General features: G+C 39.2%; 2 protein-coding genes and 1 pseudogene across 2 annotated transcripts in view; 2 read left to right on the top strand and 1 right to left on the bottom strand.

Annotated features, from left to right (window-relative positions):
- Window positions 1-15,507: 15,507 nt before the first annotated feature.
- On the bottom strand, window positions 15,508-98,577 carry LOC139710785 (uncharacterized; annotated as a pseudogene).
- Window positions 98,578-105,093: 6,516 nt separating this feature from the next.
- Window positions 105,094-108,400, top strand: LOC139710780 (Rieske domain-containing protein-like). Its single transcript, XM_071622690.1, has 3 exons — window positions 105,094-105,241; window positions 106,496-106,675; window positions 108,168-108,400. Exons 1-3 carry the CDS (start codon window positions 105,094-105,096, stop codon window positions 108,398-108,400), a joined length of 561 nt encoding a protein of 186 aa, XP_071478791.1.
- Window positions 108,401-114,107: 5,707 nt separating this feature from the next.
- The window catches only part of LOC139710784 (ER membrane protein complex subunit 10-like), a 7,778-nt gene continuing 5,797 nt past the window's right edge, over window positions 114,108-116,088 (top strand). Inside the window, exons 1-2 of the mRNA XM_071622695.1 lie at window positions 114,108-114,239; window positions 115,133-115,217. Coding sequence (XP_071478796.1) covers window positions 114,150-114,239; window positions 115,133-115,217 — 175 coding nt within the window. The 5' untranslated portion in view covers window positions 114,108-114,149. The remainder of the gene's footprint in view (window positions 114,240-115,132; window positions 115,218-116,088) is intronic.

The raw sequence follows: 116,088 nt of genomic DNA, 5'->3' as shown, positions 1-116,088 counted from the left end.
TCAAGTTGTCTATCATAAAGGGAATTGATAAACCTATATGAGTTTGAGTAAACAATGAGTGTGTGTATGCATTTCAGCCTAATAATGTATATTCCTTAGAAGGACATTCCGGCAAAATAAAATGACTAAATACACGCAGAAATAATAAAATATCTATAAGGTACTGTAAATAAATCAAAGATGCTTTTAATATCATCGGCTCTTTTTCTTTTCGTTACTTTTTTTCAGTCGTAGACGAATGCGCAAGCAACCCCTGCGTCCATGGCATCTGCCAGGATGGTGTCGACCGTTACTCGTGCGACTGTCGCGGGACTGGTTACAAGGGAACCAATTGTGAAAAACGTGAGAATCTGAATATCACTCTCACTTCCTATCCCTCCCCGCCCTCTCCCCAACCCACCCCCTCCACCTCGCTGTCCCGCTCTCGTCACCCTTCCACCTCCTCCCATCTTTTACAGATCACTTTTACAGATTAGCATCATCACAGAACAACGCAAAGCTCATAGCATTGTGCACCCATTGCACTGTTATTCAGTATAATGATAGTGAAAGGCGACATAGAGATGTTCCATTGACGGACTGATTTTGCTACAACACACATTTCCCATAGACACCTGCCCGAGTGTACTGGGGACTCGTCCTCATCTTTTCAAGATTCTTATTTTGTGCTCTTTAGTCTTATTTTGTGTAGTAATCTATATTGGGCCATCTGCAAGTTCTGCTTTGTTTATGGAGATTGTCCCCTTTGTTCCCAGTTTCATATATTATTGTATATATTCTTCAAACCAAATTCAAACTGTTCCTTTATCGCACGTACCGTTTACCGTCAGGTTGACACTGCTCTATGTTTCAATGCTTTCTTTATACAATTGTACCCCACTAATATAGATTGCGTGCAAGCAGCAATAGAAGTCGAACCAAGTGAATTTGGGGAAAATTTCAATTTTTCTTGATTTTCAACTGACATGTTTATGTGAAATGCATAGTATTGTAACCCATATGCTTTCTGAAAGAGGTATGTCGATCGAATGTTCTGTATAATTTCCTGTATATCATTGTCCTGCTGTGACGTCACAACCTGTTCTGGTCTTCCCATCCGGTCAGCGAAACTTTTAATATTGCTATATCTTTTAAAGGGATTGTCAGATTTTCCTCTAACGTCACGGATATGTTCTACTAATATTGCTGTATTCACTCAAGCTGCATGCATTATTGCTGGAAACTTTCCTTTAAAGTACATTGCGTACTATGTGCGGGATTGATTGCAGAAAGATACTTTCACAACAGTTAAACTTTGAATAGCTCTGAATCTCTCAAGTTGTCTATCATAAAGGGAATTGATAAACCTATATGAGTTTGAGTAAACAATGAGTGTGTGTATGCATTTCAGCCTAATAATGTATATTCCTTAGAAGGACATTCCGGCAAAATAAAATGACTAAATACACGCAGAAATAATAAAATATCTATAAGGTACTGTAAATAAATCAAAGATGCTTTTAATATCATCGGCTCTTTTTCTTTTCGTTACTTTTTTTCAGTCGTAGACGAATGCGCAAGCAACCCCTGCGTCCATGGCACCTGCCAGGATGGTGTCGACCGTTACTCGTGCGACTGTCGCGGGACTGGTTACAAGGGAACCAATTGTGAAAAACGTGAGAATCTGAATATCACTCTCACTTCCTATCCCTCCCCGCCCTCTCCCCAACCCACCCCCTCCACCTCGCTGTCCCGCTCTCGTCACCCTTCCACCTCCTCCCATCTTTTACAGATCACTTTTACAGATTAGCATCATCACAGAACAACGCAAAGCTCATAGCATTGTGCACCCATTGCACTGTTATTCAGTATAATGATAGTGAAAGGCGACATAGAGATGTTCCATTAAGGACGGACTGATTTTTGCTAACACACATTTCCCATAGACACCTGCCCGAGTGTGCCATCTTCCATGACAAGTTCTGCCAAGATGGTTCTCTGCATTCCCAATGTCATATCATTTTGTAAATCCTTTCAACCAAATCAAAGTGTTCTTTATCGTAAGGTTTATCTTCAATTTGACTTTGTTGCACATTTTTCTTCCCACGATCATGATGATATGACTTCTTCATACGGTCGTGTACCCCATGAAATATGCATTAATCATTTTGTTAATGCGTTGGAACAATTCATGTAATTCATGACATATTGTCAAATTTTGTAATATTGTCAGGATTGTATTGAAAAGGAATATAGAACTGAGCTGTACTTACCTGAATTGAGATGAGTCTCTCTCTCTCTCTCTCTCTCTCTCTCTATCTCTCTCTCTTGCTGTCTTTTTGTTTCTCTCTCCCGTCCCCCTCTATTTCTCTTACTTCTGTTTACTGTATAACATCTCTACCAATAAGATTTTAGCATACACGCGTATTTGAACCTGTTACGAGCGAAGGAATAATGACATTTACGCATTTTAATGCCAAGCAAAAGTATTCCAAGGAGCCGTATATTCATATATGCATCTGTTTGAGTGTGTATGTTTTGATAAAATAAGTATGACATTGTGAGCATAATATCACTTATTGACGCATATGTATTCTCCTAGCTCTTTAGATTCTCTTCACATAAAGGATGGTACAGTATTGGTGGAGATGGGAATCGGGCTTTCAATTTTTTTGCAAGAAACCAAGAAAACACTTATGAAATAGTACAGGGCATGCCATTTAAGAGGAATTCAAAGTTTATTTGATAAAAATCGGGTTTGGAATGACTGAAACATCCAAAAACAAAGTAAAACAATGGATTGTATTATAGAATTTGCTCTGTTTTTGGATATCTCAGCCATTTCAAAATCAATTTTCATCAAATAAACGTTGAATTCTTCATGGAATTACATGCTCTTTCATATTTCATTAGAGGTTTCTCATTATCTCACCCAAAAAATGTTAGAAACCTGAAATTAGGTCTCAACCAAAACTATACTATCCCTTTAACGTTACCAAACATACCAAATGTTGTAGTCTTTTCATCCAGCGATGACGGCAGAGAAACTTTTCAAGAGCCATCGATTTCCATGTGCCCTATGTTTATCGTTTTGACTCCTGGGCGATTAAACACTTACTGCAACATGATGCTATTGATTACCTCTAAAGAAAATTCCATGAATGTATTTCGAATCACGCTTGCGAGCAGAAAAAAAATGTCGCATCAAGCCTTGTTGTAATGGTGGGAGTGACCACTCTGATGGCCGAACCTGCCCGTGCCGTATCGGATTCTTCGACACCGACTGCCAAAGAAGTGAGTTTCTGACAAATTAATGATCTGAAGAATACATTATACTTAAACCGTTGTAGATCACAGTCCATCTCCTTTGGTCTTCTGTTCTTTCCTAATAATCGTTCCGTATAATGTCAACATTGCATAATAATGTGCAGATTTGCAGTCGAAACTAATACGCAGTTAGAAACGCTTGTCGAAATAGTGATTTCTGGTACCATTTATAGCCCTGTTTTAACAGACCTTATACCGCAGCAACGTTGCGACAACGTCCAGAAAACAAAATTCCTCACGTCGTACAATAAAACAGCAAGAGATAAAAAAACCCACAAAAAACAAAAGTTACTGCGACAACGTCCCAGCAAGCTTTTGCGGGGTTCGTTTTAACAGGCACGGTTAAAGAAGAAGAAAAAATAAAAGAAGAAAAAGGAAGAAGAGACATTACCTTGATGAAATACCTATCCGGACGTTGTCGCGGTAACCCTACCTTGAAGGGTTCTGTCAAAATGGGGCTTATTAGAGAGCAAAAGATTTTTCTACAAACGATTTTTTTTTTTACTTACCCTGCTCCCCCTTGTAAATAGTCTCTCTTATGAAATAATGCTCCCATCTCTTCCTCCCCATCCCTCCACCTCTTTTTCTTTCTTGTTTTCTCTATCTCTTTTCTTCTCTTCCCCTCTCGAATCTTGCAGGACTCCCTTCGCTGTTCGTCACGGAGCACACCAATCGTCAAATCATGGTGTTCGATCTAGATAGCTTTGAGTTCGAGGAGTTCCTAGCTCTGGATGACGTTCCTCTGGCAACTGCCTTCGATAGCGTGGAGATGAAGCTGTACTGGGCCTACCTGTCGGCGGACCGTCGAGTCTGGCGGTGCGATATCGTTACAAAGAAGAAAGAGGCAGTCTCAAATGGCACGGAGTCCTATGGGGGTAAGGACAACTCAAACTTTAAGATTTTCAGAAAGGTAACCTCGCTTTGTGTTATTTCTTTATAATAAACAAATATACATTTATGGAATTTTACAATTTTATTCGTCCAACCAGGTCGTAGTTCGAGACTGAGTAGCGTTAAAATGATATCAAAAGTTCATTTTGATGAACATTGATTTGCATAGTAACTTGAACGTGAAAAGAAATTAAATAGCTCTTGTCGTTACGTCACCTCTGTGTAACCTATATTTTACAAACTATGTTTGTTTGTTTGGTGGCTTGCTTGCTTGTTTGTTTTAAGGTTTCTCTATATGATAATCGACACATTAATCGTATGAAATTGATATTACACAATGTACATCACGATTTCATCACTTTAGTTCCCATTTCAAAGCATTATTACTACAAGGTTCCACAATTATATTCTTTTCAGTTTACTTTGTTTTGCTTACGCGACCTTATTCTCTGTTGCAAAGGAAAGTGAAATGTCTATGTCCTTTTCGAAAATGAAATAAAATTTCAATTAAGCTGAATTGAATATCTTCTATATCTATTTATATTCTTCGAATGCTGTTCTTAGAAACCTTGATGAGAAGGGCAGGAAAGCATGGAACTACATAGTGGCTTAAGTTATTTTTTTTTCAAAGATGTTATTTTTTTATTCTTTGTTGGGATTCTTTGTAATAACGTTGTCCTGTGTTTGCGATTGGGTGTGTCAAACACAAGGTTGGGATATTCATGATTGTTTTCCAGAAGTGCAAAAAAAAAAAGCGCCGGATTGCGCAAGTGGTGCACGAGAGAAAGGAAGAGAGAGAGAGAGAGAGAGAGAGAGAGAGAGAGCCGGGGGGGGGGGGGGGGGGGGGGCTCGAACCCTTATAGCTGTGCTCAGCGCTGAGACTTCGGATCGGCCCTTCTTACCGGCATCTCAAAGGTAACGTCGTAACGATGTAACCACATAGCATAGCCGACGAGACGAGAGAAGTCATGGCATATATCGCCTGAGCCACGTGCTTGCAATTGCGTGACACACATTGGATCCATGGATGTCAGACAGATCGGAGTTCCCGACTGAGCATGAGCAGAAAAAGGTCATTTGTACATGTACTAAGGAAAAGAAACAAGAATCTCTCCTTTGAACCCATGCTACGTGCCGCAGAGCTCTATCTCAGGTGTTTATGAATTGCTTCAGCAAAAGACAATTTGATTTTTGTCTTGGTATGCATCATTCCTCAATCAAAACAAATCGAGCGAGCATAAGTTCGCAGTCGCGTTCAATATTTTCGGCAGCGAATACTAGGTGTTACAAAAAACATTCCCTACTTTTGATCCTTAATAGTTCGAAATCTATGCATCAGGGGGGTGTTTTATCAAGTTAGTCAGCGCTGACAAGTTGTCAGTCTCTGACAATTATAATAAACAGGCAGTGATCAGAGCATCTCAGCCAATCAAACCCAAGGATTTTGCTGAAATTGTCAGCGACTGACAACTTGTCAGCGCTGACTAAATTGATGAAACACCCCCAGGTAACACTGTCATTGATATGAGTAATAGCTGAATAGTGTACAATTTAGTTAGAGGTGATTTGAATATTAGAGCATGAATAGGTTTCGTTATATCCATGATTGATTTTAAAGACAAGTTCCAGATTTTAGTCAAATTTGAACCCTCTGTACAAAATTGAACTTTACACAAGAACCAATGCTGTGTATGTGAGTGTGTGCTTACAATGATACTGAACAATAGACATGAATGCCACGAATACCACCTTTTCAGAGCTATGCTGACTAGGCTTCTGGACTCTTGCTCCAAGGAACATGAATGCTTTATTAATAATTCATGATGGGTTGCCCTGGGCACTGCTAGTCTGAATTTATGGTAAAGGGTAAAATGCATACACTTGGAAAAAACAAAAACCAATAGCACACGTTTTCATGTGCTTGTATACGCTACATTTCAGGATGAGTAAAGACTATTTAGCTGTAGAAGTGGAATTTCTCATGAATATGTAATAGAGCATTCCAATCATGGCCATTGTTCAGGACCATTGTCAGGGTGTTAACCACACACTCCCATACACACCCATTGACTTCTGTGCGAAATTACAATTTTGTACAGGGAGTCGAAAACAGAGCAAAATCTGAAACCGAACTTAGAAATAAATCTTGAATTTAATGAAACTGATTTATGCGCTCATTTTTTTAATTACCGCCAACAAAATTGTACACTATTCCGCGATTGCGCATATCAATGTCAGTGTTATCTGATATATAGTTTTTGATCAAAAGTGGGAAATGTTTTTTGAAACACCTATAGTATTTAATGTGTAGAGAACAGGACATGCGAACAAAAAAAAAAAAGGAAATTGTACTCCTTTGACTGTAAAAATGCTCCTAAACACGAGGTAATAATACGCAGCAGCCAAACACTTACTCCAAACGATTTCCCTTTCAGGTACTAAACCTGGCAAACAAAATTATTTCCTTTTTTTCGCCTTTACTTTTTTTTTTAGTTCCCAAAGCAATGACCGTCACCCGGGGCTCAAGGATGATGTATGTCCTCTACGACGGGGTCATCACGCAGGTACCGATTGGCATGCCGGGATGGGAGATCGATATTCACACCCTTAACAACGATACAAGTAGAGGCGCTGCTATTGCAGTTGATGAAAATGAAGGGTACGCTGACCAGATTCAATGTATCAATTAGTACATTCAGTCATCTGTCGATTCGTTCTGTCGTACATTCCTTCCACTACTCAGGCATTGTTGTATGATTTGGGAAAATATTTTCCAGTCCTCTTTTCATTCCTTTGATTACCACTATGGGACATTACTTCTACGTTCATGTTCAATGACGTGAATATTATTGGAAATGTACAAAAATATCAACAATTCAAGTTACGGAATTGCAAAACTTCACATAGTACCAAAATTGGTGGGATCATGATATCAATATTTCACTTTTCTTCTACTGATAAACGCGAAAGTCTTATTTTTTTTTTCTTCATACAACATCAAAGAAGAAACGTGGATGCGTCGCCTTAAGGTTTGCGTTTGAGCAAAATCTTGTGGCTCTGTAGTTACGAGATTGTCAACCTAAACATAACTTCTGAGGTTTTATATGCGCACAAACCAATAGGAGAGTCGTCGGTTATACTAGTATCATCTGATTTTAATTCACACGTGCTTTTGCGACCGATATCACTCTTCTGAAAAAACATAGAAAATGAACTTCCTTTTTCCAGTCTGACTTTGATAACTGTCAAACACGATTTTGTTTGTCTAATGCCTATCTGTGTAGACCCACTGAAACTTGTTGGAAGCTAACTTGAACTTAAACAAGACAGCTATTCATGCTTATCTCAGGGTTAATGCTCTATCATCGAGCCGCAGGGGGTGTCCACTCACGTCACCATCGGGTGGACAGAACTTGTTTGAAACTTGTAGATAACTATATGGCAACAATGCATGTAAAATCTGAATGCATTACAGAACAGGTCTATTGCTCAAGTGCATCTCTCTTAAGTAATTCTTTCCTTCTCTCTCTATCTTTTCTCAGGATCCTGTTCTGGACTGAGGTTAACTCGAGCAATATAAACTGTATTTTCCTGAACAGCGAGTGGCCCTGCGAGACGATCTTCACATACACCATGTCTCCTATTTTCGGTCTTAAAGTAGATCACATCAGTGAGTCTTAAAAAGAACTCGTCCGCTGCTATAAATGCATGACACTATTTCTATTCATAAAAAGGTTTTAGTCAGTAATTGTTATTTATGATTTGATGTGATTTAATTTTGATTAGATATCAATTGGGACTATGTAGTAACAGGGAATAGATATGTACATCCCGTATAAGGGCCACCCCCCCCCCCCCCCCGCGTAGACAATTACCCCCTGCCATAGAAATACTGGTTACAAATGCTAATGTTAGAGTAAAGATAGGGTAAAGGTTAAGCTTAGGCTTAGAGTTTCTGTTACGGCTAGGATTAGGTTCAGGATAAGGATTAGGGTTAGGGTATGGGGAAGGACCAGGGGTAATTGCCCAGGGGTAATTGCCCTAGACCCGGGGCGTGGGGGGGGGGGGGGGGACACAGGGGAGCTTGGGTCTAATGATGTATTTTAAAGTCCTTTATATCAATTTTAAACATAATAATTGAAGAATTATCAGTACCATGCAACGTACAAACAACACATCTGCTGCAGATCCCGTGTCAAAAGATTCACTTTTACCAACGTTCTTGCAGGAAACCTGCTCTTGATGGGCTCCTACGATCGGCAGGACGAACCCGCGTACATGGACTTGAGCAGTATCTTTGATAATAACAACGGAAGCGCGAGCAGTGAGAGTGATCCCCTCGTGATCCCCCTGACCTGTGGGGAAATGGGAACGGAAAACCAAGAAATCCTGGGCGTGGCCTCACTCAACGATACTTTCTGTTGGATGCAGAATGACGGCATCTTTGTGGTCACAAACTACACTTCTCAGTCATTCCAGGAGTGTAATTTTTACCCCATTCCGCCAATGGAAATGAATGTCACTCAGCAAGCATTGAGACTGCAGAGAATGGCGATCGGTAACATTCATTGACTCTTCATTCAGCTGTGCCAGCACCTACACTGATGGTAATAGTAAAGTTAGATGAGTGATTATAACCATCGAGTGTTATATGCTCTCTTACAAACCCGCAAAAAAGTGATTCGATACTTTCGATTTCAGAGCTCAGAGGGCGAATTCTAATCACAACCTATATTTTATTGTGTGTTGATGTTCTGATGATGTGTGGCGTTTTAGCTGGAAATATAATAAATACATATTGATCTTTTAACTTTTTCGGAGGCAAAGAGAGTTTTGGTAGTAAGATAACACTTGGTCTCGACTTTCTATCTCGAAAAAAAAATAGGAGAAAAGAAAGAAGGTAACAAATCAGAAATCGGAAGCTTGATGGAACGAATTTCCATATGTTAACATAATCTTAAAATACATAAAGCTGTAGTCTGGAAAATATTTTAGAATGAGAATGTTGTTACAATCATGAGAATATGACGTGAGCAAAGTTCCTTCATTATCACGTGGAAAAATAGCATACTATGCGTGTATTTCTATAAAAGCTATTGAAAGCTTTTAAAAGCTTTAAAAAGGTATCTATACACTGTATTACTAAGACGACATCCTTATAATCTCCATCGGAGACTAATAGATACTTACAACCAAAGTGCAAATATCTATTAAGAACTTTGCTCCTACGTTGTAAAACTTTGTCGCAATTGTGACTTAACGTTACACGTTTTCCTTTTAGCATAACCGTAAATATCGATGCGTATGGATTCGTTATAAGAAAAAAAACCACAGTCTTACTCAACATTTTGAATCATACTTGCTATGTCACGCACAGTACAGTAATGTGACACTATGTTTTATGTTTGATGTACGTTATGACTTTTATTATCGTTATCATTATCGTTACATCATAACTATTATCACTATCAAAATCTTGTGCGTATATCATTATTTACATCATTATCGTAGATGATATAATCTTCGTGTTAACATTGCCGCCATTATCTTAATTAGAATAATCGTGGTATCTGAATCGGCAAAATTCAAGTAACTGTATCTTAATAATGTATAATAATTATGATAATAACGTAATCTGAAAAAAAAAAACACCTAAGATTCTTGTGAAGAGGCTGCATGGAAGATATGGAAAAGGCTCTCATCGTTTACGATAGACGGGCATTTTGTTTCCAATCCCCTTAACAAGATCAAAACCCCATACACTATCGGGTGCATGTCTTGAGCTCGACACCCACGAGGCACACAGCCCACGAACCATACTGCCCATAAGTTATAAAGCCCACTCGCTACACGCTATCAAAGTGACCAAGGTCAATGAGTTCGACATCAACTATCAAATTAGGCCTAAGAGCTAGACACCTGGCCAAAAAAAAAAAAAAAAAATATATATATATATATATATATATAAGCACATGAGCTTCATATTGCATCACGGTATAGTGTCGAGCTTGTTGACCTTGCCTCGTTTCAAGCTCATGGGCCTAATTTGCCTAGCGTTGAGCTCACTTGTTTTTGTTTTTGTTTTTTCCTTTTTTATCACATACGGCCTACATGTAATGCATTTCATCAATGCTTGACATCCACGCGTTGAATATACGAATGTGGCCATCGGGTGTGAGCTACTTACGTGGAGTGTGGTCAGTGACAGAACAAACGATTTACGATGTTTTCGGACGCAGAGCAACAGCAAGATTTTTTATTTTTCCAACGTTATGCTCTGATTTAGTCTTTCACAAATCGTCTGAAATTGAATTAAAAGAGAGAAAAAAGATATCAACAACACCTACTATGCAATGGTGCGAAAGAGTTTCAAAAAAGTAAACAAAAAGGAGACTTGGAGATGTGAGCGCATAATAAGTTTCCACTAGCGTGCAGAAAAGTTTCAAATAGAAATATCAATAAGATATCAATAAAAAAAATAATCAAATCATCTGAGTGAAAAAAAAACTAGTTATGGCAAAGAATAGATGTTATTCTATTTTTGATTGATCATGTTGTTCTATTTTAGATTGATCATTCTGAGTAATATTTTTCATACAAAACTTAATATATACAAATATACTTGGCCTTGAGAGTATCTTGTTAAAACTATGAGCCCCGAAGTGAATAGTGCTAGTTTGGAGTCACCGAGGCCCATAGTTTTAACAAGAAACTCGAAACTAGGCAAAGTATATTTGTTTTATATTTTGGATCAAAAATTGGAATAAAAAGTGAAAATCATTATAAGCTTAGCCTAACCCCGGGACGCTCCGTGTACACAGTCACACTGCAACACTGCGTGTTGGGGCTGGTCGCAGTTTAGCCGCACTGCGGCGGCAGCGCAGCGCCTGCAATACGCAACAGTGCGAGAGACCGGAAATTGAAAAACGTAGCAGCCGTGGCACCGCCAGAGTTGCCCGTCGCATGTATCCAAGCGCTCGTATGGCCGCTGCAAACCTGAACACTAGAATTCGGGACCGGACGTGGACGGACACACGTACACTTGATTGTAAAGAAGGGTGATTGTGACATCATTTTGCAAATAGTATATACTATTTGCAAAATGTCGTCATAAAAGTGACGTCATTTTGCAAATAGTACTTCATGGAGTGTCAAACACACCAACACTCTAAAATAGTTCAAAATACCTATAATCACGTGAAGCTCTTTTAACCAATCAATGGAAGACAAATTTTTGATCCAAAATATAAACATATATATATGTATACATATATATATGTATATATATATATATATATATATATATATATATATATATATATATATATATATATATATATATACACTGTACATACACAAAGACCTACTAGTATACAGACTCGTTTGTATATAGGGCATGTTGTACATAATATACAGCATGAGAATTAAGCGACTTCAGCAATACAGTATAGAAGACATCAGGGAAAGTTTGAGGAAAATCGGACAATTTGTTGAAAAGTTAAGAATTTTAAAGTTTTGGTACCACCATCGGTGGATGAGAGGACTACAACTTCTGACGTCACATATGGAAAACGGAAAATGAAATATAAAGAAAATTTTATACTTTTTTAAAAATAAAGAATAGATACTACCCCCTCGACTTCTTCTAATATAATTACGAAAGAGGTATAACGTTAAGTGCTCGTTATTGTGCTTGATATAAAACAGAAGATTTGAATTCTCTTTACACTGTTTCCCTTACCTGGGCCCCGTTGCTAGAAACTTTGCGTTTAAACGCAACTTGCAACTGATTGTCACTAGCCAATCAAAATCATTGTTGCATGCATGTCTTCTTAATAGGGCAGACCCTGAGCCAATCAGAATGGTTATTTCAAAATTAGCAATTATTTGCAATTGATTGCAACTTTCTTGCAACGGGGCCCTGATGTCATAAAATGTTGTACAGTACTGTGCATTCCTGTTATAACACACATGTTAAAGATAGGCCATCCCTTTTGCACTCCTTCCCAAATAGCACGGAACATGATATATTCCACCTGAATGACAAGACTATTGTAAAACTATAACATTTGTGATATTTTGAATGTTGTTAGCCGTTAAGATTCTAATAATGCATCAAACGCTCACCATATCGTATTCTGTGCACTAGGCACAGCTGCATACATTAATCCTCCTGCTGTTGTAATATGATACTTATACTTCGAACAAAAGATATGCATGTTAAAGCTGTCAAAAAAGAAGAATTCACTAGCTTTGCTTACTTTGTTATCGATGGCAACAACGCACCACTTACTGTTCTACATTTGTAAATGTGCAACTCAGTGCATCACACAGGTCTGCAAAACCAGACTAGTAGTTCAGATTTGTAATTTTTTTCGTAGTACGAAAACATTATTGCAATCTTAACGGTCAATTTAACTAAACAAATAAAGACTCTTTGAGTTCAATATTTACAGGAAGTTTCCAAATAGTGTTTTCTTCAATATCTAAGTGTTCTCACCAATTTTTCAAAAAATTGCATGCAAAAGGGATTGGCTGTCTTTAATAACGATATTCCCTTTACAACAAAGAAAAACTCGGGCCCCAAAATTACCATTTATCTTTGTACTCCCATTTTAACTTTTCTAACAAAAATTTCATATAACAAAACAAAACTGCATGTTCCAAGGACTCCTTTACAACGGGGAGTTGCCTGTTGTTTTATCAAGTGATGAAAGATCTCAGGTTTCATTTCCCTTATTCCATTTAAAAGGGGATGACTAGTAACTGATGAGTGGGAATCAGTGGGAATGCGGGGGATGATTGTTCCAATCCTTGTGGGATTCATTACATGTATTATAATTATATCTATTGTGTGAAAATGATTTGCTTCAGAATGGTTTCATATTGAAGTAATGTTTCCAGGTTAGCATGCCTGTACAGTGTCGGGGCGATCGCCCCGACACTGTACAGGCATGCTAACCTGGAAACATTGATTCCCACTAATCAGATAATAGCCATCCCCATTAAAGTCTACCAGGATTTGCACGTGAAGTCACGAAGAATCTTTGTAGAAAAGAGATATAATTTGACATCTGGAACCACCTTTCCTGTACAGTTTGTACTCTTACGTGTACTAACATACAGCTTAACAGTCTGTTTACAGTTAACTTCGTCTAAGTCGACCTCGAACAAGTCAAAAATTTTGGCAAAGAAAATTTCGGCCCTACTGTATGGATATATTACATGTGTGGTTTCTATTGTGTCAGTCGAAATTCACGGTAGTCGAGAGATTTTCATCAGTCCCTCTGGATTCGACTTTTGAGTAGGTAAGGTTGACTACTAGTAAGTATATTTAAAGACACATTCACACAGAGGCACGGGAACTCAACACACAGATAGCGGCGTAGGGTCCTACACACTAACACACATACACACACACACGCACACATCTTTTTTGATGATATTCTTTCTTTTTTTTAATATATATCACCATCAGATTCAACGTGAAACAAATACATTAAAAAAAATATACAGCAGCAAGTGTTCTTCTCACTTGTGCTGCTTATGAATCTTCTTTTTTACATGAGGAGAAACATCCTCTTTTTTTTTTAACAGATTCACGCCAACAGATAATAAAAACACTTATTCAAAAACAGGTGTGCATAAGTCTTATAATGTACACATACACACATAGGGCCAACACACACACAATAGCAAATATCAACAGGAAAAAGAAAATCGTTTAGTTAAGTGCATTGAACAGACAGTTATGAGGACAGGAAAACATCAGACAAATGGTTGAGTTTTAAGCTGTGTTTCACACTGATCTTTCAGACCAACTTTAATTGGCACAAAAAATTATACAGAAATATCATTATAGAGTACGGGTGGAATTACACTCCATGATTTATCGTCCACACAAACAGATAGATAAGACTATAACAAAACAAAACAATTACTGGACAAACATAACTAGAATTCTTCACTTTTTTTCTTTAAATAATGAATGACATTCGAAATAATTTCCAAGCAACATATACTAACCCCCTTCTAGCACGTAATGAGATACAAAAGTTTGTGGTAAATTATTTGCATAATATGTGGCACAGACAAATATATTCCAGAGAAAAGGCAGAAAAAAAAAATTGCACTGTTAAATAGCAGCTAGGAATAGCTAAATATATTGTAAGGTTTGTCGTACACTAGCAACAACCTCAAAACCTTCAAAAAATGAATGCATTCACAAGAAAGCTATGCTGTCCATGATTAAATCAATCTTAAATATTTGTTATTTCCCTTACCAAAAATATTTTGTCTGACAAAATGTCTGGTAGGTCGATAAATTAAAAAAAAAAAAAAAAAAAAACTGTCTTGATGGAAGAGTGTAATATACAAAAAACAAAAACATTCATTCGTATTTTCTAGAAATATTTTATCCAAAACAATATGCAACTTAGATAATTTTTAGATATATTATATCAAAAACAATTTATGCCACATAGAGAAATTTACAATTACCATTGTAAGGACAAATGTCCTTGAAAAAAGGAATAACTAGAACAAATCATTAATAGGGCACTGAAAGAAAGCCCTCCTCCCCACTTTCGCATTCCAAAAGAAATACACAAAGCCAACTGGCATGACACTTAGGTTATGTTTTATAATAAATTGAGAAGGAAAAAATAAGCAGGTGAAGAGAGAAGGAAAGTGACATAGAGAGCGGGAGAGTCATGGTTGTAATTCTGTTACAAGGTGGCAAATAGTCATTATTTTTGTCTGTCCTTTTGCACACTTGTACATCTCCATACAAACGATTGCATGCTTTCTGTATGACTGAGGTCATGTTTTCATCAACATTGCACTCTTTGTTCAACTCTTTGCCCACTCAGCTGCACTTTCATAGGACATTGTGGCAGTTGGACCACAATGGTTTCCCATTCTTAATCCAAATCTGCATATAGGAAAAAAATAATCAATTCTGTGTTCATTGAATAAATGAAATGAAATGGTGGAGCTCACTGGAGCACAAAGAGACAAAAGTTATCAAAAATAAGAATACCCAAGTGGGGATGGGATATTATACCTGAACCCTTGTGGGAGAACAGGGGAGGAGGACAAATTAGATTTTCAAGACATGATGAGAAATCAAGATATATCGTGCCACTAAATTCACCTAATCACAACAAAATTAGAGAAGACGAAGAAAATGATGGAAAGAGAGAAATAAAGAGAGACTGTGGGGAGGTGGATGTGGTCGGGAGAGGACTACATTGTACCACCGGTAGAGGACCAAACAGAAGGGTTGTAGTTAAACCCTCTCGGGAGGTCTTATTGCTCGCAGGTGGGATTAGGGACGTTGCTCCTCATTGCTTCCCTCAGACCGCTCTCGCACATTTCGTCCTCAGTATTGATCCTCACCGAACCACCTGCACCAAGACGTGGGGGGGGGGGGGATGAGAGAAAGAATGGCTCATAATGAGAATACATAATCTATTGATGCCTCAAAATACAGTTATTCGCAGGCAAGAGTGCGTTAGTGGAGGTGCAGCACATTCAAGAGAGTAAGCTGCATCTCCGCTATTGTAGCAAACTTAAAACTGTGCATTATTTGTTTTATGAAACAGGCCTATGAACCTCTATGGGTGCGTACCAGTCCTCTAGCCTACATGTAGAACTTGCTCAAAAGCCAAGATGTTTGAAGAACTGTTCCAAACACTGCACACTGAACATGGTTTACAAATTTAGAATTTGTTTAGTGAATAAGTAATTGAGTGCATGCTTGTAATTAAGAGCACCCTGCTAAAGTATTTACATTGTGTCATAAATGAGCGTGTAGTTATGCTTTTTTGCTATGCGCTTTTTGCATGCCCATGCATGTTATAAGAAAATAAAGAGTGCACACATGACTCATTTCAGCACTTCTGATTTGCTACATTTTTGAATTCTTGAAATAATTCTACAATACTCCGACCTTTCATGAAATATCGAAGTAGACATGAACAGTGTACCACTCACCAAGGGCTCAATTCACATCTTGCATACATTTTCTCACTGACAATCTACAAGTACCACATTCCCATACGGGCAAGATGATACTTTTCACAAAAAGTTTATACCTGTTGTATAACAACAAACATTCACAGATGAGACTTTCGTGAATTGCGGCTGACCCACAATATGTTCATATCTACTGATGACGAGTAGGACCACAGAGCTACTTTTACAGAATCTTAGAAACTTGGGGCTGGGTGGGGTCAGCTTTGAGAGCTTCTATGGGGTCGTGGTGTTCATTTGCATATTTCATCACACTGGTAAAATTACCTGCCAAGTACACTGTACATGTATTTAGAAAATTTGACTATGCAGTTTCTTGGGAGAAAAATGAAAATGAATGAATTTTTGTTACAAACTGAATAGGGAGCTGCTCACCATATTCATCCAACAAAGCTCTCTGTTTGTCTTACTCTCTAAACTGTAATGATTCATAAGTTTTTAATGGAAATGGATTAATCCAAGTTTTTTTTATTGCTTTACACCAGTGAATACTTTACATGATTTGAAGTTCCAATCAAGCTTTGAATTGCTGTACTGTTTATTTTGTTTTAATGTGTCTTATTTTTTTCCTCAGTTTTTTTTTTTATTTACACGGACTTCTCTGGTGCTTTTTCTGTTTTCAAACACAAGCAACATAACATTATAACAAAATTTCCCTTTTAACATATCACATGTGAGGAGCAGTTCAAAACTTTCATCAGATTGTATGATTCTTACCAATGTTTACAACTTTCAGGATGCGAGAGAAGACATCATGCTTCGGGAAAGGATCGACCGCCACCGCCATCATCAGCTGGTCGTACTCGATGTCGGCAGCGGCTTCGTACTCGTCATCCTGGAGCCTGAAGATCTCCACGGACTTGACGCCGTGGTGGGGGATGGTGTAGAACTTGATGAATCCTGCTGATCCTACAGACAGACAGACAGACAGGATAGGCTTAAAACGGGATTATCTCATGTTGGAGAAGAGACAAACTTCTCGACTGCAACTGATTGACAAATTGCCCTACATCAACGTAAGTACGCCAATGATATTTCATCATGGCTACTAATAAAACACTGATCAATTCAGTGCTTATTTATGTCAATGTAGGGCAATTTGTCAATCATTTGCAATGAAAACACCTCGACGAAAGAATTTCAGGAAAACTTCTGGATGTTGAATCAATCCGATGTGGAACATGCATAGCCTTTTTTCAGGCCTCCTGGCTTATGTTCATTCAACCTATTCCCAGTTAGTCTGTTATGGTTGAGAATGATGATGCAAGAGGTGAATGCATAACTGAGTGATGTCGGCCATTTGAATGATACTCATATAAAATCAAACGCTTATTGCTTCAATGTTATCAAGTACACTGCATCAATAACAGTAAAATATAAACAGATAGTATAGAGTAGCTATCTTATTTCTAAGGGTTGTAAGGGGCACATGCAGGGGCCAGCAATATATCGCCACACTTTACATCAATTGTGTTAAGTGAGGTGTCGTTCCAGAGCATCAACCCAGCAAAAAATTGCACGCATGCCGTCTTCCGGTGGAATTGGTTGGAATATTTTTTTGATGATAATAGTTGTGATACATGCTTTTGAGTCAGGTACCGGTCAGACACATGTAGTAAAAATAGATTCTTTACCGAAGGGTAGCCTTTAACACACGGACATAGCTTTGGAGAGTTTTATTGCAAAACAGGTTACCTGTCATTTTTAAACATTTTACACAAGGTTTAATTGCAAAAGAAGGTATGTGCAATTTTCAAACATTTTAAAGTAAGTCTATCATCAAATAGAGGAAAATAAAAACTTTCCAGTGATAACTCACTTGTAACATAACAAGTAATATTCTTGTAGATATGGTAAAAAATAGCCCATATTTTCTTATCATTTTCTCTACTTTCAGCAAATTTCTCAAATCAACACGAATGGAGTTAACCTGCTTTGCTACCAAACCCTTTATTGATTTATTAAAGTGCATTAAGTTGTTACCCTCAAGGCGAAAGAAGTCCACTGAGTGATACTCCTGAACCACACACAAGTAGAGGAAGTTCCCCTCCGAGAAGATGTCCACATCTCCCGGTTGGACCACGGGTACTGTGTAGGACAGGTGAAAAGTTTCATCCTCTGCATTCCACGTAAACACCTGCAAATTGGCAAAATAAAGAAAGCACACACAGAAAAAGTCATCTTTAACTCACTGAGGATGAATTGATTTTGCTGCAACACACATTTCCCATAGACACCTGCCCGAGCATACTCGTCCTCAATGGGTTAAGCTAAAATCACTATTTGTCACGGTTTTGTGTGCACCTGGTACTGGTTTGATGATCAATCAACAGCATGGGTGATCAGAAGGTGGATGGTACTAGATTTCTACTGCTTGAAAGATACATGTAAGTATTATGCTCAATTTAACGAGGAAAAGGTAAGTTTGATAGGACTCATCATCAGAACTCCGCGTAAACGGGCTCTTAACGATCGCCCCTACACTGTACAGGCATGCTAACGTGGAAACATTGAACTGCACATTATTTGAATATGAGACCATTCTGAAGCAAATAATTTTCACACAACAATAGATATATAATGTACTCTTAAATGAATCCACAAGGATTGGAACAATCATACCCCAGCATTCCAACTGATTCCCACTGACCAGGTACTACCTATCCCCTTTAAACTTAAATGGGTGGGAGGGCACATGAATTACTCATCATATCTCGCGGGAACTTTTGCAGAATCACCAGTTTGTCACTGGTAAATTGGCAACTCTGGATTTCAGTGCATCATCAATGTATTTGATACTAGAGGCAGGTCAGAAAGATGAAATCCTTCCGACAAGTTGTTTTTATTGCAACTGATTGACAAATTGCCCTACATTGACATAAAATCGATGGAGGGCAACATGTCAATCAGATCATAAAGGAGTTGGCAAAATCTATTAAAAAATGTGTAAAGTCTGAACGAAATTTACAAGAAAACTTGATATTTTGAGACCGAAATGGGAACTTGATTTCTCCATAATGTGTTGCCAATTCTAAGATCAATAATAAAATTAGAGGCACAGAAGCCTTGAAGAATTCTTCAACTGAAATAGACTAATGCATATGACTGACAAAGGGTACATACAAATAAAGAACATGATTTATTCTACCTCTCAAAGAATTAGCAATGACTGTTTAACATTATATCAAAAAGATCTAAAAAAGGGTCCTTTTTTAGATTTGCTAGCTTCAGGCATTTTGAAATGATACAAGTTATCATTATACAAAGTTAGACAAATTGTCGGCTGCAGTGCTCACCCGAACTTGAACCTCAAAAGTAGCATCGACATCAGTGACACTGATGTGGTCAGCCAGAGCAAAGCCATGGGTGTTGTCATAGTGATAACCTGTGACCTCACGAGCATGCTCAGACTCAATCTCTTGGTGGAAGACGAATTCCTGAATGACAACCCATTAAAAAAAGGAGGAATCAAAATGGAATGTAAGAAAATATACGTCTTTGGTCCAAAAGGGAAGAAATGTAAAAAAAAAAAAAATACTGTCCTGTGATATGTCACGAATGATTTTACGTACGTATGGTATTAGAGGGTCATAACTTATTAAAGTGACTACAAGTATTATTGATCAAACTGTTGATAAAGTTGTACAGGTAGCAAGCCCAGTCAGGGGTAGCCTTTGGATAAGGCCTCCATTCCCTTGAATGTAGACTAAGCGTGCCCAAAGGGGATATAAGTCCAGACCACGTTGGTTAAAGGCAAAGTCAGGCGTAGTAATGTGCCTCAATCCAACAGGAAGTTCATTGTGACAGAAGAGGATTTAAAGGCAAAGTTCACCTTCATATGTGGGTGGATAGAGTGAATGCAGCAACATTGGTATAACACATCAGTGAAAGTTTGAGGAAAATTGGACAATTTGTTCAGAAGTTATGAATTTCTATATTTTCTGTGCAGTCACTACTGGATAAGAAGACTACTACAGTTTACGATGTCACATGTACACAACGAAGTAAGGAAAATATATAGAGTATTCCACAAATTTCATTTTTTGAATAAAGCGCTCATTCCCTCGACTTGTTACTGATATATGTCAAGGGTAATATCATTTCTCCTGCCTTCTAAAAGAGGCAAGTCAAGTTTTCTTTTATCATGCAATAAAAATGAAATTTTGTTGAATTTACCTCTTATTGTTTTTTACATCATTGTAAGCATGAGAAATCACAAGCTGTGGTAGACATCTCATCCAGCAATGGCAGTACTGACTTCAAATATTCATAACTTTTGAACGGATTGTTCGGTTTACTGTTGTGTTTGACCATCCTTTGCTGGACTGAGAGGCTGCATTGCTCAATCCTTTTATAAATGTATAAATGTTGGCTTATCATATTTGGTGCATATGTGTTGGTCAGTTGTATCACAAAACATCCTACCATATAATTATTTTGCAATAAAGCTTGAAATATGAGGTGATATCACTATTTTTTTTTCTCAATAAACAATAACTGCATATAGATGGTTTGGTCTAGAAACATTTTATTATAGCTATTGTTCACATTTTGTTTATTTGACAATACTTAACATTGATCACACTGATTCAACTTCTTGCACTGGTTGTTTCTATCACTAACTCACATTTAAGAACTATTGTATTTTGAAGCACTAAAGCTGGGCTTTCATTTCATCTGCAAATGATAAACAATGCTTTTAAGCTAAACTTATCCTATGATGAATCCAAAATTTCTCATTATGTTTATGTACCTCACTGTCCTCATCGTAGATATACACCTTGGAGATCTCCAAGAGGTAAAGGCTGAACACGAGGAAAGTCTTGTCCTCGATTTGGATGGACTCAACCGAAGAGGTCACTGCGGGAAGTAAGTGCAGAGAATGATTTGAAATTTTATCAATATGATTGAACAAAACTTTAGAATAGGCGAGACAAAAAAGTGGGAGAAAATTCTTGTCTAAGGGAATCTTTCTATTTGCGTCACATTTGTCCCTTTTGCCATGTTTAGATTCCTCAAATATTTCCTCAAAGTGAAGCTATTAAGCTTTGAAGCATTCTTACTGTAAGACATTATTCATACTGCAAAGATATGAATACACAGCACAGTGGATATAAAGGGTCTCTGTTGCAAATATTTCATGAAATCAGGCTGCAATTTCATAAATTTTGACAACAAAAACAGCCAAAGATGCAAATACTCTTCATCCGTATCCACAACACATGTCGACAAATGTTAGAATACCACTATGAATTTCATCTCCAGTTACTCTGTATCAAGAAAGTCTTAAAGGACAAGTTCACATTCATAGACATGTGGGCTGAGTGAATGCAGCAATATTAATATAACACATCAGTGAGAGTTTGAGCAAAATCGGACAATCCGTTAAAAAGTTATGAATTTGTGAAGTTTCTACTCAGTCACGGCTGGATGAAAAGACTACTATAGCTTGTGATGTCACATGTGTACAATGATAAAAAGAAAGAATAAAGAAAATTTAACATATTTCCATTTTTCTCGCATAACAAAAGTACACTCCACTTCTCTCTTTCAGAAGGCAGGGGGAATATTACCCTTAACATATGTCACTAGCAAGTTGAAGAAATGTGCACTTTATTCAAAAAGTACAGTTTGGTGAAATTCTCTTATTTTCCTTATATAGCTGTACGCATGTGACATCATACACTGTAGTAGTCTTCTTTCCAGCAGTGATTGTGCAGATACTTAAAATATTCGTAACTTTTGAACGGATTGTCTAATTTTCCTCAAACTTTCACTGCTGTGTTCTACTAATATTGCTGCAGATCCTTACATATATGAAGGTGGACTTGTCCTTTAATGATAAATTGATGTGTTGCCCTCCTTTCTCTCACCCCACTAGAGATTATTTTTGCAGACTCTACATTAATCTTTCAGGGGTGTAACTTGAAGTTTTAAATATCATATCTGAGATCCTATGATGCCATAAATGATGCATCAAGATTTGATTGTGGATACTACTGTCCAACCTGCCTCAGCAACCACCTGCCGTATAATACAACTGGGAAAAAAGAAATTCCTCTGACAGAAAATATATGCCAAAGATGTCAATATCAGCAGCTACTGGTCTACATTACATAACAACTGGGTTTTTCTTTCTTGCTCTTGCGTGGCCCCTACAGACAGGTTAACTGTATTTTCCAGGGGATGCTTTACAAGGGCTAAAATAAATACTGCAAAGAAGGGAAACATACCCGTCAGATTCTAACAACACATTCACGATAATTACACATAGTACATGAACATACATACAGACATACAGATGCACCCTAATACTGACACAAAGTACTGCAATACTGTACCTCCTGTGGAAATGTCTTGCATAACCTCAAAGTCCCCTGTACTATTATTGTAGACATAGACAGTGGCTATGCTGCCATCGTACGTGGTGAAGACCAGACAGTCCTTTTCGCCGACGGTGAAGGCATCGATGTCGGACGTCGCGTCCATGGCTTCGCCGGCCGACCCGACGAGAGTGAAGGAGCCATCGACAAACTTGTAGATGCCGTTACCGGATGAGGTGTCTGGTGAGAAAAATGAGGACAATTAATGAATTGAGTATTAACAGTCTGAAAACAGTATTTAATGATATCCTGCATTAATACATATTGCAAATGTAATACATGATATTTTGCATACTGCTTGTGGGGTGCTGTTCGTTATTCCGAAGGTTCGCTATTCCGAAGGGTCGTTAATCCGAAACACGCAAATTCCCTATACCTAGAGGTTTGTTAATCCGAAAATGAAAAAGGATTTGTTATCCGAAAATTTGTGGCGTTATTCCAAAGGTTCGTTATTTCTAAGATTGGTTAATCCGAAAATGAAATTCGGAACAATAAACCTTTGGGATAACAAATATTAGGAATAAAGAACCTTCGGAATAACGAACCTTCGGAATAACGAGCTGTAACCCTACTTGTGTACACAGTTATATGATATCCATTTGATGTCCAAGTTATGCTTTGAATAGCTTGTAATATGACAATCCACTCATAGATGTACAATTGTATATGACACATAAATTTGTAATCCATGGACAAACTATATATGTATGTACAATATGTATGTGTGTATATCTGTGTGTAAACGTATGTATACAAAGTGTATGTAGGTATGTATACATGTTTTTCAAATGACTCAAAATTAAGCAGTCAATATGCAAATGTGAGCAACAGCATTCTATCTGATCATTTTCACATGGTTACAATTACAGAGAGAAAGAAAAAAAACTTTATACATGTATGTCATTTGACCATAGTAATGCTGATCTTTTAAATGAAAATGAAGAAAAAAACCATATAAGCTTCTAGTAAAATATCAGACATGGGTTATTACCAAACTGTATAACTCCAGAGTCAGCGGCATTGGAAATACAATTTCAATCTCTGTCTGACCACAGTTTTCACATTATGCGAACACCGAGCTCAAAACTTCCCAAAAGTTGCAGGGTGCTATTCTCTGTATGGACCAAAATATGTCATCTGGCTTGACCGAGTCAAATTTTTGAGCTTGGCATTGATACCTGGGAGTTGGAGTAATCTAAGACAAAACCAAAATTGATACATAAGCAGTTTCTTGGACAATATATTTTTGGACAGGCACTGCTATCGTTGGAAATAGAATATGTTGTCATTGATACTCCAGCAAAGCGAGCCTAAGGGACCCTATCAGTATAATCTTTAAATCCTCTTTTCTCCTTTTTCTATGAAACTGCATCCCCTAATTCCATCTTATATCAATCAGTTTTTGAATGGGATAGAATGGTCCGATTTAAGAGAGAAAAAAAAAGTTCTATATCATTTTACAGCTTAACCCATTGAGGACAGACTGATTTTGCTACAACATGCATTTCCCATAGATACCTGCCCGAGTATAACGTACTTGGGACTCGTCCTCAACGGGTTAAAGGTTTTGAGCTGGGCGGTCATAAATGCTGAAGCCGAGAACTTTGTTCTACCAACCGTGACATGGAACGTGTCCAGAGTTTGCCACGATGAGGTAATCCTCTCCTCTGAGGACAAAGTGTTTCCAGGCAACAGCACCATTGGTGTTCAGTTGCTCTTCGAGATGACAACAACAAAAATATAAAAATGGACATTTTATTAATCATATATAACACTCACTTGTTTTCAAAAGAACTAATTGCAATGAGGGAGGAATGCTTTTGACTTGAAAAATGATGAGTGGATATACATGTACAGCAAAACCAGAGAGTTTTGTATACAGTGCACTCCTGTTATAAAAAACATGGTTATAACGAATTTCCAGTTACAACAAAGTAAAAATTGAGGCCGAGACATTATCCACCCTGTGTATTTTCATTGTTTATGTGTTTGGTTATAACAAAGTTTCGATACCACGAAAGAAAACGTTATTATGGGAGTCCATTGTACATGAACTATGTGAACTTTGCTGGCATAAATTTGCAACAAAAAAAAAATGCATGCAATAGTATTATTGTACTTCACACAATGCACCCCTTGCTAGTGGCAACTGTGGAAGTTTCTTGCTGCAAAAAAGGCTGTCCACTCCAACCAATTAATGAAATTTTTCATGCCACTATTACAATGTCTCTGGTTTTACAGTACCCATTATGTGGGTATGCTTTCTTTTTCTTCCCTTTTTTAAAATAAAACAAGTGGAAAAATCACCTATCCGTCTAACCATTTTTTTTCTTTCCATTTATTGTAATTTGTACAATAACACGGTCTTCTTTATCAAGGATGGTCTCTTCAGCAGTGTTGCCACTGCTTGACCAAAGAGCTTTGTTAAGATACATCTTCAGCTCTTCTTTTAATACTAAATGCATGATGGGATAACAAATAAATCTTTGTATACTTTTTGTTCTAAATGTGCGCAGACGACTTTCACAGCAATTTGAAATGGTAAAATTTCACAGGTCCGTTTGGCAAGAATTCAAATGATACCCAAAATATCTTTTTAAGCAATCAAAATGATTTTATACTACCTCCTTAAAGCATTTAGCATAATACTTACTGAAAAAAAAATAAAATGTGCCAAAAACAAGAATTATCCAAATATATATATACTGAAACAAGAAAGGGAAAACTGACCAGAAACAAATAATAAAGAGCGAAAACTTTTAGGAAAGAAAATGGGTTTTCATCAGGATTCGAACCCGAGACCTCCGGATTACTAGCTCTACCGACTGAGTTATTGAAAGCCCTAGATCGGTGTTCATCCTAAACCCTTAACTCTCTTTGCTCGTGTGGTCAGAAGCTATAGTGTGTGTATGTGTGCCACACACACACACACATTAACCTGACATAAACCCAAAGGATGTAAATCAACTTTGGAATAAATGCGAGGGATCGCCGAAGCGATGCAGCTTTTTGTAATATATTTTGAAACAAAAAAGGGAAAACTTTGCTCAAAGTTTTCACTATATATATATACCTTAAAGTAGACCATGTGTTTTCCTTTACACATTTCTGTAACACTCAAACACTTCAAAATCATGACTCTTTACATTCGCACGCCCCACTCAGTCAACGGTGTGCCAAGTTCACATATTCTGCTCAAATGTACAAACACGGACAAACCCATTGATAGAAATAGCCAAATGTCAAAGTACTATGAAAGCGTTTCGGACGATTTCCATTCCCGTAAAAAAAAAGAAGATACATTTGGAAAACAGAATATTTTCCCATGGCATCCTTATGTTGCTGTCTCAGAATAATGTGGCACATAAAGAGTTAAAATCCCCAGTGTACACAAAGGTTCAATGAATTTGTGATTTCAATAGACATTGATGCAAAGATTTGAAACTTACCAAGTTCCTCAAACTGCGAGGTTTCTGTGCTCCAGCGATAGATAATGCTGGTCGTACACACGTCCCTGTGTTCATCAGCGTAAATTGCGGCGGCAAGATAGGTTGTCCCGTCCATTGAAAAGGTCTCAAACTTTTGAATATGCTTTTGAATGACTTGTACCTCCTCTACGTAGTCAATGGCATCAAGAAAATCTGAAAAAAAGGAGAAAATTATTCTGATCTACATTGGAAGAACACAAGACACATTTCTAATTAACTATGGTGTCACTAGAGCAAAGATAGGTTTCTGATAATTTGTATTTGCTCCCAACTTGTTGACATTTAGGGAGCCAAACACAAAATAAAGACTTCACTCTGTGCAATACAATATCTATTGAAACAGTCAAGAAAACTAGCAACTATGATGTGATTTGATATTTTGTTTTAACTATTATTGTGAAATGTCAATGGTTGTGACCCATCCTTAACCAGTGAAAAGGAAATCTCTTTGTTCAAAATCAAGAGACACATTTTAACCCTATTCCCACGGGGGATGTTGCCCCCCCCCCCCTCAACGTTTCGCGGGATTATTCCGCAACGCGCTATGCTCTCGCCGCCACATTTTATGACTTTTTTCTTCGAAGTATCGTGCAACTTTTGAGACCAAATTTGTTGCTCCTGGGCATACCGGTTTGAAGCCACGCCCCTTTGAAAAAATTTGTTGATCCGAAAATTGCTCAAAAGCATGATTTTGTGCACAAATCCAATGTAAATTGTGTTTTTGCAATGAATTCATATAAAAATAAATATTTTTACTTTCAGTGGCTGATAATGATTTATTTCAGCCTGATTATGCTTTGCAAAGTTTCTGCGGTAAATTTTGACGACAAAGAACAACAAAAACAAAAAGAAAAAAAACAGAGGAATACATAAGAAATTCAATGAACAATAAAATACATAAGAAATTAGTATGAAGCCGAATTTTTGCTTCAATATTATTGTTGAGGATATTGAAAAGAATATGTTCACCAAAAATTAGAAGTCTTGGAGCTTTATTTTTTGATTTATAGGCAAAACATTATTTTTGCATAAATTAGCATAAATCAATTGATATAAAATACATAAATGAAAATGTGAAAAATCTAACTATACAATCTTGTAGATTACATTGGCCTCTACCTTAATGCAAATTTTCGCAAAGGTCACGCGATTCATGACCAAGATCTGAAGGGAGGAGGGGCCAAAAAAGCCCCCCCCCCCCCCCTCAAGAAACCAGCTGGGATTAGGGTTAAAGTGACGAGAGAGACACAAGGTTGCTATGAACATAGAATCCTTGATCATTAGTATGACATACATGTATAGGCAGTTGGATATATCGTCTCATTAGCATTCATTGAACTTGCTGTGTTCAAGGCATTTCTGAGATCGGTGATGTTAGGCAGTCACACGTAGACTATGATATTCTACAGTTCTGAGAAGCCTTGAGGCTGAGGTTGTTGTATGTGAAACTAGAAGGCGGAAACATGAATAAAATGTTTTCAAACAAATGTTACTTCAGAAAGACTGAAAATGTTTGAGTGGATGATGAAATGATTTACTTGTTTAGGTCTGATGGTGTATTCAAGATTAGCAATATTCCCTAAATAAAGGTGGTCATGGTAATTTGATAGCTTATTTGAGGAAATTAGATAACTGATTGATGCTGGACAAGAATTCCTGCTACATGTACATAATCACTTCAACAGAAAAGACAAATGCAGTTCCTCTTTCCCAACGGAAGAGGTTTGATATGCAGCAAAGAAACAGAACAGTTTTTGTTTAGAAACGGTTCATACGACACTGAATTTTAATCCATTAAAACGGAACTTTTGTGAAGTAAGATATTACTCACTTAGTCTAACATGCTTTTATTTTTTAAGCTTCACAATATTCTTTTACTGAACCATACAAACAACAGGCGATAGGGCGTTAACTCTCTATATCATTTTGCCGCTTTTCCAATATTTAATACGGTAGATGAGGCATTTCGCGCAATCAGAAACTAGCGTGAAAAATAAATACACATGAATGCTTTTGCTTCCCAATGTTCCAGTAGTTGATATCTTGATTCCGTGGCATTAAAAACACACAAACTCTTTTTACCCGGCCTAGTGCTAAATATTAGTCGTGTGAAAATATCTACTTTTACAGTGTAACCTACAATTGGTATATCTGATTGTGCACAGAACCTCTAACTGGCTTAATTGAATAGGTAACGTATTCTATTGGCTCACTGTTGACAACTTCGGCAATAGCCTCGGTTCTCTCGCACTGAGTCTCGGCGAAACAGGCCAGGTCATAGATCTGGTCCTCATAGCCAGTGTGCCTCGACGCTTCTTCCGCAGCCAGTTCAGAGAGGTCCACCCCGTCGAAGAGGTATGCCGTCGTCACGTCCGCCTCGAACGTCGCCATGTCGTTGAATGTGAGGCTGCCCGTAACAGTGTTGCCCCCGGATAGGGTGACGCGCTTTGAGTCAATCTCAGCCAAGTCAACCGTCTCCACGAGACCTGACAGTAAAGAGAAGAATTCAGAAATTAAACTTGTGAGTTGATTGGCAATGATTGGCAAATTAAATGATATATAACTTGCTGAATTAGGACCATACTACTAAAACCTATTTAACCCACTCCTTGTGGAAACCTGGTATACCAGGTTTCGGTGGAAGCAACTGATTTATGGGAACTAGGTACCAGGTTCCCAAGATGAAGACAAGAGTGCCTGCTTTTGTGGCCTAAATTCAAATTTCTTTGTGTTAAAACTTGTATGAACATGTGCATTGCGATCAACGCTGAGCTCAGTAGATTTCTGTGTTTGCTGACCCCAATCACCCCATTCAGGTACGTGGTTTAGTGTGAACAAAAGAGCTCATCAGCGCACGCTCTATTCATACCAGTCCTCACACCTAATTACCTCCGCCAAGGGAGGAGGTTATGTTTTCGTTACCATTGGTTTGTGTGCTCGTTCGTTCTTTCGTTAGTTAGTTTGTCCGTGTGCAAAATAAATCAAAAAGTAGTGAACGGATTGGGATGAAACTTGTAGGAAAGGTTGAGTATGACACAAGTAACAAACGATTAACTTTTGGTAGTGATCCAAAAATTTAGGGGGAATTTATGAAGGATTTTTGATATTTTGGCAGGTAGGGTCAATGAACTTGAGAGTTCAGGCTGCGCGTATTGAAAGTTATTTGCATGCGCGCACTTAAGTGCATGTTGTAGTTTCTGCTAGGGCGAGGAGCGCCGTGCATATGAGGGCTTATGACGTAACAAAGACTTCTACACGTATATTGAGAAATCGGCGCCTTTCAGCACAATATAAACACTTTCGGCATGTGTATGGGTGGAAATTACTGATATATCTATGGAAGAACAAGATCAGTGATGGAAATGAGCTGCATGCTTGGCGGAGGCTGCGCTCTCAGAGTGCTTCTCTAGTTGATATTTCTATTGTTTGATGGCACATGTTGTATTCGAATGTGGAAAGGGGGATCTTGCACTGCTTGACTGCTTCTGCACAGGTGGATTACCAACCTGCCCGTTCTCTGTTGACGGGCAAAAAGAATCTCATTTGGGGTATTACAGGCACTCTGATGATTGCGGAAGGAACAGGTTAGAAAGTGATAGAAGTAAATAGAAGTAAGAAACAGTCAGGAGGTGCCATTTCATGGAGAAGGGAGAAAAGAGAATTTAAAGATACAGCTGTAAGGCTCACTCAGGCGTGCTGTGTGGAAGTATCAATGAACACATATCCCATTTTCCAGTGAAAGCAGCACATGTCAGATGAAACAATCACCCGAAAAACTGCTAATATCTCTAATCTGATTTGGTTTTAAGATTTTTAAAATTTTTTAACTGGGCGGTCACAGATGTATTACCTCCAACTGTGATGCTGCCAGTCACTGTGGCCTCACTATTGAAGATGTGGTAGGCTGTGACAGTTTGCTCCGTACCCAGCGTAAAGCCCTCGTCTAAGTCCTTCCCATCCACCAGGCCGTCCACCTGCAGGTCGCCGCTGATTGTTGTGTCGCGGCTGAATGTCTTTTTGCCAGTCATCTTGGACGGCGAGTCGAAGAAGAGGGTATCGGCATGGGCTTCGGAGATCTCGACGTCGTTGACAGAGCCTGCACGATCAATGATCGAGGGATTGAGAAATGGAGAGAGAGGGGATGATGGGGAGAGGGAGAGGGGGTGGGGAGAGGGAGAGGGGGTGGGGAGAGCGGGGAGAGCAGGTGGGGATGGGTGCAGGGTGTGGGGCCAGGGGGTTCATCTGGATATGACGGCAGGAGACCAGGGGAACAGTGGTGTAAAGGGGATGGGTAACATGGTACAAGATAACAAGGTCCACGTGAATTATGATATTGAGAACAAGGCAAATGCTGCTCTATACAAACTCCTCCCATAATAATGAAGTCCTTGACAAAGGCAGTTTTTTTTTATATTTTGCTAAAGCAAAATTTCAATATAGCCAAATAAACATACACAATGTATAGCGATACAAGTAGACGATCATTTTGGATTCCAAATTATACTTCATCACCTTCACTATATCCAAAATTGTTATAACCTATGTTCGCTATAACAAGAAGGCACTGTTCCATTGACAAGTTAGTTTTAGCAATCAGCTGCATTGCATCAAACACATTAACCTGCGTCAGTAAAATGTTGTTTTTTTCTCTGGTGTATTAATGAACAATTCATACACCACCTCCTCTAATTAAGCTTTTTACAGGTACAGTGTCGATGGGAATTCGCTACATTGGCATTCCTCACTTTTTACTAGTCATGACAAAATCCCCTTTATAATTTGTGGTTGCTATCAAATGCAACCTTCGGCACAAAACATGCATAGAACTTGAAATATTGCAAACGAGTCTATTTTATGCTACAGGGTGTAAATTGAAAAAGGTAATATGTGTACCTTGCACTATATGGTTGATGATGGCAATGTAACAGATACAATCATGTAATCTATGGAAGGGGCGGTGAAATGCAAAGTCTGTCTCCATGGCAACTAACCTGTCAGAAGGATGTTTGCGTTTGTTTGCACATCACACGTGTCAAACGTTTTTGCTCCAGTGATCGTTTGGGCCCCTTTGAAATTTAAAATCAAATAAAATTAAAAAGATTTACACAAACATTGATATGACACTACAATGCACATGGGTGATTGCTTCACACAATTTTTTATATGGTAAGATGTTTTGTGATACCACTGACTTACACATATGCATGAAATGTGATAACTCGCACATTGGAAATCACTGCTCCCAGTGCCAAACAGCACCTTTAAAAGGTAGAAATTCAGAACAGTTAGATGATTATCCATCAACTACTTTAGACTCAAATTCATGAAATTCTTCTGTCGAGGTGTTTTCATTCCAACTGATTAACAAATTGTCCTACGTCGACGTAATTAAGCACTGAATTGATCAGTGTTTTAGTAGTAGCCATGATAAAAAATCATGGGCGTACTTACTCCAGCAGGATTCGAACATACGACCTTCTGATCTCCGGACAGGCGTCATCTCCACTAGACCATCGAGCTTCCGCCCGACAGCAAGTGTTGGTTCTAATCTTTATAGCATGCAGCGGGTACTGCATAATTATTTGAAGTGCTTAATTACTTGTCTATATGAATTAGCAACTCAAGAAACAATGATGTAAGTTAAAATGTGCAAGATTATTAGCTTTGGTCAAGTTCATCCTCACCACTGCGTGTGACCAAGTTTCCAGCAATGTCCACACCGTCTACGAGGCCAGTTACCGCAACGTTGCCCTCCACTGCTACGTTACCGGTGAACGTCTTTTCCCCTATTGACATAAATGTTGCATTAAATTAGAATAGATACATTGCAGACAAATAATGTTCTAGTCTGTGCCTTCGGCTACATCCATACTCTTGATAAGTTTCCAACTGATCATTACACGTTACATGTAATTGTGACTATGCATCACAAAACCAACAGAAAATGTCATGCCCTGATTCTACATTGAAGGATTCAAAATAGGTGAAACACATCAAACTGGTCAATCTTGAGTTTTACATATATTCTGAAAGAGCTATTCTTCTTCTACATTATTTTACACTTTGGAATCATAAGTCATATATACAAAGTTGCGTTTTTAGCAGATTTTTAAAGTACACTGGTTTTGTAGAATAGCAAGACGTAGGTAGTATATGTCTTATAAGCCCATTTTGTACTACTGCTTTGAAAATTGGTTTATTTGTAATAGTTAGTGTTAATAGAGCATGATCAATCTAAGCTTAATCTGATAATCCCTTCCTTGTCATTGGTATAGTGTTTTGCATCCTGTTTTTGTGCCTTTAATATCACAGCTTGAATAGACCCTACGTATACTTCAGAGCATCTTTTCTCAGTACACACTATTCCAGATTGTATGCACTCTTTCCAATATTTAGATTGGTTAGGAGAATCCACTTCAACTGAGTTATACCTGCTCTCTAAGAATCTGCCCTTACCTAAAAATGCATGTTTGGTGACTATATTTGTTGGTTTAGGGATGCAGGGTCACAATTCATCTACCAAGACATGCCTGTTCACACAGGCATATTTTCATAAAATACTACAACCCCAATGATCTCACTTTGTTCATATCTACTGAAGATTAATTTGCTGAAGGCACAGAAAGTGTGAAACCCCCAATATCTTCAACATTATGTATCATTCTACATCCATGACATTAATTTCAACACTATATATCCTGAGGTACATTTTTTTGTCCAGTTGGACATCCTGTAAACCTTTCTGTGCCACTTAGTCAAATGTGCACAAATTCTACAGACAAACTAATGGACAGAAAATAAGCGTGTCACAAGACGGACTAACAGCTCTGTTACCTGTGATAACCCTGTTGCCTTGGAGTCTTACAGCATCAGTGAAGAAGCCAGAGAGATCCGTCGTGTAGGCGGAGTCAGCGGCTATGTTACCAAGGACACTTACGTCGACATCTCCCTGCATCGTCCCGACAACCTTGTGTGCACCGGTGATTGTCTGACATCCATCAAAATAGGGGGGAAAAAAGAAATATTTGCTTTTTAAGCCATTGATTCCCCAAAATTAATTCCAATATAAAGATTCTGCACGTATATATGGCACAATTAACTGGCTTCCATACTGTAAAAGTGGATATTTTCGCGCGACTAATTTTTCAAGCTAGGCCGGGTAAGAAGAGTTTTGCGTGTTTTTAATTCCGCGGAATCAATACATCATGCACAAGAACGTATGGAAAGGAAAAATATTCGCGTGTTTTTATTTTCGTGCTACTTTCTGGTTGCGCCAAACGTGCGAAAATTTCAAGACCGCAAAAATTTTCACTTTTACAGTGTATGCAAAGAAAGACTCTCTTCAAAACTTAAAAGCTCATTATTTCTAGCTTATTAAATTTTACATTTCAATTTTACCCTACTAGACCCAAAGTAGTCCACTGCACCATTTAATGATTTTCATCCTCATCAAATTGGCAACCCTAGATTTTACTGCATATCTTACACTGGATAAAGTCACATGGGACTGAATGAATAGAGGAAACGGGCATAAAATCAGAACGAAAACAAACAAAGCAGTGTGAGTTTACCCATTTGCACATTATATACAGTTTGAAATGAAGATCAGTAACTTGCAGTTTAGTTTTGTTCGAAAAATATTTCTCAATGACTACAGTCATAATTGCTTGAAAATGTACACAGAAACTTTTTGTTATATTTGTACAAGAACTATTATATTTACTATTGACACATTCCAAAAACTATTATTTTTACTGATAACACATTACAAAAGCTATCATTTTTACTATTAGCACAATAATGCATCATATCACAAAGCTATAGGCAATGAGCAAGTTTGACATTCATTCAACATTTCAAATAAGTACAATGTAAGTTGTGCTACTTCAGGTCAATAAATGAATTGAAGTTCAACTTGCTTTTGAGAAAACAAGTACTACAAATCACAATATGTGAAGTGAATACTCTTTATCAATATATTAAGTTGTTGGGATATTCATTTCTTCACCTTTGGGATGGGTACTAAAGATTAAAAGAAAAAAAAAAACAATACCTGAGTGGTATCCTTTCTCAAGACAGTACCAGCCCATGCCTGGAAGTTGCGATCATGGACCGTCCCAGTGACACTGAGGGTGCTGCTGAAGGTCACAGGAAGTTCAAAGGTCACTGAGTTTGGCAGGGTGAAGGGTTCATCCACAAACTTGGCCAGGTCCTTGAGAGCTGACAGGTCAACAGTATCAACGGTCTCCTCGTCCTGGACCGTGATGTCTCCAGTAACAGACACACCTGGAAGAGTGTTGATTTTTTTAAATTTTTTTAAATATTTTTTAAAGGGAAATGGGCATTGCAGTGTTGGTTATTTTGATTCCACTATCAGAAAATAACAGAATACCCATGGTTCATAATTGTGTGTTTGCTTTATCTATACATGGGTTAAAATATTTGCACTCCGCTGTATGATGTACAGAAAACAATGGTACAATCAATGTACAATTGTATATAAAGGTAATACATACACAATATATCATTACAATGAAACTAAAAGATGAGAAATAAAATACACAACACTCTCTGGCAGAATCAAATATAAAAGCAGTAAATTGCAGAGAGAAAAAATCTCAGAAAAAGAAAAATCAAGACAAAAAATAGAAGAAACTCATAAATCAAACTTGAGAATATATGCCCCGTTGAGGTCCATCCAATTGCAATTAAAATCGGCAAATTTTTCGGGCACAGAAATTTGCATGTGAGCAAGATGGCAGCGACTAACGAATTGTGAGTGGCGCGCGCACTAGTGGGATCTCATATACGATGTAATCTCTCAGGAAATTACCATATAAAACTTGAGAATATATGCCCTTCCAAGCCAGTTTTGAAGCTTCCCTGGACTTGATGGAAAGAACACTGTTAAGCTACATCTCATCGAAACACTAAAAAAGAGAAGGGTTGTATAATAACCTGCCTGTGTGTGTGCTACAGGTAACTTTTTTCCTTTTTCTACTCTGCTTTTATTCACTTAAGTTTCAAATGATATTGCCATTTGTGTGCTCGCACAGAGAGACTCTTTCTTCTTCTTTTTTTCCACAGAAACAAATGATAAATTGGATTGATATATTTCAGTTCCAAATGTACATGTACTAACTCTTTATGTGCCATGGCAGAAACCCCGTGTGCCACATTATTCTGAGACACCAACGTATGTTTTTCAAATCTATGTAACTTTTATAAAGATTTCTGTTAAACAGGATATGTAGAGAGCAAAGTTGTATAGAAAATACCAGCTTTGCTTTGATGTAAATTGTATGACAAATATACGTTAGTTTCTCTTTCAAATTACCTGTAGCTACACTTCTGTCAAGGCATGACTTTTGCACACAGAACAGTGACAGAAACTTAGCATATACATGCAAATCTGGTAGGAAACACCACATGCTATAGTCACTCACCACATAAAATGCAAGCTATGAGTGAGTGGAACGGAATCGCAAGAAAAAAACGCTTTCATTGAACTGTGGCATCAGGTGATTTATCAATCGGTTTGGACGGGTTTGTGCGTTTGAGCAGAATATGCAAAGTTGGCACGTCGTCAACTGAGTCAGGCGTGCGAACGTGGCACATAAAGAGTTACAGTCCTGATCATTATGGCATACCATCGTTGAATTCCAGATGTGAGGACACGGTCTGAACCCTGTCTTTTCTCATGGTGTCAGCGCTTAGTACTGCAATGTCCACATCGTTGATCTCTCCATCCACATTCAGCTCTCCATTGATTGTGACATCATCGTAGAAGCTGTATTCTCCTGGATTTTATTGTAGTTGGTGAAGAGGGATTATTAGAAGATGGGAGATTTTAAAAAAATGGTAGTTGTATACTGCATCTAATAATATTGCAGAATGTCACCTTAACCCACTGATGACTAGTCCCAAGTATACTTGGGCAGGTGTCTATGGAAAATGCAGGTTATAGCAAAATCAGCATGTCCTTAGCTAGTTAATTCACTTAGGTGAGCTGTCAGGTATATTTAGAATAGATTTACTGTGCAATGAACAAAATTGACAACAAATTAATGATACCTCCTTTCCCTTGTGAGAACAGTTGGAAAAACAACTTAAGACAGAGAGTTGTGAAAAAAATAATGCTTTAATTTTGGCAAAGTGTTTGTTTGATATGAACATTCAGGTCAGTTTATCTTTTTAAAACATTAAGATTGACAGGAACAAATATTTCCAGAGCCACCATCACCATTTGCATGTAATGGTTTCTTCTCCCATCTCGATGATACCTGACAAATTTAGTCAAAATCCACTAACCCAATGTTCAAGAATCAGATGAAAATGTGAAGCTCTTCATGTACAGCACATGATGGACAGTCAACAATCGCAAAAGCCCACTTTTGAGCAATTCGGCTCAGGCAAAGTAACATGTCACAAGAACAGAAAGTTTGACCTAAATAAACACAGAAAAGAAATATTATGCACTCAACCATACATTTTTCATGACAGAACAACCATGAAGACAGAGAGAGAAAGAAAAAGAGAGAGAGAGATGGTTTAGATACACATTAAATGTTTGAATCACAACATACTGCAATATCTTCTTCTATTCTCAAATATACCTGTAATGTCCTGGGCATCGATGACCACCAAAACCTCCTCGCTGATGTCGATGTCATTGACCTCACCGCTGACCACCATACTCCGGGAGACAGTGAATCCATCCTCGAACTCCTGGAAGGGTCAAAGGTCATTTGCAACACATGGCTCGTCATATATTTAAAAACATGTAGAACAAACAAGTAAGAACAAACTTTTTATAAGGTGCCTTGTAAAAGATGTCATGATCTGGTTATACAACTAAAATACTGTAAAAGTGGAAATTTTCGCAGTGTTGAAATTTTCGCGCATTTCAAATAAAGTGCAAATATAAAAGCACGCGAATATTTTTGCTTACCATATGTTCCAGTAGTTAATGTCTTGATTCCACGGAATTAAAAACACGCGAAACTCTTTTTACCACGCCAAGCGCAAAAAATTAGTCGCGCGAAAATATCCACTTTTACAGTAATTAAAGCAATTGTAATCATATACTACACACATAAATGTATGATAAATTTATAAACATAAAAATAAATTTGCCATTGTGAGGGTCAAACAGAAGATATTAACATGTATAAATTGACATCACCGTCCAAGCAATTGTAATTCTTTTTCTGATGGGTAGCCATGAAATACACAAAATTAAGATCAAATTTATCCTTATAGCCATCAACTCTGATATTTTCTCTAGAAAGGGCTTTCTTTTGGTTCCACATGTACATGTATACTTACCAAGCAGATCTCTGAGCTAAATTTTATTAATAGGAGCATCTTCTATCCACCTCATCCCAGCATTCTCCCCCCTCCATCCCCATCCCACAATGTTCGGGACTCAAGAGATGTAAGCTGGTTTTACTTTTTAATCATAACATGAAGCATAATGAATTCTAACAAACCTTCACAACCTTTTAATTTGTTTTTTATATCTTTACCTTCTGCATGATTATGTGACAAATCATACCCATGTTTGAAACTTATACAAATATAAATCCCATGTGAAAGAGATTTGTTATTATTGATGCCTTCACAAAGCTACATTGTACACACTCACCTTGGTACCAGTGATCGTTTGGGGTCCGTCATTGGTCCAAACGATGTCGTCGTTCAACTCCTCCAGGTCGATGAGGCTGAGGAGGCCAGAGATTGAGAGATCATTCTGGACACCGAGGTTACTCTTGAAGGTCTAGGAGAGGAAAGTAAAATTGTGTTAAGAACTTTTCTTTATGTGCCATGTTTGCATACCCAACTCGGTTGATGGCGTGCCAACTTCGCATATTCTTCTTAACGAACTACCCCGCGCATACTGATCGAGAAATCACCAAGCGCCTTAGTTCTATGAAAACATTTCTTGCAATTCCCTTCCTCTCACACATAGCTCGTACATTATGTGATAATTGACTAGCAAGTAAGCAGTGCTGCTTACTGGATTTGTCTACAAATTCTTAGTTTCTGTCACTGTTTTGTGTGCAAAAATCATGCTTTTACAATAGTCTAGCTACTGGTAATTTGAAAGAAAAACAATTATAGATAAAGATATATATTATTTGGTTCATTAATGCCTGCATGAAAAAGTCTTCAAGATTTTAATTTCTGTTTGGACATGAGAACATCATTGAAGACACCGACAGCCTATCATAATTTTACGTTCATCTTGAAATCTAAGGTAGATTTGAATTTTTTCTGAAAATCCCCCGCGGTCCCACACTGGTGGATGTCGCAGAGATTATGCAGCCTGGAGAAGGACCATAAAGGGCATGGCATGTCTAAACCCACAGAGTGAGGAAAACAGACGTCACCAAGATGGTGCTGTGTCGGCACTGATGATCCAGCTGATGTTAATGATGGCAGCCATTATGATGATTGATGATTCACAATCGGTGATGATGGTTGGTGATAATTAATCGATGGCAAGGATGATGACGATGATGATGATGATGATGACGATGATGATGATGATGATGATAGCAATGGTGATCGATGGCCAAAAAATAATGACGGAGGCGCCCATGGTGATAGTGGTGATGATATCCTGATGATGATGATGATAAATGGGGATGATGGTGGTGCGATGATGGTGACGATGATGGTGACGAAGATGATGATGATGACAATGACGACGATAATGATGAGAATGATAATCATGGTAGTGATAGCAAGATTTGACACTGATCATGATAACAATGATGGTAATAGTGCCTGATGGCAATGACGATGATGATATGATGATGACAATGATGACAACAATGATGACGACAATGATGATGACGAGGAAGATGATGTCCTCGGCCAGCTCACCTTAGTCTGTGTGATGGTCTGAGTTCCATCATTCAAGTAGATGGCATTCGTCTTCATTGGGTCAATGTTTACTCCATCTAGGGAACCATCAAGAGTGGCTGTTCCACTGACAGTGGTTGTACCTGTGAAGAGACATCCAGAATATTTTGCTTCATGAATTAAAAAAGAATTTAAACACTATGGCCCGAATTCACAAAGGTGCCCGAATTCACAAAGGTGGATATTAAAAGATATACACATTCACAGGTCTGAATTCATGAAGGCGGTACAATTAAAACCATGGTTTAAATCCTGGACAAAAACCAAGTGTCGCATGGAATATTTTGTTACAAAATCAGTCATTTGGTTGACAAAGTGTTTATTTCATTACGAAGTATTGTCATTTCTTTACAAAATAATAATTTCGTCTGATGAAAGTTCTTGTCCACACTACAAATGTATATGCATTGAATGCCAGTTGCAGTTTGTGAAAATTTCATGCCGCAAAAAAGGCCGTCAGCTCCAATTCACAAAAAAATTCCTGCCGTGAATATATCATGTTTCACAGTAAACTGAACAGCACACTGTTCTCCTATCATGTGCATGGATGTTTGCAATGGTGGCTGACTGCTTACCTGTAAATGTCTTTGCACCGGTAACAGTCTGGTCACCCGTGATGTAGAGAATCCTGCTGGCTAGCTGAGGAAGGTCCACTTCATTGGTCTCATCCTCATTCTCGATGTTACCGGTCACGCTCAGCTGGTCAGAGAACGTCACTCCCCCTGTCACAGTCTGACAACATGGAAAATACACAGAACACTTGGTCAATGCAAATTCTCATCTTCCAGATGTGCTTTTAACTTAGCACAAACACAAGTATTATTCACCTTCAACATCCATCAGGACACATTCTTTTTTCTTCTCTTTTGTGATTTGAACTTTGGCCTTATTTGCTATACAATCATTCAAGTCCTTTTTATTGCGCAAATGTAACACTTTCTTTACAGTTGTAGAGTTTTGAAAGCATAGTCTATGCTAAATTCATTACTGATGAATTCTTAAATAGGCATCGCATTTGAGATTAGCATTCCTGCTGAAGTGCCAAATTATAAAATTTTTGTAAAGTTTGCTCTGATTCTGTGCATATTCAATCACAATAACTAGCTCCATCAAAAACTTTCCAATCTTTCTCCAATATGAGACATACAAAGAAAGTCAGCAATGTCAATTTACTGATGACAAATTACTCTATGAAAATGTGTGTAAAATACAAATTGCAGAACTTTCACATTGATATGTCACATTTTGACACGTCTATATATGTGTTCATCTGATTTCACTCTATTAGAGCTTAATGGTGTAAAAATGAAGGAAATGTTGAGAAAAATTTTGTATTCCTGTCACTTTTGCACAGATGGTCACCTGATCGGTGGACAGAGTGACCCTGTCATTGACAAAGTCCGTCCACGTTTGACCATTGAGAGTCGTGGTTCCAATGTTTCCTGTTACGGCGACATCTCCAGTAGCTGTGACACAGGTGAAGACTTTTTCTCCTGTGAGAGATGAGAAACTGAGGCTGAGCAAATACACCAAATATACAAAAATACCAGAATTAATATGTATACAGATCTGAAGAGTTTTATTGCAAAACAAGCTAACTCCATTCTTGAGATATTTGTGCCTAAAGCTGCTCACAAACAAAGAAAATTATAAGAAAATGCAGGATACTTTTAATCAACATTTCTAGATTATTACTTGTAATGTCACAAGTGAGGTATGAATTACTGGGAAGGTTTAATTTTTTGCTCTACTTATGACTGCTTACTTTGAAATGTTTAGAAATGGCACTGAGCTCGTTTTGCGAATCATTCAGATTGGTCAAAATTGGTCAAAAGGAGGCAGTTTATTACTGTGGGATGTTTCAGCACTATGGGGTGGTTTGGGTACTATCAGGCTGCAGGCAATAGTTGAATTTTATGCCCCTTGGGATCTCAACTCCTTGGTGCAGTCCTAACAGCAAAAAAAAAAAAAAAAAAATATATATATATATATATTTACTGTAAAACATGATATATTCGCGGCATGAAATTTTCGAGAATTGGAGCCGACAGCCTTTTTCGTGGCATGAAATTTTCGCGAATTGCTACTGGCATTCAATGCATGTAGTGTAGACAAAAGCTTTCGCGTGCATTTTAATTTCGCAAATTTTGGCGCTCGCGAAATTTGCGAAATTAAAGTGCACACAAAAATTCCTAGTTTTACAGTATATACAGTATATCTATTAAACATAAGACACATACAAATGTGTAGTCATGATATGTGATGGAAGAAAATAAAGCAGTGTGAGAGGAATGAAGAATACTGACAGGAAATCAAACGATGAAATCAACAATCACCTGTAATTACTTGCTGTCCACTCAGCATCACAATATCCTCTGACAGGTCAATGGTGTTTGTGTCTCCCCCGATGCTCAAGGCAGCTCCGACGCTGGCGCTTCCTGCAAAAGTCTTTAAAAAAATCAGAAGAAGCGATCAATAGACAAAGACCGACAGGAAACAATTTTTTTTTCTATTACAAATCAACTTATCAATGACATAACAAAAACTGCAAGTGGATTCGTGAGATCCTGTTGTGGCACTAGACCACAAGACCACGACCACCAATCACAAGGTCCCTGGTTCAAATCCCTGGCAGAATGATTGTGCCCTTGGGCAAGGCACATTAACCTCATTACATGACTGCATGACACTTTGTGCACAATGATCATTTCACGAAAGTAAAAACATCTTAAATTTGTGCCAACACACAAACACACACAAACATTAACTTTGAATTTTTGATTGCGGGAGGAAATGACTAAAATTCATCTTTAGTTCCTACATACTACACTAATGTAGGCCGCTTACTCAACATACAGAGTAATTTCAGGTAAGATTTATGTATCATGTACAGTGTATATCAAATTTTTATAATTATCTATTAAAAACAGAGAAATCATGTTGCACTACAAGACTCTCTAGAATGGTAAGAATAAGAAATTAGCTTACAATACTGACTGAATAGACTAGAAAAGATACAGAGTTAAAAAAAAACAACAGTTAACTCTTTGTGTGCCATGTTCCCTCCAGTCGATCAAGTCAACCCAATCAAGTCAACGACTTGTCATCTTAGCATATTAATTGCTCGGCCGCACGATCATGCACAAAAACAATTTGTTATGAGGACTGCATTTATAAGATAAGCAGCCATAGCTTTGTCCTAGAATTTACATCACACCAAAGCTTGCAATTTTCTCTGCAACTGCAGTGCATGTCTAATATAAACGCTTCTATAAAAAGTTGCTGTGCTTTCAAGAACGGAATGCTTTCCAAAAGCGCTTTTGCAATGCAGCTAGCCTCAGAATAATGTGGCAAACTACAGGTTTACAAGGTGGCACAAAAAGATCGCATTGAGCAAAAGTATGTAGAGATCGAGGAACCTTGTCTCCGCCCAAAGTCTCATCTCTAGTCGTCAATGCAGCCGAGGACCATAGAGTTTCGATGGTCACTCCGTCCACAGTCCCTCCAACATCCATATGGGCGGAGGCCTGGAAACCGTCAGTAAATGTTTTTGCTCCTGTCATAAAACCAACAAAACAGAATAATACCTTGTTTGAGTACAAGAGCAGTTATTGGTAGTCCTCTTTCTCTGTTTGTATTATGTACACTCTATGGAAAGAAAAGTTTGAATTAGATGCAATACAAAACAGACCATGTTTCCACTTCTAATTTCTTTCAATGTCCAGCAGAATGTCATTTTGGTCACTTTACATATTTTTTTTGTCAGTTGTCACGACTATTACCCTTTGTATGGATGACCAAGTATGTAACAATCATTATTGACATAATGATACATACCTCTCGAGGAATACATTATATTGTTAAGCAATACTTATATTATATTGGATGGCTATGAATGGGATACCAGGGAATATTGCACGAGTTAGGGCCAATATTGCACGAATCGAAGATGAGTGCAATATTGACCCTAACGAGTGCAATATTCCCTGGTATTCCATGAATCAAGGCCATCCAATATAATTGTTATCATCTATACAATCAAGCAGAGCAAGCATAAACTGCACAAAATTACGCGGCTTCCACTTGTCTTGGAAGTTGACTCGGCAGTCACATCCAAGCGCTGAAAAGGGGAAGCCCCTAAAACTGCGAATGAAACAAACAACTAGCAAGATGTTTGCGCGCTTGTGAATTGTAACAAAATGACGCGCACTAGTAGCAAGCGTTTGCGCATTCAGCAAGCGCTCGCGCAATAGACGAGACAGAATTGAATATGGTGTGATCTTGAACGGCAAGTAACAACGGTAGCCTATGGAGAATTAATACGTTGGCCTATGCATTTCGTTCAATATGCTCTGATATTGAACAGTAAAAACTGAGCGGACTACAATACGCGTTTTTAATGCGCCGCTAAAACGTCCTATATAGATGATAATTTCTGGTACTGCACAGTCTATAGAAATATTGGTCAGTAACTGGTTATAGTGCAATCACTTGACTAATATAGCAAGGATTGAAATTATCATTGTGACATGACATCAGGAAATCCATACAATTCAAAAATCTGAGCAGCTGCCAATGTATGGGACTAGAATGATAAGATGTGTATTCAATAAGCAGATCATATGACATAACAACATTGCCTCATCTTTCATAGTGATATACAATGTAACACTGGGCAGTCCCTCTGGAGTTGCACTTTTCTGCAGACTTTCATCTGAAGCACTGCATGCTTCGGGAAAATATGATCTCTTGGGCAAAGTATAACTCTTGCGTGGATGTCTGGTGTTTTATTACACCTCTAAAAAGGTATCAACTGTATAATGTCTCCTTCCGTCCTAGTCAATACAATGTTGGATAAGACGGGATATCACTGGACATACCTGAGACAGTTTGGGCAGTAGAGAGATCTAAGAAATCTGAGCTCAGGTCATGCGTGTTCACGGAACCACTGAAGGTGATGTGACCAGTGGAAACACTGACAGAATCAGTGAATGTTTTGGCCGCCGTTATGACTTGTTCTAGGTGAATGGGGGTGAAGGTGAACAGAAAAATATGGGGCTCATTGGTAGAAGACCTACAAAAGTTAGACATGTTTTAAAGTTTTCAAGGATGCCATACCTTCAACCAAACATTACAGCAAAACTGAATGGACGTTAGCGAGACTTCATTCATTATTCTTACTGCCCATGTGTGGTGCTTGTAGGAAACCTTCAAGCCTCACTCAAGACACACATTCTTCACCAGGCATTAAACTGCTAACTCTCTTGGACGAGTCTGCGCCTTTGAATATTTCTGCAACAGACATGTGGCGCCATACAAATGCTATGGATCATCATCAACATCATCATCATGGTCATCATGGTCGTCATCGTCGTCATCATTATCGTCATCAAATCAAGTCGTAGTTCGTGCTGCACCAAAGCCCTGACTGCCACACTAAGTTTGCTGTTGCCACTTACAGTGTACAAGTGTTTTTTGGTACTATGCCTTGTTCTAATAAGAAAAACAAAAATCTATTTGTCTGTCTTTGTTCCAGTAACAGAAGTTTTCCTAAAAATCATACCTATATCATATTTGTTGCCACTTACATGTGTTTTTTTGTACTATGCCTTGTTCTAAAGAAAAACAAAAATCTATTTGTCTGTCTTTCTTCCAGTAACAGAAATTTTCCTAAAAAATCATAGCTATATCACACTTGTTTTCAAATCATACCTGTTTTCTCATTCTTGTAGACGGCATCCGCCTCAAAGACGCTCAAGTCCTTGCCATTGACATTCCCTTGGACATTGACATTTCTGTTGGCTGTGAGAGGGTTGCTAAAAGTGATGTCCCCTGCAAGTGGAAGATATCATGTGATGAGAGATTGTGTACAGGACTGGATGATGGCAATGACAACTGAAAATCCTATAACACAGTGCACAAGCAGGTCAGCCTTGAGATGGCAAAACAACCTATTTACAAGTATGTACATCCAACATCATTTCCAGTAAATTAAGTTTGAAGTTTCGCAAACCCATAGCTTTTTTTCTGTTTTTGTTAAACACTTCATACAAGTATCTTACCCTAGAAGGACCAACAGTATCAGTAATACAGTGAATGCAAATTGATGTCACTAGACCCTTTATTTTTAGAATTATTTGCATTTAATCAAAACATATGTTGTTTTGCCGTCTCAACATAACCACACTATTGCCCTTGCTATGGCAAAACAACATAAGTCTCGATCACTGGTGCGCATATAATGTCCAACATCAATATGCCCAGCCTATTCGTAATTACTGCGTAAACATGTAGATGACAAAACAACGTATTGCATGTAGATACGTTGTTTTGCCAAGTCCATGCCCAACGTGTGCTGAGCAGGAGCATGCGTATCATTGCTTACGTTGTTTTGCCAACAAAATTTGAACAATTCCCACCGGGAGGGGGTGTCATATCTCAGTAACGGAATGGGTTCTGATTTCAAGATTAGGTCAAGGGTTAGATTATACTAATATAAGCCGAGATGTACGACAAAATCAATTTTCATGAATTTTCTGCATACGTTGTTTTGACATCTCACATCCGAGATCATAGTATGATGTATGACATTAACTCTCCACCTTTGACAGGAGATCTCTCACTTTGAGACTATTTTGCAAAATCTCCCGCCCTCCAGTCTGACTTTGAATTTCTCCCACACTAGCTGCATGATTTCCCGTTAAAGATGAACTTAATGCCACTTTTTACCATTACTGCAACCGCAGAGCTGAATACTGGCCAAAAGGGATGTCACACTTCATGCTAGCAATGAGAGCTACGCACATAAAATATCGTGTGCAAGTTTGCACGGTAGAGTTTCCAGTTTGCAAAGGGGTCCAATCACAAGGGTTCCAAGACAATTACCCCTGGACTTACCGAAAACCCTTCCCCTGAAGCTAACCCTAATCCTAATCTTCAACCTAACCCTGAAGCTAACCCTAATCCTAATCCTCAAATTAACCCTGATCCTGACCCAAATTCTCAACCCAACCCTTACCCTAATCTTAAATTTAACCCATCACGACAGTGTATTTACCAAGGGGCCGGTAATTTTCCTTTAAATATACAAGCACAAGAATCTCCAGTTTAACAGATGATGGGGTTGGAGTCTTCACCTGATTAGAAAGTAGAGAACTTCCCGACTCGAGCAACCTCGCTTTCAAACCACTTCAACTGTCAAACAAGAGACACAATGCCCATGTCAATCACACTCTGTTTCATGTACCTTGAACGGACTGCCGAGTGTTAAGGGTCATGACCTTTGGGGCAAGGTCAGACACATCCACTCCGTCGACCTCCCCCGAAGTGTGAATGTCGCCCTCTATGGTGATTCCATCTTCAAACACCTTGTCTGCCCCTATAGTGCAACTTGCTGTGGGCAAACATATGAAGGAAATAATTTACAAATACAAAGAGATAGACCAAAGGAAGATATACTCATAGATATATCCACTGAGGTATATAACACAATATATACAGTCATATGTATGTATGTGCATGTGTATATATGTATATTCATACATATCAAAACATACAGTTGAATATTTTGTTTGATGTCACTTAAATCACAACTTCACAACAGAATCATTGTAAGACATTGTCAATACACAAGAAGGGTGTATGATATTTGAATGATATCTGAATGCATATGTCCTGTGTTCAAGACCACATCAACTTAATGAGAGCATAATGCAATGTAAGTGTTTCGTGGGCGTAAATCCCGGGGGGGATGGGGGGATATATCCCCCCCTGAAATGGAGGAGGGGGGGATGGCCTGTACAATCATCCCCCCCTGAATTTTGAGGGGAAAAATGGAGGAAGCAGAAATGTGATTGTATCAATTTTGGCATATTGCATGACGTTTGTACGCCGGCCTACAGACAGGTAACAGAGCTGAACAGTATTCTATCTTGTAGGAAAATGTATACATAATTTTCTCAAGCGCTCGCTCGCTTCGCTCGCTCGCGAAGAAAGTAACATTGACATACACTGTAAGGTATGGCTCAGACGTTGACAACGTCAATATAGGCCTACATGTAGGCCTAAACATACGCGAGTAACTGGGGACCATCTGCAAAATATACGAAAACAAACAAACAAACAATAACAAAAACTATATCGCCATAATTGAACCCCCTCCATTTCCTGAATCATTCCTGAGAAACGACAGTGACTAATGACTCAGTTAGGATACATCTATGGGCATACCCGAGGAAGATCAGGAGCGTCGAATCTATTGGGGGGGGGGGGGGGGGGGGGGGCAAAGGGGCATTTGCCCCGCCCCTGCGGAAGTGTTTAGGCAGACAAATAATTTATCCCCCAAGCAATTCCCGAGATGAGGACAAATCTCGAACTTTCTTAATGGAAAATTGTCGAAAAATCGCCAGAACTCTGCACCAGATCGTTGTATTGCAATCATAAACATGCAAAAGCTCCGCTATACAGGATTCCTTTCGATCAACTTCGTACAATTTTGACATTGACGTATATTTCCCTAATTTATCAAAGAGTGTGCAGCAGATCTTTCACTTAACAAAAGCACCCTCATATGCAGAGGCGTCGATAGGGGGGGGGGATGGTTCCCCGATAAAGTGGGACGAACAAAAGCGAAAAATATAGCTACAAACGGCAGTTTTTAGAGTGTAAAATGTCAAAATTTTCAAGCTCGCTCTCCTCGCTCGCTCGCATTTAATCATTATTCCATTCTCCTGATGTTGCTGTCTGTAATTGCCAGCAGTTTTCGCCCGGTGCGCCCCCTTAATTTCCAAAGCGAAAATTATAGCTACAAAAAGCAGTTTTTGGACTGTAAAATGTCAAAATTTTCAAGCTCGCTCGCATTTAATCATTATTCCATTCTCCTGATGTTGCTGCCAGTAATTGCCAGCAGTTTTCGCCAAAATTTTCAAGCTCGTTAATCATTATTCCATTCTCCTGATGTTGCTGCCAGTAATTGCCATCAGTTTTCGCCCGGTGCGCCCCCCTTAGTTTCCAAAGCGAAAAATATAGCTTCAATCGGCAGTTTGGGGACTGCAAAATGTCAAAATTTTCAAGCTCGCTCTCTTCGCTCGCTCGCATTTAATCATTATTCCATTCTCCTGATGTTGCTGCCAGTAATTGCCATCAGTTTTCGCCCGGTGCGCCCCCCTTAATTTCCAAAGCGAAAAATATAGCTACAAACAGCAGTTTTGGGACTGTAAAATGTCAAAATTTTCCAGCTCGCTCGCTTCGCTCGCTCGCATTTAATCATTATTCCATTCTCCTGATGTTGCTGTCAGTAATTGCCATCAGTTTTTGCCCGGTGCGCCCCCCTTAGTTTCCAAAGCGAAAAATATAGCTTCAATCGGCAGTTTTTGGACTGTAAAATGTCAACATTTTCAAGCTCGCTCGCTCGCATTTAATCATTATTCCATTCTCCTGATGTTGCTGCCAGTAATTGCCCTCAGTTTTCGCCCGGTGCGCCCCCCTTAATTTCCAAAGCAAAAAATATAGCTACAAACGGCAGTTTTGGGACTGTAAAATATCAAAAATTTTTAGCTCGCTCTCTGCGCTCGCTCGCATTTAATCATTATTCCATTCTCCTGATGTTGCTGCCAGTAATTGCCATCAGTTTTCGCCCGGTGCGCCCCCCTTAATTTCCAAAGCGAAAAATGCAGCTACAAACAGCAGTTTTGGGACTGTAAAATGTCAAAATTTTCCAGCACGCTCGCTTCGCTCGCTCGCATTTAATCATTATTCCATTCTCCTGATGTTGCTGCCAGTAATTGCCATCAGTTTTCGCCCGGTGCGCCCCCCTTAGTTTCCAAAGCGAAAAATATAGCTTCAATTGGCAGTTTTTGGACTGTAAAATGTCAACATTTTCAAGCTCGCTCGCTCGCATTTAATCATTATTCCATTCTCCTGATGTTGCTACCAGTAATTGCCCTCAGTTTTCGCCCGGTGCGCCCCCCTTAATTTCCAAAGCGAAAAATATAGCTACAAACGGCAGTTTTGGGACTGTAAAATATCAACATTTTTTAGCTCGCTCTCTTCGCTCGCTCGCATTTAATCGCTATGCCATTCTCCTGATGTTGCTGCCAGTAATTGCCAGCAGTTTTCGCCCGGTGCGCCCCCGCCCCCTTAATTTCCAAAGCGAAGAATATAGTTACAAACGGCAGTTTGGGGACTGTAAAATGTCAAAATTTTCAATGCAAAAAGATTTCACCGTGGGAGGGGGAAATCCCCCTACCATACCTCCCCCCCCCCCCCCTCGCTTGCTTCGCTCCCTCACATAACTGCTCCTCCTAAGATCAAATCCTGTCTACGCCGGTGATAGGCCCCATTATTTATAGTAGGCCTTCACAGTGATGTCGCACAGGCGGAGCAAGAGCTGAAATACCACGATTTAGTAATTCAATAATATATTGTGAATATTTCATTTTCTTATTTTTTTTTAAAATAAAAGAGAACAAAATTTTCACCAAAAGTGTGCACCAGATCGCTGAATTTCAGGTCTGAAAATGCAAAATCTTCCACGTGTGGGAAAGGGATACCCCCCCCCCCCCCCCCCCCCCGCCACATACCCTCCCCCCGTTCGGTCGTTCCGCTTCCTCTCACAGGTATTTAAAAAAAAAAAATGTTTTCATACTTTTAAGGTCCGATTTTCCGCCGAAAGTCATCTGACAAGCAAAAAAAAAAAAAGCAACAAGAACAAAAAGTCTTCATATTTTTGCTGCCACTTTCCTCCCACTTTATATTTCATGCAAAAGAGTTGGACATCCGATCCCTGTAAAGTGTGTGCGTGTGTGTGTGTGTGTGTGGGGGGGGGGGGGCACCAAGCTTCTCCCCCCCCCCCCCCCCAAGCCCCCCAAGCCGGTCCGGTTATGGGCTTGTAATCGTGGTGATGGTGACCATCCCCCCCCCCACCGACTCCTCAGTACGGATTTACGCCGTTGAAGTGTTTAGGATTTCTTCACACACAAAGTTTTATTCTTATCTATTTCCATATTGGCTGGTTTGTTTTGTTTGAGTTTTGCGTTTTGTTTTGTCTTTTGGTCAAATTGACTTCAGTAATTGCATGGTAAACTCCTCCTATAGACAGTACTTTGTTCTGGAAAATGTTTGTTTTCATTGGTAGATCAGCCTACCGGTGAGCATCACCCCTTCATCAATGTCGATCCCGTCAACCAGACCCTCAACCTGAAGAGCTCTGGCCACCCTCAGGCAGTTGGTGAATCGTTTGTGTCCTGTGATCAGCTGACCTATTTGGGGTCAAAAATTGGGAAAAAACAGCGAATTTTGTGTGTGTGTGTCAAACTTTGTATAGTCTGACCTGTTTTTTGGGTCACGTCAGGATTGACACTGTACATAATAGACTGATATTCATCCATATATGTACACACACACACAAAAATGCTGTTAATTTTCGAATCATTTTATAAAACAAATAATGCACAGGTAGAAGTTCGTGATGTAAATGGAGATGCAGCTCACTCTCAGGTATGTTGTGCAACATGTACTGGGCTGTACCTCATGCATGCTACACCATTCACTATTTATAACCTTGAGTTCACAGCAGCTCCACTAACACCCTCTAATCTGTGCATTTTCGTTGGTACAATGTACATCACCATTGCCACAAAATACTGCTGTGATGTTTCATGACTTTTTACTTTCAAGTCTCTCGCATCTTTTGACACTATATATGCAACTCCCGAGTGCGCGATTTTGAGGTTACACATACATTTTAAATATCTACATGCATGTCAGATCGAAAATTGCTCAAAAACATAAATCCATGAACAATTTCAATGCATATCATGCTTTCAGTCAGATTTCATAAAAAATGACTATTTTTTTGCTTTTATTGATTAAAATTAATAATAATGACAAGTTTTCCTGCTCAAAACAGTGTCATTAACAAATTTCACTCAAAAACAAACAAACAAAAAGACATAATGTCAAAACAAAAATATGAAAGTTTAGAAACCATTAAGATACTTACTCACTGTACATTTGTTTTGTTTTTTTGAAGGCAAAATGTTTTCACTTTCATCTGCTAAAGACACTTCAAAGAACATGTACACACACACAAAAAAAGTGCTTTTTGGAGCCTTATTTTATTAGTAATTCATACAGCATAACACAAAGTCGGATTTCATGCAAACATTAGCTAGAATGATAATTCTGGAAAATCAATGCTACAGTCTTGTAGGATAGGTCGCCGGCAATGTGTGTGCTGATTTTTGTAGTGACCACGCAGTTGATGGCTGAGATATGGAGTGGGGACCTAGGAGCCCCCCCCCCCCCCCCCCCCCCCCCCCCCCCCCCGATATTCTAGTTTGGGTTCAGCAGAGGATATCTACTGTAGATATGAATGTATTTATTCAGAGTGAAAAGCAACCGCATAAGGACAGGATGTTGGGAAGTTCCATGCCCTTCAGAAGCTTCACATAAACTTGAGAAACAATTGTGATGCTACCAAAAATTCCATCTCAGTCGTGGTATTCATCAATCCATGATGAAGAATGAATGATGTCTGTATCCTACAACTTTGAGCAGAGAGTCATGGATAAAGAATTAAACACAAACAACGTAACTCTTTATACATGCCACTGTACTGGAATCATAAATTGGCAAAGCTCATACTTAAAATAAAAATGCTAATATATGAAGGGTTTGTTAGCAAAAACTGATCAAGTCCATTTTTGAAGATTTCGAAATACGATCTCTGTCATAAGGTACAAAATAATACCTTTTAAATGATATATTGGTCACTACATATAAAGGTATATTTTTGAAATTATGGTCAAAAGAAGCAAACATTTTCTTATTATTCTCTTTATTTTTCTTGACCTTTAATCGCAAATATCTCCATTTGGCAAATATGGACTAGTCGGTTTTTGCAAACAAACTCTTCATATGTTTTTTTTTTAATTTACGAACCCATAAAAAAAAAGGGGGGTAACTATTTTGTGGGATGGGGAAATATAAATCTTGAAATAGGAAAAATTACAAATTTTTGCCTGTACTGTGGGTTAAAACAAATATCCCACTTCTCATTTGCAAAGAAGACTTGATTCATGCAATTATGGATCCACTGCAAAGGTATGGAACAGGTCTACCTTTGAAATATGTGGAAGTGTCTTTGACATGGTCAATTTCAAGTACCCAGCGCCCAACTGTGTCCGTGTTTGTTCCGTCATCGATGTTGACTATGTCAGCCGTCCAAGAACCTGGGATCTTGTAATAGATTTCGCCGTCACCGGCGTTGTATCCAGCCTGACAGAAAGAGAAATGAGTTTGCAAGTGAACCCATAACAATTGGACTTTTGGACTTTTGGAATTTTGGCAGTTAGCTACTCCATAATTTGGCTCTTTCCATTCTCATCTTTTCATCGCATTTTAAAGTTACAATTCAAGCTACTGTGGATCCAATAATTTCTCAGTACAAAATCCAGGAAAACTTCTGAGCCATAAGTACTTACGGTGAAATATTTTTGGCCAGTTCACATGCAATTAAAAAAGAAAATTATAAAAAGCTCTACCTATTAACATATTCTATGAAACATTAGTGATAGAAACTAGATGTCATAAGAACTTTGCACCTCATCTGTCCTAAACAATTCCTCGACAGTCAAGTAATTTAAAAACAAAATCCTTTTTTTATACAATGTAGCTTTACACCACTCACCAGCATCGCTCTCTAAATTGAAAGCTATTACTGTATAAGCTGTTATTTTCACGAATTTAGAAGGTCACAAACATTTTCGCAAGATGTTGTTTTCGCGAATTGACACCAATGCTATCTTGCGTGCATTGTTACTTTCGTGTATGGCGACATTTTCGCGTGTTGTTAAATTCGCGAAAATTAAACCCTCACAAAAATAACCACTTATACAGTATGTTTCCATGAAATGAATATAAATGTACTGTACTATTATTGCATGTGTCATTAGGCCAAAAAAGATGAGCCAAAAGTGAGTATCATGGGCAAAAAAGGGGGGAAGGTGTACAACACAGAGAGGAAGATTTCTACAGGACAACAGCACATTGGTCACTCACTGGTCACCATCTAGTCAACTTGTCTGTGGGGCACACAAAGGAAAATATTCACAACACTACAACAGGGCTGCATACTGATCCATCATTGGTCCCTAACTAGTCAGCTTATCCTTGCTGCACGCTAAGGGTAATTTCTCCAGGTTATAGTCCCACACACTAATCACTCACTGCTCACTATAAACTACAAATGTCGTCAACTTGTCCTGTGCTGCACGCAACGGAAGATCTCTACTGGACAACAGCACACTGATCACTCACTTGGTCACTAACCATTAACTTTAATATCCTTGCAGCACACTAAAGGAAGATTTCTCGAAGTTTAGTCTCACACTGGTCACTCATTGATCACTAACAAGTCAATTCATCCATGCGACACACAAAGGAAGATTCCTGCAGGACAGCAACACATTGGTCACTCATTGGTCACTAACTAGTTAACTTGTCCAAGCTGTAGCACTGGTCACTCACCATGGCAGGTGTTCCCCCAAGACCTGTCTCTGCTGACCCATCACTAGCTGTACCCGTTGTCCAGTTGATGTCCTCGTAGTTGAAGATGGCAAACGAGAGTGTCCCATCAGTGACCAGCACCACTTGGAAAGTGTTCCTCTGCACACAAAAGACAACAACATCACTCTCTACAAAAATAACTTCTATGATACTTTTTTTAAACAACTCTTTCAGTTTGTTTTGTTTTTTATTCTATCACCTCATTACCAGCAATGACAAATTTAATCATATTATCATTTCAGTCAAACATGTCTCTCTGACTGTACAAGATGTCTGGAAAATAGCTGACAAGGAGTGAATACTCTATCTCCCCAATACAGATTGTGTCAGTATGGCTTTATTGTTGGACAGAGGCAGTGTTGTTCTTGACTTGCCTCTCCAATTTACAATAAGGCCACAAATTCAGGGGGAAATATTATATGACAATGGAAAAGGCTTGTCATTAAGTTGCATGCTAGCGGTTACATGGTCCCCAAAGAGCATTAACACATCAAACAGAGAGACCAACTGCAATGTATGTTAGATCAACCCCACTCAGGAAGAAGAATATGGCAGTCATCCTGAAGGAATCAAAAGAATCACGGTGAAGAGAAGGATACGGCAGTCCCTATTCATTTGGCAAAGAAAGGTATACTGACTTTTATTACTGTACAAGGATTGTTAGATCAAACGCACTCAGACGCATCAATATATTGTGATATTGTGAGTAGTGCATAACAACATTTGGAGAAAGAAATCAGGTAGACTAAAAAATTCCTGTTGAGAGCCATGCCTACAATGCTCTTCATTCTCCACACAACTTAACCCGTTGAGAACGAGTCCCGAGTATACTCGGGCAGGTGTCTGTGGGAAACGCGTGTTGTAGCAAACTAAGCTATCGAACCTTCCTCAGCGGGTTACAGAACTTGGCAAAAAACACAGAGGTGAGAATTGCCATTGGTGCGGGAAGAAGCAAGGGTTCACTTCAACACAATCTTTCTAATTGCAAGGTCTCTTTGGAGGAACTTTGAGGGAAGGACTTGTATACCTAATTGGAGCAGGGAGATGCCCTGCTTGGAGGCACACTGAAGTCTTGAATTTGCTACATTTGTATGTACTGCTCTCCACAAAGGAGTGCAAAATGAATACCAGATAGGATGAGAATGTTCGTTGATCAGCATGTGCATGCCTGTAAACTGACGACAGGCTGGCTGCTCCCCAGGGAGTGGATGCTACACTTTATGTATATGTCATGAATCTTGAGACCAGAGTAGACTGGTCGAGTGGGGAACCTACCGCAGGGCCTGTGGCTCCAAAGTACGCCACTTCGTGCCAAGTCGCGATGAGGAGCCAGGTCGAGTCGAAGTGCAGCTGGAGCGTCTTGCAGACGATGCGGTCAGCCTCCTGGAAGACGGAATCCTCGCGGGATGTGCGCGTCTTCTGGCGGTACGAGATGGTGCCGGCAATGTTCGTGTTGACGTCGCCCCAGAAGGGGGCAATGTAGCTCTGGTCAATGCCCTGATGAAACTGTACAGGGGTGTAGGTGGTGATCGCCTCACCAAAGGAGATGAGACCGTTGGTATTGACCTGCGTGAGGAGGATAGTAAGGAAAGAGTTGATTGCAAGGAACAGCAAGAGTACATGGGACATCAAATGCAGAGGATGTAGAGTGTTTGTTTTATAAAGCCATAAAAGATGACCACCAGCAATAGCAAAAAAGAAAATAAAAATAATAACAATATTGATAATAACAATAATAATAATAATAACAATAATAATAATAATAATAATAATGATAATGATAATAACAGTAATGATGATAACAAGAAGAAAGAATAATAATTATAGAAATGATAATAAAAAAATTATGATAGTAATGAAGTACAGTGTAATGATGATAATGATGATAATGGCAGTCAAAATTCACTCATCTGTTGTCAATGGCAAAGAAATGTTGCATTTAAATGAAAAATGAGTATGGGGTATTCGCATCCAGAAGCAGCCTTACTCCCCTGCCCCAAATGATTCTTGCCAAGTTTGGTCAAAATACAGCTGCCTATTTTCAAAATGAAAACGGCCACCACCTGTTTTCAAGAAAATGGAAAATCACTTGAGCCATTTGGCCCATAGTAATGAAATTTGCAACTGATCCACAAGTATTCATGATGATCATCCTATCTATAATAACATTAAAATCAACGCTGCCAATTCATCTATAATGTAAAAAATCTAAACACCTAGATGTACAATGTACATCAAACACCAGTCATTACAATACATATGTATATGTTGCGATAACATAAAGAGTGCATACATAATCAGAGTGTCTTGAAATTTCAAGCAAAGATGTAAATTACGGACGCAAAAATTAAAGACAGATAAAGTGTATGTAGAGCTAATTTAACAAAGATTCATAAAATACACATGACAGAAAATTATGAGGATAATGAAAATGAAAATCAACTAAAAGAGATTCTTGGTTGTTCTTAAAGATGGTGAATGGATGCAAAAGTTAAAGACAAATATTAAAATGGATATCAGTCATCAAACAAAGATACATAAGCCTAAAATGCACATGGACAAAAATTCCAGTGAAATGCCAAAGTGAAAACAAAGAACTCACGTAGAGTGACGTTTGAGTTGTCCCAAAGAATGGAAACTCCTGTTCAAGGGCAGTCGCGTTAACGGATACGTCATCATTGCTGGGGAGGAATGTGTCTAATCCCTCACCATACGGGAAGAGTAGTCCTGTACAGCACAGACGATTTGAGGTCAGCTTTCATTAATTCATCGAACCATTATTCTCCACAAGTATCTCAGTCATCATATTACAATAGACCTATACACTCAAATTAACACCAAAGACTATTCTTGGGCTACAATGTGTTATCCTGATACTCCCAGGCACTGACCACATCTATAGGTTAGCTACACATGATTGCTTGTGATGGGAACCAATAAAAAAGAGCAAAACCAACAGCAACCAGTACACTTTGGGACTATGCAGAACATCCTGATGGTTAGCTACAGATTATTGGTTCCCACTGGTAACTGACAAATGCCAGCAAAACCAACAGAAACCAATAGGACTAACAGAATATCCTGTTGGACCCAGCACTGAGTGCATGGGTGTACATGCAAGAGGGGGTCGCGAGGGTCGTACGACCTCCCCAAATTTTGAAAAGGTCCACTTTTTGTAAAAGACATTTCTGTTTTTCGAGGGCTTTTTACCCTATTACAACAGTAAAAAAGTGACCAGGTGGTGTTCCAGCAAATTATCAAATTTGGGAGGGGGAACACCCCCCTCCCACACCCTCCCCCCGCTCGGTCGCTCCGCAACCTCGCAAAGGTAAAGGTCCAAAAATTTTGATGACGACCCCCCCCCCCCCCCCCCCCCCCCCGAAAAAATTCCTGGATACACCCCTGGAGTGGGTTCCCTGCAACCAACAGAAACTAAACCAATAGGGACCAATGGGACTTATGAACCAGTGAAAGATATTGGACATCCTGTTGGTATGATGTCTATGGGTTTGCATGGAATTTCTGATGGTGTTTTCAAGTGAGCATTTAACTTCTGTACTTCTGGATGGAGTCAGTAAGAACCAATAAAACCAAAAGAAACCAATATGAGCTTCTTCTTGGAAAAATGACAGCTCCTAAAAACAAATGGCATTTTTCTATAGCTACTGTCAAACTGGCAAAATCTTGTTAAATTTAAGATTGCAAAGTCTTTGAAATCTGTGGTTGTCCGTCCACACTGGCGGACAAACTGCTCAATCTTTAAGTTCTCGAAGTCTGGGTCACCAGTATGCATGTGCAAGACAGAAGAAAGAGCACCCTGTCTTCTGAAAGCTGGGGATTGTGATGTAACAATGCAGACCTTTTACATCACAATGACTACTGTATACGCCATATATTTTGTGACTTTCTCGAATCAGAAATTCCCAACAATTTCGCTTGTGGTTAATTTTGCAATCGTGGAGTCCTGTACTGAATGGATACAGGTACACGTGTACGTCACATCCATATTAGGATCAGAGCCAATATTTTAATGTGTTTTTAATTTCGCGAGTAGCACCTGACTCGCAAAATATTTGGCGTATACAGTATGCCTTTTCAAGGAACCGTCCACAAACAGATGGTGGACTGGTCAAGTGACAATTAGGCTTTGTGACAGTTCAGTGTTCTCCCTGGCAAAAGATCAGGAAGTTTGATGGGGGGTCTGAGAAATAGCCCTCGTCTGAGTGGGAAGTTTCATGGGAAGTTTTGCAAGAAGTTTTGTGAGAAGTTTACTGTCACAATGGCAAAACTCTGAGATCTTTCCAAAGATAAGTCTTTTTCCAGCATGGCTGGTTTCTTTTTTAATTGTTTTTTTGCATTGTTTTTTGCATTGTTTTTTTTTTTTTTTTTTTTTTTGGGGGGGGGGGGGGGGGGCGTCATTACAGCACTAAAATTACACCAACACCATGTTTCCTCTGAATGCCATGGCCAGCTTGAATCATGTCCCTACCTGATATGTGACTCTCAGTCGGATTTCGGTTCGATTCAGCAGAGTTGATGAGAAGCGTGTCGCTGAAGACTTTCACACCATCAATGGTTCCATCTGGATGGAGCTCACCCTCAACTGTGATGTCAGCACTAAACGTCTTGGCCCCAGTAATCTGAAGGATGATGATTAAATTGTTTAATGCTACTTCAGGGTCTTAAAATACAACATTTTTAATAGCCATGTTTTTCAGAAAACCCCATTTAATTTGATTATTAAAGTAGTCAAAGAGAAATGTGGATTGTTGTAAACCATGACATGGGTCTGATTCTTCCAAATTTAGTATTTGGATGCTTTTGATTGCATAATGTGTGAACACAATGGACAGACCTTGGAGGGAAGGAATTCCTGACATGCTCTACAAAACTCCTCATATCTCTTTGACCGCTGAAGCAAATCTGATGGGGTTTCCAGCAAGATGTGTGTAATAAGTTTTATAGTTTCACACCCTGAAATTGTATTTGGATTGGTTCACTATTTTTAAAGTTACCACTGCAGAGGGTTCCGTTAATCATTTTTACTGGGAAATACGGTACATTTTTAGAGAACTTGTTAGAGTTAAATAGCCAAGAATTATTCAGGCACTCTGGTATTTTAGTTTATGTTGAGCAACACTTTAATCATTGTAACTCGTGACTTACGGTCGTATCCACATTGTGTCGCACAGCTCGGCTGTCAAAATCTGCAAGATCGATTGTGTTTGCTGTTCCGCTGATCGCTACATCGCCAGTCACAGTCACGGGACTGGAAAACGTCACTGGTCCTAAAGGAGGAAAGATTTTACATCTCAAAAAAGAGCTAGAGAATCGTAGTCTTCCTTTTACTGGCTGCAGTTATAATAGCACATCATGACTATGATCAAAAAAGTTTTCTACACATACAGTTGTGCCTCCTTGCAAATCAAATAAATTTTCATTGCTGATTATCTCCTTCCAAATCAAAAATATCTAATCCAAAATTTATTAACAAACAGGACCGTGCATACAATGAACAAGAGACGAGATTCTTTTTGCGGGTTGACAGAGAACGGGCAGGTTGGTAATCCACCAGTGCAAAAGTGGTACATGTACCCCCTTTTCACAGTCAACTACATGCGCCATCGAACAATAGAATCATGGATCGGTCGCAAGGTATGAATAGAGCATGCGCTGATGGGCTAACAAACTCTTTTGCTATACAGAAAAGACACACCTAAATGGAGTCAGCGAAGTCAAAATATCTACTGGGCCCATCCTTGATTGCTATTATGTACATCTTTATATGAGTTTTACAGCAAAACAAGCACACACTACATTGGAGAAAAGGCAAATGATATGGCCATGCAGGCAATTTTAGTACGGAAAGAAAACAGACATTGATACAATGTAGACGATACTCTAATCTTTCTATTACAGCCATTTTTGTGGGAAGCATGACACAAATTAACATGAATTTAGGCCACGAATGCAGACACTCCTGTCTACATTTTGGGAACCTGGTACACCCGTGGCTCCTGTATATCAGTTGACGCCACATAAACCTGGTATACCAGGTTCCTGTAAGGAACAGGTTAACAACACACAAGTTTTACCTGTAACAGTCTTGGCTCCAGCCTCTCGAACTGTGTTGGCGTCCAATTCTGAAACGTCCACACCATCCACTGTGCTTGTCGTAACAATGTTCCCATTGATGGTCAAGGCGTCAGAGAATGTGATGCTTTCTATTTGAAATATCACAAAATATGCACGTGAAACACTGTGAGTATACATACAAAAGTACACAGGTATGTTTCATGCTTTTGCTGTTTTTTTTTAATTGTGACCCTGCACCACAAAAGCAAGAAAAAGTCGCCAGACGTGGATTTTTAGGTTAAGGGTAAATTCTGAAAGAGCAGACTCTAAGCTTTAAAATGATGTACAGTGTATAACTCGATTCACACGGACTCTCCTAACCTACCTAAATACTGGAAAGAAAGCACACACTCTGGAAAAGTGTGAACTGAGAAAAGAGGCACTGAAGTACAGGGTCGATTCAAGCGCCTAATCTTTCACCAATCCGCGCTAGTTGTGCCATGAAAGGGACAAAGCACACAATGTCATGCACCGGAGCAACAACAATGAAGAAATTATCAGATTAAGCTGAAATTGAGCATGTTCTATTAACGCATTCTGTCCATGCGTAATGCCAACTTTCAAAGCAGTAGCATTATTCTTTCAAAAGTTGTTAGACATGAAAGTGAAGAGTGTACAGAGGATTTCAAGAAATTAAAAGGGGCCTCTAATACATACCTGATCATTCTACTCTCCCCCAAAAAGGGGTTGTAAAAAACCTTCGGAAAACACACTTTCTTATTCGTGTTATGATCCCAAACTTAAGCATAATGTAGAAGAAAGATAGCTCTTTCAGAAAATATGAAAAACTCAAGATTGACCTAGTTGACCCATTTCACCTGTTTTGGATCCTCACGTAAAATCAAGGGGTGCGACTTTTTGGGGGTTTTTTGCGATGCACGGTCACAATTAAGAGTCATCTTGAGACCACAGTCAAAATTTGATTCCAAAGTAGATTACATGGGTAAGAAACAGAAATACACCATTTGCAATATTCAACTCTTTAGGAAGGAATAAAGTGGGTATTTGATATACCAAAATATCTAATCAAAATACCAAAATATGCTTGTATCTGACTGAAATTTGCCCATGGGTTTCACAAATGCAGGAGGAAAGGCGAGAAAGAAATGAACAGTAATCACAGGAAGATATACATATCTACGTATTCCACACAGACCTCAATTCCATATTTAACATATGCAGGAATCTACTGAGAGTAACTTAACGTTTGGCTTTTCACAAAGTTTGAATTAGAACAAAAATGGAGACACTTTAAATAATGAGTGCAATAGCAGGCATGGTGGTTTATCAATGCATGATGAATATTAGCATATCTGACAAAGTTATTATTCATGTAGTCCTTATAAACGGTGGTTGCCAGCACATCCACACGACAGTAACAATGTCTTCATTACAGCCTGGTATTTGGCAATGATAATTAATAGAAAACTAGATATATCGCTACGGCTACTGATATGCCTCCGCCATAATGCATGGTTCTCCTAATAGGTCTATAGTACAATGTCTTGACAATGTGTGATGACAGTTTCAAACAATTGGCAAAATATTAAAATGACAGGTTTGACACAAATGTGCTGAATGTTCACTTTCCTAGAACTAGGTTCAATTGGATGAATGATTAAAATGTCAGAGTGCAGGTATTTGGGGAACTGATGATTTTTACTTGACTTCTGACCCTTTTATAAGTTTATGCATTGAGTAATTTTTCAAGGTATTGAGAAAAAGTATAATTTCAGTATCAAATGGGAAATTAGCATTATCTAAACCTGGCCTTTGACCTTTGACCTCACAGTTCCAAAGAGAATCACTGTTAGGTTGAACATGCATAAATATGTAAGTTTCATGATGATACCTTGAGTTACTTTTGAGATATGGAGGAAAAAGTGCAATTCAGCACTTTCACTTGACCTTTGACCTTTTGGCAAGAAACTTCCCACAGAATATATATTGGGTAATACATGTATACATCAAGTTTAAAAAAAAAAAACCTTAAATATAAGGAAAGAAGTGATATTTTGAGGAGTTGACCTTGACCTTTGACCCCGACCTTTGACCCATGACCCCCAACTTCCCTAGATAATCACTGCCCATCGGTACAAGCATATATACTAAGTTCCATGAAGATACCTTGAACCATTTGCGAGATATGGAGAAAAACATGAAATTTCAATTTTTTTTTCACAAAATAACCTGTGACCTTTGACCTTTGACCCTGTGACCCTAAAATCCACACAAAGTATTATCCCCCAAGGATATACCCTCATACCAAGTTTGATGTAAAACCATCACACGGTTCTTGAGATATCGACAAAAACAAAACGGGACGGACGGACGTACGGACGTACGGACGGACGGACGGACGGACGGACGGACGGACGGACGGACGGACGGACGGACGGACGGACGACCCGAAAACATAATGCCTCCGGCCACTTCGTTGCGGAGGCATAAAAAGAATGTTAGTTTCTTTGGTGTTTTTTTTTTATTTGTTTCATTTTCAGTCTGACAAGATGGCTTGCATGATAACTCGTATTTAGCTACACTAGCTGGCCTTCCGTGGTGTACAGTTGATTTATTGATGTGAAACAATGAAATAAATGCTTTCCCAAGATTTAAATGATGGACTATTCTGGTCGACCTGGCTTACCGAGGCAAGTTCATTCTTTGTTTTAACATGAATTCCACAACTTGTAACATTAGGCCAGCTTTATATGGACAATACTTTGAAAATGATTGAGTTACATGTAAGTGTGTGGCCAACTGAGAAAAAGGATGGAAGGGCATTTGGGATATGACGTGTACATGAGATAATCAATCTATGGCAACTTTCGGAAACAAGAAGTGAATGGGCTTGTGCCGTAACTTACGATCCAGCTGATGGGTCCCAGAGAGAGTGACCACTTCCTCCGACACATCCACCGTATCCAAGGTAACATCTGCTTGGAAGACCGCATCGCTAGATAACGTCACAGCTTGGCTGAAGGTCTTGGCACCTATTCACAATGAAGTGTTGTAAACAAGAAAACGTGACTCGACTCTTTTCTCTCTTCTTTTTTTTGCCCCTGAAGTGAATCTATTGTAACACAAGCGGTCGAGTTTGTCCTGGTTTTTCTTTGAAATAAGTAACATCTCAACCCTTTATGTGTATTGGCATTTAGCTTATACATTGCCAAGAATTAGTCAACATTCAGTAATAGGTCCAAACCTGGACTGCTTACAAAATTAGCAAGCCCATTACTTAGGTGCAGCACTGTGTCTCAGTCCAAAACAAGGATTAGGGGGATTTGATAATCTCCATTCATTGATAGTGGTTTCAAGACATCTGTCTTGGCTAATCAGCAAAGAAAGCAGTTCATCATGCGAGCAAATGAGCAAAAAGAGAGGATTATAGTGTTGACTTTTCTCATTTTTTTTTCTTCAAAAAGGTACTTCTATGTACATGACAAACTCTCCACTGTATCTTATATATTGGGAAGTGAAAGACTTGTTTCTGTGATGAAAGAAATCCCTTTGAACTTTGAACCTTGATGACATTTCATTGTAATTCCAGAAGCAGCTCTTTCTATGCTAAACTGGGCGTGTTACAGGACAACACAAGAAGACTTTTGTTTCATGACACAGAATCCAAGCATGGTTGCTAAAATTGTTTTAATTCATACCATAAGCAAAATTAAGATAAATGCCAATAACTTTACAAATTTGCCAAGGAGGTACAACTACAGAAACAGCTACTCAATCTGAGAGTAGTGAATCTACGTACAGCTGTATGACTTATTTTCAGTGATATGCAATTCAATTCTCACATACAATGACAGATTTTAAACTAGAAATGTCGCTACAGCGACTGGTTATACCCCCGCCAAACAACATTTCATAAGCTTTGGTAAAAAAACTGAGGAAGTAGTTAAATCCGCAAGATCTTTCCTTGATCTTCTGCCATTAATATGCCGTTACCATGGCAACGTACTTTCGGGTACTGTCGAAAAATGCGTCTTGCACATCTACAACCAAAGGCACACATCTGTACCAAGTTTCATGGAAATTGGGCAAAAACTGAGGAAGTAGTTTGCAACACAAAATTTTCCATCATTTTGGCTCATAATATGTGAGCTGTTACCATGGCAACATACTTTTTGTCACTGTCAAGAAATGTGTCATGCTGACCTATATCCTAAGACAAACATTCAATATGAATTCCATGAGAATTGGAAGAACACTGATGAAGCAGTTTTGCCATGAAGCATTTTGCCCTATATTTTACCAATAACATGCCGTTACCATGGCAACGCACTTTTTGCCACTGCGGAAATATGTGTCTTGCACATTAACATATTCAGATGAACATCTGTACCTAATTTCATAAAAATTGATCAAAAACTGTGGGAGGAGTGCGCGACGCAAGATTTGTACCCATTTTTGCCCATAATATGCCGTTACCATGGCAACGTACTTTTGGGTACTGTCAAAAAATACGTCTTGCACATCTACAACCCAAGGCACACATCTGTGCCAAGTTTTATGGGAATCGGTTGAAAACTGAGGAAGTAGTTCGCGACGCAAGATTTGCAGCGGACCAACCGCCCGACCGCCCGACCGACCGACCGCCCGCCCGACCGCCCGCCCGACCGCCCGACCATCCGCTGATTCCTATATACCCCCTTCAAACTTCGTTTGGCGGGGGTATAACTATGTGTACTCATGAGGCCATGGAAGAAATGGAGTTGAAGGGCAAACAGTGTTACCACTTATAGTCTGTGCTCCAGTCTCCGTGACAGCTTCTCCCATGTCGAAGCCATTGACCAGAACTCCTTCGGGGAGGACGACATTAGTTGTTGTCGTGTCATCGTTAAACGTGAGCTCCCCGGTTAGCGTTTGCCCAGGAACATTGTTCCTACGTGGAGAGAATGTTGAGAAGAGGAGAAATGACGTCATGAAACTTGGAAATATAGGAACAGTGTACACATCCTTTTTTACAGAGTTTTCACCCTTTTTGGAGTGTCTTACCTGCTGAAAAAAACAAAGAAACAAAAACACACACAGAAATTTAAAACTTTATAACTTTCTGATTTCATATTTAGTTTTGCTGAAACTTGTACCATTACAGTAGATTTGTCTGATTTGCTTTAAACTAAGACAAACAAGGTGTGGATCACACTTTTTTCCATCAGTACTTTTTTTCAAGGACTTGCATTAGGGGAATTACTGTGTCTACATCTCTTTCTCTTCTTCTCTAAATAGATCTCTGTAATATACCCTCTCTCTGTAAATATATCTCTATATCAATATCTATATCTATCTATCTATATATATATATATATAGATAAAAAGATAGATAGACAGATAGATAGATAGATACCATCTCTCTCTCTCTCTCTCTCTATTCCTCTCTTGATTGTAAGTTCTCCTTCAAGTAGTATCTCAGTTCTCACTTTAGTGTTGTACTGTCCAGGGTATCGACATTAACTCCGTTAACGCTGGTGGCCGAAAGCGTGTTGGCTGAAAGCTCGCCCTCTATTGTCAAGCTGCGGAAAATCTTGTGGCCGGTGATTGTGTCAGGTCCGCTCAGTGAGACGCGATCTTGTGAAGACGGCAAGGTGAGTCAAGAAAACGTAAAAAGTTCAAAGTAAAAGTACTACAAGCTAATTTGTTTTTCAGTGGGTCCCCCCCCCCATCTCCATCCTCTGATTATTCTATCACTACAATACCTACTTCTGCAAGTCCCATCTAAAGTATATAATGCACCTCTTTTGTTATTGCTTATTCATGTTGATAATTCTTTACTTTCATGTACATTGTACATAAATGTTATTATGTTGAGATGGACAACAATAAAAACTGAACTTCAACTTGAAAGTTTACCATGCAACAAATGGACCGTATTTTAGCTATCTTTTACAGGATTTTAGAATGTAAAAGAAATTTTATGAATTGTAACCACAAAAGATATTGATAAATTTATCAACACAATGACTTGCTTTCGTATTTCTAGATTTTCTTGACTAATGTGTCCAACATTACCCTTCAACAAACCAAACAAAGACCTGGTAAGAAAAGTGTGTTATCTGACAGACAAAGAGTTAGGAAAATCTGCTTGCTGTTCAGATGCAGTCAAGCATAAAGGTGATTAAATGTTACAGGCAAATTAAAAAGACACTATGCACTACAGCAACAAGTGTGATAAAAATGAACTTTCAACATTTTTAGACATCCAATTCTGGATAAGTTAGGGTGGAGACATTAAACCTTTAACTTTTGAAGGAATATCAAATTTCTCTCCTTTTATAGACAAATGAACCTTTAATCTTTCGGCCTTCTCATTACCTTCATCAGAATATGATGGCGAACGAATATGAGTATTATGAGTATTATGGTCTTATAGACGAATGAGCTATTATATTCAATAAGCGCATTCGAGGAAATGTGATATATAGGCACAAAATGTAGAATGCAAAATTTCATTCATGAAATTACATTGTGTATTCACCACATATAACTGACAAATGAACACAGACGTGCTCTTTTAACGGCTTTAATGGAAATATTGTATCTACCATTCATCAGAGTTCTCACAGCTGTGAACTATTTGATTATTGTTTCTGAAATCACTTCTAGAACAAAGGAAACAAAAAAAAAACACACATACAGGTCATACATTTGGTGGAAATGGTGGTGAGAAAATAATCTATTCAAAGAATTTCCAAACTTTGGTATTTTCACACTAAAATTCGAATCACATCATGTTTTCTTCCATTCATCATTATTGAAGCCCAAACAAGCATTTGAGTAGTTTCAGCAAGAATTTCCTTTTATCTTTTCGTTTTGTTTTGGATTTGTTTGTTTGTTTTTTGTTGTTGTTTTTGGGGGGGTTTTTTGTTGTTGCTGTGAGCGTCTAATGGTGCAGTAGCTTGTTTGGGCAATATCCACACCATGGCTCGACACTAACTTTTTTGTTTGGTGGCCCGATGGGGCCACCAAAGTCCTAAATTCCAAATTTTTGGTGGCCCGAGAGAAAAACTTGGTGTCCCGAAAAAAGAAACAATAAAAAACATTAAAAGTCCTTTTTTTAATGAGTCAAATATTTAAGTTTTATGATAGTAAGAATTAGAAGTTGGACATATCTACTCATAAATAAACTTCAACAAACTTGCAACACTCACTCTCGGGCACTCATTCAGTCCTTTTCATCCATCCTTTAAAAAAAGTTAACTGCTAATTTCCGGCGCAAAAAGTTACAAATTTATTGACATACTTTTCAAAAAATTTTGGTGGCCCGAGGCGGGCCACCAAATTTGCCTTTTTTAAAATTTGGTGGCCGGACTTTCATTTTTGGTGGCCCCGGGCCACCAGGCCAGCGTTAGTGTCGAGCCCTGTCCACACTCTTATGCTGCGCATCTCGCCTAAAGTAAACCCACGCAGAGTGCATGCATACTCCACTAAAGAAAAAACAAAACAAAACAAAACAAAACAAACCCCCTATCCCTCTCTCAGTGACCCATTACTTTTATACAACTTTTTCTGTTTGAATTTTTACTGGGAATTTGCTAGCATACAATAATGAGTGTTCCTTTCAGATACTGCTTATGGGAGGGTTGAATGGGTTAGCCCCATACCATCAAAGAGTGTCCTCAAAGCACCCACGTCACGCTGATTTTCTGTTGCTTTCCGCTCTAGTTCGTCGAGGACATCGCCAAGATTGCGTCCGTCCTCTGTCATGGCAATTTGCCCAGCAAAAGGAAGAAAGAACATGAAGCATACACATCCCACAATTATCATTTTCACTCCTACAAAAGCTGCATTTTGTTTTCCTTCAAAAAATTATCTCTCCCAAAAATATAATACAAAGTCCAAATCTCCACAAATATCTGCCATTTTTTAATTTTTTTCCTTCCTTTATTCATTTATTTATTTATTTATCTATTTTTTATTTTATTTTATTTTATTTCATTTTTTATTTTATTTTATTTTTTTTTTTTTTTGGGGGGGGGGGGCTTACATACAGCAGGGCTCGTTCAAGCCTCTCAAAACTTTAACCCGTTGAGGACGAGTCCCGAGTATACTCGGGCAGGTGTCTATGGGAAATGCGTGTTGTAGCAAAATCAAACCGTCCTCAATGGGTTAAATATGATCTTTTGGGTGGCCTGAAAAAGAAATTTGATGACACAAAGTAAACAGAAAGATATAACAATCCATTTTGTATTTTAGTTGCCCAGTGAGGCCATTAGTGGATAAATTTGGTGGCCTGACACCAATTTTAGTGGTCCTGGGCCACCATTAACATCAAGCCCTGTACACAGGCACTTGCACACGGACAAACTAACAAACTAGAAAAGCACTCCGAGAGCGCAGACCTCCGACAAGCAGTTACTTTCTACCGATGATCTTGGTCTTCCACATAGATCAGTGATTTCCACCCACTGAAAAATTGCCCGATTTCCAATATAGAAGCCTTTGTTACGTCATAAACCCTCAGATGCGGGGCGCGCCTCTCCCCAGCAAAAACTAGAACACGCACTTTAGTGCGCGCATGAAAACTTCAAAAATGCGCAGCTTTAACTCCCAAGTTCATTGACCCTACGTGGCAAAATATTGAAAATCCTTCATAAAGCCCATAAAAATTTCCAGATCACTACCCAAAATGTAATCATCTATTCCTTGTGTCGCATTCTCAACCTTTCCTGCAAGTTTACTCCAAATTCTTTTTGAGTTATTTTGCACAAGGAAAATCAAACAAACTAACTAACAAATAAACCAATGGTAATGAAAACATAACCTCCTCCATTGGCAGAGGTAATAGCTGAGAGATATTACACTCACCCACTGAATTATCAGCAATGACATCTGCAAAACAGAAAAAAAAATGTACATCAATGTCCATTCAAGACAATAAAGACGGCTAAAATCTACATCAATTCTTTTCTTTCAAGGCTAAGAATTTTTACTCATTGCAGCTGAACCTCAAATTATCCTTTTAACATTTAAAGGAAATTGGAGACTACATGCAAGAAGTGTCCAAAAATCATAAAACAACCTTCTTTTAAACCAACGAGCACAAATAAAATTTTGATGCAGATATTACTGTCCTGTCATTTTCATATTAGCACCTCTACATTTCACTGCATCAATGACGGAAGGGTCTGGTCTGATGTACTCAATCTGTACAAAATGGAGGGAGGTATGAACCAAAAAAAAAAAAAGATTGCCAATGAAAGTCAGAAAAACAGGAACATTGCTTTCTAAACTGTGTTTCCAATTTAAGAATCAGGTACAGATCTAGCAATAACAGGAAGGGTCTTGAAAATTGTGTGACTCAAAGATACATTCGCATGTGCAAGTAAAAGCCACAAATGATTTTTGTCTTTTTGATCTTTGACCTTTAATTTGGAACACTACCACTGCATAGCAAAAATCATACTGAGAAACATCCAGCAGCATATGAAAGAAATTAGTTTTCTGGGACCAGGGCCATGTTTCATAAGGCTGTTCGTAAAGGTACGAACGACTTAAGAACAATTGTTCATCAGTTCTGATGTGCTATACTTATCGGAATTTCCATAATTCAGTGCAAGAACTGATCACAAGTCGTTCGTAACTTTACAAAGAGCTTTATGAAACACCCCCCAGATGAGCTAAAAAAAAAAATAGTAAAGAATTTTACATTCCATGTATATGGACTTACCATCTGCATCCACCCGCTCTACCTCGACCGTACCATTGAAGATGATGCTGCCGTTGAAGGTGATGCCGCCCCCGACCTCCAGCTTCCCATCCTTCAGAGAGATGGAGTCCCTCAATTCTTCGGTCGCATCCACGACTTTCTTGTCGTACTCTTCAAGACGTTTCTGTCCGGGATAATACAACAAAGTAACGAGCTAGAAAATTTGGCAAATTGGAGCTGACAGCCCTTTTTCATGGCATGAAGCTTTTATAAATTGCTGACGATGAAAATATTACAAGCATATTTTACTTCTACTTCCAGTTGATTGAGTAGTAGCAGTACTGTATGTCCCCCCAAAAATTACAACGGGATCCTCCACAATGATATCTTTCAAAATAGTGAATCAATTTAAATACAAATTCAGGGTATGAAACTATAACTCATTGCCCACATCTTACAGAAAACCCCATTCGATTTGCTTCAGTGGTCAAAGAGAAATGAGGAATTTTGTATAGAGCATATCAGGAATCTCTTCCCTCCAAGTTCTGTCTATTGTGTTCACACACAGGAGCATCAAACTGGGAAGAATCAGACTCATGACATACTTTACAACAATCCACATTTCTCTGTCACCGCTTAAGCAAATTGAATGGTGTTAATAGAGCTAAGATGTTATATTTCAAGACCCTGAAGTACAATTTAGACAGGTCAAACATATTGGGTGCTATCAATTCGAAATCAGATTGTAAGTTTTTTTGGGGGACATACAGTAGACAAAAACATCTGCTTGCATTTTACTTTCAGGAATAAAGGATCCTCATGCACCTTCCCCTCGACTCAGCATAACTTAAATGTTTCTGTGATATTAATGTGACTAACAACAGACATGGCGAGGGAACATGCAAGTTATGCTGAGTCAAGGAGACCGGTGCATTCCAATGTCTTTTGTTAAACATTTCAGTACTTTAGCAATGATTGACCGATGAGGTCATCTCAAGAATATTGGTTTGAAAGGATTTTTTTTGTGGGTGTTCCCAAGTAATCTGAAGAAAAATAGAAGAATACGTCGTTAAAAACATATAGAATGTTTCTAGATATTTGTTTTACCGCAAAAGTGATGTTGAGGATATCACAAAATCAACACAAATCAACATGCATTTGGATTTCTGGGGCCCTTTAAACTGTTGAGGATGGCCCAATTTTGCCACAACACGCATTTCCTATAGAGACTTGCCCGAGTATACTTGGGACTCGTCTACGTGGATTAAGATTAACTTCCATGTGCAATTTACTTATTATTTTCAGAACCGACCTCATATGGTAATCAAAATTGAGAGAAAAAGTCATCTGCACCACTTTTTGTATATTTACGGCTGCATGGCAAAGGTTCTAAAACTTGTATTTGCATTTGCAGCTCAGAGTATCAACAAAGATACACACTGCATACCATAATTTCCAGTTTATCTTTATAGCTTCAAGATCAATTTACATTCTATGTGGACCCCACCCCCTCCCCCTTTAAAAAAAAAAAATGAATAAATATATGTGCTTGCACACAAGTGTGTTTACAAACAAGTGGCTGATGCAATCAGCAGGTTTGGTACCATTAGTGGAAAAAGAAAGAAACAAAATATCTTCACAAGATTTTCCTTTCTTCCTGACAATATAATGACACAAGAGGGCGTACCTCAACGACTTTGAAGGCAGCTTTGAAGGCAGTCTGAACCTGCTGGCCATAGGGACTAGGGACTGGCTCAATTTCCTGATCAAGTTTCAAAAGTAACGTTCGTGACCTTCCACCAGGAGGGGGACCAACTTCCATCTGGATCACCATATACATCTGTCCCGCCCAGTCGGAGAAAGGAAAGGTTCTCGTAGCTCCAGTCAACCTTGCACTCAGACCAGCATACTGGGCTTGGTCCAATCCTGCATGCAGATGAAATAATGAAAGGATTTGAAACTCATTTTAAAAAGATCACTTCATGATGCTGAGAGCTGGGATGGTGGAGTGGGGATGGGATGTGGGGGTTGACGAATGTTAGCTCCATGCCAACTTCAAACCTTTATACCATTATACCTTTATACCTTTATATCTACACTGGCTGTTAATCCCACAACGAATTCCGTTCAAGATCCTTCTCATCACCAACAACATCACCGTTCACCCTTATATTCAGCTGACCTGATCTCATAGAAACCCAGACCGGCTACATGCATGGACCTCAGATCATCATCCACAGCTCAGCTCAAACCTGGCCCTCGCACCCACAACTGTTATGGTGACCGCGCTTTCTCCGTTCATGCCCCCCTTCTTTGGAACACCCTCCCTACTCATATTCAGTCCTCCACCTCCATCGACATTTTCAAAAAGAAACTTAAAACCTGTTTATTTTTACAACAGAACTGATGATTATGTATACATGTAGCTGATTATTTGTATTCGAAGCTGATTTGTATGTTTGTTTGTTTGTTTTCACAGTTGTAAAGTGCTTCAAAACATATTGTATTAACTGCTGTATAAACATTTCATATTGTTATTATTAACATTATTGTTATACCACCTTTGCTGAAGTTCATCATAAGGGTAATGTACAGTCAATGAACGTTAGATGATGAATGACATTATCAAAGAACCATTCCTGGGCAGCATGGAGATCATAAAACTCACAACTCAGTAAAGTAAGTCCAATTGACTTAAATCCGTTGAGGACGGACTGATTTTGCTACAACACGCATTTCCCATAGACACTTGCCCGAGTATATTCGGGACTCGTCCTCGACATGTTAAAAAAACATACACAAAAAGAAAAGATATTTCTGGATTCAATTAGCAAAAACATGATCTCTCTTGTTAATTTGTTTGCTTTTGAATCTGCTATGGAATGTGTATTTCTCAATTCAGTTTATATTGCCATTGGTCCTGGATGCATCGAGTGTGGAGAGAGAGGTTTTTATTCTAATGCAGCTTTTGCCATACGCACACACAGGCAGCCTATTAATTATACATGTAGTTACAATACCTTGAGATGCTTGAATTCAAGGAATAAACCACCGTCTTGTATTCGAGTGTGAGGTCTCTGCATTACACAGAGCACAATACATAAAAAGTCATGTGTAATGAGGTATCTTCTTTTCTTTGCTTTGCAGGTGGGAATACCACACTGAATTAAGATTCATTCATTCATTCATTCATTCATTCACCCATCCATTCATTCATTCACCCATCCATTCATTCATCCATTCATTCATTCATTCATTCATTCATTCATTCATTCATTCATTCATTCATTCATTCATTTGATCATTCATGATTACAAAAATCATGACAGCTCTCTAGTCTTTGCAACACTCCCGTCCACTTCAAGTATCTGCAACATTTCCCACCTGACATGTAGCCCCCAACGAGCTCGGCGTTTTCTACCGAAAAGACGCTTATCGACTGTTGCCACGGGAGACGGGAGGAGAGTACCACCAAGGGCACGTCTTGGCAGGTATTCGGCTCCACCGCGATGGACCACGAGATCGCGTTTGGCGTGGGCAGTGTCTGTGATTCGTGGAAGTGGAATCCTGATATGGGAGAAATGGGGAGAAGCGATTCTGGTTCAACACCTACCAACTTATTAAGAGAGTATAGTCAATCCTGCCCTGGAGGCCACCTGCTATATATGTGGCCACAGAAAAAAAAAAACCCTCCCAGATAAAAGCCATGTCAAAAAACCCTGTCCATAGTGGCCACCAGTTCATAAGAGCCACTACCTCATCTTCCTTTTGTGGACACTTTAGACAGATTTGACTTTACATATTTAAAGAAGGTTTCGAAGGTGGTGGAGTGGAGTGTTTAGTGGTGGGTGTTTTCACAGTACACTATGTATATTCTGTCGTGGATGTGAATATTTCTGTGCAATATTGTTTATAGAGAGAGATGAAGGGGTCAAAGAATCGCTTCAGTCTGATTGGTTAAGAGCTGAATGCACACAGTTTGTTACAATAGTCATCATTAACCAAATCCAGTTCCTGCATCCAGCAAATTAATGTCCTTCATCTGTAAAAGTTGATTTCATGCGTACAGCATTTTTTAAAAATCACATACAGGTAAGAATACTTATGGTTATGAAATGATTCTTTTCATATCAATGTATAATTTTGTATGTACATCTGTGCAATTCGACTATTAGTCGCCTTCTCAGATCTTTAATAAAGACTTTTTAATCAATCAATCAATTTTGATGCCCAACACTATGTGACAGGGATGATGTGCCACTTTGTTTCTGATAAATGCAATCATTTTTATGAAATGGGTCCTATGGTTGAATCTTAAAGATAAATATGACAAAATTTTCTCTCCCACAAACCCAATTCTTAACCCATTGAGGACTGACTGATTTTGATACAGCACACATTTTCTATAGACACTTGCCCGAGTATACTCGGGGACTCATCCTTAACGGGTAAAACATTCACATACCATCCCAGTGAAAGAGAGTAGAGGACTCTCTGTCTGCTCCAGTGAAGACCAAGAAACTCTCATAACCTTGGCTGAAGAAGACTACATCAACGGCGCCATCAGGCATAAGCCTTGGGGGGAAATATAGGAAATATCTAATTATCACATCTGATGCATGGTTTTTGTTTAGTGTCACATATACTGTACTAGTACTAGTCATACAAATTAATTCTTTATATGCCATGGTATAAACCCCCTGTGTGCCACATCTTTCTGAGACACTAACCCAATTATGCCTTGGAAACTTTTTTTTTTAATCTATGTAACTTTACAGACTTTTGTTACCCCTGGACTTGTAGTGAACAATGTTCTAGAAAAAAATGTCAAGCTCTGACGTAAATTGTATGACAAGCCGAAAGATTTTTTCTTTCAAATGTCCAGTTGTAGCTACATTACTGTAGAGGCATGATGTTTACACTAAAACAGTGACAAAAACATAGAATTTACTCGCAAACCCAGTCAGGAACACCGCTTCATAATCAATCACCACCACCAAAAAAAACAAAACAATGTAAGCTACGTGTGACAGGAATAGAATTGTGAGAAACGCTTCCATTGCACTGTGGCATTTGGCGATTTATCTATCAGTTTGGGTGGGGTTGTGCATTTGAGCAGAATAAGCAAATTTATTGGCAAACCATTGACCAAGTTGGGCGTGCGAAAGAGGCATATATAGAATGAAGTATGCAAATTAGCGCAAGAATAACTGACCGCTGAAAGGTCACAAACTGGGCCTGTCTAGTATTGTACTGCCAGATGGTGGAGGCGTTATTCTTGTTGACCATCAGGATAAAGTAGCGTCCAGTGATCTCAAAGGTTTGGACTTTCTGAGCACCATAAGTCTGCACCCTCTGCCGTAGGTTGAACTTTTTACCTTCAAAACAAAGAAGTACAAATTCATTTTTCAGTCCACATTCCCTCGACTTGTTCCTGACACATCTTAAGGATAATATTATTATAATTCCAACACCTCTGAAGACAGAAGTGTTCTTACTACCGTATTTTGCAGAAAGAAAACATTTAGAATTTTCTTCAAATTTTCTTTATATCCGTGTCCATAATTATGTGCTGTCATGAGTTGTGGTAATCTCTCATCTAGCAATGGCGACACTAAAATTGTGAAAATTCATATATTTTGAAAGTCTTGTCCGATTTCCTTAAAACTTTACTGATGTGTTCTATTCATATAGCTGCAATCCCTCAATTGAGGTATAAAGTAGTACTTGGGAATTATTCTCCTTTATGAATATAATATCTAAGTATTTGAACAATAAAAAATGATGATTTAAAAGCTTTGGTACATGTAATTGATGAATGACAACATTTTTTCCAATATAATGTATGCTGGATTAAAGCTTCATGTATCTCATTCACATACAACAAATAAAGAACAGATAAACAACATATCACTCAAATCAAATCAGTAAAACAAGAATTTTGTTTTCATATGACCTTTGACACTAACCTGTAGCACTCCAGAGATAGATTGGTGACTTTTCTCCGATTGGGTCCCCAACATCCCTAGAAAACACCAAGTATGAGTCCAGGCCAATCGAAAAATACTCTACATCGGTGACGTCTGTGGGATGAACTGTGATGTTTGTTTGCTGTCCAAGCAAAAGATGAGACAACAAAAAAAATGAATGCAGATTAAATGGTGAACAGTCCATGCGTGTCAAATTAGATGAATAAATGCAAATATAATTTGGAAGAGTTGGTCACACTGTGCTCATTTCATTTCAAGTGTATGTCCAAAATGAGCTGTTATTTCCTGCTTTTACATTGGGCATCCCCATGTGCAAACACCATGACTACGATCAGTCTGTTAATACCAACATTACTTCAAGCAAAGTCTTCAGCAGGGGGAATTCAGCTATTCCTTTACTCTGAAGTAGGGGCATTTTTCCCGTAAGGTCTGAAACAATTAAGTCACAATAAGTGATCAACAACATTCTTAGTGTTAAATCATGCATTGCTCACCTTCAACCAGAAAATATGTGACCATGCACCACAAAACAAACAAAAAGTCGCACCCCTTGATTTTATGTGAGGACTCAGAAAAGGTGAAATGGGTCAACCAAGTCAATCTTCAGTTTTTCATATTTTCTGAAAGAGTTATCCTTCTTCTACATTATTCTTAAGTTTGGGATCATAACATGAATGGGAAAGTTTGTTTTCAGCAGTTTTTCTGCAACCCATTTTTGGTGGAGAAAAAAATGATCAGGTATGTCTTGGACCCCGTTTACAGTGCGGGGATGGGCCCAGCTGTGGCCCAGCCGCAGCCGAGCCCAGCCTCAATTGCGAGGCTGGGCCCCGCAATTTTGTCCGTTTACACTGCCGGGCTCGGCCGCGCTTTTGATTTAAACCTTTCAATATTTTGTCGTAGTGGCGCTCTGCTGGTAAACAAATGCAATTTGGTATTGTGTGGTTTTCAGACCCTTTGCCAAATGAATTCTGTGGCGACGAAGTCGCCGTTCGGGCGAAGGCCTTTGCCAAAGGAAAAAATCCTTTGCAGGACAAAACCACCTTAAACTATACTAGTTTTCGACGATGAGGGGGTTAATATCCTGAACAGCGAAAAAGTACAGGCAGAGGGTGTTGAAGTCAGACTAAAATTGGCCGCGCATTTGGCCCAGTTTACGTTTACACTGAGAAAAGGTCGGGCTCGGCCGCGGCTGAGACCACCTCCAGAGCGAGGCCAAATGCGAGGCCAAATGCGAGGCCTCGCATTTGGCCTCTTGTGCCTTTACACTGAAGCGGGGCTGGGCCGAGCCGCGGCCGAGCCCCGCACTGTAAACGGGGTCTCAGAGTCCCCTTTTCATTTCTTGAAATCTTTTACACACTCTTCACTTTCAAGTCTAATAACTTTTGAAAGGATAACTCTGCTGCTTTCAAAGTTAGCATTAATCATGGAAAGAATGTGTGAATAAAACGTGCTCAATTTCAGCTTAATCTGGTAATCCCTTCATTGTTGTTGCTCCAGTGGTTTACATCCTGTCTTGTCCCTTTCATGGCACAGCTAGCACAGCTTAGTAAAGATTAAGCACTTGAATAGACCGTGTACTTCAGAGCCTCTTTTCTCAGTTCATACTTTTCCAGAGTATTTGCTTTCTTTCCAGTGTTTAGGTAGGTTAGAGGAGTCCATTTGTATTGAGTTATACATCATTTTAAAGCTTACAGTCTGCTTTTTCAGAATCTGCCCTTAACTAAAAATTGTGTCTCGCGACTTTTTGTTGGTTTTGTGATGCAGGGTCACGTATTATCCTGATATCTACTTTAGATGTGAACACAGCTCACTACTTTCAGTTACAGATCATTTTTTTTTTTGTGTGTGTGTGTGTAGCCTTTGGGCGTCCATCTGAAAGTCTGAAAGTCCAACCAACTTACACATATTTCTTAGATCCCGTTTACAGTGCAGGGCTGGGCCGAGCCACGGGCGAGCCCAGCCTCAATTGCGGGGCCGAGCCCCGCAATTTTGTCCGTTTACACTGCCGGGCTCGGCCGCGCTTTTAATTCAAACCTTTCGATATTTTGTCATAGTGGCGCTCTGCTTGCAAACAAACACAATTTTGTATATTCTGGTTTTCAGACCCTTTGCCAACTGGATTCCGTGGCGACAAAGTCGCCGTTCGGGCAAAGGCCTTTGCCGAAGGAAAAATCCTTTGCAGGACAAAACAACCTTAAACGATACTAGTTTTCGACATTGAGGGGGTTAATATCCTGAATAGCGAAATAGTACCGGCAGACGGTTTGGAAGCCAGACTAAAATTGGCCGCGCATTTGGCCCAGTTTGCGTTTACACTGAGAAAAGGCCGGGCTCCAGAGCATGGCCAAATGCGCGGCCAATTTTGGCCCCGCATTTGGCCTTTTGTGCGTTTACACTGAAGTGAAAGCGAGCTCAGCCGCGGCCGAGCCACGGCCAAGCCTCGCACTGTAAACTGGGTCTTACTTTTCTGATTAATAATCTAGGTTAAAGATGTCCTTTAGAGAATCAGAAAGCTCTACGAGAGTGAGAAGGACATAACTGCATATTAACTGGTCATTTGTGTCAAAGACAGCTTGACGGTGTGATAGTGACACAAGCATGCACTCAGGTAAAATGGGGACTCTGGGATAATGCATACATTAGGGGAGTCAGTCATGTGAATCTTTTGATATGCAGCAATCTGAAGGCATACACAATAGCCATGTTCAAACATATTTCTAATCAGAGAAAAAGTTTATGGCGCAGCAATTAGAATTCAAATTTATGCTTATCTTACAACCCTGTGTCCACATAACGGTCATGGGAAGAAACTTTGACCAATTTACCACGGCCTTTGTGGGGATCACCGTGGAGGGACGGTGTAACTTCCGGAAGTGGTAGCGCCGTGCACGTCAACCATACCATTGTTTTTTTACCAGCGGCATTTCTCTTCTCCATTCTGTTGATGAGAATTTCTGAGAGCTAGCTTCTCTGTCGCAATCGACTAGGTTAGAATTGTACTGCATGCGCACGTTTGACTCCGGAAGTTTTACCTACTGTAGGTCGCATAAGGTTTGTAAGGTCATAGATACTCCAAGGGCTTGTCCGCACGGGCAATTTTCTCTAATAGGCTAGTCATGGTAGCGAGATACACTGAAAAAACTCAGGAGTATCTTGGTCCGAGGAAGAGGTCGTGGTAAGTTCCCCCAACTGGAGGAAGTTACCATGACCTTGTTCAGACGGGCACTACGCCAACCTACCCTCCAAAGTTACTCCGACCAAGCTTCCTCCGACCCTTCCTCCGAAGTTACTCCAACCAAAGCTCCCTCCGTCTGAACACAGCTATAAACTATTAGTATGTCGGCTGCTTGCTTAGAGAAGCACAAATGCAGCCCTCAGGCAGACATGTGAATTGTAAAACATGAACACCGCACAATCAAGATGTTAATCAAGAACCTCTATAAGAAGAGTTGAGAGAATCAAATCGTTCAAATCTACCTCAAATACTGTTCCATCGGTGTTCGCCACGAGAATGACAGTCTCCGCCTCAGACACAAGGATAACCTTTTTCTCTGATGCTGCCGAAGAATACCCCTGTGTGAACGCGGCCATGCTTTGTGCATGGACTGCAAAATGATGGTTGGGAAAATGATTTGTCTACCATGATACTTTAAATAACAATGATCATCAATAAAGAGGAAATTTTGGTCAATATCAATTTAATTGATTTTACAACTGAAAAAATAGATGACAGTGCAGCAACAAAGCCCTCCCCAAAGTAAATGACTTAGAGTCATGTTGTACATGCATAGCATACGTAGTAAGCATGCAATTTTTATTAGATGTATACACTGTGCCTTCAACGATGTTAAAACTTCCGAATGAAAATTTAGATTTTGGAGACTTTTTCATGCAGCCATTATACTAAATGAAATATATGACAAAGGATCTTTTTCTACAAATATTGATAATATTTTAACGTGGATTCTAAAAATACTGTTGGATAAAATTCAACACGGAAATCAATATTTTTAAGCAAACTACAATTGTAAATTGATCTTTAACATTAAGATCATTTTAAATGTTATTGCAGTTCTTACACGGCTGAACATGAACCGGTGTCACTGTGATGTTGGGTGTCGTTATAACCTGAACGATGGCCACAAAGTCTGCGATCTTTGCCCTGACGTTGTAGACAAGGAAAGTCTTCTGACCGATGGCAAAAGATGCCATGTCCCCAGTAACAGATAGGAATTCTCCAACTATCTCAAAGCCGGTGATCGAGAAGGCTGAAAAAAAATAATAAAACTTGAGAGCATGGGCTGGGCACCAGTACATGCCAATTTGGAGTTAGCTCATTTGCACAGTAATGCCATCCTTGTTTCTCCCAGCATCTATTGACCGATTCGGGTTCGTTGAGGGCAGCAGACAATTTGTGGCACTGGGCGCAGCCATAAACTCATTTTGCGGTGTCCCAGCCAACCCGCCTCCTCTCCCCCACCTCACGGGCAACATGTTTATTGCGCACTTGTAACAAAGGTTCACGCACTAAGCAAGCATTCGCGCACTCAGTACGACACGCCCATGGGCTAAAACAACCATGCATCAATTTTTAAGTCCGTGCGCGGAAGGGGGGTGGGGAATAGGGGAGGTCGGCTGAGACACCGCGTAATGACGCTGCCCATGCCAAAAATACACATAGCGCGTCACAGAATCGGTCAATAGGTTAGGCACTTTATTCATTTTCAAGCAACATTATGCATTCTCCAAGCATGCCTGAAGTAATAATTCATAGAATTCATTTTCAGACAAAGAATGAATTTGCATAGACCATGAGACCAGAATCTGTAAATCAATACTTGGGGGAGCAGCCACTTCTTCGTGTAGTATTAAATGCACTAAAAGCATTCTTGTAGTAATATATTCCTAAATTCCAGGCTTGTTGTCAGGTGGACGTACTGGCAAGAGCCTTTTCTGAGGATTACATGAATAGTCCTCATATATCACAGATGCTCATCTCAGTGAATGTAAAACCTAACATGACTGTTTGAAGAAATGACCTTTTCTGCTGAATGAGAAAAATGAAACTCCAGTATAGCTATGATTTCACAATTTCATTTGAACAGATGTTCTTATTTACAAAACTGGGTTAGAGGCTTAGGTTTAGGCTCAGAGTTAAGAGTGTAGAATTTATGTTTAAGGATTTTGGCTTTGGCTTAGGTTTAGGCTTAGATTCAATAAGTTTAGGGTTGCTGATTATCCATTTATAAAGAATGTGTGTAATCCCAGAGAGCGATGACGTCGAAGATTGAAACCAATATCGACGTTTGAGTGGATCAATTTTACAGCATTAGACTCGGGATCAATTGGGATAAGACTGTGGGACTCCATTTCTAGAACCTCCTCCCTCTACAAGTTCTTTTTGACTCTGATTCCATGTTCAATGTTGCCACTCAAAAATATTTCAAGTACATTCCCATGTGGAAAATTGGGGTCACCTAACAGACTTGACGAATGGATTCATAACTGATAACCAGCCACTCTCTAAGTCTTCTCTATGATGGAAGTTACATTGTACTATTCTCCACCGTGTACTTATGAAAGATGAGTGGTACGTAATTGCAGACATGAAGATGCGGAAACAGAAATTGTGCAAAGATTTAGGGAATTATAAATCAAAATTACCTTTTAGGCCCTACTTGACATGTCTGGACACTAAAAATCTGGCATATCAAATTATGAAGACCTCGACTTGCATATATCAGCTTTACTTGTCAAAACGTTAATAGGAATTAAAGTATTACAAAATTGGCTTTCCAGATAAGGTTTTCAAACACTTGTACAACATACAGCTCTGATACTTTTTTGCACATATTTCTGGACAGGACTGCTTTTAGAAGCATTTTGCTATGAGGTAAAATTTTACTTCATTAATGAATAAATAAGCTAAAAAGTAAATTTACCTGAGATTATTCTAGAGATTAAAATGAATCTTGGGATTGCTCAGAAAACTGGTGCCATCAGAACTTGATTACCAAAGGCACAACTGCACCCTGTCGAATTATCTCACAAGATTTTTCTTTGTGCAAACACTCGGTAACTTTGAACGTGATCAGAAACATTATCAAAAACAAGTTCCTTTGTAAGAATGAAAAAAAAAAAATATCTAAAGTGAAATTGAGAAGTTGGTAACCATGAAACATGTAGGCAAACATGAAAATGTTGTTGATGCACAGAGTAAAGGTGGAAATGCCTTACCCTCACGATTACCAACTCCTGACCCAGGCACGAAGCCGTGGCGAAGATCTTGGATGTGGTAGGTGTCGGAACGCCTGTGCCTCATGCGGGCATGTTCTTCTCTGATCTTGTCAACGGACCTTTTGAATATGAACAAAAATCTTTGTAAATTCAGAAGAGAATTCAAACGAATCACATTCTTGGCAGGTCCCCTGAAATTATACTTTATTTGTCTATTGAGATCATTCTTGAAACATAGGGTGATGGCTATTCAACTAGATAAAAAAGTACCAAAAAAAAATGGTCACACTATTGACAAAATTGAGCTGCAATGCCTGGACATGAACAGGGATTTATTACTATTCATCATAAAGAGTGTTTCTACAGCCACAAAAACAACTGAACATACACCTGGTATATGAACGAAGAACAAATTCCAGTAGTAGACAGACATCCTCACCGAGGTGTCATCAAGTCAACACTGCTTCAGAATCCAGTTTCCATATCATCGCAGAGGGGCATAAACACCAGGTGAGGATCCAGGAATTCTGTAAGGGGGGCGCCTTTCAAAATTAAATGGGGCTAACGAGCACCCCTCAACTTTTTCTCTTTACTTCATTTGTTTTTTAAAAAAAGTGAATAAGGGCCTGCGAACCCCCCCCCCCCCCCCCCCCACCCCTCTGAATCCACCACATAACCCTGTTTGCTCTCATACATGTAGAAGGGTCAGCCTCACAAAAAACTTCTGGCCTCCCACCATCGCAAAGTTGTGGTGCATGCACTGTATCCCAAGGATGTTGTACAGTGTTGCCGCCCTGAAGTTCACTTAACCCTTTGAGGACAAGTCCCGAGTATACTCGGGCAGGTGTCTATGGGAAATGCATGTTGTAGCAAAATCAGTCCATCCTCAACGGGTTAAGATCAGCGGAACAACTCAACTCCGACGCGACGCACCATAGAAAATAAGCACACCTTTGCTCTATGGAAGCAATGTAGAGACCTTCCAGCCCCGCCCGGCTATAGAATGCTCCCAGCTGCCCTAGGCCTGCCCCTACACCTCCGTAGTGCTTTGAGACTTCGTTCCAAGGTGGGGCCTATGCTGTACCGATACCTTATTAATTGCCCTAAGCCTGGCAGGCCGGCCTATGTATAGCATCATGACAACCCACTCGCCATGCAGCCACTGATCCCTGAATACTGGGGGAAGAACAATCTAGTAGATGCCTGGTCTACTCAGTAAACGCTTGTCATGGAGTACAAATGTAAATTAACCCGTTGAGGATGGTTTGGTTTTGCTACAACACGCATTTCCCATAGACACCTGCCCGAGTATACTTGGGACTCGTCCTCAATGCCAACGGGTTAACTGTTGTAAATATACTATGCATGCATGTGACTGGAGTTCTACAATGCACAAGTACTTCAATAAATTAAAATGATCGACTCAGTGCACCTGAGTTTTGAACAAATTCTCTTCACTCATGGCAGTAGGACCCTACTATTACTAGAGATCTAAATTATACACGTAGATCCCCAGGCATTCACACGTTATGCACTTCAAAAGGAAGTCTCGCCTTATATTCATCACGCGTACCGCTAATTAGAGTCTACACCCTTTGCGGCCATCAATAATTATTAGAGTCAGTATCCGGTCATAAATACTTAGGAATTGTTTTATCAGACAATTTGAAATGGAATAGACATACATTTAAAGTTACAACCACTAAAAAAGCCCAATTAAGCAGCCAGTATGATTGGCTTGAATTCCTCTGTCATATTTCATAATTAAAATTTTCGTCATGCACCAAGAAATGTTAAACTCCAACTGCAAGGATTATCGTTTGTGCAAACTCCGACTGGTTTAACTGCAGTTAAACTCCAAAACCAACTGCAAGACGCCAAGAACAAATTAAGACAAGAGATTATCAGTAAGGGCCTACGTCCCCACTTGGGGTATTTAACTGTGCAATTGTGGGACCCTTCACTCCACTTAAATTTACATCAATAAGATTCAAGCAATACAAAATAGAGCAGCTAGCAGCCAGATTCATCTGTACAAATGGCTGTCTTCCACCTCCACGGATCTTCACCTGTTGCTGTAGTGTAGGAACCTAACGTTAGCTTTAACTAACGTTAGTAACCGCTAGTTTACTAAAAATTCTTAGACCTAAGATGTTACAACTTACAAGTTATTACAGTTAACATTTTATAGCTGGCGTGGTATATAATTAATGATTTTTTTAGTCAATTGTTCATGGCTTATTGTTATTTGTATGTTGTTGAGTTGTAAGCCGTTTCGTCATTAATGTCATTCGTCATTAATGTCTTAAAGACATTAAGTAAAGTAAGGCCCATAAAATGAGGTAAGGAAGAGTCATCAACATTACCGTCTGTGCTGCGCGTACATTTCGTCTGCCCGCAGCTCGATGCGGCGGACATGGTCCTGCAACTCCCGCTCCACAGCCGCGGCGAGTCTTTCAGAGATACCGGCTGTCGAGCGAACGAAAACTATGGCAAAGAAAGCCAATATAAACAGTCTTCTCCAACATATTGCCCGAAAAGAATCTGAAACAAACATAATTCGTGGGAGAAATGGTAGAATGATATGAAAATCATAAATAAACAAATAAAAGAAAATTAAAAATCATAGAAGGGGGTTTAAAGAAAATGAGAACTAAATGACACGCTCTACCCACAGTCGTTCTCCCCTTAGAATGGTTTCATTTTTTCAAAAAACCGCGCGCCAGCGGCGCGCCACTTCTAAGGGCAGCTAGCCCGGTGCACGTGCGTGCCGCTCCGGCCGAGCGTCTCGTAGTTTGCAGGCACAAACCCTTGTTGGTCGTAAAGGAGTCTGCATCAAGACTACTATATGCACCACTTCGGCACTGTCCCATAGGCCCTGTGTTGTAGCTTCTCAGGGAGAGGCTGCAGTGTAGTGGTGCGTGTATTAGTCTCGGCGCATGCAGACTCCTATACGACCAACAAGGGTTTCTGCCTGCAAAATAAGCGTCTCGCGCCACTGCTTCCTCCCGCCCGGTCGGTGCGTGCGACCTTGCGAGCCTAGCCTGCCCGAATCATTGTGTGCATGCAGATGAAGCAAACATTCCAACGTGCACCACGCAGGTGCGTGTGTAGCCTTTCATCAAGGCGTAATTGAAAGACGATCCACCCCTGCACAGACACAAATGACGCATTCTTCTTCCATGATAAGACGAAGGAAGAGAAAAAAGGCACAAGTATAAGCCTATATCGACAGCTGCTAAGGCAGCTAAAATAAATACAAAGTGTACTAGCCTACGTGGTAAATGTTCCAAATGGCGCAAATAATGCAATCCATCAGTGCAGCCTGGTATCAAACGCAATAGGCGGCCCATAGGTACCTGTACGATTTATCTAGTAGGAGTCGACTCAACAATATCAAAATATTTTTGCATTGCCCAGCCCTCCCTATAAAAAAAAAGAAGGTCACAACAGCAAAGAAACATAGAAATAATAAAACATGAATTTTAGGTATTTTACGCATTCAGTTCCCTGTTTCTCTTCAGTTTCTGCCAATTCATACCTTTAATTGTTCCAGATAGCTCTGGCTTTGATCCACGAGAGAGATCATGCAAATTGAGTGAGGGGAGGGTGTCTGAGGGGAGTGTCCGCCCTCCCACGGTTGGGAGCTTTTTCAATTTTTTAGCTCTTTATGGTGCAAGCTGGTGCATTAATAAGTGACTATTTTTTACTTATTTTGAAAGACAAAAGGGAAATTTGCCTTCAATTGCAACTCTTACTTTGATCCTTTAAGCTATGCTCCCAATGCGTGAGAAAAATGGGTGTCATGCGTGAGATCGTGAGACAGACCCTAAATGCTTGAGTCTCACTCACAATGCGTGAGACTTGGTAGCTCTGCTCTCCATTTTCAGAGGCAATGCTTTCAGCAGCAATACGTATTAGATGCACTTTCAATATCCCTTGTCTATGACCCCCGCAGGGATGCCAAGTTAAAAAAAAAAAAAAAATTATGAGTGAGATTTTCATGACTCGGTATCTCGGCGCGCAAATGTGCGCGCGAGCGAGGGTGTAGGAGGGTTTTCCCCCTGTGGCCTCCCACGGTAGGGAGCTTTTTCAATTTTTAGCTATAAATGGTGCGATCAGGTGCATACTTAAGTGACTATTTTTTTACGGTACTTATTTTGAAAGACAAAAGGGAAATATACCTTCATTTGCAACTATCACTTTAATCTTTTGAGCTGTGCTCATTATTATAGGCCCAAGTTGCAGACTTCGCCCTATGCGTGAGAAAAATGGGTGTCATGCGTGAGATCGTGAGATGGCCCCTAAATTCTTGAGTCTCACGCAGAATGCGTGAGACTTGGTAGCTCTAGACCCCGTACGAGTGCGCGGGACTGGGCCGAGCCGCGGCCGAGCCCCGCAATTTTGTCCGTTTACACAGCAGGGCTCGGCCGCGCTTTTTATTCAAACCTTTCAATATTTTGTCGTAGTGGCGCACTGCTTGTAATCAAACGCAATTTGGTATTGTCTGGTTTTCAGACCCTTTGCCAACTGAATTCCGTTGCGACGAAGTCGCCGTTCGGGCAAATGCCTTTGCCGAAGGAAAAAATCCTTTGCAGGACAATCTTACCACCTTAAACTATACTAGTTTTCGACGTTGAGGGGGTTAATATCCTGAATAGCGAAATAGTACAGGCAGAGGGTTTGGAAGCCAGACTAAAATTGGCCACGCATTTGGCCCAGTTTGCGTTTACACTGCGAAAAGGCCGGGCTCGGCCGCGGCTCGGCCGCGGCCGAGCCAGACCCCGTTTACAGTGCGGGGCTGGGCCGAGCCGCGGCCGAGCCCAGCCTCAATTGCGATCGAGGCCGAGCCCCGCAATTTTGTCCATTTACTGCCGGGCTCGGCCGCGCTTTTTATTCAAACCTTTCAATATTTTGTCGTAGTGGCGCTCTGCTTATGCAAACGCAATTTGGTATTGTACCCTGGTTTTCAGACCCTTTACCAACTGAATTCCGTGGCGACGAGTTGCCGTTCAGGCAAACGCCTTTGCCGAAGGAAAAAAGTCCTTAGCAGGACAAAACCACCTTGAACTATAGGCCTACTAGTTTTCGAAGATGAGGGGGTTGATATCCTGAATAGCGAAATAGTACAGGCAGAGGGTTTGAAAGCCAGACTAAAATATTGGCCGCGCATTTGGCCCAGTTTGCGTCTGACTGAGAAAAGGCCGGGCTCGGCCGCGGCCGAGACCACCTCCAGAGCGAGGCCAAATGCGAGGCCAATTTTGGCCCCGCATTTTGCCTTTTGCGCGTTTACACTGAAGCGGGGCTGGGCCGAGCCGCGGCCGAGACGCGCCTTACGGGCCGAGCCTCGCACTGTAAACGGGGTCCTCCAGAGCGTGGCCAAATGCGAGGCCAATTTTGGCCTCACATTGGGCCTTTTGAGCGTTTACACTGAAATGAAGGTGGGCTCGGCCGCGGCCCAGCCGCGGCTCAGCCTCGCACTGTAAACGGGATCAATGAATGTCTCTACAGCGTATTTCAGCAGAAGGCTGGATAGAGCTTGATTATAATTGTCATAAAAATAACACATGAGGGCGCCCTACACGCTGCTAATCATGGCTGTATGCATAAACTAAGCCAATTTTACTTTGCGAAAATTAGGAAACAAACAAAACAACAACAACAAAGCATTTGCAAAGCCAGGTATGTTGTTTTTGTTAAGTGTTTACGCTGAAATAAGGGTCTGTAGGCCTATTGTAATAATAATAAGTATTCATGTAGGTCCTAACCCTTAGAAGGTACTTACCAGGCCACTACCCATCTCGGAACAACGAGATTTTATCAAAAAATTTGGCAAGCAATAGTAATTAAAGGGGGTGGCTATAGTAACTGATCAGTGGGAATCAGTGGGAATGCTGGGGGATGATTGTTCCAATCAGATGTGGTATTCATTTAAGAGTTACATGTATCTATTGTTGGGGGAAATTTATTTGCTTCAAAATGGTCTCATATTCAAGTTATGTATAGTGTAATGTTTCCAGGTTAGCATGCCTGTACAGTGCCGGGGCGATTAAACTGCGCATTACCTGAATATGAGACCATTCTGAAGCAAATAATTTTCACACAACAATAAATAATATAATGTATTCTTAAATGAATCCCATAAGGATTGGAATCCCCCCGCATTCCCACTGATTCCCACTGATCAGTCACTAGCCATCCCCTTTAATTAAAAAACTTCTTGCTCAATAATACATTCAATGCAGAATAATTGAATGGTGCCTTCCCTATAAGTATAAACTAACGCGACATTCTGATCATGAGTTCTGCAAATTTAATTCGTTGTTTGAAAAATCCATAAATCTCATAGCTACGTCGGATAACAATCTTTGCGTTTGGTCGCTTTGAAGTCGAGTAATGGGGAAAAAATATCGAAAGGCAGTTTGCCCATGAGCTTTGTTGCCCACCGCCTCCGCTATACGTTTTCAAAAGTGTGAGAGCAGTTTATATTAGTTTCTTGTGCCACTTCTGGGTGTCATCAGAAAAAAAAAATAACAAAATAAAAAATGGGCCTTCAGGGAATCTATCTGATTTCACTTCAGCAAAAAGGCGCTGTTACCCTCGCTCCCACTTCAAGGATTCGAGGCTTTCCTTGCCTAACAACTGATAGACCATTAGTGAATTCCTGCTCAAGGAACTGAGTATATGAATATAAGAACGACCCAAGTCCATGGAAGACCATTTCGAGTAAACTAAAAAAAAACTTCATATCTTTTTTATTAGTCCAATAATAATCTATTTAACTGTGATGGGAAGGCAACATTGTATATACAAATTAGAACATTATTATGACAATTAACATTTACATTCATTGTGGAGAGGCCATTTTGTGTGGTGGACTTGGGTCGTTCTTTGATTCATATGGACTTGGGTCGTTCTTTGATTCATATACACAGGGGCGTCACCAGCTTTTTTTCAAGGGGGGTGCGTTTTGACCCTAATGTAACGAGATTTTTTATTTTTTTTTTTGACATACATTATAGGAAGCTCTCAATCCCTAGACTTTTACTGTTGTTGAGGGAAACCAAGCGGGGAAAGGGCACCGGCGTAGCTAGGATTTCATCTTTTACAGTAAAAAAACTACCATTTGGAGCTATATTTTTTCACTTTGGAAATAAAGGGGGAGGGCGCACCGGGCGCAGCTGCCGGCAATTACTGGCAGCAACATCAGGAGAAAGGCATAACAATTAAATGCGAGCGAGCGGAGCGAGCGAGCTTGAATATTTTGACATTTTACAGCAAAAAACCCTGCCGTTTGTTGCTATTTTTTCGCTTTGGAAATAAAGGGAGGGGGGCGCACCGGGCGGAACTGTTGGCAATTACTGGCAGCAACATCAGGTGAATTGCATAACGATTAAATGCGAGCGAGCGAAGAGAGCGAGCTTGAAAATTTTACATTTTAGAGTCTAAAAACTGCCATTCTTAGCCGTATTTTTTCGCTTTGGAAATTAAGGGGGGGGGGGGGGGGGCGCATGCCACCGGGCGCAACTGCTGGCAATTACTGGCACTGGCAGCAACATCAGGTGAAGTGCATAACGATTCAATGCGAGCGAGCGAAGAGAGCGAGCTTGAAAATTTTGACATTTTACAGTAGAAAAACTGCCGTTCTTAGCCATATTTTTTCGCTTTGGAAATTAAGGGAGGGGGCGCACCGGGCGGAACTGCTGGCAATTACTGGCAGCAACATCAGGTGATTTGCATAACGATTAAATGCGAGCGAGCTTGAAAATTGTACATTTTACAGTCCAAAAACTGTCGTTCCTAGCCATATTTTTTCGCTTTGGAAATTAAGGGGGGGGGGGAGCGCATGCCACCGGGCGCAACTGCTGGCAATTACTGGCAGCAACATCAGGTGAATTGCATAACGATTCAATGCGAGCAAGCGAAGAGAGCGAGCTTAAAAATGTTGACATTTTACAGTAGAAAAACTGCCGTTTGTAGCTACATTTTTTTCGCTTTGGAAATTAAGGGAGGGGGGGGGGGGCGCACCGGGCGCAATTGCAGACAATTACTAGCAGCAACATCAGGGGAATTGCATAAAGATTAAATGCGAGCGAGCGAAGAGAGCGAGCTTGAAAATTTTACATTTTACAGTCCAAAAACTGCCGTTCTTAGCCATATTTTTTCGCCTTGGAAATTAAGGGAGGGGCGCACCGGGCGGAACTGCAGACAATTACTGGCAGCAACATCAGGTGAATTGCATAACGATTCAATGCGAGCGAGCTTGAAAATTTTACATTTTACAGTCCAAAAACTGCCGTTCTTAGCCATATTTTTTTTTCGCTTTGGAAATTAAGGGGGGAGCGCATGCCACCGGGCGCAACTGCTGGCAATTACTGGCAGCAACATCAGGTGAAGTGCATAACGATTCAGTGCGAGCGAGCGAAGAGAGCGAGCTTAAAAATTTTGACATTTTTACAGTAGAAAAACTGCCGTTTGTAGCTATATTTTTTCGCTTTGGAAATTAAGTGGGGGGGGGGGGGGGGGGGCACACCGGGCGCAACTGCAGACAATTACTGGCAGTAATATCAGGGGAATTGCATAAAGATTAAATGCGAGCGAGCGAAGAGAGCAAGCTTGAAAATTTTACATTTTACAGTCCAAAAACTGCCGTTCTTAGCCATATTTTTTCGCTTTAGAAATTAAGGGAGGGGGCGCACCGACCGGAACTGCTGGCAATTACTGGCAGCAACATCAGGTGAATTGCATAACGATTAAATGCGAGCGAGCTTGAAAATTGTACATTTTACAGTCCAAAAACTGTCGTTCCTAGCCATATTTTTTCGCTTTGGAAATTAAGGGGGGGGGGGTGGAGCGCATGCCACCGGGCGCAACTGCTTGCAATTACTGGCAGCAACATCAGGTGAATTGCATAACGATTGAATGCGAGCGAGCGAAGAGAGCGAGATTGAAAATTTTGACATTTTACAGTAGAAAAACTGCCATTTGTAGCTATATTTTTTCGCTTTGGAAATTAAGGGGGGGGGGGGACGCACCGGGCGCAACTGGACGATTACTGGCAGTAACATCAGGGGAATTGCATAAAGATTAAATACGAGCGAACTTGAAAATTTTGACATTTTAAAGTCCCCAAACTGCCGTTTGATGCTATATCTTTTCTTGCTTTCGAAATTGAGGGGGCGCACCGGGCGCAACTGCTGGCAATTACTGGCAGCAATATTAGGAGAATTTAAATGCGAGCGAGCGGAGCGAGCGAGCTTGAAAATTGTGACATTTTACAGTCCCAAAAGTGCCGTTTGTAGCTATATTTTTTGCAGTAAAGGGGGGGGGCACACCGGGTGGAACTGCCAGCAACTTCAGGAGAATGGCATTACGACTAAATGCCAGCGAGCGAGCTTGAAAATTTTGACATTTTACAGTCCAAAAACTGCCGTTTGTAGCTATACTTTTTCGCTTTGGAAATTAAGAGGGGGGGGGGGGGGGGACGCCCGGTGCGCCCCTCCCCCTGGATCCGCCACTGGTAGTCAAGGGTGTCGGTTTATGTTCATGACTGTGGGAGGTATGACCAGCGAGGTGGCGTCGAAGTGACCAAGTATGGGAAGGATGTCCAAAATCTATGTATATAGTCAACACGTATAGAATACACTTGCACTAGTAGATAATTATGTATAAAATCAGTGCTGCCAGAACCAGGGGTGCGAATTGCTTTTGCCCACGATTTTTTCTTTTTTGTTATTTTTGTCCCCGATGCAAAATTTCAATAAATAAATAAATAAATAAATAAAAAATAATAATCATTTAGTGTCCGGCGTTGAGGTCGCTCGCAGACTGAAGGTTTTTTTTTTTTTTTTTTTTTTTTTTTTTTTTTTTTTTTTTTAGGGTCTGAAGGGGGGTGCGTTCGCACCCAACGCACCCCCCCTGGTGACGCCCATGTATACATGATACATGTATTCTGCTATGGAGATGAGAGAAGGATGAGAGAGGGCGCTATAATATGAATGTAAGAATGACCCAAGTCCTTCATTCTTACATTAATATAAGATTTAACTCATTCATTTCAGGCACTTCCGGGGGCAATTATAGGATTTATCATTTATACACAAGATGAGTCCATGCATAAGCTACAATTTCCCATGTCAAACTGAATTTGGCCAAAAATTGGACTTGGGTCGATCTTATATTCAGGTCTTCAACTTGATATTATAAGCCAGTTTAAAAATAGCTCACGTGCACTTTCTTTTTTTTTTTCTCAGTATCATAGGCTATAATATAGGCACTTACTTTGTTTTCAAAATGGCATGTACAAAGATCCTCTTAGGATCTTTGGCACGTAATCATGCATAAGTTTGTCCTACTGAACAATTCATATTCAAATAAAGAACGAACTTAACATTAGACCAGGACTGATGACTACAAAAGTCTTATGGACCGTTTCTGTTTAAAATGTATGGATGTTTCTTTCATATAACAGCCTGATAGCGGAGCATTTCATTTACCTGCTCCCTCCCACCAGGCAGGAATTCAAAATAGGCATAGTTGTTGCTATAGGTAGGCGTGCCCAGCGACTGGCAAGGTTTCTGGCTGTTGAAGGCCAACCTTACATGACATCTGAATACAGACACTTTCAAAAATCACCAAATTTCACCGTTTTTGGTCACTTAATTCACCATCTGGCAACACTGGGGTCTTGTAGTGTCGTACTCATGGAATGTCAATAACTTGTGGGCTGGATATTGATTCGTGGGTATCAAACTCGTGACGCTCGCATGCGCGTCCCAGACACAGTCCGAATCAGCAGAGAGAAGCTTCGGCCATGCAGACTTCACACACAATCCGCCCGGTATACATCGATATGGCCTCAAATTCAATCCAGGGGAAATGACTTAGGCCTATATTCTGTCATTCCTTGCTCTATTTTTTTTTCATAAAATGCGCACTTATTCCAGCTTTCTTCTTTTCTTTTGTCAGAGATACTTTCATGGGTAATTTTCCAGACACACACACGCATCGGCATATATATACCTACCCCCAAACACGCGTATTTGTTTGTGTTTATATATAAATAATCATTGTAGGCCCTTTTATATTTTGCCTTGATATACTTATAATATACTTTAATATATGTTTTTGTACTTTACATTTATTGGTTGGCTCTCAGTCTCACTTCATTTATTCTTATCTTTCTTTCTCCCCCCCCCCCGTTTTTTTGTTTTTTTTTTGCCACATCCTTGTACTAAAGGTTTAGGGCTCGCTGTTTGTTCACCCCCCCCCCCCTGCACTCATGTTGTTGCTCTCTCACTCTTTTCCAATTCTTTTTCAATTCTTAATCCTTCTGTTGTTCCTTATCATGTTTGATGTTGCCTCCCTATTCGTCTTTATCCTTCGCAGTCTGCCCAATTATGATCCTTGGGCTCATCACTGGCCCATCTCTGCTTTTTGTGTGTTCACCGCCTGCTTTAATCCCTCTTCCTAATACCTGTTTGGGTCCCTCCGCCTTTGACTTTTAATCTGCCTTTTCATTTTCATTGTTCTATGTCCCTAACACTCTTCAAACGGTGCTTGTTGTGTGTAGTCCATTATCTGGGATTGCAGCTTTCCCTACATGGTTGTCGTTTTGCCTCTGGCGAAAATTCTGCAAGGGTGGAAAGCTCAGGCTCCCTGTAACAAAGTTGCTGTTTTCTAAACGTGTTGCAGATAAAATCCTTTCTTCTCATCCGTTGATGTCGTTGGCCGTTGAGATACGCCTACGTCACAATATGAAATATAAACGTCAAGCCCCATTTCATTGTAACGTATAAAACGTCACAATGAAATGGCGCTTACTAAACTGTATTACTGCACCGCTCAGATGCGCCTATAATACGTCACAGTGGTTCAGATAAGTACGCCTATACGTCACAGTATGAAATAAGGCGCCATTGTATCGTGACGTAATCCACCATACTACTTATTGTAATACACGTACCTTACAATAATGTGTTGCAAGAAAGTCGAGTTGCAATTAATTGCAACTTTCTTGCAACAACCCCTTATAGATATCTACCTAATTTCTGCTTAACATTAAAGGACAAGTTCACCTTCATAGACATGTGGGTTGAGTGAATGCAGCAATATTTAGCAGAAGACATTAGTGAGAGTTTGAGCAAAAGCGGACAATCCGTTCAAAAGTTATGAATTTTTGAAGTTTCTGCTCAGTCACAGCTAGATGAAAAGACTCCTATAGTTTGTGATGTCACTTAAGGGTATGCCTGCTTTACCTCTGGGTTAGCGTTCATGCTCCCTGATAGTCTATAGTACTCATACTTAGGCACTCGTTATAAACTTGATTATGCTCGTTATACTTGTGTACTAATATGCTATTTTTTAATCAGTTCTTTTTCTTTTACTTTTTCTTTCTATTTTCATTTTCTTCTTCTGCCCTTTTTACCTTGCTATTTTAGCTCTCATATAGTTTTATACTATCAGTTTGTGTCATATCTCCATTGCAATTATTCACATTATTATTTTTTTCCCCTGGAACCCGCGAGATACGAGCTTATTTGCTTTCGCGGTTCCTTCATATAATTTCACAAACTATGTGGGGCTTGTTATAGAGAATTGTCTTTTATGTACATACGCTGACAATTTCTATTCATGACCCATTTTATATTATATTTTGTGTCTTGCTTGCTTCAAGTGTTATTCTTTTTTTTTTGGGGGGGGGGGGGGGCATTACAATTTCTAAAGTGACATCTTCCATACGCAGAGCGCGTTTTGAAAAAGCACTCATCTGAGTGCATAGACAGGTATAGGGCTAATGCACGCAAAGTCTAGTTCATGAGCCCAAAGCTGCGCAGTAATATCTCGGGAAGTAAAAGTAACTCATCAAAATGGAAATGTAGGTCGTACACAAGGAGTAGATGCAGAAATTTTACATTTCTGTACACATTTTACATAGGTACCTTTTGAGTTGAAAATTAGCTGTTTTTCACCTTAGGATTCAGTACTCCGCATAAGGACACACATTTTCGCGCGTTATATGAACGGCGCGGTGCGCGCGAACAGGCAGGGAGAGGTCCCATCAGAATGACCTACTTCGAGACGTAAAAGAACCACTATTCCTGTCGAACAACCAAAAAGTAACTCCTTAAAATGAATAATCATATTCTAATGAATATTCATGTGAAATATCTAGCCAATTGGAAAAACTTTCCCATAGGTACCTCTGCAATATTCATATTCCTTAGCTGCTGACGGAATCTGCCTCTGATACACTGTATTTAACGCGTGCCGCACTTTAGGATACCGCATTCTGATTGGCTAATAGGTTTTCGGGCAATCGGTCACCGCGTGATCATTTCATTAATATTCATCACTACTCACGCCACTGGATCGCTGTGATTGGCTTCATGTAAATGAACCTCAGATTCAAAAATAATGATCTCGCTGCATCGCGATCGGATACAGTGTACTTTGTGACCTCCACACTCTGTACTGTTCATGGCCGCCTTACTACATCGACACTCTTTCCTGTCCACTCATTTACACCACACACTGCACTGGCGTGCTCTGCATCTCCTGCCTTCTATAATCCCTTCCATACACTTTTTTTTGGACGTACTACTACTACTACTACTACTACTACTCCTCCTCCTCCTCCTCCTCCTCCTCCTACTACTACTACTACTACTACTACTACTACTCGTACTACTACTCGTACTAGTAGAGTATGACAAAATCAAAATACGGTATATATGCCCATTGAATATTAAAGACAGCTCGCACAGCTAGAAAAGTATTACATCAGTAATATAAAAAAAAATATCAATTTGATCATTACAGAATTGACACTTAATCATTCGGATTAGATTTTTGTGTACGGCTATGAATAAACTTCGAACTATTAATCACTTTTCAATGTCGTTGTGTGGCTGAATTGCATAATGTACTTGTATGTCACTGCGCTCTGCACTGTCGTAATTACTTTTTGATTCCGTTGAGTTCGATCCCCCGCCACCCCCCCCCCCTCTCTCTCTCTCTCTCTCTCTCTTACACACACACACACACACACACGCACACACACACACACACACACACACACACACACACACACACACACACAGGCACACCTCTACCCAGCAAAATCGACACAAGCACATGCTGTATACACATGTCATACACTGACAAAACCTTTTGGACATAAACACAAAACAGTGTATATATGAAGGTAGACCAACAGCCATTTGCTTTTATTCAGTCTTTTTTTTTTTTTTTAGTCATCTGCAAAATTACAATACGTGCAAATTCTCTAACAAGATACAGAACTGGTACAAATGCTCTAACAAGAGACAGAATTGGTACAAATCATCTATTGTCTTTATCAATTAAATATTTAGTCCTACAAGGTAGTAGATATCTGCAAAACTATGTGACGGTTTAGAAAAGAATCCAGCGCGTGTGAAATTGAATAACAAGTCATTGTGTCAACAATGTACGGATTAATTTCATGGCAGGATTGTACCTTTGCGCGTAAAACTTGTAACAAAAAAACAGGGGTATATTTTTGCTTATACGAATATAGTGTAATGTATGTACATAATACACTGAAGTTTGGAAAAGCGCTGAACTAGGGGAGCTGTGTGTATAATTGCATTGGCTTGAATGGTTTAGCTAATGAGACGTACAGGATGTTTCACCATAAGGCTCATCAGTGACTGACCATTTGTTTGTTTTGTTTTGCTTCTTTCATTTATGAGGGAAGAAGACGGCACGAAGGGTTGTATCGTCTTCTCTTTTGAATGCAAAAATACTGGTCAGTGCTGATGAGCTTTCGGGTGAAGCAGGCTGCATGACTCATAAGCTAAACTATTCCAGCCAATACAATTATATTTTTGATGACTTTATCTTTAGGATATTTCGATTATGAGAGAGTCAATTTATACATTTCACGGAGGTTTGGAAAGATTTAAAATGAATTACATTATAATTCACCACATTCCCTAAAAAAAAAATAATAACCTTATATAAATTTCATAATCTGCAACGATAACAAGGAACATCATGAAAATTTCAGTTGCTAATATAGTACAATGTATTACCTGTTTGTATCATCATTGTATCAGAGTGCATGTATTCAGAACTACCATTTAGGAATCCATATCCAAAACTCATTTCTATTTCAGAACAACTGGGCCATGTGTTCATTGCTTCTAAGTCGTTTAACTGATATACATGGATATGATTATGAACACTTTTTTAAGTGTGCACGACACAGCACTTTAGCATGTACTGTGAAGGAATACAATAGGTCCTAACAATGATACTGCACTATCATTTGCAAAAATTCAGAACACCTTATAAAAAGTAGAATTTGACCCACAGCTGTACTCTATAAACGTGAGATATGTTTGAAAAAAATCAAATATAAACATTTTAAAAATTATTTCAAAATAAAGTTGAAGAAATACTAGTAGTTTGCATAGTTGCAAGCCGTTGTCATTATCATGATTATTGCGTAAAGACTTACGGCTCAATGAAGTGCACATAATGTTCAAGACATACCAGTAATTGAGACCTGCGATCATAGAAGCTAATGCATATTACATCAACGATTCTTTTACGGGCTTTTTAGATGGCATTGTATTCTTTAAATCATATACAATTGGTAGCATTTTGATTGATCCACGGACGGACGGACAACCCGAAAACTTCTCGGACCTCTTCTGGCGGAAGCATAAAAAGTTTGCCATGTACATCCATCATAGTAACATTATTAAACATGAAACGGTGACATTTGAAAATAGAACTTTATACCCTTATATTCTCAGGAAAGATACACAATTATGCAATGTTCTTCAAAGGGTAATTTTTAAGTTTCAAAAGGTTGACTTCCATCAGAACAGTACTGCTCTACTTTGGCAATTGGAAGCAAATGACATACCATCCAATCTGAGTTAGTGATATTTTCATACTCTATCTAGTGCGCTCTTAATAGTCAATTCTTGTGCATGGACACTCATCCTACCAAGTGATGTGCTGGGCAAGACATCATGACATTACATTGGCGTCAATAAAGAATGACAGAAACATTTATCTTTTTTTTACAATAACTGTCAGTTTTGTCAATTGCTTCCTTTACCCAAAGTAGGGCAGAGTACCCCAAAGTTTAAACACCTGCGTTTTTCTCCTTTTTTTTTTTTTTTTTTGGACATGCATACTATCTTGAACATCAACAACATCTCTGTACTATTATACAAAACGATGAACATAAAGATCCATATTAATTTTTCATTGCTTCTGTATGGTCTGGGTGACTGGATGTGCATGAACCATTTATGATTCATTGTGACATAATTCTACATTTGACAAGTAGCACTATTATGGCCAGCATATTTGCCACACTTTCCACACTTGTAGGATTTTCGTGGAAGTTTTATGCCTTTGTGTGCACGGTAGAGGCGTCTATTGCTCCTTCGCATGATCTGGACCAGTGACTCAACTCCTCTTCGATGATTAGTACCTCTAAAGTACTCCGTTGTTGTCATGTCATTTAATTTTTCTAGTCCCTGAGCATTGAATATGTGGATAGAACCTAGCCTTTCTATGATATCAGCGGCATGTACTACAAAGAGATGCATGTAGGGGGTTGCTATCTTCGAAGTGCAAGCATCTACCAGGTTGTCATACCACTCAACCAAGTCATTTCTCAACTTTGTCAATTTGGCAGGCCTGTCAGGAGACATGGCCTCAGCCTTCTTGAATGATCGAACATCGTCATACAGAACCCTAAACCTGCGCCATGCATTTACCACTACATGTCCGTGTGCATGAGAGTCAACAAGCTTTTCTATGTCATCCAAGACTTTCTCAACTTTTTGTTTTTCTGGTCCTCTCAGATCCCGGCATTTGACCATTTTGGCATCTTTGTCATAAGCCAGAGGAGCACCACGCACACCTGCTTTCTTCAAGATGTCTTCCATCTTAGCGCATCTTTTCATTTTTTCAGGAGCATAACACCTACTCACTGATCCAATTTCTTGCAAGTCAAGCTCGTTGATCATCTGAATAATCTTCTTCAGTAACCTGTCTGTGATTCTAAGATACATGTGCAACGTATCAAAAACTACGTTCTCCGTTCCGATCGACTTGAATATAGGATCTCGTACACAGGAATATCCCTTTTCACCGATTCTCCTGGGCTGTTTTGGAGCTGTAACATGCAAATGTTGACTATCAATCAGGCAGTAGATACACGGATATTTGGAATTGGCCGCTCCCATTCCACAGATGGTTAGAAGAAACTTGTAATCTCCTGATAAATGATATCGAATAGTGTACTCCAACTCGTCAATGACAACACTTGTGAAGGAAGCTACATCCTGCACTATATCCACCAAGTGTTCTTTCAACTGACTGTATTTCTCTTCATCGCAAAGTATCGCTATGGGATGATGTACACTTGCGGAAGTTGCATTGGCTTCATCGTTTAGAATTGTACATGTGACATTCACGTAATGCCAATGGCCTACCACTGTGCCATCTCCAGTTATCTTCACATCTACGTTCTGCTTACCTTTTCCAAGTATGCCCTTGTCTACAAGACATTCAATTTCTTTTTTCAAAAGTACCTTTATATCTCTTTGAACTCCTGGGTTAGACGACTTGGTTTTGGACAAAGGGATATCCATTTCGCATTCAGTGATTGTCATGTGGCTTTTTACTTTTTTGAGATTCGGGATATTGCTGATACACGCAAGTGCATTCCAAGACTCATCTGAGATGCCATGAGCATCCTTTACTAGCACGGCGAGATTTACCCTTTGTAAAATGTCCTCTTCATTACATCCTGTCATGCTACACAACTCTTCTGTATCTTCAATCAGAGAAATATCCTTCAGTTCTCCACTGTTTGTGTCTGTTACAGTGATATGTATGACACGAACTCCCCACGAATCAAGAAATTGCAACCTGGCCCGACACTCTTCTTTGAGATGCATTGAGAGTCTCCTGGCATGTCTCCTTGAGTAATGTTCTTTTCTCATCCATGCTGATCGCTTGCCTGATTGTCTATTTCTCAGTAACATAGAGAGATGCAGAGCACGTTTCTTGTACTTTTTCCTGATCAATTCAAGGCGTTCATTCTTTTTCAAAGCTTTTTCAAGCTTCTGTTTTATGTCTGTCAACTTCTCATTTTTTCTTTTCAGTTTCTTTATGGTATCAAGCAGACTTTTTTGCGGACATTCTGACTGCAAAATTTTAAGCTGCCATGTCTTTGTCTTTTTAAGCCACTTACTGAACAGAGCTCGCTGCTTCCCTCCACGTCGTGACTGCTTTATTCGAGAAAAAAAGTCCTTTAGGTCTGATTAGATACGATTTTATTGCATTCAGTAGACGAGGAGTTGAAGAAATATTCATAGAATAATGTTGACATATAGAAGAAAACACAATGTTTGAAACCTGTTGTGGACCCTTATGCATATGTAACTTTGTAACTTCAGTAACAAAAGCCAAATCTACATTTAAAAAAAAGTATGCCATAGTTCATGAATGAATCAAACTGCATAAAAAATATGGAAATGACGTGTGAGTGTAAAATGTCTAAATAACTTTGAAACTAAGAAACTGTAAAACTCTTAAACAACCCTGAAACAAAACGTTGTTGTGTCTTGACTTCATTTCTGTTGTTTCCACTCTTCTCGAGTTCCATACGACCTTATGAACCTCAACATCAGATAGTGCCCTCTCTCCAGGTGATGTTCTTGCAGGGAACCACTACGTTCCACAAATTCGGTAATTGGTCTCATTTTCCTGAGCTTTAGGTAAAGGCCCTTTTCTTTCACGTATGCGAAATCCCCTGCCATATTGGTTATTCTTACGTTCCAGTCGGGTCCGAGGATGGCATTCAGCTCATTCATTAGGTTACGGTCTTGAGTATTTTTACAAAGTGCAAATACTTCCTCGAACACCAGTGGATCTACAGGGACACGTGCCACGCACTCCGGATTCTGGTTTATGCTGATTGTAAGTTTTTCCTTTATGGCAAGCCTGAGCGCAGTCTTGACATCACTTGCTGTTCCGCAGCTGCCTGAAAAATCTTCTTTGGTGATGAGATCCGCCTGAAATTAAAAGTCAAGTTCATACAATCTCTCTGTAAATCAAAGATGATAATACTAAGCACCCATCATTTATTAGAGAAGTGGTAAGTATACACACGAAGGATAAGTAGGTAGAAAGGAATCATGTACAATGTATAACTGAATTATAACAATGGCTTTATCCCTGCGGCAGTTTAATGTTAAACATGGGTCACATGATTAGGAATATACGTTTTCCTGTTCAATTTCGTATTAGTGCATGGAAGAGTATAGAGAGTCATTCAATTTCGATATAGGGCAACAAAAAAAAATCATAATGGGCATTCAGTTTCACATTAGAGCAATCTACAGAGTAAAAACATTATTTAGATTCCATATACCATAGGGCATTCAAGTAAGCACGAAAAGACACGTGACTGAAGATTCCTGATAGATTATTTGAATTATGTTACACAATTAAGAACAAGCATCTCTACCAATTATACATGTTGATTCCTGGTGACGTGCAATACCGCATACATCTCATTTTATTGCGTTACTTGTTCATCTTCACATTGTATACAATGTATGACAAATTTTCTAACATTTTTGTCAATCATATCATTTCCTCAAATCTAAGCTTCACCCTAAAAACAAAAATATAAATATAAACAACCCTCCAGATCACACTCTATAAGGTGACATCATTTGTCAAACGCAAGTCAGCTAAACTAAATTCTACAATTGACAGTGGAATTTAACTTCCCAAGAGCTTTTGGAGCATAGGACTTTTTTAGGGACTTTGTACAACACATTCACAGTGCCTTCATTTTCCAAGAGATGGACAGCATTTCTGACATAGGAATTCTCTTCTATGCTGGTATTGTATATAATTATGAAGAAGTGATCAGCTCTGGGAAGACAACATTGCAGTATCTATTGTACGTTCCTGTTAGTTGAACTGATTTGTGTTTGGCAAATGATGTCCTCTCCAGACTGTGCTCTGGAGTATTTTTTTATCTTTATTTGAGCTTAGGTTTGAGAAAATGACAAAAATGTTTGAAAATCTATTCAAGTACATGTGAAGATGAATAAGTAGCACAATAAAATGAGGTAATGCAGCATCCATGCACATCAGCAGGAGTCAACAGGCATTTGGCTTTCCATTGACCATAGTTTAAATTTTGGAAAATACATCTTACCTTTTCCAGCCACTGATCCCACTGATCCCCCCATCCGGTATAGTGAACTAAAACCCTGTGAGTGTGATCATCTTCCTCCAGAATCTTTCATGTAAAAATAAACAGAGCATCAATAATTAATTGTAAGAACTAGAGTTTCTATGATAAGTTATCAAATGAAATGATGAAAACGATTTTCTAGAATGAGATGAACAATCTAGACAATATACTTAATAAGCTATCACCTTGTGCTATAAGTATAGTATAATACTCACGGAAATAAGAAAAAAGCTACCCACGCACTACTGTCTCTAAACTGTTCGATATTATTTTTTTACTGGGACTTTTATTAAATACTGCTGTGCTTCAGTGCTTTAATATGGTTGACAGTTATTAAACACTAACGTCAGATTTACAGTCGATGAAAATGAAAATGAAATGATGAAAAAAAAAAATTCATCCAATTTTTTCCATTTTTCCCCCGGGTCGGGGGGAGGGGGGGGGGGGGGAGACAGGAAGTAATCATGGTGTTACGATTACGTGGTCGAGGACGTGATGCGTTTCATGAAACGGTAAACTTTTTGTCAGTGATATACACTGACAACTGTTGAAAGCTACTGAAATCCTTGCGTCTGATTGGCTGATAGCAAATTTGTCGGTGAAAACCTCCGACGAACTTGTTGATGAAACGCCCCCCAGATGGGCGCTCATATCACCCGCCTTCCTGACAACATGGTCCATGTTGGGGGACCTAATTTACACCCTAAGCCTGAGGCCTGCTCCCGAGACTGTAACTTGGCTAGAACAATTGAGGGACGTTATTTAACTGCCGCTGAATACGCAAGAAAAAGGCTCATTCGTGTTAATTACCGCTCACTGACCCTGGTGGACCGGGTTACGGTTGGTGCTGTTACTACTACTAGTTACTATAGCTAGTACACTACAGACTAGAGTGTATACCTTACAGTAGATCTACACTGTTAGTGTTACTGACTGTTTTTACTAGTGGTAGTGACTGTTTGATGAATGCATAAATAGTTTTGACTTTTACTGGTTTATTAAATCCCCTCTATAAATTACACTAGTTTGATTCGTTATATTCTACATCGGCGCTAACAGTTACATGAGACAATACTTAAACATGCTTCAAAATATTAGAATGATGTTTAGTAGAGTTTAACGTTAGGCCTACCTCGACATCAAATGCTGACTTTTTGTTCCACTGGCACTGCAGTTGTTTTCTCCTGGGTCTCCGCGGTAGGCCTAATTCTGGAAGTTCTTGAAGTTTTTTGAAATGTCCGATGCAATATGAAGCACATCTTCTCCTTGGTCTTTGGGTTGGGTGTTCATTCATTGGTTCCAGAATGAAGTAGTCTCGTACTTGTAGAATAGAGGTCTAGGGCCCTACTCGATGAAGTCCAAATATGAAATAAGTTCTAACACTTTCTTGTGTTGCATTCATACGTATACAACTACATCTAGTCACATTAGCTATATTACTAGTATATAGCTAGCTAGCTATCCCCTCAGTGCATGCATAATACAGCTAGCTGCGCGCATCGCATGCTGGTATTTCGCGGAGCGCGACCACGCTAGCCAGCCGTCCAGCGCTAGCTCGTGATTGGCTAATATCTTTGACCTGTGTTTGTATGCAAATGAGGTCAACGCGTGATCAATTAATGAATATTCATTATACACTACCAGCAACGGGTTTCAATTGGTTGTATGTTAATGAAAATATGACATCATACCTCATTAAGAGTTTGTCCGCCGACGTGTGTAGACTTTTTGTAATGGGCTTAGTAAATAATATGACAACATAATATAGATGTCAGGTGAAATATTGTACAAATATAAACGTGTTGGAACTGTTCACTGTGCCTCGAGTGTAAGACCGGGGCAGTTTCAGTAACAAACAAAAAAAAGAAAAGAAAAGAAAAAAAACCATTTGACCATTCTGACGACTGTCGTCATCAATCTACAAAGTAATAGGCCTAACAGATGGTGAGTAGGCCCTGTAGTCGGCATTTTTTAGATTGTAATGTATAGAAAATTAAAGAGAAAAATAAAGATAAACCACTTCATAGATTTGGATCCAGTTCTAGTTGCAACATTTAAGTTCCCCTTTTTTAGCAATTCATTTCCTCAAGCTATCTGCGTTGTCTTTGGGTTTCATGAGTGCGTTTGCTGCCGTTTTTCTCAAGACATACTTTTATACCAGGTAGGTGGGAAGAGTCTTCCCACCTCCCTGTTTATACCTAACTCATATACGTTGACTTGAAGAGTACTGCTTAGATTTGAAATATGGATTAAAACGGAATTATCATATACTACAGTGCATGATGAGATGTGTACCCTGTGTAATTTGTTCACTTCAGATGCGAACAAGAGGTGAGACGCTGAAGAAGAAGAAGAAGAAGAAGAAGAAGAAGAAGAAGAAGAAGAAGAAGAAGAAGAAGAAGAAGAAGAAGAAGAAGAAGAAGAAGAAGAAGAAGAAGAAGAAGAAGAAGTAAAAAATGTACATGGCTGTGACCGTGCCCGGAGTTTTCAAAGAGGATCACTTCCTGCGTCTCTGATGCGGTTGAATGAGTTCAACAGAATTACTGTATTGTATGTCGTCTACGAGTAGGCGGATCTCTTTAACAGTCAGCAGCTAAATGTTTGTCTGTTGTTATGGAGACAGATCCCCTAATGTCGGATCAACGCCCTTTCGCCTTTGTCCCTCGAGTGTCGCGTGGTGCGTTCAAGTTGCTATACACCTTGAGGACAAAACAAACTTCCCTTTTGCAAGAAGAGGTTAATCCCTTGTGAAATTGAACTTGTAGGATTGGCTGGTACATTTTCTTCATTCAGTCAACCAAGGTCAGCTCTTATAAAAACTCGATTGAAGTATACTTCTAAATATAGTTACCCTTATACCTTCTTGTCGGCATGTCTCAAGTTGACGTCAAGGAATCAATCTTTCATACATTGAAGAAATTTTCGTAACTGCTAGCCAAGGACAACTTGCTTTGCTTAAAAATCAGGACAATTTTTTGCAAGAACTTGCTTTATTGAGAGAAAAATAAACTAAAAGGAACACAGAGAAGAGACCCCTAAAAGATAAGAAAAGAAAAGAAAAGAAACAGGAGGTGAAAAGCGTTCTGTTGCTATTGCAAATTCTTTCTACCAGCCGTTTTGTGTAAATTGTATTTTATCCACCATTGGAATATAATACACAAGATACAGTTGTTTGTACAAAATGCCTGGACAGCTAAGCACGTCGCCACAGGCGCGATTTATTGAGGAACTCATCGACATTGGTACGTGTGTGGACCAAGAAAAACGGCGTTTCATGAGCGAAAGCAACGGAGTTTTGTATTTTCGTGTGGAGACCGTGAAATTCGAAGGTAAGAATGGCGCCTTTTGTCGTGCTACTGTTGCATATTTCACGAATTTTAAGCATTGATTGCACGTTCTCTTGTAAAGTTGTGATTCAGTGACTCTGTAGTAATGCTCAGTCCGACCGCCTTATTCTTGCGTCAGTAACTCGAACGAAGTGCAATTCACAAGTGGGAAATTGGAGCGAGCCGTGGACGCGTGGTGTTTTTCTGCTTTTCGGTCTGCATCTATCTAGATCTACTTCTACAAAAAAATCACAGTCACCCAATGCTAGCGAATAGTAAGGAAACAAGAAGAAAAAGAAATGAATAAAATCTTCATTTAATTTACAGTTTATACACTGTAAAATTATTCGTCTTACTCTTACATAAGTTTACTTTGCCATTCACTATCAGTATCACTCAGGTCAGAGTCAGTTGCTAGTTGTGTCCTACTCTACAGTGTCTACACTAGTAGTACTAGTAGTAGTAGGACCTGTCACCCTGCGTTCGATGACTAGACTCTAGAACCTCTTCCAGCTTCCTAGTTCTTAATTTTAGATTAGTATCTTAAAATAGTAATACATGCTTTGTGGAGAACATTCATTCGATTAAAAATCTATATGGTGAGCTTGCACAGTAAAAATGTCACTTGAATTTGTTGCCGAGAATTCCACGCATGTGATACAAGTAAACAATCTGTAGTGTAGGTGTACCCCTTAAAAAGAATCTGTGGTATTTTCTTCCACAGTGAAGTGAAATTAAGGTGAAAATGAGATTTTTTTCTTTTTTTTTAAGAATGAAGATCCATGATATTTAATCAAAAAGTGCTCAATGAGTAGTACATGTACTATAGGTCCAATCATATATTTTGAATCAACAGTTTCCAGCATCACAAACAAGGACTCCTTTAAAGCAGCAACCCTACAATACATCCAGGAGCAAAGCAACTAGACCCCACACTTCTCTCTCCGCGCAATTTAACACCAGCGCACCCCCTGTCCGGTTGCGGTATGTAAGGGGCGTTGGACAGTACACATGAAGAAGAAGAAGAATGAAAATGTGAATGAACCAACGCAGCAGAATACTGTAAATCAGTGAGAAATCTCAGTGTGAGACAGTGACTACGTTGTACCTCTAAACATCTACAACCTGTATTTACACTTCAGTATTGAATTAAACAGATGTGAAACGTGCAGCTTGATTAAAATGGTCGGCAAATGATATGAATCACGATGTATTGATAATTGTAACCTTTTTCTTCTGTCCGTATCCCTCACTCAGAGCTCTACGATTGGTCCAACCCAGAGCAGAAATGGAAAAGTCATCAGGTTAGCGGACGTCAGCTGAGGCGGTCCAACAGCATGCCGACGGGGAGTTTAGTCAGCCTCAATGAGGACAACATTGCCCTCTTCCGCTATGGGGAGCTGCTCTTTGCTGTGGGGGAGAAATGTCCACATTTAGGTGAGCGCAAGCAGAAAGTGCATTTTATGAGATCAAAATGAGTGATTCTTAGTCACTGCTGATTAGCAGAAAAGAGTATGTGCATTTGTAATACAATGTGTAGTTATGATTACTATAGGTATAGATAATTGCCATCAAGTAGATTTACTCTTGTGAATTATTAAAGGGATGGTATATTATTGGGTGAGGTGAGAATTCAGCTTTCAGCTTTTGCAAGATACATCTTAGAAACCACTTCATGAAATGTTGAAAAGCATACTATTCTTGGAGGAATTCAAAGTTTATTTGATGAAAATCAATCTTAAAGGCAGCCGATCGCCATCCCTAATGGTACGTAAGCTCTGAACGACCGAAGTTTGTGCATGCAATTGCGCAATGCTACCACTGAGACAAGTGTGTGTGTGTGTGTGTGCGTGTGTGTACGCATCATACACAAACATTGTCACCGCGAGCTGCGGTGATTGGAGGAGAGAGGCCAGAAGACGCTGCGGCGTGTGTGTGTGTGTGTGTTTGTGTGTGTGCGTGTGTGTGTACGCATCATACACAAATATTGTCACTGCGAGCTGCGGTGATTGGAGGAGAGAGGCCAGAAGACGCGTGGCTCTTTCGGCCTCTCTTCATGTGCATGCGCACTGAGAGTGTGCGTCCATTCGGAAGCTCTCGTGGCTCGCTGGGACAGCCATTTTGGGTTAGGAGATAAGCACAGGGAGCTCTCTTGTAGCCTACCGTATTTTCGCTGACCCACTGAGCCAGCGCTATTCTCATTCGGGGGTCACTACATTTGATACAGAATGGGGGAGGCAGCGTGTTGCGTTCGTCTCCGTGCCGCACAAACCACTCGCCACGACTGAGTGTCTTTAAAGTGGCTGAGATATCCAAAAACAAAGTAAATCAAAGTGATCCCATGTTTACAGGTGGGTCCTTCTTTTATTAGGATTGCTCCATTTTTAATATCTCATCTATCTTAAAACCAATTTTCATCAAAGAAACTTTGAATTTGTCTAGAATTATAATTATGCTCTTTCATATTTCATAAAAAGATTTCTCTTCTCAAAAAAAAAAAAAAAAATCATCGTCAAAAAACATTGAGAACCTCAAGCCCCATCTCAACCAAAGCTGTACCATCCCTTTTAATAAGCCTTTAGGGGAAAGCGTCTGCTAATGGGTGTCAAAGAAACATTCACGACCCTTTGTACCCGGTATATTGCCAAAATTGAAGGATTGCCCGACATTATGTGTACCAATTTGTTTCTTGCCCAATAATCTATCTATCCATCTTTCCATCTTTCCTTCTATTGATGCCTTTCTCTTTTTTCTTCCACTTTCTGTTATCATACCAGGAGGCCCTTTGCATCTTGCCAAAATTGAAGGATTGCCTGACATTATGTGTGCCAATTTTTTTTGCCTAATAATCTCTATCTATCCATCCATCTTTCCATCTTTCCTTCTGTTGATCCCTTCTTCTTTCTTCCATTTTTGTTTATCATGCCAGGAGGCCCTTTGCATCTTGGTGATATTGAGGTATTGCCTGACATGTCCATCTGTGTCAAGTGTCCATGGCATAAGTGGTGCATTGACCTGACCTCCGGTGAGGTCAAACTGCCAGAAGGTCGCAAGGAGAAGAGCAGTACGACCTATCCAACCAAGATAGACGAGGAGGGTCACATATTCGTCGGTTTCAGGAATTTCAGTGGCAAGTACTTTAGTGGTGATGCAGACTTCTGAGCTGTGCTCAGACAGGTGTCTAAGTGCCATGGGAAACAGAGTTTTAATCTCATCTATTTTTTATTCCGTACATATAGTATAAATAGTATTTATTGATCACTTAGGACAGCTCTCAGAAAGTTTTTAGAGATTTTATGAGCTCTTCTAAAAGGTATTTTCAAGATAATGGAAATTTTTATAACAAAACTGGTAAACAGTTGGTTAGTTTTAACTTTATGAGTAAGAATCCGATTTCAGGAGGTCATTGAAATCTTGGAATTTAAGTTATAATTCCCTTTTCTTAACACTTATTCTTTTTTACAGAGGGTGTGCTTACATTCCAGATGCTTGCTTTGCATTTGATCTTATGATGTTTGTTCAAGCTGAAAATTTTTACTTTTTTTTTCCAAAATGAAACAACCTTATATCTGATTTCATGTAAGTCTTGATATGTAGAGACATTTATTGATATATATTTAGATATTTATATAGTTTTTCCTACTAGATGAAAGCCACCATTATTGCCTAATACATAGAAATATGTACTTTCCATTTTTTAAATGTAGATGGTTGTAGAATATTAACGGTAATTGTATTTCGCTTATGAAATCTATTTTGTTTACGTTAACAAAGAACAAAGAACCAGCTCAAGATTGTGCTGGAAGTAGATTGTATTTAATACTTGCATACCTTCACAGCTGGGTTTTTGCTATCATTACCAGATTAACCTTTATTCATGGTTTACAAATTTACAAATGGTTACAAGAGATCTTTGAGCACAGTTAAAGATTAAAATTTTTGCTTAAATGTAAATTGTGTTTTTCGGTTCCTGCTCTGTCCAGGTTGACAACAGTGCAAAATAGAAATTGCCAATATTTTGTCCAACTTTGTCCACATTAATATATAACAATAGTAATAATACGTAGATAGTCTGTGAACTTACAAAGACATAAAATTAGTCGTACAGGACCGAGCATGAAAAAGTTCCTGAAGAAAGTGACTGCTGGATGTGTTTAATAGACAGAGGGCTGCTCTGCTCCGAGTCTTTGGCTTCTCTGTCGGGGAGATTTTTGTATATGGCAAGTGACCGCTATATGCAGGTAGCCACAAAGGCAGGTTCAACTGTATTACAATATACTTGTAGTATGTATGCAAACCACTGACACGTGAAAGTCCAAATGTGGCCGTCAGAGAAAAGTGTATGCCTACGTGTACACTGTATGTTGCAAGAGAATGCCAAACTTGTTTTATTTATTTTTTTCACTCCTGATGAAACTAATGAAAAGAAAGAAACTACCCTGTACTGTCAATGTGAACAGTTACATACGGCTGAAAAAGATTGAAATGTATGTGAACCTTGTATGTTAAAGGATTGTGTATGCCAAGTGAAAGAATTGATAGGAAAATGCACACTGTCTCATGACTGGGAAAGATTTGACAAATGAGGTTAAGTATCAATGTGAATTGTATCATTTTCCCCCCATGTATCGTTACCATTTTTTTTTTCCATTTTTTTTTTGAAACTCAAAACAATGTATGTGTGAATATTGCACATAATGCAAGCTGGTAGGTAATGAGAGTAGCAATGTATGTTTTGCACTTCCCAATCCTTTGGGATTGTAAAATTAAAGGACACTAAATCGGGAAATAGTGTTATTTTTTACAAATATTTATCACCACACTGTATTTTTTTGTATGATGTAGTGCTGTGGAATGTTGCAAGATGAATTGAAAGAGCTTTTTTTTTTGTAAATAAGATAAAACTATCGTACCAAGTGCCTTATTTTCTAACTGGTGGCTTGATACCTATTTTTGTACATATACTCTATCAAGATGATTGTGCTGTATACTATACATGTATGTTGATGTTTTATGTGTGCTTTGTTTTTGTTTTTATGTGATGTCGGTTTGAGTTACGGTGTTGCTAGCCTCTGGATTTTACAAGAAAAGCTGTTTTTGCGCAACTTAAATGACAATGCGAATAAGACTCTATTCAGATCACATGAAATTTGGTATACATTGTATTGGTGCAGTAGGTGCGACTAGGTTACAGTGTATGTGTGATGGTTCATCATATATTTGCTCTTTCATTCTGCAGCTCAGAAATTTGGCTGTTGTGGAGACCTTGTTATTCTTTGTCTTTTTTTAAGCAGCATTATTAAGCACAAACATATCTCTACTTCGTGAGAAAGGAGTAAACTCCTTTTGCCATCAAACTCTGAAATTTTACTAATATGGTTGATTTCAATATATTTTAGAATTTGGAACCACATCAATGGATACAGACATTGATCAAATCATTTTTCAGGATTAGGGATTTCACTCTGAGTACTGTAGATATTACACATGACACTCGTGCTACAAGAGGCAACATTGTGGCATGTTGCTAATTTTGTGCATGTCAATTGACCTGTGAAATTGACCATGGCAAAATAATGTTGCAGCGATCTGTTGAGATGTATACATATTGCCCATAACTTTTGACTAGATACCTGTATGAATTCATTCATTTGTGCCTGCACCAAGTTAATACATCCTAGATGAGAAAGAATCTTCTGGCGGACTGTTAGTCCAAGTGAGTCATGGCACTTTTCAATCACAATTTCAGAATGCTTCACTTGTACAGGGTCTGTAGCTTAATTTTAACCCATTGAAGACTAGTCTTGAGTATACTTGGGCAGGTGTCTATAACTGAGAAAAAAAAAATGAAAGGATTTTATACAAGACTTGGTGATAGCCAGAAAACCTTGCCATGTAGGAAAAAAGGCTTGAAAATTTGATTCATTTTAAACTGTAAAGGAAGGTAGTCCATTTGACTGATTTACTTTCTGTCTTTGGATATACACCGTATTGCAACTAAGTGAGAATTTCATTGGCGATTAATGTATTGTGGTACAGTGCTATTTCTTTTTTCAACTAGTCAAGAGAAAACAGGTGTCCAGGGCCCTGTTTCATAAAGCTGTTCGTAAAGTTACGACCAACTTATGAGCGACTGGTGATCAGTTCTTGTACTGAATTATTGAAATTCTGATAAGTATAGCACATCAGAGCTGATCATCAGTCGCTCGTAAGTTGTTCGTAACTTTACGAACAGCTTTATGAAACAGGGCCCAGAGTCCTTTCACTTTGCCATATTATACCATCTTTTAAATGTGACTTTTGACCAAACTTTGGAAATCACAATAAGCACAAAAAAAAAGAATGGCATGAAGAATCAGAGCAAATCGAGCTCCACTGTATTTAAATGTAAAATTTTACTGTTTAATGTACTGTACATGGAGTCACAGTGTGTTGATCAAGTCACTGATTCAAAGTTTGCCAATTTGCTCACAATGTTAGTGTGCCTTCTTTGCTGATTAGTGCAGACATTTGACAGCTATCCTCAATTGTAAATGAATGGAGATTATATAATCCCTGTAATCCCTATGAAGTCAGTCAGCATGGCCTTTTTATAGGACTGAGGTACTGTAAATATGGAAATTTTTGTGGTACATTAAACTTTCATGTATTTTGCGCGCTACTTTGGGCTAGCACAACTTCTACAACCCAGGAAAATATCTTCACAATTTTTTTTTTTTTCTGCAGATTTTGAATGGGATGACAATTGCACAGTGCAAATTTAAGAACCCGCTAACTAACATGTTTTTGAGCGGCTCAGCACACACACAAGAAAAACAACAAACAATCACCCTCAGGATATTAACATTTACAGTGCATTACTATGCCAGAGATTACTTGCTAATTTTACAGCTACATGTACAACTGTATATTAAATCTGCTTGGATTACTGAATGTTAATTCAATAGAAAAGCTTTGCAAGTTAAGCGAAAGTGCCTTGGCAGACAAAAGGTTAAACAATGTACATTAATTACAAATGTGTGTCTCCCTTTCATTTTTTCCAGACTGTCCGCGTAATACATCATTGTTTTCAGTGAGATGAGTGTACAATCACCTTTGTATATTTATTGATGTAAAAAAAGAGCAAGCAAATGAAAAAAAAAAATGCATATTGAGTAAAAGTGCATAATGCATTCAATAATGTTGAGTCAATGTGTAATACTTGAAAAGTTTCATGTGTGTGCATGCATTGTTGCTGATCATTCAAAAAATATGTCATAACAATAACAGTGCACACTGCTTTTAGTAACCATGTCTTTTTCATCTCTCTCTCTCTCTGTCTCGCTCTCTCTCTCTCTCTCGCTCTCTCTCTCTCTCTCTATATATATATATATATACATATGTGATATATATGTATACATATTGAGTAAGTTGTCGTGTTGGTGTGATGATATCAAAGTTAAAACTGAAACTAAGTTCATGTATTCACAAACAGTTTATTTCGCCACAAATTTTTGAGCATATATATATATATATATATATATATATGTGTGTCTGTGTGTCTGTGTCTGTGTGTTTGTGTATGTGGGTATGTGTGTTTTGGGAGGGTGTGTGGTTATGTCTGGAGTCCATTATTACAATGTGAATGATTTTATGTGAAAATGTTTAAGTGATTTAACCTGGTGCTACATAGCTTTTTTTCTATTTCTTTTTAAACCACTTTCCTAGTGGGGCAAGCAGATTGTCAAATTATTACAGAACACATGCCAGAACATGAATTTTACTTGCCCAAAAAGGAAGTCCAAAAATATAAGAAGATGATATAGAATATCACTTGTAAGTCAGGGGCTTAATATAACACCATCATTTGAATATTAAAGCAGCACACCTTGATTCACACACTTAAAACACATTAGAGTAATAAACTTCTTTCAATCAAGCACTGGTGTTGCATTACCTTTGGGCTTCTTCACATAAGTGTTGGAAAGTTGCTGAATTAATGAAATTGAAGTGTCATGCATAGCATCACAGGTTTTTGCTTGCCCAATTCAGGCAAGCATTATTTTGTTATAATTTTTCCAAAACACTTGCCCAACTTTGATTTTCACTTGCCATGGGTAATAGGCAAGTGCTGATGTATAGCACCTTGAATTAATATGTAACAGTCAAAATGTTACATCATAACCCAGAGCAAAAGAGATGGAGCATATATTTGAAACACATGGATTATTGAAAATTGAAAATTAATGGAACACTCAGCGAAAGATTGTGGGAATATGAGACGATTCATTGCAAAATTAAACAATTACGAGTTTGTTACACCTGCCTTCCTCTCTCTCTCTCTCTCTCTCTCTTGTTATTGCTGTTTTGCAGCAATTTGTATCGAATGTGATTATGTAGCAGTACTATACCATGATAGTGTGCTTGGAAACTTTAACTTCACAAAACTTCTTTTCTCAGACAGTAGAGCTTAGCTTAGAGTACTGGTACAACCCACACCCAGTAGTCATTACTTAGCTTCTTCATAAAACATAGAGAACATTTACTATAACACTTTATAGCAATTTAGTGCGAATTTGTACTTTTTATTGAGAATTAACTTTTTGAAACTCTCCAGACTGTACATTTTCAAAAATTACCGGTATAACATACAAATGGTACCAGGGCATACATAATTATGAACGCTTGAGGGCGTAAAATTGAAATAGCGCAGTGACACCGGAGTTTACTGTGCTCATTCAAATATTTATCACGGAAATATTTCGTGCATTCAAGTACACGCGTTCGGCATTGTGCTGGAAAACGTATATTTTTCTGTCGCGCTTTCGTTACACGTGATTTCTGTGATGTGCATGCGCTTACAATGCAGGTAGATACTAGTCTGTGTATTGTTCGTCTGAGCCCGGTGTCTATGTCCTAGATAAAAACAAAAATGGCATCAATTAAAGGCATGGCGGTGATAATCTACCGACTTTGCCTTGTCGGTCTCACGTTCATCTCAATGGCTAGCAGCTCTCGAAAGGTAAGCAAACCTATGGGTGAAATCACTGTGGGCAAAATCGTTCAAATTCGCTTAGATTTCTGTCGAGTGACTGTGAGCGGATTCCATCAAGAGCTGGCCTGTATAGCACGGCTCCTCCAACGCCTGTCGGCTCCCGTCGCCTGCGCTTGCCTGGCCGGTAGTGATGAGCGCCCGCACAATAGACCCCAGCGCCCGGTGCCCTTTTTACACGATCCCATAATTACCGGTTATTATGCAGTCATTCAGTAAATTAACTATGCTGTCCTGTTGCTTGTGTCAGTCAATCCTTGACGAGTTAGATTTGATGTAAATGATTAGATGTATAGATATCTAGATAAATATCTGGTGTATTTAGGACTGTGGTTAATCTTACAATAATCAAGCGATAATCATTGATAATCGTATGACCAAAAAGAGGTTGCTGAAACCAGTGAAGGTAATTATACACAGCCCCATTGGCCATACCACGCCACAAGCAAGAAAGTGCCAAACTGCATGCTGCAAGACTCGAGAGAATGATAGAGTCAAAAAGCTAAAAGGGGCCTGAGATTTCGATCCTGGCAGAATCTTTGTCAGAACAGAGGCAAAATCACAAACATGTACATAGGGAAAGCAGTCATATAATTATAGACTAGACGCACAACAGCACAGTTTGAGGAGGGCTAGGTGTAGAGACACAGAAAAATGAAAACAAAAGGGATGGAAGGCAGGAATGCCGTGAGGGGGGGGGGGGTTTACAAAAATAAAGCCTAAAAAAAAGGGGGGGGGGGGTTCCCCTAGACTCGCCAACTGCCAAACTGAGAGACTCTCACAAATTGAAGAGGTGCTGTACAATCCAATATTACTCTCACATTGCTGTTGTTTCCATTTGTTCTTGTTTCATTTCCGTGAAGGTTGGGGAGAGTAAACTTCCCTTACATCAGGAGCAAGATGCTTTGTCGACACATTTTCTTGCCATTGAGCATTCCTTTGATCAAGGTAAGAGACACTCCTAAAAATGTGACCACCCAGCTCAAAGCCCCCCAAAGTTGCAGAGTATGAATGATTCTCTGTAATGCAGAAATAATATGTCTGGAAGACTGACTAACCTTTTAAAGTTGACATCTTACCTGGAAGAGTAATCTCATCCCTACCTATGGTCAAAATTTGGTGGTTGGAAACAAAACTGAAATTGAGATATTACTTTATTAGCAGGTTTTGTGAACTATTTTTTTTTGGACAGGCGCCATTTAAACTAGGAACTTGAAAATTCATTTTGGCCTACTTTTTGTGGGTTTTGAGCCAGGCGTTCACAATGTTGTGTGAGACATTTTGGAACTTTAAAAGTTGATTGTTACATAAAATATATTGACTTTGTCCATATTCCTACTCCATTATTGATGATTTTAATGCATGCATTTTTATTGAGGGTTAAGAGGTCAAAGGTTTTAATCAGCGAAAAAGAAAATATTTATGCATGTACTGTTTGTTGATAATTTCCATGGGAATTTTAGGGTCTTGGTTCGAAATTCAGGGAATTGAGGGCGGGTTGAAATATCAATGAAATATCAATGTTTTATCTGTTTGTACAGTGCTTCCGTCATATTCATATTCATATCGATAGCCAATTTCACAAATATATATATATTTATTTTGTACAATGTTGTTTCTGTTTTAATTGTAAAATGAACAATTTCAGCTAATGAGCTGCATGTTCTTTTTTATTGTCAATAAACCTTCATTGAATTTGAAATTTGAATTTGAAAATCAGAGAAATGTCCTGTTATAACTAATCATGATGAGCCTATGTAAGCTGTTATTTTCATTCATGAGGGTTTAATTTTTGCAAATTTTGCAAATCACTATCGAA

This window comes from Diadema antillarum, unplaced genomic scaffold (assembly GCF_040938485.1).
Source record: "Diadema antillarum isolate AM-2024a unplaced genomic scaffold, OU_Dant_1.0 seq00001565_RagTag, whole genome shotgun sequence".
Lineage (NCBI taxonomy): Eukaryota > Metazoa > Echinodermata > Echinoidea > Diadematoida > Diadematidae > Diadema > Diadema antillarum.
This window is presented reverse-complemented; position numbering and strand designations above follow the sequence as displayed.

Coding starts and splice junctions, on each gene's coding strand:
- LOC139710780 (XM_071622690.1), top strand. CDS start 105,094: ATGCCTGGACAGCTAAGCACGTCGCCACAGGCGCGATTTATTGAGGAA. Junction 105,242..106,495: donor GGAGACCGTGAAATTCGAAG/GTAAGAATGGCG, acceptor TCCCTCACTCAG/AGCTCTACGATTGGTCCAAC. Junction 106,676..108,167: donor GGAGAAATGTCCACATTTAG/GTGAGCGCAAGC, acceptor TTATCATGCCAG/GAGGCCCTTTGCATCTTGGT.